Source organism: Plutella xylostella, chromosome 8 (genome assembly GCF_932276165.1).
Source record: "Plutella xylostella chromosome 8, ilPluXylo3.1, whole genome shotgun sequence".
In the NCBI taxonomy this organism is placed as follows: domain Eukaryota; kingdom Metazoa; phylum Arthropoda; class Insecta; order Lepidoptera; family Plutellidae; genus Plutella; species Plutella xylostella.
This window is the reverse complement of record NC_063988.1, coordinates 2,443,249-2,565,144: the sequence shown is the minus strand read 5'-3', so window position 1 is coordinate 2,565,144 and position 121,896 is coordinate 2,443,249. Positions and strand designations below refer to the sequence as shown.

The 121,896-nt window shown below is 40.2% G+C and overlaps 9 protein-coding genes across 10 annotated transcripts; 5 read left to right on the top strand and 4 right to left on the bottom strand.

Moving 5' to 3' along the window:
* The first annotated feature begins 982 nt into the window (after positions 1–982).
* Positions 983–13,145, top strand: LOC105383767 (mutS protein homolog 4). Its single transcript, XM_048622536.1, has 19 exons — positions 983–1,074; positions 3,070–3,266; positions 3,839–3,907; positions 4,155–4,303; positions 4,970–5,157; positions 6,096–6,217; positions 6,516–6,583; positions 6,736–6,993; positions 7,755–7,949; positions 8,327–8,656; positions 9,046–9,149; positions 9,587–9,689; positions 9,889–10,015; positions 10,117–10,301; positions 10,550–10,663; positions 10,808–10,878; positions 11,038–11,175; positions 11,671–11,890; positions 11,960–13,145. The coding sequence occupies exons 1-19, from the start codon at positions 983–985 to the stop codon at positions 13,124–13,126; spliced, it is 3,897 nt and encodes a 1,298-aa protein (XP_048478493.1). The 3' UTR covers positions 13,127–13,145.
* Positions 13,146–14,252: 1,107 nt separating this feature from the next.
* LOC105383744 (pre-mRNA-processing-splicing factor 8) lies at positions 14,253–54,707 on the bottom strand. Its single transcript, XM_048622448.1, has 37 exons — positions 54,567–54,707; positions 54,197–54,396; positions 52,348–53,236; positions 51,667–51,917; positions 50,629–50,791; positions 50,056–50,273; positions 49,347–49,573; positions 48,886–49,030; positions 48,169–48,350; positions 47,602–47,808; positions 46,995–47,170; positions 46,071–46,185; positions 45,540–45,732; positions 42,366–42,553; positions 41,812–42,050; positions 41,288–41,434; positions 40,762–40,912; positions 39,989–40,196; positions 37,538–37,743; positions 30,425–30,526; positions 29,954–30,042; positions 29,403–29,538; positions 28,476–28,645; positions 27,721–27,868; positions 27,083–27,211; positions 26,495–26,655; positions 25,900–26,091; positions 21,380–21,574; positions 20,851–21,022; positions 20,464–20,577; positions 19,949–20,122; positions 19,350–19,543; positions 18,747–18,962; positions 18,228–18,393; positions 17,102–17,305; positions 16,444–16,723; positions 14,253–14,460 (listed from the first exon to the last, which is right to left on the bottom strand). Exons 2-37 carry the CDS (start codon positions 54,381–54,383, stop codon positions 14,300–14,302), a joined length of 7,095 nt encoding a protein of 2,364 aa, XP_048478405.1. The 5' UTR covers positions 54,384–54,396; positions 54,567–54,707; the 3' UTR covers positions 14,253–14,299.
* A 1,307-nt stretch (positions 54,708–56,014) lies between these two features.
* On the top strand, positions 56,015–56,643 carry LOC105383745. The gene has a single exon (XM_011553841.3). The coding sequence runs from the start codon at positions 56,129–56,131 to the stop codon at positions 56,546–56,548; it is 420 nt and encodes a 139-aa protein (XP_011552143.3). The 5' UTR covers positions 56,015–56,128; the 3' UTR covers positions 56,549–56,643.
* Positions 56,644–56,716: 73 nt separating this feature from the next.
* Positions 56,717–87,313, bottom strand: LOC105383769 (dynein regulatory complex subunit 2). Its single transcript, XM_048622535.1, has 11 exons — positions 87,307–87,313; positions 86,605–86,677; positions 83,993–84,068; positions 83,421–83,534; positions 82,665–82,803; positions 74,486–74,709; positions 59,278–59,475; positions 58,404–58,598; positions 57,816–57,971; positions 57,367–57,596; positions 56,717–56,863 (listed from the first exon to the last, which is right to left on the bottom strand). The coding sequence occupies exons 1-11, from the start codon at positions 87,311–87,313 to the stop codon at positions 56,722–56,724; spliced, it is 1,554 nt and encodes a 517-aa protein (XP_048478492.1). The 3' UTR covers positions 56,717–56,721.
* LOC105390023 (general odorant-binding protein 71) lies at positions 67,668–74,462 on the top strand. Its single transcript, XM_038114976.2, has 5 exons — positions 67,668–67,778; positions 73,110–73,571; positions 73,755–73,994; positions 74,091–74,217; positions 74,306–74,462. The coding sequence occupies exons 1-5, from the start codon at positions 67,722–67,724 to the stop codon at positions 74,407–74,409; spliced, it is 990 nt and encodes a 329-aa protein (XP_037970904.2). The 5' UTR covers positions 67,668–67,721; the 3' UTR covers positions 74,410–74,462.
* Positions 87,314–87,365: 52 nt separating the features above from the next.
* LOC105383748 (dynein regulatory complex protein 10) lies at positions 87,366–91,930 on the top strand. Its single transcript, XM_048622485.1, has 11 exons — positions 87,366–87,597; positions 87,804–87,967; positions 88,327–88,571; positions 88,786–88,893; positions 89,013–89,045; positions 89,154–89,316; positions 89,588–89,723; positions 89,961–90,110; positions 90,514–90,643; positions 91,141–91,311; positions 91,795–91,930. The coding sequence occupies exons 2-11, from the start codon at positions 87,838–87,840 to the stop codon at positions 91,873–91,875; spliced, it is 1,347 nt and encodes a 448-aa protein (XP_048478442.1). The 5' UTR covers positions 87,366–87,597; positions 87,804–87,837; the 3' UTR covers positions 91,876–91,930.
* Positions 91,931–92,019: 89 nt separating this feature from the next.
* LOC105383749 (differentially expressed in FDCP 6) lies at positions 92,020–114,976 on the bottom strand. 2 transcript variants are annotated; one of them, XM_048622465.1, is made up of 11 exons: positions 114,707–114,976; positions 105,415–105,534; positions 105,076–105,144; positions 96,404–96,544; positions 95,097–95,336; positions 94,430–94,659; positions 93,870–94,059; positions 93,447–93,583; positions 92,899–93,035; positions 92,640–92,764; positions 92,020–92,280 (listed from the first exon to the last, which is right to left on the bottom strand). In XM_048622465.1, the coding sequence occupies exons 1-11, from the start codon at positions 114,797–114,799 to the stop codon at positions 92,143–92,145; spliced, it is 1,620 nt and encodes a 539-aa protein (XP_048478422.1). In that variant the 5' UTR covers positions 114,800–114,976; the 3' UTR covers positions 92,020–92,142. The 2 variants fall into 2 exon arrangements, with proteins under 2 accessions (XP_048478422.1, XP_048478421.1); XM_048622464.1 differs by lacking the exon at positions 105,076–105,144 and having other exon boundaries at positions 92,021–92,280; positions 105,346–105,534; positions 114,707–114,975.
* On the top strand, positions 108,882–111,204 carry LOC119694656. The gene is made up of 2 exons (XM_038121424.2): positions 108,882–109,319; positions 110,332–111,204. The coding sequence occupies exons 1-2, from the start codon at positions 109,142–109,144 to the stop codon at positions 111,153–111,155; spliced, it is 1,002 nt and encodes a 333-aa protein (XP_037977352.1). The 5' UTR covers positions 108,882–109,141; the 3' UTR covers positions 111,156–111,204.
* Positions 109,321–111,633, bottom strand: LOC119690549 (protein ALP1-like). Its single transcript, XM_038105937.2, has 2 exons — positions 111,199–111,633; positions 109,321–110,262 (listed from the first exon to the last, which is right to left on the bottom strand). Exons 1-2 carry the CDS (start codon positions 111,498–111,500, stop codon positions 109,383–109,385), a joined length of 1,182 nt encoding a protein of 393 aa, XP_037961865.1. The 5' UTR covers positions 111,501–111,633; the 3' UTR covers positions 109,321–109,382.
* Positions 114,977–121,896: the final 6,920 nt, after the last annotated feature.

The window sequence follows — 121,896 nt, the reverse complement described above, 5'->3', positions numbered from 1 at the left end:
AAGAACATTGTGGTGATACATTTGCATAGATAATGATATCTTCCGAAAAAAAAAGATTTTTCTGGATAGACGAGAACATTTTAGAACGTTTAGAAATAAAGTTTGGCAACTGAGTGAGGCAATTTCTTTCGATTTCTTAAGATTTCCGTAAAAAAATACAGAGGCGGAAAAAATATGATTATTCCACCGGCACCCGTTCAGAAAAGAAGAAGCCGGCTTTCATACTTAAAAAATCCAGCACTGCTCGTCACCAAAATACCTCAAAGTGACCCTGGGTAGATCTCTCACGTACAGCTCATTATAGCTAAGTTGGCACACTATGGCGACCGCGGCACGGCTCAGAACTGCATTCGTTCATTTCTATCTGACCGTGTCCAAATTACTGTCGTAGGAAATGAGCAATCGTCGCCGGGAAAAATCGGTGATCGGTCCGTACCACAGGGTTCCAACGTAGGAAACAGTTTATTTCTGATCATGATGAACGATCTCCCGCACGTTACTCGGGAAGCAGAATTCATCATGTATGCAGATGATATATGCGCAATAGTTTCGGCTGAGACAGCAGAACAACTAGTGCATAACTTAATCCATACGATTGAAAGCCTGGTGAACTGGTTCACAATAAACGGTATGCAGGTGAATATAGATAAAACGAAACTTTTGTATTTTTCGCTGCGGAACATCACAACCGAATTACCCACAGTCACTGTTCACAACACTACTGTGCCGTATGACAGGTCAGCAAAATTTGTAGGATTCACATTCGATACAGGCCTCCAGTGGCACGACCAAATTGAGGATGTGTGCGCAAAACTAAATAGTGCATTCTTTGCGATCTCACGCCTCGCCCCCACTCTGTCCAGGTCAAATGTAATAACGGCCTACCACGCCTACTTCCAGTCCATTCGGAATAGAGTTTTGGGGACTGGCCGCTGACTGGCACAGACCATTCGTACTCCAGAAAAGGATGATCCGACGGATCATGAGGAAACCTCCTGATGAACCGGCGAGAGAGCTGTTCATCGAGTTAGGAGTCCTGACTGTGCCCAGTCTGTTCATTCTGGAGGTCGCCAAGTATGTGCGACTGAACCTTTTCGAATTCACATTTACCTCGAAAATTAGTAGGTACAGCTCCAGAAGGCCAAATAACTTGTTTGTCCCCGAACATCGGCTAGCCAAGACCACAAAGTCGATAGACATTGTTGGTCCCAAAATATACAATAAAATACCAGAAGGCATAAGGGAGTCACCAAGTTACAATATTTTTAAAAATAATCTGAAGAAATATTTGAGCCAGAAGGCTTTTTACACATTTGACGAATTTATTAATGACAAATAAGTATGGCTAAGGTACAATAGGTACAAAAATTTGTATTTTAATTATCTTTGACATGGTATTAATTTAATTTAACTAATTTGACATACCTTTTGTTATATATTTTATATTATGTAATTATTTAATGACACATTGTGATATACCTATTATCAATTTGTAAATTTGTTTAATATACAATTATTAATTTGTATTAATTAATTATACCTAATTATTAAGCTGACGATGTAAATTTAACAGAAAATAAATGAATTATGAATTATTTACAAAACCCACTGCCAAAACACCAAGAAGAAAAGCTCCCGAAACAACCTTCTGCGACGGCTTACGTCTACCAGCTGGGGCGCCTCTCCGCAAGTTTTACGAATAAGTAGCTTAGCACTCTGCTTCTCAGCCGAATTTGCCTGCCCTATATGGGTAAGATTTCCATTCCTCAGATCCAGAAGACAAAAGTCTTCAACCAGTGCGTCCTGCCAGTGATGACGTATGGTGCAGAGACGTGGACACTGACGGTAGGACTGGTCCACCGATTTCAAGTCGCTCAGCTTGCTATGGAGACAGCTATGCTTGGGGTTTCTCTGCTGGATCATATCAGAAATGAGGTTATCTGTCAGAGGACTAAGGTTACCAACATAGCTGTCAAAATAAGCAAGCTGAAGTGGCAGTGGGCTGGTCATATCTGCCGAAGAACCGATAACCGTTGGGGTAGACGAGTTCTCGAGTGGAGACCACGAACGAGGCAAACGCAGCTTGGGACGCCCTCCTGCCCGCTGGACTGACAACCTTAGGAGGGTAGAGCCGGTATTGGTTGGATGAGGAAGGCCGAGGACCGAGTGTTGTGGCGCTCCTTGGATGATTATTGGCTGATGATATGGGCAAGGTCCGCGCATGCTAGAGAAGTATATTTTGCTCTTAACGACACAGTTCGTATAGTAACGGGATGCCTCAAACCGACACCGCTCTACAAAGTCTACTCTCTGGCTGGGATAGCACCCCCTAGCATACGGCGAAAAGTGGCATGTTCTGTTGAGAAGGGCAAACAAGAATGCGACTCCAGACATACACTTTACTCACATACTGCCGCACCTTCCCGCCTTAAGAGCCGCAAAGCGTTCCTAAATAGTGAGGTGTCCTTAACGGATCAAAACCCACAAAACGCAAGGCTAAGGCTCTGGGAAGAAAAGAAGCCTCAGGATCCTTTCCTACCTCTCGAGGAAAAACTTGCTCCCGGTATCAGTCTCCCCTGGCACATTTCGAATACACTAAATCGGTTACGAGCAGAGGTAGGCTGCTGCAAGGACAATCTTTGCAAGTGGGACTATACCGTTGGTACCAACCTATGCGACTGTGGTAGGTACCGCCCCCCTAACTATGGAGCATTAACTCTAAAAAAATAGACTATTCACCGACCGGTTCAGAAAAGAAAGAAGGCGGCTTTCATAATTTAAATCATATTTCTTAAGACATGAAATCAACATTTGGAAAGATGGCTCAGGGCCGTTCTAGGCTTACGTCCTAAAATATTGTTCTGTACTTTTTTACTCCTCTAACCTTAAGCCCAAGAGCGGCCTGCCGGCCGCCCCTGGGCCGCCCTTCGGCGCCTTCCGCCCCGGGCTGTAGCCCTTTTAGCCCTAGGGTAAATACGCCCCTGGATGTATCACCGCCGTTTTTTTATGTTGTTTCTTTATCTGCGCGCATAATATTACCACTTGATCTACCTCTTAGTCAAACCACAGTTCCTCTCGTCCATACATCACACACACCCATTCTTCTAGAATCACCCAGACCTCCACGAGCTCAGCAAAACCCTCTTCTATGAATGAGCATGCGGCGCGCGTGCTGGCGAGCGACTCCGCCGCAGAGTCCGGGCGGGACTTCACCACCCCGAGGAACAGGCCCAGCGCCTTCAGATACATCAGTAGCAGCAGTCGAGGTGGGTATCTAGATCTACTGGACTTCTTGATGCTGCGTTGATAGGGTGGCTATTGGTCAGAATAATAACGGCGAAACCCCTGCTATGCCCATGTAGGTATGTTATTATGCGCAAGCGCAGCATTGGTCACAGAAAGTAGGTGGGAAAAGGTTTTCAATCGATACCTATGCCACATTAGGGTATAGGTACCTGCCTACAGGTCCTACAGTTACGAGACTGTAGGAACTTTTAGTCATTACTATCTAGGAATCCCACCAGCTCAGCCAAGCCCTCAGCGGCGCGGGTGCTGGCGAGCGACTCCGCCGCGGAGTCCGGGCGGGACTTCACCACCTCAGCAGTCGAGGTGACTATGACGAGCATATTTTTTCTTCAATCAGTGGAGTAAGGGAGAGAGAGATATTTTATACCTATAGCTTCCAGGGTGTTCAAAAGATTTCGTTCTTGCAATTGAAAAACTTTGGTTCTTCAACTTTCCAATGGCTTATTTATAACTTTTATGATTGTAATCCTATCAACTAACTGAAGTAAGTATCCTTAAAATATATCTACCAACATATTTTATAATTTTTCAGGAGGCTATAGTGGCACACGCTCCGCGCGGTCCACCGGCACATCTGTTGCAGAACCGAGTGTCATATTAGGTAAGATAAACATACTTTAACTTATAAGTAAGTACAACATAAACTAACAATAATTGATTAGTACCTATCTACTAATCTACCTAACTTAATATTAGAAACCCCATTATAAATGTGGTAAGTAGTTACCTATTCTTTTATATCTCAAACTAGCTGACCCGCCGCGAGCTTCGCTTCGCTTTAGAATGTTTTCCGTCCCTAAGGATTTTTTCCCGTCTTTTATATTCCAAACATTACAATATGGTTCCAGCTATCTCCGAGGGTCGCGGCCAAGCCCGCGGGGAGATAGGCCTGGCGGCCGTGGACCTGCGGCGCCCGCACCTCGTGCTGTGCCAGTTCAGCGACACCCGGCTCTATCTGCACACGCTCACCAAGATACACTACTTCAACCCTGTGGAGGTAAGGAAATAGGTAGTAGGGAAGGTGACTTATTAGCTATATAAGTACGAGTAGGTACCTAACTACTTACCTGGTAATACCATGCTCCAAATTAATCTTACCAAACAGATATATGCATTCATGAAGCAGCCTAATAATTCACATTCTCAAAAATGCTTGCAAAGCGAATGCCTATAGCTACCTGCAGTTATGCGCTGACAGATTGCTTTTATCTCCTGCTTTGAACATAGCCGGCTCTAAATATAAAAGAAAATTATATACTTATAAATGTTAAGAAACTTTTCCGGCAACCGTCCAGCGGTTTACATAGGTACTACGACAATTATACTGGATGCGGATGTTTTTCTTGCTTCTGCCTGCTTTCATGCTGAATTTCAAGCCGGAACCCATCAATCCAGAGGATCTAGCTCAGCGTTGACGTTGCCAAATCAATAATCTAATGCTTTAAATACCTGTTTTATTGCTTTGCACAAAGCCAAAGAGGAAAAAGAGGTTTAGGTAAGCGTTCCAACGGCTTTAAGTTTTCCAGAAGACATTCCGCCCATCTACTGTCCCTTCTCCCATATCTGCTTTTACCATCTGCTTCGCACAAAGCAAGGAAGATAAGCCGTTTTACAAAGCTTCCACCTGTCTCCCTATCCCTTCTACACACCTCCCTACATACAGATAATAGTCCCGCACACGTTCTGCTCGGCGGGCGCGAGCCAGCTGTGCCGCGTGCTGCGCGAGCAGCTGCCGGCGCGCCGCGTCACCGCCGTGCAGCGGCGACACTTCAACGACGCCGCGGGGAGGCAACAGATACAGACGCTGTGCGCGCCGCAGTACAGCGCGGTCTACTTGCAGGTGTTGCACAAGTTAGTATGGAATGGAGTTGTTCTATGGGGTATTGTATCACGAGGTAGGTGTTGGGGAATCGGCTCATGGCCTACCTTAGAGTGCTTGTCCACCTGAGCGGAACGGGCTAGCGGAGCGGTGTGCGAGGCAATAATCGTCCAATGAAATGGCATAAGCGGAGTTTTTGTGCTATTTCATTGATCGATTTTTACCTCGCCCACCGCTCTGCTATCTTTCTCCGCTCTTGTGGACAGTAGCCGTACAGCTTAGAATTAGAACCACTTGATGAATGTGTGCGTGGGAGCTGGCTCACTCGACTGTAGCCGTTGTAACATGTCATGTTCCATCTTTTTGGACCATTTCTTACCACGCTAGTCCACTGCAGGTAGGTTTGTGGTGTGTTCATGCATCTTGGAGTGCCGGTTTTTGCACGTTGTTTTCCTTTATCGTATGAGTGTTTTTTATAATGAAAAACCTACCTACTCACGTCACAAATGTAATCACAATTCGCAATATCAGTAACATAAAGTGATTTGCCTATCAACGCAATTTACCTATAGATTCTGTATCTAAGCAATATGCCCCCAGCAAAGGACAAAAACAGCTGATAAAACGTATTCAAAGGTTTATTACGTTATCTCTAGAACACTTGAATGATAGATAAATTACAGATTATACATACATAAGTACCTAGCTTGCTACATTTATATGCTAGCTCGGCACTAGATACTTGGGAAACTACAAGAAAATACATTTACCTACTTCTAATGAATGATGCAGGAGAATTTTGAACAAATAGGTGCCAGGTGCCAATGTAGCATTATGGACATTATTATTATTTGTACTTATACAGGCAGAATTTTATCAGTAAACTTCCCGAACATCAGTGTGTGTGAAGTTTAGTGAGAAAATAATGCATACAAAAAATTCAATGTACGGAACTAACGTACTTTTTCAGGTTTTACGCAGTGACGGCTGCCGCGGCAGTACTCAAGTATGTTGAGTACATCCAATGTGTCGTCTTCGCTCGGGAGTCACTCAAGATTGAGTACCATTCCTCGGAAAATACCATGATCATTGGTAACTACTTACTACAAACTTATAGTATACCTACCTACATATACTTTCGAACCTACAGTATTTTCATGTCTGTTTTTTATGCACCAAGACTTTCAATGATATCTTTAGCTGACGTAATTTGCTAGCTAATTAAATAATAATTGATGTTGTTAAAATGAGGCCATACATCTCAGTCGTAAGGTCAAGTTCAAAGCTCACACAATCAATGCACCTTGATGTAATTATTCAGACATAGAAAACATCATAAATAAGTAATCAATATTAGACTATGTACTCAATCCATGTAAAGGTCCCCGAGATACAGTTGTTGTCAGGTCAGTCCTACTGCCTTGCAAAAGTATAGAGACATCACAATTTTTAGTTCAAGTGATTAGCACTGGTACATTGCGGCGTATGTAAAATTATAAGTTTTGCAGACAACGAAACATAAATCGGGTCATGCTCTATTCGTATACGACCGGGCTAGGGCCGAGCATATATACTCTTGCCGAGTAAACGCCACACCGCTTAAATCATAGCCATATAATCACATATATTCCATCCTTGCAGACGTAGGCAGCTCCATAGAGCTAGAAGTGTGCTCATCCCTATCCCCTTCAGCCGGGGCCACCAGCTGCCTCCTAGGCGTGCTAGGGCCGACCTACACGGTGGCTGGGGTCAGGGCGCTCAGGGCCTCGCTACTGCAACCTTCGTGTAATAAAGATGAGGTGGAGGCGAGGCTTGATGCTGTACAGGATCTGATGGAGAATGATGACGGGCTGATGGCTGGGATTCAGGTTTGTGAGGGTTTCTGCTATTGAGGAAATGTATGGAGATTTAAAATCAAATTCGTGGGTGGGAGAGTCAACTTCATTATGTAACTATAGGGTGTCATGTCATGGACTATTTATTGTATTGTAACCCCCTTATTCATAAAAAAGTTACTGGACGGATTACCGAATGGCGTAGTGGTTAGTGACCCTGACTACTGAGCCGAAGGTCCCGGGTTCGATTCCCGGCTGGGGCAGATATTTGTTTAAACACAGATATTTGTTCTCGGGTCTTGGGTGTTGATATTTATATTTAGTATCTATCTATCTATGTATTTGTGTAGATATATCAGCTGTCCGACACCCATAACACAGGTTCTACCTAGCTTGGGGTCGGATGGCCGTGTGTGAGATGTCCCCACATATTATCATATTATTATTATTATTATTATTAACTATTGAACTGTTTTGTCACTCTCTGTCAAAGAACAAATTGTTCTCTGTTAGAGAGGGACAGAACAGTTCAATAGTTAATCCGTCCAGTAACTTTTTTATGAATAAGGGGGTAAGTGTATAGCAACTTCTGCAGCTGACCGAACGTAGAACCTAATATGCTCAAAAATATGAGACGGAATATAAAAAAGCTTAAACGTTAACCAACTGAGTTGAGAGTTTTCTGGACACTCATTAATTTCATAATAATTGTAGAGTAATAACACATTGCTTGCAGTTTTTAGCCACTTAACTTTTATGCACCCCCTTATTTTCCCCACCACCCATTCCCACAGGACGTAATAAAGAAGCTATCCGACGTGGACAAGATCCTGCTCCTGTGCATGGACTCGGCCAGCGAGAGCCTGGAGGCGGTGGGCGAGGCGCAGCTCAACCAGGTGCTGCTGCTGAAGACAACGATGGAGCTGGTGCCGAGCCTAGCCAGTGCCTTGGGGAGCGCCGTGAGCGGGAAACTGAGGACTATGAGACTGGTATGCGATGATGTGGCTTTATTCAAGTGAGGTTGGTAGCGGAGCTCGGAGGTTGGCAATCATGCGGCTGATTTTCAGGTGGCATTGCTAGGTGAAAATCTTGACATTTTCCAAAATGCGGTGATATGTTACAGCTATAGCTCTTAATTTCTGCAAGCTGACCTGATGACCGATGGGTGGGGACAAAGCTGGATTTCTAAGTTGAAGGGTTTCAGGGTATTTTTTAACACAACACAATCTAATAATTTAGCAAATCGTCTTACTTGTCCTCAAAATTTTATTTTGATGTGACATTGAACAAGTTTATCTGATATAACAACACACGCTTCAAAACAAACACGTAGCTAGTCTTTATCATAATCATTTCGTCACTTCAGGAGTTCGAAAACCCCAACTATCAGGACATAGCGGACCGAATTCGCACCATAATCCAAGATGACGCACATTTGGAGAAAGGAGCTATGGGCAGTCTCCAACGATGCTTTGCTGTCAAACCAGAAATAAACGGACTCCTAGATGTAGCTAGAAGAACTTACTCAGAGCTCATAGAAGATATACAAAAGATCGTGGAACAGTTGAGCGAAACCTACGACCTTCCTATAAGGCTCAATCAGAATGTGCTCAAAGGTTTTCATATAGTCCTGCCGCTTGCGCCGAGAAACCGAAGGAATTTTCGGGTGGAAGACCTGCCAGATATTTTTATTCAGGTACCCAAGTATAGATATAGATTAGAAACTGTATTCCTTATCACCTCATTACACCTACCGAGTAGAGTGGCGAGACAGTATACTCGGCCGATCCTCGACCAATGAACGGCTAGCAATTTACCTAGTACTCGGCCGAGGATACTGTCTCGCCACTGAGGTGAAACAAGGGTATTAAAGTCAGTGTTATGGCTAGCGTACATTTTGTCTTAAAATTCATATAATAACGAAGTCGGTATATAGGATGTTGCAAAACCTATAATAAGGCGAAACCTACGTGTGCAGCATTTTATATCAAAGCCCGAAAATTCAATCAGAATGTTAGTTTACCTTTTTTGCAACATCTTGTATAAGAAAAACACGTAAATATAAAAGTTGGTGACTGATTGTAGGTGTCGAACAGCGGCGCCAGCGTGTCCATGTCGACAGAGGAGCTGGTCGTTCTGGACCAGCAGGCGAAGGAGGCGCTCAACGAAATACAGAAGATGAGCAACATGTAATCATCTGTATTCCACTCTGTCTACAATATACTTTATTTGCCCCAAGAACAAAAAATACAAAAAAAACTTAAAAATAAAACAGTAAAAAAGGCGGCCTCATTGCTTAGCTTATAGCAATCTCTACCAGACATCTACTTTATTAATTGGTGTTATGAGTTTGGTTTTTGAATGGAATTGTGTCCAATAATTGAGATGAAGTTACATTAGGCATAAAAGATTTGATGATGGTAATTATGACTGGCTTTAGATCATATTTAGGTACAAACAGGCCACATAAGTGGTGACATTTTAAAACCGTGCTACCCCCCCACCTAATTTAAAATTAGCTTATCATTTATTATGCATCACAGAACCCAAGTTCACAAATAATGGTTAAGGAACCTTAAACAAATTGCCACGTGAATTTTATCTTATCTACTGTTGTTGTCCGCAGAGTAATTTCAGGACTAATCAAAGATTTGCGGCCTCACATGTCCAGCCTTTACAAGCTTTGTGAAAATGTTGCTGAACTGGACATCTTGATTGCATTAGCACACGTGTGTATTACCTACCTATATTGAAGTTAACCGATTTTAATGAAACATGGCAAAAAAATTGACATCTCCTAAAACAACAACAAATTAATGCCTTCAACCTTTCCATACTTACGTCTGTTTTATGAAGCTACCGATACTGTGATATTAATTACCTACTTTCTGCAGTTAAATAAAATAATAAGATTTGTAATTTTTTCAGGCAAGCATCGCAGGTTCTTACATAAGACCTGAATTCAGTAATTACATGGATGTGAGAAACAGTGTCCATCCTCTGTTGGACTACAACAGCCAAACTATGCCAGTACCAAACGATATTGTAAGATTCTGTTTGCCAGTTATTTTCTTAGATGACATTATATACATAAATGACTGAAACTGAGCTCATCAGAAATAGTTGTCATCAGAAGATTTAGAAATTTTCATCCAGTAAAGTTGTCTCCAACTTATCTCAAATTGTCGGCCTGCCAAGTAATAAATTTCCTTAATTATCCCATTTTAACTGCTTTTCAGTACGCGAGTCCGGAACAAAATTTCACAATAATCACAGGACCAAACATGGGAGGGAAAAGTATTTACATCAAGCAAATAGCTGTGATACAGATTATGGCTCAGGTTAGTCAATTTCCATAACACAATCTGATATCAGCATATTTCTATACTATCAATCGTATGGTAGAACCTTCTATAACATTAATTTGGCTTGATTGAGCCTATGTAAATCGTGGAGGCCTGGCAAATGTTTGTTTTTGTTTGAAACAATGAGCGAATTGAAATGTTATTGTTTTCAACGATACTACGCCTAAATTAGTACCTACAAATAACTCGTGACGTCATCTTTCACGAGTCGTAATTTATTTCAGATCGGATGTTTTATACCGGCAACAAAAGGCGTTGTAAGATTGTGCGACAGAATATTTTCAAGAATCGGTTTCAACGACAGCGTTGAACTCAACGCCTCGACTTACGTTTTAGAGGTAAAATTATATAGAAAATTATAATATCATAGATAGTTGTAATCTAATTTTATCGTCAAGCTGAAAGTAAATAGCATATCATTTTTGTAATTTCCAAGTAGGTATGAACGAAAATAGATAATACATTTACATAAATATTTTCAGATGAAAGAGATTCAGCACATACTGAAGGGTCTTACTAAAAACAGCTTAGTCATTATTGATGAACTTTGCCGGTAATATTTTTTTTGTTACTCATCCAATTTGTAAATCTGCTGCTTAGCTTTTTAGGCCAGCAAAAGCTATCATGTTTCTTTTTTGAAATACCTATTCAGATGACCAATCTACCTAGACGCTAAGAGTACTGTTTACTAACAAACCCGTGTTACGACCAGAGGCACCTGCACAGAAGAAGGCACGAGCATGGCGTGGGCAATCTGCGAGGAGCTGCTCGCCAGCGACGCCTTCACATTCTTCACGACTCACTTCATGTACCTGACCAGGCTGCAGGACCTGTACTTCAATGTCGTCAAGTAGGTTGCTTAAGGAAGTTACTTGAATAATACTCAGATAACAGTTTTTCGGTCCCCTTGGAGGTTCGGGGTGTGGCGCTTGGTGGAATGTTCCATTGGTGCGCGCTTTGCCGCTCGGTCGCTATTGGTGTATTGCGGGCAGTAGGTATGCACTTCGTATCTTTTCATTGGTTCAAATATATACCTATTATGGCATGTGTGATTATAAAATGGTAGCAGATAGATGCAAGTTTTAGCAGAATTCACTACAACGTATGAATTCTGAGGGTGATCCTAGGTCACCATATTCGTGTAATCACATAACATATCGTGAACTGTAAACATCGGACCATATTGTTCTTATCTTTAGTTATGTCACTTTTATTTTGCTATCGGCCTATTTTATCTGTTGTGAGCATAGATTGAGCGTCTGATAGACGATAAGCATTAACTTGAACAACTACTTAATATTTTTTGGCGATGACTATAATTTCTAATAACAGATAAAACTTTTAGCTTACACACCTCAGTGACTGAAGAGAATGTAACTGATACACAGAATACGCAAACAGCTGCCACGCTGGGTCAAAAGCGATTGGTCTACAAACATAAAATAGAGCCAGGCACGACTGCTATTGAATGCTACGGACTAGCGTTGGCTTCGAAGACTAATTTACCAGAAGAGACAGTGAAATTAGCTGAGGAATTGGCAGCTTTGATTATTCAAAGGAAAAAGGTAAAACTAAATATTTAAGAACTGCCCTTAGTAATAGGTTAAATCTACTAAAATCATATGTTTTTACAGCCGCAAGAAATAAAAGCGCCAGAGAAGAAGGTAGATAAATTACTGTACGAATTAAATGTAGAGATTTGCAAGGAAACGAGAAAACACGAAAATCCAGAACCAGTAACTAAACAATTACTTCAAAAATTCAAACAAGATCATCCTGAAGTGATCGAGAAACTAAAGATGGATAGAAATAGTATCAGTGATACGAGTGGCAAATCCTCAAACCCAAATAGAAGGGGAATGGAGAGTTCCAACCAAATTGTATCAAGCAGAGATACGTTTGTTGAAAACACTATGAATCGAAGGAAACCGCAATCAATTTTATATAGCAATTCTGATTTCGAAAATGATGTGTCCAATCCAATTGTAGCAAAAAAGACAACACCATTAGTGTATAGCACAACAGACGTAGATGACATGGATAAGATTCCCAATATAAATGCGAAACCTATACATGCAATTGCACAAAAACCACCAAGAGTAGTTTACAGCACCACTGACGAAACGGATAATCATTCCACAAATGAAAACCCAAACTACACATCGGTAAGATCATCTAATGAGTTGCTCAATACTATAATAAGAGATATAGACAACTTTGATAACGTCGAAACACCACAGAAGAACAGCCAGCTGGGTAATAAAAGTGCAGTTGCTGAAGACATTATTAACACAACCCAAATGACTCAAAATCTATCCAGTCTAAGTAGCCAAAGAGTGAATTCGCCAAATAGAAACCATGAGATAAATACAGAATCCTACGCCCAAATGTCTCAAAATATATCACGTCTAAGTAGTCATAGTTTACCAAGTGTGAACAATGTGATGCGTAATGAGTTCAATCGCAATTTAGAATGTGAAGCTCCCGAAATGGATTCATTGACTTATTTAGAGCAATCAAATGCAAGACAAACAGCTATGGAAGAGGAAATAAATAACATTTCACATGCAATTGAGACACACAGCATGGAAGTGGACGATTTAGATATAGCGGAGGCTCTAACCCAGGTTCTTGAAACCGATGAAACTTTGATATCTCAATTTAGTGCAGTTGGTACATCATCATCATCGGTAGACGAAGAGTTAATGAGGGAAACCATTAAGGAGATTAACGATGAGCTAGTAAATGTTTCGTTCCTCGAAAATGTTATTTTAACGCCTCCAATGGAGTTTAGAGATTAAAGTTTGTTTCTAATTATAACTTATTTCTTCTACCTATTCTTGTATTCATATTATCAGTGGTGAATATCAAAATGAAAGATGTAACTTAGTAATTTATTAAAATTTATTGTAATCCTTATTATATACAAAATCTTAAACATACGTCATTACTTATGCTAAAAGAACTTTGCTATCACATTTTCATGTTCACCACACACAAGGATGTCTAACAAAATTGCCAGCAAAATGTATTAGATATGGAAAAATTTAGATTTACCGGGATTCGTGGAAAGTGATGACTAAATCAAAACCCGTTCTAACAGTAGGTATATACCCAGATCACCAGTGGCTTAGCCATTCCCATTCATAAAGATCAAGCACTTCAATCAACTAAAGATAGAGCGAAAGCTAAGACAGTAATATGCACATTTTATCAACTGTTCTCTACAATCTACATAGTAACACTCGTCACATGGAAATAGAACACGTGTTATTATTATTAACGATAAACAAATTGATTGCCACGAGTTTATTACACAATTGTAGATTGTATCGGAATGACTTCTTCTCATTGTTCAAGTCCAGTACATATTCATTGTCTTAGCTTGCACTCATGACCTCATAATTCAAATATCATAGAAGCTGTGATAGCTGTTAGTTATCCACTTGATTGAATGGTTTCATTTATTGTGTGCGAACTTATCCACAAAACCTATCCTATTTGAATCTGACTATACTGTAGCAGATTCTAAAGCAACCAAACATATTTGAGCTGTCAAAACAAAAATGCCTGATAAAAGCTAAATTGCCGGCAGTAAGAAATGCCGGAAGCTGTAATCTGGCTTACTACAAGCCTTGGTACGGTGGCCTGCGCCTAAAAGTATACAGGCGGAGTTTTTAAAATAGCGATCTCAAGCTCACATGCTGCTCAAGCACATTCACATAAACACCACTGCTACACACATCACACACAACACGTCCCCGGATTTAACAGATGTAGCTGGTCCCTTCATCATCAGGGATCGCTATTTTAAAAACTCCGCCTGTATAGTTTTAGGCGCAGGCCACCGTACATCAGTAAACTAGCTGTTGTTATACATAACATTTAGAAGACACAAATTTTACCAAGATTTTTTAATACTGACAGCTCAAAATCTTCAATTGCTAAAGAACCAGCCACAACACAATAGTAACCTAAGCGAAGGCGTCCTCTCTGTCGGCGGCGAGCATGGGCGCGGACGCGTCCTCCATGGCCGCGAAGTTCATGAAGTGGGCCGGCCGGTGCACCTCGTGGTAGAACTCGCGAGGGTTGCCTAGTTGCACGCCGTACTTCATGTTCGGGTCGTGGCGTACACCTGGGGAGAAAGGAGGTGGTTAGTTGATGTGTTGGAGAACGGACATATTATGTGGATGAGACGACAAATTCTTGCGTTTGCTGGGCATATACAGGGGTTGCAAAAGTGGTGTGTATAGTAAGCCAAAAATAGGGTGTGGCTTTTTTCTCGAAATTCCACATGTTGAAGAACAAAAGTTGTTCAGTTGTTTAGACCCCCTGAGTCACCCGATTTTGGTTTACTACACTCGCGAGCAACCAAATCGACTCAAGCCTTGACGGCGCAAACATACATTAATACAAGTAAAATTATGAATAGAAATAATAAAAATGATATGTCATTTAAAAGCTTAAGATGTCAGCTTTAATTTGATATCATTATTATTGAAATCCATTCATCATTTTTGAAATAAATGATGTCTGAACGCAATTGTAGGAAAAACGGGAATTTAGGAAAAAAGGGTATGGGTATCGTATTATACAAATTAAACAAAAAATGTTAAGATAAAAATTTATTTATTTAAATCAATACTTTGTATTGCCCCCTCTTGCCCTAATTACAGCCTGCAGCCTGTTTCTCATAGACCTTATCAACTTTTTGACAGTTTCCTGAGGAATGCCGTCCCACTCCTCTAATAAAGCTGTCTTCAGCTCGTCCACGCTTGCAGGGACTGGATTCCTGGCCCGAACTCTTCTTTTGAGCTCGTCCCATAAGTGTTCGATGGGATTCAGGTCAGGACTGAGCGCAGGCCAGTCCATCGTGCGCAATTCCTTCTCTCTCAGAAACTGCCGACTGACTCGTGCCGTGTGGCAGCGGGCATTGTCGTGCATTAGCACGAAGTCTTCACCGACAAATTCTGCATAGGGCACAACATGACCGAGTAGAATGTCGGTGATGTACCGATCAGCTGTTAACCCGCCTCCTCGGCCGCCTCCAGGCACGAAAACAAGTGCGGTTTTTCCCTCTAGAGAAATACCAGCCCACATCATGCAGGAACCGCCGCCATATGCTACTGTTTCAGCGAAACAACATTGGGCAAATCGTTCCCCCGGACGCCGGTAGACCCGGCCTCTCCTGTCACTGCCATGCAGACACACTCTGCACTCATCAGTAAACAGGACCGACCGCCATTGCGCAATGCTCCAATCGAGATGCTCTCGAGCAAACTGAAGACGCGCTTGTCGGTGGCCTGCAGTCAATTTGGGGCCTGATGCAGGTCTTTTTGGTGTCAAGTTGGCTTCCTTCAAGCGTCTTCTCACTGTCCACTCGCTGACAGCCACTTGTCGTACACGTCTCAGTTCTTGCTGCACATCAACGCCCGTAAGGTGTCGATTGCGCAGCGAGGTTGAGACAATGAAGCGGTCGTCTCTCTCTGAAGTGCAGCGGTGGCGGCCCGTTCTTGGTCTTCGATTGAAGGCACCAGTCTCTTGGAACCGTCTGTATACTCGGGATACAGCAGACTGGCTCAAGTGGAGCTGGGCAGCGACTGCTCGCTGACTTAACCCTTGTTGCAGCAAGGCAACAACTTGAGCAGCTTCTTCTGGTGTGGTATCCATGGGTTTGCGAAAACAAGGAATACAATGCAACGAGATGTGTACCGGTCAACTTGCAACAAGCGACTGATAAGGTACACCGGATGTGGAAAGGTTTTATAGCGGGATCAGGTAGCGCAAGGCGTGGATTCCTAATGAGGTAATTAACACTGACGGGCAATTAAAATGCGTCATTAAATCTGCGCTTAGTTTTTTTTTATGGTATTGATCTTAATTGAAAGCCTAATTCTTCAGCTTTCGAATGACATATCACTTTTATATTTACCATTTATCGTTTTAGGAAAATCAATGTATATGTGCGCCGTGAAGGCTTGAGTCGATTTGGTTGCTCGCGAGTGTATTATACCCTTTTTGCCCTGTATATGTCAAGATTATAGGCTGATGATGATGCAGACGTATATAAACGTTATAGCAACATAATTAGACACTAAAGATTTCATTCCACACTCACCCATAAAGTTGTAATTCCAACTGCCCTGCGAAGGCACCATGAAATAGCCGAGGAATCTGTCAGACAGCAACATCTGCACCTTCTCGTAGTGGCTCGGCAGATATCCCTTGGGGTTGTTCCCTCGGTCCGTGTTCTTCACTCCCCACTCGTAGCCGCTGGGGGTCAGCTTGTAGGCCGTGAGCGAGCATGAACCGGGGGTGAAGGAGCAGGTGATGATGATGGTCTTCTCGCCGTCCCAGCTCGGGTTCTCTGACATGACTTTGGCGTGTGTGGTGATGTCCTGCATGGGAGAGGTTGGATTAATATATTTAGTTAATTTGTTTGCCAAGAGGATAGTTGGGTGTCTTTGCTGCTAATAATGCACAAAGTCTTAGTTATTGGCAATAGTTGGAACATAAAGTTTGCTTTGAAGATTTTATAGTAATGTGCTGAACACAATAACTTACGGAAACCTTTGAGAAACAAAGGCACTAGAGGCAGGCCTGTTTCTCCCAATTACTTGTGCGTTATCTATCATACCTTGCGGACCAAGTTCAGTGTGATTTTCGCAATACTAATGAACGAAACAAGCTGTCACAACTGTACGCTCAAGCATTTAGGCACATTTTGCATGCACCAGTTGCCGACACGACGGAGTAGGCTATTTCAGCTATCTCACCTGAGGCGACAGCTGCGGCAGTTCATTCGGCTGCGTGTGCATCCAGCCCAGCGGCTGCAGGTGCGCCAGCGCGGGGTGCTTGGGCAGCTGGCGTGGCAGGTGCACGGCCTGGTGCGTGCCCCACTGCGGCGGGAGCACGGCGCAGTGCACCTCGCGCACCATCGGGTTGTCGGGCGGTGAGGTTCCGTAGAGGTAGCAGGCGATCTGCAAAGAAAGGGATATATGTAGTGGTATCCAAGAAAGTATAGGGCTGTAATGCCGAACGCCCACTGCCGGCTAAACCAGTTGTTCATACATGTGCGTACTTTGCGATGGATGCACATTTACGAAAAACTGGCTCAAATATGCGAAGCTAAGCTAAACTATCTTAGTTTAGCTCGCAGTGGACGTTCGGCTTTAGTATTAGGAGGTATATAGGTAATTTCTGAAACCCCCATCTGACGTTTTTTTTGCTTGGTTTATGGATGGACATCAAGGTCAAATCCAGGCATCAATCTGATATCTTAGGTGATGATATTGAAATCTAGATGACTTTGTTATTAAAAACGTGACTTGTTTTAGTATTATGACTGGTTGAGGTAGTTGATCTGCTAAAGCGCAAGATAATGCACAGGTGAAAACCGGTGTTTGTTTCTTATCTATGTGTCATGTCATGCACTAGTAAGCATAAACAAATGTTATGTTATCTTCGCATTGTAAATAATAAACAAGTATGGTCGGAAGCTAAATAAATATCTGAATATAAACCTACACCCCTAAAACCAATGGCTAATGTAACGAAAAAAAACCTGTAGAGCGGTTTAGAACATTAGTTTATGAAATACAGATAGTGGTTGAAAGATGAAGTCCAACAACATAATATTTATTTTCTCTTTTGGGGGCCTTTGTTCAGCAGTGGACGAATACTGGCTGATGAATAATCCTACTAATATTATAAATGCGAAAGTTAGTGAGTATGTGTGTTACTTCTTCACGTCAAAACGGCTGATCCAATTTTAACGAAATTTGGAGTTACCTGAGACCCTGGAACACATAGGCTACTTTTTATCCCGAAATTCCCACGGGAAAACCTGTTTAAGGCGAAGCGTAGCTCGCGGAAACAGCTAGTAAGGCAATAATAACTTACCTGTGCCCTCAGGTCGGAGATGGTGACAAACTTCTTGAGCAGGTTCTTGGGCAGGATGTACGTGTAGCCGCTCTCCTTGATGTCGTCCGAGCTCACGTAGATGTGGTTCGTGCGAAGATGCAGGTTCGTGGCCGATATGGCACGCACGCGCCATTCCGTCTTCGAACTGTAGGTAGATAAGGGTAAAATTGAGTAAATAGACATCATAGCTGGACTATGATTTCGGTTACGGTCTTTTTCGAGGGGACATCAACGATATGCATGGTGGCCCGCTGGACTGACGATCTTAAAAAAGGCAGCCAACCAAGCCTGTAGTGGCTGGATGAAGAAGGCTGAGAAGTGTAGTAGCGCTCGTTGGTAGAGGCTTTTGTCCAGAACATCGTAATGATGATATATATTATGGCTCCAAGATAAGCTTTCACTATGTTTTCAAACTAACGAATTACCATCGTCACCTTTACGTATCATAATAATTATGAACACTTACAAATGTTATAAGTACATTATTAAAACACTCACCTGAAAGTCTGCGACTCATAATTACTAGTGGTACTAGTGATGATCTCGTCTCCGTGCTTGTTGACGGTCCTGGTCGTGGTAGCCGTCAGCTGGCTCTGCTCCTTGCTCTGCTTCTCGATCTCGGCGATCTGCTGGCGCTGGGCGGAGGGAGCCGAGATCTCCATGCCGAGGATTATGTCTCGGATCTCTGATTGGGTGAGCGAGGCCACGTTCACGCTGTGGGTAGAGGTTGGATGGTGAGCTTCGGTGGTTTTAACCAGTGAATGGGTGAGAATGACGAGATAAGTCAAACTGTGTGGTGGTAAAAAGTCCAGCTATGAGTGTAAATTTCAATTATTTTCTCAAAATTTGCTTTGATGGATTTAGATAATAACTAAGAACACAGAGGTAGTAGTGTGTCGGTGGCTACTGGTTATGTAACTCCAAAAGGGGTGGACCCAATCAGCATACATAACATACACATGTTATCCTAATTGTAATACTGCGGCGGGTTTTTAACGTTATGTTGTGTGTCCGAATGTTAAGCGATTGCTCAAATCACAATGGTAGTGTATCACCACTTTCGACCACAAACTAACAATATATCATCACAAAGCAACTCACTTGTTCTTCTTCCCATAATCCGCCAAAATAAGGTCCTTCAGTTGCACCTCGACCTTGATCCAGTCATCGTCGGTGAGCGTGGGCCAGATGTGGTGCGGCTCCGTCAGCGTCGTCTTGTCCGGCTTCAGGAGCACCTTGGTACGTTCTGTGTTCACGTGTAGAGCTCGCAGGATCAGGATCAGACGGGAGAACGCCTGAGAGATTAATTAAGTGGTGAGTTATGTTAGCGTGTTTGGGATATAGTGAGGGACTTGATATAATATCACCAAAGGTATCTTTTACTTTTTAGTTATATATTTGTGTGATAGGTTACACTTATTGCCGTATAGTAGCTTAGTGGAAGCTTAGAAGACAGATGAGGCTATTACCCCGCAAATAACTTATGCATTGCTTTTCTTTTTTTTTCATTTGCTTTAGATTTCTACTATACTTATCGTATATTTTAATTTACTCAATAATATTGTTACCCATTTACTGGCAAAGGCGTCGCATAATTTATGTACAATGTAAATGTTTCTGTCGTCAGTATCCCGACAAAATTATTCCACCATTTCCCCCTTCCTCTACCTCTTAATACGCCGAAATGGAATAAAACTCACAGTATAACTCGATATAGTCTTCAGCCAGTCATCGTACAGGTTGAACAACACCATCTGAGGCTCTGTGGCCTTCAGGATGAGGTCCCCGAACTTCTCCACCTTGAGGCACGCCTGGAACGGCAGCTGCAGCTCCGAGCCCTTGATCACGATGTTCGGGAAGTCTAGCAAGTGCACCTGGAAGGGGATAGTGAGGTTATAGTCAAGTAGATTTATGTGGGAGGGTTGAAGTGGGGTTAGATATGAAGATAATATCTTTAGGATTTTGGGTAAATCTTTGATTGAAATTAGAGATCGTTGCCCCCAATAGGAAATGTGTAGAAATACATTATAATTCAAATAATACAAGTAATTAAAAAAGTATCGAAAGCCACGATGTTGATAAAAAATAAATAGTTTATATTCCAATAAATATATCAAGGAGGTGGCGTAATTTCTAGCCTACAGGGTACTTGCTTTTGGACATAGTCCATTAAAAATATTTTTATACAATATGATATATGACATGATCATCTTACCTCAAGAGGGTCCAACATTCCCTTCCTGGTAACAATGATCTGTTTCGGCTGCTCCTCCACCGGCAGCGAACGAATCAACGCCGCCACTTCTTCAGCAGTCTTCCATTTGGCCAACTGTACAACACAGGAGGAGCTGATTAGTAATTTCATAAAGTTATTTTGTTAGTTTTAGTATAGCAGTGCACTTGCAAAACTGTCCAATTTTATTAATGCTATTAGAGCAAACATTGCTTGAGGGTTTTGCTCCGATGCCATGATGCTGTATCAAACACATATCCGCATCTTCTCAAGGTACGGTTTCTTGGGTACCAAGTTGTGAGTACTATTTTATTTTAAGATCATTAATTTACACTTGATGGCTATTCAATATTTGAATTGATTTCTCACCTGACCCAACCGCTTCTGACCGGCCCACACGCTCGTGTGGATGATCTTCAGGAACAGCTGTCCCGTGCGCGGGTTGAAGATGAAGATGGCGCCGTTGATCGGCTTCGTGGTGAGGTTGCCCTCGAACGTCTTGTGGATCGTCACTCGGTACACGTTGGTATCGTCCACGAACCTGTAAGGATGTTGGGCTTTAGTTGCGGGCTTGTTAGATTTGAATTAAGATAAATAAATTATGTAGCCCAAGAGACACATAGCTAAAATACTAGCTGTGAGAGTGTGGCTCACTAAAGTATGGTTTGGATAGATTTGTTCGACACACTACATGAGGAAACTTGATTCAAGATCTGCAAAGAGTGATAAGAATATAAAACTACGGCTAAACAGTGAAATTGATGATATACTTACACAAATCGTTGTTATTTATTTGCAAAAACCTGTAGGGCTACCCTTACAGTGGCATTGCAATAACTACCTAAAAACCTTTACTATCTCAAAGACCACAAACTGCGCTATCTCTGGAGCCACTCACCAGATGATCTGATTAGAGAACAGCTCCCCATAGTTCTGGCTGCTCAGGTAGGGCTCCGTGGGCTCCGACGAGTACAGTTGCAGCGCCTTACGGATCCTCTCCCGGAGCACGTAGAGCGCGGGGTTCGCCTTCATGATCTTGGCCATGGCCTGCTGGATGAGCGGCTTGCAGCCCGGGAACCAGTTGCCGTAGGCGCTGTGGAAGGTGGATGGTTAATAGAATATCGAATATCTTGATTAAAATTATAATTACATAATTAATCGTATACAGCACGGCTAGTATGGCCATAATAAGACAACATGTGAAGTGACTGATTAAATTGAGTCACTTTTTGATATCAGTCTTAAATGTTAGCATAGGGCACAGGGGTATAATCGTGACAGTTCTGACATTGCGAAAAAGAGACGCTTAGCTACATTAAGCTTGAGAAAGAAACGTTAAGCTGTAAATGTTTTTTGTCCTTTTTGCTGTGGCGCCTGTTTACGTCAGTTCTCTGTGCCAAACAATGAAACAAATGAAAAATCTGTGCCAAACAAAGGCTGACAGTTACAACAAAATTTTCTAAATGCTATTTATTTTTGATTTGCTAGTGATTTGTGGGTGTTTATTAAGTTTATTAGACTATTATCATCACTTAACGAGTGTGTGACATGGGTGGGTGGATTTTGTTCGGTTGTATAGAGCATAATGAACGAAAACACGATGGAATGATGGATGAGATATATTTTCACATGTAAGTAGATACTATCAAGTTTAACAAGCTTACATTCATCATAGTACTATCTATTGGCTCGATTTTAATATAAAACGATACTAATTTTAATACTGTAAGGTCTTTTAGTATCAGTTTTAAGTAAAAATTACGAGGTACCATATCATAACAAATCACATGGTGTTGCAAGTTATTGAAAATTTATTTTACCCACAAATATTATAGTATGCAAAGAAAATACTAGAAATTGTAACGGACTCGGGTTGGGTTTACAAATGGGGCGCACGAATTCGGTTTTTGTGAAGATTGTATTTTGTAGAAGTCATTCTCCTCTTTCAAATGAGGTGCCTCTCATTGTGAGGAAACCTTCGTTTCGTTTTTTTCTTCTATGTGTGATTTCTTCTGTATAATATAAAGTTTATTGTATTGATACGAAATACGTGTTTCCTTTAAAAAAACCCCATTACATATTTGGCCCACGATTATAATGCTCATGCTCATCCATTTATCTATGCTTCATAGGTTTCCGACAGAAAAAAAATTATCAAGAAAATGGATAGACATTACCGGTCGCACAAATTGGGAACCAAAGAAACATACAAAAATTGTGTTCGGCACATTTTGAAGAGGATTGTTTCGATTGGACGAAGACAATGAATTATACAATCCACTCAGTTTGTGTATATTAAATAATTATATTGAAATCAAATAAGTATGAGTAAAGTTTTTTTTCTTATATCGTCGGTTGACAGGAAAAACTCACTAAGGCTGATTTTTCAATATTCAGATAAATGTTATCTGGGTAATACAAACATTGAGAAACATTGAGACGCAACAGCATCAAAATTATTTCCCAGCAAAACTTTTGTCTGGCTATTGAAAAATTAGCCTTTAGTGACTTTTTCCTATCAACCGACGATATACTCAAGTTTTGTTTTTGGTATTATGATAAGTTAAATTTCCCCATATTTAGGTTTTATTTTTTTGTCGGCAACATCTATGGTTTGAGTGAGAAAGAGAATAGTGCACACGGCGATTGCGAATCTATTTGTAGTTGATCTGAGGCATAGGGTGTACATGGGACTCGTTTTATTTGTGTGATTCGGCATTAGTCCCAGTGACACTGTAACTTTTCTGCTCTGTGCAAATAAGTTTTTCAAATGTTATTTTTTTCCGAAAACCTCTCATTTGTGGTTGTTGTTTGTATTGTCTATGGTTTTTTGACAATTAAAATGTCACCAAACGTCAAACTTGAAGAAAATTTTGACTGTTTGGTGCTTTCGAGAGTTTCGAGTGTATTATTTTGGTAATATTACTTTGCTTTGCGCTACCCCATGGATTCATATTGGCTCATTAAACTACTTTATTGAGTTTCTTGGACATCGTCTCATCAAATGATATACGACCAAGCTTGCTCCCGACCAAGCACGCTCAGATTCCTTGGGAGCTCCTGCTATCGGCAGCCGTCGATGCATCGGATCCCTGAGACGAAGAACAAAAACAGCATGCCACCTGACTGATGACCCACCCACTGTCTACCCGGACCCAGGAGCTAGAAGGCCTTGAGAAAAAAGCCCGGGCAGGATCCTGACGGGCGCAGAATATCATCTTCGATGCTTGTCCCACGGCCTGACTGAATAATATTTATATAATCAATGGAAGGAAAAAAACAGTAGGTAAGTGCGAGTACCCGTGACATGTTATTATAATTGGGCATATGCACACAAAACAACTCAAAAAACTTTTTTCACATGGCACTACTTGGTCGGCTAGGCCTAAACCCTTCCTTCATTGGAAGGAAACCCCTACCCCAGCAGTGGGGACGTGATGGGTTATGATGATGATGAAGAGGACAATAGGAGTCATAATCTTAGTTCATAAGTATAACTAAAATCTAATGAAACATTTTTGTTTGTTACAGAACATTGAAATTGGCTTGTAGGCAAGACGGAAGATGGTCAAAACCGGTCAGAAATTGATGCCCTAGACACGGTTGGAGAGCTCTTGTTGGCAGAAACCACCTGAATGGTGAATGGTGGTGCTGAATGATGGTCAGATGACATTAGCAACCTTGTGGTGAAACAATGAACTGGAGCGGCACCGAACTGAAAAAGTTGAAAAACTTGGCATACATACTATGAGACCCATTTGATGACCGATATAAGCAAAGTTCAGACTGATTATTGTGATAGTTGATAACTAAGAATACCTAATATGCTTTTATGGTGTGTGAAATAGTATACTTTTTATAATTTATTAATTAAAAGTTTAATAAATGTTTTATTTACCTAAAGAAAATATTATATTTTTATAACCATTTAAAATAGTTGTAAGTACATGCTAGCATACCCACTTATTTTTTTATAGTTAGTGTGTAGTTGATAAATAATAAAGCCTGACTAGGGTTTGTCACTGTAGTGAAAGGATTAGTCGCTGACTACCCGGTGTGCCGGATGTATTCAATGTACAGTTTATATGATTTACACTTCATGAACTCCACATTTAGCATTCAAACTATTCAATTAGCCACTTCATCTCAGTTAGTGTGTTGTTCACGTGTTGTTGATAAATCATAAAGCCTGACTAGGGTTTGTCGCTGTGGTGAAGGATTAGAATGAGTCGCTGACTGCCCGGTGTGCCAGATGTATTCAATGTACAGTTTATATTATTTACATTTCGTGAACTCTATATTTAGCATTCAAACTATTCAATTAGCCACTTCATTACTTACATACTTTGACGTGAATAGGCAAACTTAAAGTATAAGTATGGGAGACAACTGAAAATCTGTGGTTTGTTCCTAAGGGCAAACATATGCGCTGAGTTGCTTCCCTGTTGGTCTGCTTCAACACACACTTTTCGCCTCTTAATTTAAGTGTACAAATGTTTAAGTGGAACAAATTAATGTCTATCTATCTAACTTATTAGCACATGTCAGCGACAGGATTTGAATCCACATCTCTTCCGTGAGGGGCGGGCGCTTACCCGTCTGAGCAAACACCGCTACATATAAGTAATATGATATATAATTTTAGTCAAATAAAAAGAGGATGTGTGTTTTGACAAATGTTGTTTTTAAAGCATTTTCAACGGGTTATTAGAGTCCCGGATCATCCTCCCTATAAGTATTATAGTAATTTTCCTTTCCTGCATCTCTTCTTGTAGAGCAAGGATGAAATTAACAAAAACTAAACAAATAATAATTTGTGTCACACGTTATCACCACCTTCGAATTTGAGTGATAAAATGCTACCTAAACAAATGTCAAACTGAGACAAGTGTGGACAAATTGGTACACCCATGTTAGGAAATAAGATAAATCTTCCAATCTCGCTGTCAAAATTGTAACTCACATCTTGTGATTATTTCGTGTTGGCCATGTTAGCGTTTGTGAGGACAACTGGTATCACACAATTTGTTGCAACTAGCTGTCATTTATATCTTGTCGCAGCCATACTGTGCTACGCGTGCAGGTAAAAAAACTGTTACTTGCTGCAGTAGGCATTCAATACTACCTCTTTAGATCAAATCGGGCCTTTATGCTTTTCACATGCTATGTTTTATCGCTGTTGGTCTTGACTTATCCAGTCTTGGACCTCCTCCAAGACTGGAGGGCTAATGCCATAGACTCCACGCTTGGTAGGCGCAGTGAAGATATCACACAACACTAACATTAAACACCCACGAGCCGAAGCAAATAATTAATATTTGTTTTCCAACAATGTGTCACTAAAAACTGCAGCACTGAATACATGAGATACGGCTGCTAGCTATCCCCACTACTGTACCACCATGGGTTTATCATTACCTGTGCAAGTTGTAAGCGAGGTCGATGGCCAGCAGCAGGCCAGTGGGCGACGGGTAGATGGACATGTTGTCAGTAGTATAGTCCAGGAACTTGGCACGGGCATAACGCTCGATGTCGTGAGAGTCGTAGTCTCCCCACCGGAGTTGCACGTCCAGCCAGTACTTCTGCGTCGTTGTGTTGTCCATTGTGTCTCTGTGGGGATGAATCATAGTGAAAATGCGGAATATATTCGAAAGGTTGGTGGGAGGGAAGTTTGAAGCCATTCTACGGTATTATTAGCTAATGGAAGGAATGTAGAATCATCGAAATATTTATGCACTGTACCGAAGCAGAATTTTCAGCCCCGTTGCGATCTCAAGTCAATGAATATCGCATGTATCACATATTTAAGGTACCTATTGTTGCTACGTTACTCGGGGTGGCCCCTTCCGCGCGCCCTCCTCAAAGATGATAAAGCTAAGAAAACATACTTTCAATCATCTAGATGACTAAACCGCAGTGGAAGTCACCCAAGTCCTAATGTAATAATCACATAAGGTCGCACTCAAGCGATCTAGATACAGGCACCACAACATATAATATTGTAGCAACATACTTGGTGTCAGCCAGCAGCGAGGGCCGGCTCACGTTCCACTTGTAGGCGGAGAACAGCAGGATGTCCGCGCAGGATGAGTTCATCTTGTACGACTTGCGCGGGTGGATCGTCTCCTTCTGGACGGTCTCGATCTCGAGCGCGTCCAGCTCTTGGTCGAACACCTGGAAGGGACGGGGGGATTCTTTACGAATTGCCGGATGTCGTATAATTATAGGATCAGCATTTATTTGGCGTCTTCTTGTGTCTGAGGCCAAGATCTACTTCGGGTCGCTGAGCCGGCGGAGTAAGTGAGTACCTATTTATTTGTAAATCCAAAAATAGCTTTGGGCAATCAAGACTCGAGTCAAATTATGTGATTAGGTACTTGGTCGATAAATACCGAAGTAGCGCTATAAACTTACCGCATTTGACCCTGATTGGTATAACCCATTACAGTAAGGTCCAAGATTAAAAAGGGAATGACTCAAAAACTCAATTATTGGCTATTTTGGATTGGAGCCATAAAAACACGTATTCGTAGTAACTAATAAAATTATTATAAACAATAATGATTATAGAGTGAGTAATAATTTGAAAAGTCCGACTTACTTGACACAAGTCCATGACGATGGACTCGTGCACCTTCTGCCACAAGTGAGCTCTGAAGATCTGGATGAGCGAGATCTTCAGCGTGGGGATCTTGCCGTGCATGAAGATACCAGTCAGGTCCAGTTGCACCTACAACACACACATTAAATGCTCAAGTTAGAATACAGGTTGAAGAACAGTACTGTGCATCAAAACTCCAGTTCCAAAGACGGCCGAAGCAGTATCTTTCTATCTGTTGCTACTGCAAGGTATTGGCATAAGTGGTAGTTTTTTGATCAGATAGCGTTTTATCCGACCGCTTGGCACGACGCTGACCATCCAGTGCCGCGCGGCCGCCAGAGCACAGCGGCCTCTGGGTTCAGGACCCCTACGCGATTCATCATGTCAAAACCACATAATAAAGTTACAAATATAAAAGAAATGTAGTTCCAGCGTGAGTCATTTCCACTATGGTCGAACGGCGTGAAGTTTGTTATTGACGCCCTAATTACACCCAAAGCTGTGTCGAAACATAGCATGTCTACCGCTGTAGTAGGTACTTCTGCACTATGATTGGACACTCGCTTCGCCAATTATAAGCTACTCAAACATGAATGTTCCTTTTTTAAACCTATACATAAACAAGTGGGTAAACTGACCTGGAACCCGACGTACACGTTGGCTCGGTTGATAGTCGGTGACCACCACAGCGTGAAGCGCCGGTTGGGGATCTGGTTCAGACCGGAGCGCTGCGCGTTCGTCAACTTCTTGTACTTCATCGACTCTTCGAACCCTGAGGCTTTCTCCCTGTTTTGTGCAATAGTAGGTTAGCTTATTTATAACACACAAATATACCTCTTACAGGATCTTTACAGTATGGAATTTAATAACTAAAACGACAAAAATCGTGATGAAGTGCTCTTGGGACAGCTCTGTCACTAGGCATACAAGGGGGTTTTGGTTGGATCTGTCACACAAAGGTTAAAAACCAAAATAGCTAGTCAAATAAGCGACTTAACGGAACGACATAAACGGAAAAAGGTATAGGTTATAATTTTGTAGTGTTTTGATCAGATAGCGTATTATCCGGCCGCGCGGCACGACGCTGTTCATCCAGTGCCGCGCGGCCGCCAGAGCACAGCGTTTCTCTGGTTTCAGGACCCCTACGCGATTCATCATGTCAAAACACTTTAAAAAACAAACAACGATCTCTTATTTTAAATTTACCGAGTGACCCCCCTCTCCTGTTGTGGAGTAGCTTACCGTTGGCCTTCCTCCAGCCACTATCTGGTTATCAGTAAACCGGGCTGGATTGCCTGTCTGAGACCTCGTCTGATCCAGCTGCTGTCAGATCACCATACGGTTAACCTTCGTTATCATACTAATTACCTCAGAAATGATAAATTTTACTAACCAGAACAGCCCCTCCCAGGTGGGGAAGTAGGTCCCCTTGAACAGCGTGTGTTCGAGGATGCCCTCGACCCCTCCGAGCGCCTGGATCATGTCCGTGCGGTAGTTGTTCAGGTTCCACAGCTTGCCGTCGTGGCGCTGGTGCGTCCACCAGAACGGGTTCTGTTTTAGCACCTGGTGAGGGAAAATAGGGTTGTCGTTAGCTTTTGAACTTGACTGGACGGAATGAAAGATGGATTGTAGTTGACGGCTAGATCAGTGTGCAACGTAGCTTAATTCTTACAAGTTTTTTGACTTCATGTAGACAAATTTGGCCTTCCTTACTTGGAAAGGAAATAGGGAATATGCACGTGAATCAAATATAGGTCAAATATTATTTTTAATAAACTTTGTTATTTCAGAATTATGCCTCTATCAATATTTTTGATTATAATTCATTTTTGAGCGAGTAAATAATTTTTGAAAAGTACAAAAAAACTTTGGTAACTTTAAATCTTTGAAACGTGACGGATTTTCTTAGAACGGATGTGACGATATGTCAATCTCATAATAATCTATGCCCATAGAACTGAGCGTCGGCGCGACAAGCGAGAGTCATTATTCTGAGCCGTGAAACGAACATGATGACGTCACACCTCTTTACACAAAGTTTTGGGCGTTATAGTGGACGAGTCGGTTATACATTTTTAACTTTCTTTAAAATACCTTAAATTACTTTTTTTGCGTTGAATTTTTTTTACTATAATAAAGCGATGTAAAACTATCGAATAAGAATATAGAAAAATACGTGCATATTTCCTATTAGGAAGTCAATTGTTTTTATATCTAAAAAGTTTTTTATACACTCGTCAAGATGGCTGTTTTTAGGTAAATTTAGATATATTTATCTGAAAACTAAAATGTAAATATGTAATAATAAATAACACGATACCTGGTACTGCTTGAACTCGGTACGTATACGCCAGCCCTTGTCGTAGGCGAGCGTGTGTCGGTCCTTCTGGAACAGAGTGTTGATCCGAGGGATGCCGCGGTCCCACGAGTCCTCCAAGTCTTCCAGAGTTAGACGCCTGAAAGATAAACGATACAACTATAGTTTTACATAAGTATACGTAATGTGCTACAAAGATAGTAAAAATGTTTATTTTGTCGATTCGTGCAGTCGTCTCTATCCATGTGGATACTTGAGACCGCCTTCATATTCATGAATATGTATCTTTGATAGTGTAATAGGTAGTGCTTATGATCAGATAGCGTATTATCCGGGCGCGCGGCACGACGCTTCCGATTGCCTCGCCTGTGATTGGATGCAACAAGAACCTTACGCCAATCCCGGTCAGGACTATGCTATCCCAACTGGCTAAGGTAAACAAAGTATTTATTTAGTTTTGCAATATCTCTACACATTTTTGGTCCAATTGACACCAAAGACACTATACAAACCCTACAGACACAACTATCTTTTCAATATAACTAGCCACAAACCTGTTCTGCGCGTTAGCCTCCTGCCGCTTCAGCGCGTACTCGGCCCACACGCGCTGCGAGTCCACGAACTCGGCCTCCCACGGCTGGATGTAGCGGTACAGATTGGGGATCCGCTGGTCCTAATCTTTACTAATCATCCGTTGACAATCGCAACATACGCCACACTTAGCCGCCATTTTGATCAAGACATAACTATGATTTCATCACTACCGATCACGTCCCCACTGCTAAGGCATGGGTTTGAGGTCTAGTCCACCACGCTGGGCTAGTGCGGGTTGGTGGACCCCAACACAAGAAAGCTTGTGCTGAGAGAGTTGACTCTATAAATCTGATTTATAGAGTATGTAATTGACTTCCTCATCCTACAAACAGTCGCACAAACCTGTTCTGCGCGTTAGCCTCCTGCCGCTTCAGCGCGTACTCGGCCCACACGCGCTGCGAGTCCACGAACTCGGCCTCCCACGGCTGGATGTAGCGGTACAAGTTGGGGATCAGCTGGTCCTCGTCGTGAGACATGCCGGACCGGAAGTGCGTGATGCCCACGTCCGTTTGCTTGGACCAGCGGAGGTCCGACTGTGGGGGAAGAGGGTAGTAGTTTTAGTTATGGTATAGAACAGGGATGCACAGACTTATCAAGACTAGGGGCCACTCGTACAAATTTTGAACTGATGGCGGGCCGCCAGAAGTATAGGTAATTAAAGGCAATAAAGAATCGATAATAATGTTAGGAAAAGAATTTCTTTATTTTGAAGCGTGGCACTGTATACCTAGTGCTTAAATACAATCTTTTTTATTTATTTCGCTTCTTTTTTTTTTCTTTTATCTTATTTACAAGGCGTTTGCAAGGCGGTTTCGATTTTTTAACCGACTTCAAAAAAGGAGAAGGTTCTCAATTCGTCTGTATGTACTTATGTTGTTTTTTGTCGATATAGTACTGAAAAGGTTTGTTCACATATATGTATAACCAAATAAGCTGACACATTTTCATCAGAGCAGAGTTTATACGCAACTCTTTGTACGTATTTTTACCGGGAACACCCAAATATTCCGAAAAACTTTTTTCCGAATTTGATAACCCCGAATATGTAATTTACGAAATATTGCAATACCGATTTTTTTAAATACCGAATTATAATAATCACGAAAATAATAATTTCGAATATTATAATCACGAATATTGATATTACGATTGTTAAATATACGAATGTTAAAAAATACGATTACTTTAAAATACGAAAAATAAAAGGGGAATTATAAAACGAGCGAACAAAAAAAAACTTTGCGACTGATGATGACATACTGTTTTAATAACTTGAGCGGTATGAATTTGAGTAAGCGAAAAATTAACTAAACTGACGAAGAATATTGATTTATAATAAAATCCAGAACGAGCTTACAAAAAGTGGATTGTGATAAATCCATTTCAGATATTAAAATTTTATCCGAGCGACTTAATTACTAAGTGAGCGACTGGAAATACAGAGAGGGCTACTTCAATATCAAGATAGATTCGAATTTTCTAAGTGAGGTTATACTTAGCGGACTACTAAAAAGTTCACTTTGAGCAAAGTTTTGTATGCTGCTTTATTAATGAATATTGGTTACTGATATTCTATTTGAGGGCTTATGTTTTTTATTTTGATACGCCTTTTTAATGAAAACTACTGATTTTTAAATGCGCGCGAATTCGAATGGGGGCGGGGCGACGACTCGTTGCAATCAGGTGAGTTGGGCTGCGGACCAATAGCGTTGCGTGTTTACGATTGCCATGTGCTCGCACGCTGCATTGTGCGTTTGTTTATGTTTTGATGTGACGAAATATTTAGACGTGCTGCGTAATTAATTTGTTTTAACATCTTTAACTGGTTATAGTTACAATCATGAACAATTCTAGCTTACCAGGGACAAGTGGTGATAATATGAATGAAGTTCCAGTGTACCAAAGTGAATCTGAGAGTGAAACAGAAATAACAGTGACTAAAAAGCAAAAGAAGACGAAAGATTGGATATTTTTAAAACAATTTTCTAACGAAGAAGATGCTGTGAACTTCGTAAATTCTGAATGTATTTGGTCGCGGAATTACACACGTGCCACTGAAGATGGTCAAAAAAGGTTCTATCGCTGCAATAAAGTCAAAAGGAGAGGGCCGCAATGCGACGCGGAGCTTTATTTGTTATTTGTTAATGATGACGATAAGGTAAATGTGTATCAAACTGACTCAGAACATAACCATAGTGCTATTGGTACCCGAGATACTTACGGCATTCACGAGAATACAAAAGAGGAAATTAAGAAATTGTTTAATTTACGCTTGAAACCCAAAGCAATTTTATCAGAACTTGGTAAAATAGAAGGAATACACTTACCATCAAAAAGGCAACTCTACAATTATTTGTCGGATCTCAGAGCACAAAAATTTGGAAAATCGGGTATTTGTCTGGGCGAATTAGAGCAGTGGATATTTAAACGTACCGCTATTCCAGAAGATGACAACGAGGTTTTCGTCATTAGTTACCACGTTATTGAAAGTGATCAGCCAAGTTTCCGATTCAATCTATCTACAAAAACATTATTGAAAACAATTTTATTCACGGAACTCATACACACTGATGCCACTTACAAACTGATATGGCAGGGATTTCCGGTGATGATTGTTGGAACTACGGATATAAATCGCAAGTTTCATCCTATTTGCTTGGGAGTAGCTACAAATGAGCGCCAAGAAGATTTTCAGACAATGTTCCAAGGAATAAAGGACAAAGTTATGCAATTATACGATTACACAATGAAACCCAGAGTTTTGATCTGCGACGCAGCTCAAAGTATAAAAAACGCATTTTCAGATGTTTTTGGTGAAGAACCGACTATTCGTATGTGCTGGGCACATGCTAAAATAAATATACAAAAGAAAGTAGAAAAAATTGTGCCAAAAAAGGAACAAAAAAGCGTTTTGAGGGATGTAGATGCTTTGCATAACGCAGCTTCACTCGAAGTGTTTAATGCCGCTTCGCAAGCGTTCCTTGAGAAATGGAAAACACAAACCACCTTTGTAAAGTACATGGAAGAGGAATGGTTCAGAAAGAATCGCAATTGGTTCTTAGGTGCAGCACCTATGTCGCCATCGACAAATAATGCCCTCGAGTCATTTAATAGAAACATAAAAGACCATAATACATTGCGAGAACGATTTCCTCTGTCGCGATTTCTGTCTGTTGCTACCGATATGGTAGCCCAGTGGTCAATAGAAAACTCTTCGTTACCTGAGGCACCTACTATTGAGCTTCGACAATGGACGGAAGCTTACGTCTGGGCGAAGAAAAGCATAAATATAAAGATAGTAGCATCGGATCCTACCAAAAAAGTATATTTGATTTGCAACGAAAATGCTGCTGATTTAAACTACAATGATAGTTGGCAGACTTTTGACGAGTATAAAAAGCAGTCAGTTGCATTCCAGAAAACCACATTGCCAAATTTGGACTGGCAAAAAGGATCGTGCGACTGTCCCGAATTTTTCAATAGATATATATGCAAACACGTTTTGGGGCTAGCAATTCGGCTCAAACTAACAACACCACCACTGGAAGCAAAAATGATACCCATTGGACAAAAAAGAAAACGAGGCCGGCCCACTAAGTGCAAGCCCGCACTTATTTACCAGTGACGATGAGTAGTAAGGCTCCTCATACCTATCAATGGTTCTTAGTAGGTATTAATAACAAGTTTTTTTTTAGTTGGCTGAAGCGTCTTATTTTATTTTTTGTTAATTTGATTGAAATAAATCCTATATTTGATTGAAATATTACTTTATTTTTACGGAGTTCATTGTTTTATTTAATTACCCTTATATTTCAATAATAAAATTTCTCAACTAATAGAATAGAGTTTCTTCAAATAGTTTTTTCATATTATTTTTATTTTTTAAATGTGAGCTAATTATACTCTGCTCATTAGTGTATTTTTCAAAGTGGTTTTTGTATTCGAAACACTTCATTTAAGATAAAATGCCGCTCAGTATAAAAAATACATTTGCCAAATATTGAAAAAAATGCAGGACGTAACGTTGACACTCAAACAAATATTAGGTCGCTCAAATATTATGAAGCTGCTCATTTTGTATTTTAAGTAACTCAAATTAATGTTTGTAAGTTGCTGTTCTGTTGATTTCTCGTCACTCGCAGTCAGTCGCTCACTTAGTAATTCTATAACCCAAATTAATTAATTTTGAAACTTAGAACTGTAATTTACAGTCACTCGTTTTATTGCTACCCAAAATAAAATACCGATTTATTATAATCACGAAAAAGTCAAATCCCGATCGGAAATATGATAATTCGTGATTTTGACAAAAAAACATAAACGTCTTTAAAACTTTAGAACCAAAACCAAAAGATAGGTGCGACGACGAGCAAAGCGAGGAGGAGCGTGTTAGGTGCACATAGATATCGAAAAACAAAGCGGAGCGCAGCGAAGCGGAGCGGAGCGTTTCAAATATAGAGCAAAACAATTGCTAGGATTTTTATGGTGTTTAAACTTAAAAACCTTAGGACCTAAACCTAAAGATAGGTGCGACGACGAGCAAAGCGAGGAGGAGCGTGTTAGGTGCACATAGATATCAAAAAACAAAGCGGAGCGCAGCGAAGCGGAGCGGAGCGTTTCAAATATAGAGCAAAACAATTGCTAGGATTTTTATGGTGTTTAAACTTAAAAACCTTAGGACCTAAACCTAAAGATAGGTGCGACGACGAGCAAAGCGAGGAGGAGCGTGTTAGGTGCACATAGATATCGAAAAACAAAGCGGAGCGCAGCGAAGCGGAGCGGAGCGTTTCAAATATAGAGCAAAACAATTGCTAGGATTTTTATGGTGTTTAAACTTAAAAACCTTAGGACCTAAACCTAAAGATAGGTGCGACGACGAGCAAAGCGAGGAGGAGCGTGTTAGGTGCACATAGATATCGAAAAACAAAGCGGAGCGCAGCGAAGCGGAGCGGAGCGTTTCAAATTTAGAGCTAAACAATTGCTAGGATTTTTATGGTGTTTAAACTTAAAAACCTTAGGAACTAAACCTAAAGATAGGTGCGACGACGAGCAAAGCGAGAAGGAGCGTGTTAGGTGCACATAGATATCGAAAAACAAAGCGGACCGTTTCACATAATATAGCTTAAAAAATATTGTTTTTATACGCATTATTCATATAACCATTTCTTGTTAACTAAGAAACATTCGGGAATTTGTATTTTCGGAATATTAAAACTTCGGGATTCGTAATTTTAACAATTCGATATAATAAAAAAACGTACTTTTGAAACATCGAAATAATAATATTCGGAAAATGACTTTCGTCATTTTAATAAATGTGTTGTTTGAAATTTCGTTTATAAACTATTCGTGATTTTCGTTATTCGGAAACTTAAAATTCGGGATTGTGAATTATTCGGAACTATGAAATTCGAAATTTTAAAAATCGTTATTTTCATATTCGTAAAAAAGTAATTCGGAATTATGTAGTGTACCCATTTTTACCAATGCAGCGGTAAAAGTTCAGCAATTTTCTTTTGTTGAATTAGTTGCGTAAATTTTGGTCGTTTTAAATGTCAACAAACAAAACAACAAAACAAACACTCACACCTTGTACTAATGTACTCCCTTGCGGGGTAGGCAGAGGTGAATTGCTGCACCCACTTTTCGCCAGTGTTATGTTAGTCCCAATGTTATAGGGGGGCCTATTGCCATTTTACTGGCACATCCTAGACCCGAGAACAAATATCTGTGTTTAAACAAATATCTGCCCCAGCCGGAAATCGAACCCGGGACCTTCGGCTCAGTAGTCAGGGACACTAAACAATACGCCATTCGGTCGTTTTGAATGGCGAAATTAAGAAATTGTTCCAGTGTCAATCCACGACTTTAGCCACCTTATTTCTGTACAGGTAATACAATAAATCTCTACATTCGCGTTCGATGTCATCAAGGAATTGTTTGAATTGCGTGTGATTGAGTACTTTTCAAACATATTTTTTTATGACCGAAGATTTTTTTAGAATTAAATATTTTTTGAATGTACAAGAGTATTATTTTTGCTGTCGGCGGGCCACCAGTATCCGACCGGCGGGCCGCATGCGGCCCGCGGGCCGCGGTCTGTGCATCGCTGGTATAGAAAGAGATGCTGTGCGATTTAGGAGGCTTATCATGGTTTGTAGAGCATATTTATATGGAAGCTCTTTATGGCTTGTAGTTATTCTGAAGACATATACAGTTCCCCAAAATTGATAATGCACATAGAAATCTTCGTCATTGTTCGGCAACGGTCATATTCCCGAGCGTTAGAAAACTATTATGTATTTAGAGTGGTTAAGTGCATTTTCTTCATGATATTTTAGTAGAATTATGTAATTGGTGCTAAAAGAGATAATTGATTTATCAGTAATGAAATTTGATTCGATAATTCATAATATTCCATAATATTAAAATTTACTTCGAAAATGTTACAGTAGGTACTTTTCAAGTGTCTTACTGAAGCTGATGTAAAGATGGATGAAAGAAGGTTTGAATAACACAAGGTTTATATTATAAGGAGAAATGGATTTCAAACACAGGTTTATATAAAAAAATTGAAATCTCAGTTCAAAAGTATTTACAGCACTGATTATTTCACATTAATAAAAATGTTTACATTAAAATCTCAGTTCAAAAGTATTTACAGCGCTGATCATTCACAATAATATTACAATTACAAACTTGGTCTTTTGGGTGTGGCTTTATTGGCAAAGTGAAGTCTATCAATGTGTCGCATATTTTATTCTTAAATGTGCCTCATAATGGCATCAAATCAATCATGGCATCGTCAAAAATAATTAAAGTTGACATTAAATTCACATTTGAAAAAAATAACAAGAACGATGTGTAATTGCAGCTCTTTATAATTCCACAAAAGTAATATTGATCTTGACCTTGAGACCCTTGACTGATCGGTGACAGCCACCGACCGCCCAAATTGTTTTCGATTAAATGTCACATGATATTGACTACTATTTCTTTCGAACAAGGATCAAAATGCAAGTGCTTTGTTTAGGGCACTGATTCGGGTGTTTCCGGGAATACGACAGTTTGCGAAGATTTGCATGCGCATTATTAATATGGGAGAACTGTACTTCCAGTGAAATCATTGAACATTGGTTTGCATATAAGAAAGGAGTGGTTTATGTAGTGTTTTGATCAGATAGCGTATTATCCGACCGCGCGGCACGACGCTGTTCATCCAGTGCCGCGCGGCCGCCAGAGCACAGCATTTCTCTGGTTTCAGGACCCCTACGCGATTCATCATGTCAAAACCACAAACATAGACCAAGTTTCTGAACAAGTCATATTCATTTTAGGAGTATTAATTCATAAAACTCGTCACTCGAGTAGACTCCTTTCGTTTTCCCCAAGGTGCTAAATAGTCTAACGGCTTTGGTCAAGACTTGACGCCGCGCTATGACGCTAAGATGTGTACAACTATGGTAAAATACCGTCAATCAGAGCGCCAGGCGCTAGTAACACGTCCTGTTTGACAAAGCCTAAAATAATGGACAATAACATACCTGAGGTATAAGCACGTGGCCCATAGACAGCATCCCCAATCCCCCCAGCTCCTTAGGCGTGTAGAACACGACGGGAGGGAAACGCGAAGGCATCTTCGAGTTGAGCCCGATCTTGATGCGCGTCTGGATCTTGTTCTCGCACTTGACCAGCAAGTCTAGTAGCTCTTGTGTGTTGACGACGGCTTCGCGGAAGTATGTCATCAGGCCTGGGGATGAGGGTTACAGTTAGTTATGTTTTACAACGGAAATATTATGAGTAGGTAGCCTCTCTGAAAGTCGGGAGGAAGATGTGTGTTAATAATAATAGTCACCCATACGTCGTGACCACCTGTAAACGCTATTTAACGAGTTGCAAATCCTAAGCATCCGGACCATGCATGCGTCCAATATAAACATAGTGCGCGTTTGAAGGTTGGCGCTTTTTGATTGGACGCATGCAATACATCCCAACGCCAGTGGACAACCGTAGCGCGACATTATAGCGCGTTTGACTATTTGCGCTTTTGGATTGCACGCATTTAACACACACCGAGCGCAGCGACCAATCACAGCTTGGCAACACAAAGCACTAACCAATGAGCGCCGTGTTCCACTTGTTGACGATCTTGGTGAAGGTGGTGGAGCCGGACGCCATCAGTATCTGGCGCACGCGGTTGTGGAAGCGCGCGAGTGACTCGTCGTCGACTCGCAGGCAGCACTGCGCCGTGCGCTCCAAGCTCGCTTCCTTCTTAAACTGTTCTTCTATACTATATACTAACCTTCGCATCCTATTTGGGCGATTTGCATAATATATACAACACGCATACTAACAAAGCGTGTTTGACGGTTGGGCCTTACGATGCCAGTATTCAACCGTAGAGAAACATTATAGCGCGTTTGACTGTTTGCGCTTTTAGATCGGTCGCATTCAATGATTGTTCTTCCATCTATACTATACTTCGCACCCTATTTCTAAGAGTTGAATATGAAACGCGCGTTTATTAGAGCGCGTTTCACGGTTGGCGCTTTATAATGGACAACATTTCATTTTCTTTACCCTATATTTTTATTAGTTATTCGGAAAGTTTATAGAAAATTAGTGGACCCGTATTTTTTTATTTTGTATATACATACATTTGTGCATGTTATTTTTAACTTTAAAGTTAATTATTTTAAAACCGGAAGTGACGTCACATATTAGGCTCAATTTTTATTTTTGTCTATAGCCTGAGTCTCGAAAAAAAACATAAATGACACTGACAAGTGACATTTAAACTTTGTTTACATGCCAACCAACAAATGGGTCATTTTCAAATGACCTTGATATTTCTGATGATGGAAAGTAGGTACTTATCATGTAAAAAAATAAGCAGAAGCATTTTTTCAGCTGTGTAGGCGGTGGCATGCTCTGGAACATATTATATAGATGTCATCTCTTAATAATAAATAAAAAAAATAGTCAGAAAGTGTCAGAACAGAATTAATGAAAATGACCCAAATAAACAACAACGTCACGATAAAACGTCAACGTCAATCAAAAATGAAAGTGACAGTTACTTTGTTTTTAAATCTATAGGCTTTGATCATCAAAATGCATCGCACCTGATGCATGACGTCATCAGCACTTTTTTACTATTTTATGATTTTCTCAAAAATGATACATCCAAAAAATACAAAAATATTTTTTTTGAGGCCTTTAGAGCTAAATCTCGAAATGGTTTTCGATTTATAGTAGCTTTAGTTTTTTGAAATGTTGTCCATTGGACGCATGCAGGCAACCGTAGCATGTATTAGAACGCGTTTGACGGTTGAGGCTTTATAATTAGACACTTTCAATGCATGCAGAAGGCAGCGACCAATCACAGCTTGGCAACACAAAGCACTAACCAATGAGCGCCGTGTTCCACTTGTTGACGATCTTGGTGAAGGTGGTGGAGCCGGACGCCATCAGTATCTGGCGCACGCGGTTGTGGAAGCGCGCGAGTGACTCGTCGTCGACTCGCAGGTAGCACTGGGCGGTCCAAGCTCACTTCCTTCTTAAACTGTTCTTGTATACTATATACTAGCCTTCACACCCTATTTGGACGATTTGCTTTTTTATTAAAACAAGCGTCCTTTTAATAAAGCGTGTTTGACGGTCGGCCCTTACGATGCCAGTATTCCACCGTAGCGCGACATTATAGCGCGTTTGACTGTTTGCGCTTTTAGATCGGTCGCATTCAATGATTGTTCTTCTATCTATACTATACTTCGCACGCTATTTCCAAGAGTTATATATGCAACGCGCGCTTATTAGAGCGCCTTTGACGGTTGGGCCTTTATAATAATTGGACGAATGCAATACATCGCGAAGTAAGTGGTAAACAGTAGCGTGGAATTAAGCGTGTTCGGGACAGTTGGCGCTTTTTGACCGGACGCATTTAACACACACCGAAAGCGACCAATCACAGCTCGGCAACACAAAGCACTCACCAATGAGCGCCGTGTTCCACTTGTTGACGATCTTGGTGAAGGTGGTGGAGCCGGACGCCATCAGTATCTGGCGCACGCGGTTGTGGAAGCGCGCGAGTGACTCGTCGTCGACTCGCAGGTAGCACTGGGCGGTCCGCTCCTTGCTCACTTCGTTCTGCAGGTTCCAGACGCCGTCGCGGTGGGAGAGCTCGGAGTGCTGGCTTCGGCACTGAGGGTGAGAGGAAATTGAAGGTTAGGGGTTGGATATCATTTATAGTACTGTGATAAGTATTAAAATCGTCGAAATATAATAGGCCCGTATGTTGCAATTTTGTGTAGCTGTCAAAGCGGGCCTATTATTTCGACGACTTTATAAAACTATTTATTTCATAATGTGCACCTACTTTTCTACCACTAGATCCTCCTGCAACTAATAACAGTCCCGGATTTTCCAAACAATGATAATTTAATAGCTATAATGTACTTATCATTGTTTAGAGTCCCTATACCCTAGCTAGGGCTGTGCTACGGTTCTATACTAACATATGGGAAGATATTCATAACCCGCTTACTAGCCACAAGATCCGACAAAGAAATATTGTAGCAAGAGTTTCTATAGTTGAATAAGGCTTCTATTCTGTGGTGTACTTGCAACTGGCTATCCCGAATGGAAGCTTTGTCTATCCCCTAAATTGCCTCTTACTACCTCATAACAGTCATTACCTCATTGTATACTTCAATAACTAACTTCATTGGATAGTGCAATAACGGGCAATAAATGATATGGTACTCACTTTGGGCAGTATCCTACACTCGAAGCCGGCCATGTTGAACAGCAGGTTGGGGTTGTCCTTCGAGTAGGCGGACACGAAGCTGCTCTCCCACTGGATGGTGGTCACCGAGCGCGGCAGCCGGTTCTTGATGTCCCAGAATACTGCGCGACCCCTGAAGGACGAAATGGAATTTAGAATACATTTTGTTTCTTGATGTAAACACAAAAGGCGGGACTATAAACAATAGGATGTTATAGATATGATGACAATTGTTTCGTGATTATAAAACAATTTTCAGCGGCTAGCATTTTACTTTCTTCCAGTTAGGTTGAACATAGTACGATGCGGCGTCCAATCGTGTATTGTAAGCTGTCAAAAAATGAGAAAATCGACCTCACGTGATTAATGGACGGCCCCTTAGGAGAATCGAAAATAGCGAGGCATCCGAGCGTGCCTCTGTGTGTGTGTAACGATCTGCGTTTTATGAATCCATATTTACCTATATGTCAGTGCAGTGAAAAATTATAAACATAAATAAACAACTTACAAGTTAACGTCGTGCTTCATGAGGCGCATGCGCGCATCCCGCGGCCAGCACTTCTTGTTGTTGTAGCCGACGATATTCTCGTTGTTCGGGTCAGGATGCTCCGTCAGGTAGCGCTGGATCAGGTCGCGGGCTTCTTCCGCTGAGAACCTGAGAATAGAGATGATAGCATTCATAAATAAAGATATTTTGCATGAGATCTGACACTCGTTTCAAAATAAGGATGTTTCAAAATCACGCCTCAAGAACATTTTTGTTTCCAATCCCTTTACGAACGGAAATGAAACTGGCAGCCTTTTGTGAGGAGATTTTAATTAAATCGTTTTAGATTATAATAATGATCCCATATCATTGCCATTTAGTTTGTCCAGCTAGGTACTACGTGACATCCTTGCAGTTTAAAAGGTAAATTAGTGGGCGACCTATAGAGTAAATAAACTGAACATAGTGTGATTTTCAGTAAACTCCACTACACACTGTATACTTTGGAATCCCTTGAACGAAAATACTAGTCACCATCAACTCACCTGAAGAAGATATGAATCCTATCCCCGTACCGACAGTACAGTCTAATCGGATGAGCAGTCTCCGTCTGCCTGTCCTGGTACGACAGGAAGTCATTGGGCAGCTGCGGCGGGCCCGCCATCTCGCTGGCTCGTTGTAGACCTAGGACTAGCAGGTCTAAAACTAGCCCGTAGTATTGGACTATGAAGGAGGCGAATTGCAGGCCTCGGATGATGCCGTAGGAGTTCGTGTGGTTCATGTCCTGGGTGGATGGAAAATTTGGTTACAAACCGTTTATCCAGAGTTCATCAAAGCTTTGGTTTGTTGGGTACACACATTTTGCCCGTAGTGTCTAGTAATAGCCAGGCGTAAAAAGGCGACATATTCATTAAACTCACAAAAGGCGGGAAACATAAGTTACTAAATTCTATAAATATGGGGTATTTAAAGTGCCTACAAAAACTATTTACTACTAAAAATTATTGTTGGCTATTATTAATATTATGTAAAAAAGACTTTTTACTAAAACGGTCCTAATTATAAATGATAACAAAACATCACAACCCTCAAACCTCACCTTATAATTAATCACGACGTTGTTCTTAGCGGTCATGTAGTCAGCAATATTGTGGTCCACGATCAGCCTGAGCAGTCGGTTGAGCAGCGTCAGGTCGATCTTTTCATAGAGTTTCTCGAACCTCGACTCTAGCAGCACGTTGCACTCGCCCTCACCCGCCTCCCACACGTCTTGTAAGTTGTTGATGCCTGGAGTTGAGGATTTAGAGGTTAGGAAGTGAAATAGAAAAATAATGTAAAGTATTTAACAATTGTAAGTTGTTGATGCCTGCGGTTGAGGGTTTGAGGTTAGGAAGGGAGATAGAAAATAGTTTTGAATAGGTAACAATAAAAAATAAGTGGGAAATAGTACAAAACTAATATATGACCGTGGTTCCACGTGAGCAATGGAGTATTGTTCTAAATTTGACAAAGAAAAAGGTAAAAAGTGCAGTATGATTGACGGTGTTTAGATATAATATTCGACTATATATCGCAACAGTACCTACCAACTATTGAAACAATGGAAATTTAAATAAAATGCAGCAGAGAAAATCATAGTGATAGTCTTCTCTTCTTTACAACAATGGCTGAAAATATACACAACACTAGGAAATGTATAGATATTCTTCTTCTCCTGTTGTTTATCGCGACCAACCAAAGTGAGGTAGTAACAAGGGGATGGCACGACCACACAAATCTCCTTTGCCACAACACACACTATGGGCGGTCGCATTGTTTCTTCTGTTATTCTTCCGACGTCTTCGTATTCGTGTAAAAAACAGCTAAAGTTGTAAATTACATACAAATTAAGATATACAAGGCATACAATCATGAGACTATTTGTAAAGAGTCTTTGTACTTCATCATTTACTGGGTGCATCCACTAGATCCACTATACTCTATTTCGCGGGGAAAGACATGTGGGACGTTTTGAGTTTGACAGTTTTAGAGATGTCCGATCGACTTGTACCTATCGACGTTTTTGCGATGTGAAGACGCATACCGCTTAGAATACAAAAGTGGTATGCGTCTTCACATCGCAAACACGTCTCCATCCCACTCGCAGATTTTCTAGTCGAGAGCGCGTGACGTCACACATGTTCCCAGCTCTATGTACCCCCATACCGTACATACCCTGACACCACTAGACAACCTCGTGCCGCAGGTAAAGATAATATATGTCACATAATAATATGTGTATAGAGCGTGGGACACCCCTTCCTCATATGCTTCGCATAAGTATATAGAGCGTGGGACACCCCTTCCTCATATGCTTCGCATAAGTATATGTTCGCGTGGGACACCCCTTGCTCATATGCTTCGCATAAGTATATAGAGCGTGGGACACCCCTTCCTCATATGCTTCGCATAAGTATATAGAGCGTGGGACACCCCTTGCTCATATGCTTCGCATAAGTATATAGAGCGTGGGACACCCCTTCCTCATATGCTTCGCATAAGTATATAGAGCGTGGGACACCCCTTCCTCATATGCTTCGCATAAGTATATAGAGCGTGGGACACCCCTTCCTCATATGCTTCGCATAAGTATATAGAGCGTGGGACACCCCTTCCTCATATGCTTCGCATAAGTATATAGAGCGTGGGACACCCCTTCCTCATATGCTTCGCATAAGTATATGTTCGCGTGGGACACCCCTTCCTCATATGCTTCGCATAAGTATATGTTCGCGTGGGACACCCCTTTCTCATATGCTTCGCATAAGTATATGTTCGCGTGGGACACCCCTTCCTCATATGCTTCGCATAAGTATATGTTCGCGTGGGACACCCCTTCCTCATATGCTTCGCATAAGTATATGTTCGCGTGGGAAACCCCTTCCTCATATGCTTCGCATAAGTATATAGAGCGTGGGACACCCCTTCCTCATATGCTTCGCATAAGTATATGTTCGCGTGGGACACCCCTTCCTCATATGCTTCGCATAAGTATATGTTCGCGTGGGACACCCCTTCCTCATATGCTTCGCATAAGTATATGTTCGCTTGGGACACCCCTTCCTCATATGCTTCGCATAAGTATATGTTCGCGTGGGACACCCCTTCCTCATATGCTTCGCATAAGTATATGTTCGCGTGGGACACCCCTTCCTCATATGCTTCGCATAAGTATATGTTCGCGTGGGACACCCCTTCCTCATATGCTTCGCATAAGTATATGTTCGCGTGGGACACCCCTTCCTCATATGCTTCGCATAAGTATATGTTCGCGTGGGACACCCCTTCCTCATATGCTTCGCATAAGTATATAGAGCGTGGGACACCCCTTCCTCATATGCTTCGCATAAGTATATGTTCGCGTGGGACACCCCTTCCTCATATGCTTCGCATAAGTATATGTTCGCGTGGGACACCCCTTCCTCATATGCTTCGCATAAGTATATGTTCGCGTGGGACACCCCTTCCTCATATGCTTCGCATAAGTATATAGAGCGTGGGACACCCCTTCCTCATATGCTTCGCATAAGTATATGTTCGCGTGGGAAACCCCTTCCTCATATGCTTCGCATAAGTATATAGAGCGTGGGACACCCCTTCCTCATATGCTTCGCATAAGTATATAGAGCGTGGGACACCCCTTCCTCATATGCTTCGCATAAGTATATGTTCGCGTGGGACACCCCTTCCTCATATGCTTCGCATAAGTATATGTTCGCGTGGGACACCCCTTCCTCATATGCTTCGCATAAGTATATGTTCGCGTGGGACACCCCTTCCTCATATGCTTCGCATAAGTATATGTTCGCGTGGGACACCCCTTCCTCATATGCTTCGCATAAGTATATGTTCGCGTGGGAAACCCCTTCCTCATATGCTTCGCATAAGTATATAGAGCGTGGGACACCCCTTCCTCATATGCTTCGCATAAGTATATGTTCGCGTGGGACACCCCTTCCTCATATGCTTCGCATAAGTATATGTTCGCGTGGGACACCCCTTCCTCATATGCTTCGCATAAGTATATGTTCGCGTGGGACACCCCTTCCTCATATGCTTCGCATAAGTATATAGAGCGTGGGACACCCCTTCCTCATATGCTTCGCATAAGTATATGTTCGCGTGGGACACCCCTTCCTCATATGCTTCGCATCGCGTATATGTTCTTGTGACACACGGCTTGCTGCAGCTGTATAGCGTCTGTTGGCTCTCTTACAGCACTCTCGGTACATACCCTGGCACCACTTGTAGACGAGCAGCGGCGGCGGCTCGGTGTCGGCCGGCTTCACCCACGGCGGCAGCAGGCGCCGCTTGTCCGCCTCGTACCACAGGTACTGGTCCAGGTACGCGTCCGTGATCTTCTCTAGAGGCTCCACGTCGTACACCGGGACCAGGTGGGAGTAGAGGTCCATGAATTCGATGCCGACCTGCGAAGTGGGGAAGGTTAGTGGAGTTTGCGGTTGGTGCACTTATGGTGCGACGCTATTTTTATACACATTTTCTCGATCTGCGCGCGTTCTAGATAAATTTTCTACTTTATTTTCCTACATTCTCTTTTACAGGACTACTGAGTACTCTCGTTTTCAAAGTAGCAATTACAATGCCATGTATGGTTACAAGAAAAAACGACTTAATCGACTGCGAGAGAGGACATCATCATTCACTCAATAATTATAAAAAAAATATAACCTAGAAAGACTGAAACTATCACGCAACAAAACATTAACCACTACATAATCATTATAGTCATTGACAAGCTCCTCACCTCTCTGAAGGTCCTCTGCGTGAGCAGATGTCGCTTGATCCTGGACAGCGCCTCGTGCGGGTTGTCGTACGCCTGCTCGATCAGACCCAGCTCCTCTCTCTGGCTCTGGTTTAATCTGGGATCAAATAAAACCAACTTATTTTACTAAAAAGATAAAGCATAATTGTCTTATGTTCTAGGCGACTGATAAACTTTTTGATAGATTGTATCTTCTTGTTGATGTTTGTCAAGTCTGCTTCTTCGAATCATCAATTACAGCAGATTTGGCTACATGCAGTTATACATTAAACACATAAGAGATCGCATCGCTACCATATATTCTTGGATTTGTTATAAAAACTAGAGTTGTTCTATTGGAAGAAAGTTTTATAGACTAATTAAACTTTCTTCGGCAGATCAATCTTGCAGACCGGCCCAGGGCCTTAGGCGTTGTTAAAATGTGTGTTAGCACACGCACATTTAAACACCTCGCTCACCTAAATTTCACACTATAGGCCTCCTTGAGCCGCTCCAATGCAAGAATGAGCAGCTTGGTGTCGTGTTTGTACGACAGCGGCGGGAACGGGATGGGCGCGAACCGACGCGACTCCAGCCAGTGCACGGTGGTCGTGTATAATGCATTTATTCTTACTTGGCACAAATGTTGAGCAATCTTAGTGTGTCTTTTTATTTGAATAAATGTAAAAACTAAGTTATAAAATGAAAAATACTTACAAGCAAAAATTATTGATTTCGTAATTAAACCATTTATTTTGGCTGCAGACCTGAAGTTTATTTGTTTAATATTATTTTGATTAAAAGACACACAAAGATTGTTTACCTTTTGTGCCAAATAAGATTGAATACAGTATAGATCACCACGGCTTCCTCAGTAGAGATGTACAGAGCGGCCAAAAGATATAGAAACATAACATTCTCCCTCACCTAGACTTGACGCTATAGGCCTCCTTGAGCCGCTCCAAGGCGAGGATGAGCAGCTTGGTGTCGTGCTTGTACGACAGCGGCGGGAACGGGATGGGCGCGAACCGCCGCGACTCCAGCCAGTGCACCGTGGTCGTGTAGATAGCTACGGCCTCCTCGGGAGAGATGTATGGACCGTCCTGGGGAAAGGGGAGAAGGGAGGGGTCTTTAGATGTGTTTGAAATTACAGCTATCTACAGTTACATTTACAGTTGATATTTTTTTATTGATTAGCTTTGGAAAATTTTGAACAGTATGGGAATGTTGTATAAGGGTTCGACGGTAGCGGACTATTGTGATGATGTTGATGATGATGAAATCCTCTTATCCATCATCAGGGACATAGGGCTCGAAGAAAGGATTTCCACTTCTCCCGATCCTGCGCGGCAGCTTCCAGGTCGTCCCAGCCGAGACCAGTTGATTTCTTATCACGGTACAGAGTATTCACAAGAATGCGTCATCTCGAATGGCAAAACCGAACACGAAATCAACGTTAAAACTTCTTTCCTTATTTATTTATGTGCAATCAAGATTTCAATAATAAATTAATAATAAAAAGACGCCCACAAACCTTCAAGTAATTATGCTGGCGCTCCTGCTCAGCCTTCAGGTACAGTCTCGTCAGCCGGCCGAGGTTCTTCTTGCACACGGTCTTGTCGACGGTGGCGCCGCGGCGGATGCGCTCGCGGTTGTAGTGCGCCGTGTTGGTCCACCAGTCCGCCTTCATTTTGACGTAGCGGAGGATCATGTTCTCTATCGGCGTGGGAAGCCCGGGGACCTGGGAGAGAGAGGATAGGTAGTGAATGAAAGTAGAACATGACAATCTGATTCTTAGACTTAACAGTACAGAAAGGGTGCAAAGATTTATGAATGCTGTAGCTGTAGGTATTATAGGATGTCCGAAAAAAATATCGACATGTTTGTTGAGCAGTGACACACCGCATATAATAAACACACTGGAGTTTACGAAAAGAGACTCCCCGAGTGACGTATTCTACTTTACATACTTCCGGCGCACCTTGGCCTGTCAGCCACTGATGCTAATCCGACTGGCTAATTGTCTCATCACGGTGACAAACTTGAGACCATCTCTAGTGCTTGCCACCGCTACACTAAAAACAAAACACACTCCACCAACCTTCCACGGTATATTAGCCTTCCAGCACCTCCAAGCTTCACTCAGATGCTGCAGTATAGTCCTGGCCTTGTTCTGCTTGATCCCCTCGGGCATCATGTCCACGATGTCGTGCATCACGGACGCGCGCAGCTCGAGGTCGAAGTGGGACTCCACGCGCTGCTTGGTCACGGTCTTGGCGACACCTGGGTGGGGAGATTGGGGGTTAGTGGAGGGGTAATAATGATTATTTGGGGCAAAAGTGAGTTAATGAAACGGCTAGTTAAATCAAAGTGGTGCTTCGACACCGTTTTACGTATCCTTTACGACTTTACGTATCTCCTCTCTTTCTTGAGGAATAGTAAAAATGTGATAAACATAAGCTGTATACTGTACTTGTACACATGATTCTGATGAGGCGTCTCGATCAGTCAAAGGTCTCTGACTCTAAAACCATCTTCCTAAAAAAAGGCAACTTAATAGTTTTCTAGTAGTTTGAAGTGATTGGTGAATTTTGTATGTCCCTTATGTTATACCGGCCAGCTGCCGCTACACGGGTTCGTTATCGACATAGATAAACGGCACTATGTCGCGATCCGCCATAAAAACGGCGCTGTGTTTGGTTGAACGCGCATTAAACGACTTTATCGACGTCGATACCCGTGTTACCCTGCCTGGTTGGCTAAAATGCGACTTATTGCAACGAAGGTAAACCCGCCCTAACTTGACTATGCAACTCACCCTTAGAGTGTCGTCCCTCGAACTGCCTGGACAGCAGGTTCCCGAGCCAGCGCTCCAGCAGCGGCGTGATGCCTCGCATGAAGAACAGCCACACGCGCCAGCCCGGCGCCCAGATGCCGCACCCCGGCCCCTTCGACACCGGACCCTGAGGAGAAACATGATTATAAATAGTAATCCTGGCAGTTTACACCTTGTTTGTGAGAAAGATTCCATTCAAGAGATGGTTCATGTAGGTTTCCTCACCTTTTCATAGTAAGACCGATTTTATACATCATGTAATGCACACATAATACATAGCATCCATGGATCCTATTGGTACTTATGTATTTCACTAGATTCAAAATATTATCATATCAATCCTCTGTCTGGATGCATCCAGATAGGGGAGTACAACGTCAGCTTATTGTAGACTTGAGGAAACCGTTTTATCTAAACCCAATATAAACAAAACCAAAACTCACAGTATTAAACCGGTAGTAAATCAGATGCTTCAGATCCTTGCACATCCGAATCTGCCGCATGAGCTTGTACTTGTATCTGTACATGCCGGTCAGCTGCCCGACGTGCGCGAAGATGTACTGCAGTCCGTCGGCCAGCTGGAACGAGTCCACGTTGTTGAGGCGGTATTGTACGTGTGAGTCCACGATGAGCTTGGTGAGGCGGAGGATCTCGCGGCAGAGGTGGAACGCTGTGGGGATGGAAGGAAGGGTTAGATTGGTTGATTAATGGATGAGTTTGTGTATGAGAGTGGGTGATTATTCGTGGCTGCGAAAGGTCGCATCCAGTGACGTCCTTTGGGAGAGACCTACGTCCAGCAGTGGACTGTTATAGGCTGATGATGATCATGAATATTATTTGTAGTGCTGGATAGTCCAGTGCAATGTTAATCAGGAGATATGTATACTTAGGACATGACTCCTAGAATGTTTTTTCCAGATTTATTTGTTCTATTCAATAGCTAGGAGTTATAAAATAATCTGGAATTCATAGTCGCTGTACCCAGTTAAGCTACTGTTATTAGCGCTATTGTATTACGGAAATTAATTTGGATATCTTCTTTCGGTTCATGGTGTCTCTGTTATATAAATGGGTGACTATTGCAACAATGCACGCTATACAAACAAGTATAAAATTCTGAACATTCACACACTTCACCCAGACCCTACTTACCATTCCCGAACCGCGACTTCTTCCTCTCCTTAGTCGTGAGCGTCTTGACCGGCTTCAAGTTGAAGTTGTAGTCGAGATGCAGGTAGTTGAGGTTCTTGCGGTGGATCAGCAGGTTCAGCATGTTGTAGCCCTGGCGGCACACCTGCAGGCCGGCTTCCACCCAGTCCAGGGTGGTGGTTTGGAAGAACTTGGTTGACTTGAACGAGCGGAAGAGGTATCTGGGGGAATTTTGATTGGTTAAAGTGAGTGTTGGATGCGTGAGTCTGTTATTTTATTATGAGTCAACTATGTTAGACAAAGAACTAAATGCTATGTATAAGTACAGACAGCCAGACTGCACATAGCAGCTCAGACGTAATTTGAATGCAGTTGACAGTACTGGAATAGAACTACAAACCAAATGTGCATTGCAGTTAATTTGATGCCGTTGGTGTGCAGATGTCTGAATATCAAACTACACTTGTGATTTCCAATTGTAATGTGGTCTGTCAATCTAGTTTGTTACAAACTTAGAAGACTCTCCTCTCAGACAACCTTTGAATAGACAACATCACAAAATCTGAAAAAAATCACCTCTTCTTCTGCGGCTTAGGCGGGCGGTGTTTCAGCGAGTTGAGCACATAGTACTTCAGCAGCTTCTGGTAGGAGACCCTCACTTTGACGGGCTGGCCGGGCGGGCAGTGCTCCTTGTACCACGTCTTCACCAGCGGCACGTCGATCGCACGACGACAGCGACCTGGAGAAGTAGGGAGCTGGTTTAGGGTTGGCTAGCTAGTATTATGACGAGTTGAGAGATATTTAACTTGCGGAATTTTATGGCGGCAATTAAAATGTCACTAGGTATGTACTTGTCTATGCATTTCTAAGTTTCGTATGTAGGAAATGCCGTCGAGCCATTGACATTATATATTACTGCGTAAGGACAGGCCAAACCACTCAAGAAAATGACACCCGCGCGTTGGCCCTAAAATAGACATTTTAGGGCCAACGGTCCTCAGTCGACAGTTGTCTGTGACGGAGAGATGAGTCTTTGTTTCTTGTGTAAATATGCCTATTTTTGTTGTGAAAGGCTACAAAAACTATGATACGAAGGTCAAAAGGGAATATTGAATATCGTATCATCCTTAATTAATAAATAAACACATTTTAAAGCGATAATTATTTTACTACCAAAGTCTACAATGGCCGCACGATGTAACCTTGTACGGACGTCCGCATAAAACTCACTCATATTATTATGTACCTACTGTCCGGCGACGGTAAAATATGAACGCACGTACAAGGTTGCGTCGTCAGGAGTTAGCTCGGCTCGGCTCGGCTCTGACATAGTTCCAACAAATTATGACAGATGGCAGTTATTTTGCTTGTATGAAGAAGGTTTGAGTAAAATGTTCTGAAGGGCGTATCCTTCCTTTTGAAATCATTGCGTCGAGCGCCATACTCATGTTTCCAGACTTGCTAGCCATCAAATTAATCCCATAGAATCGGAACCCTTATCATATTGGATTGGTCCACAACCAACCATTCCTCCACATGTGCGAATCAATACAAATTAATTATCTTTGGACATTAGACAATTGTGATGTTCATAGTTCATTCCTCAGTTCTCACCTGATCTCATGCAGAATGGCCTAGGGGCCCACAGCAAGGCAATCCCGTTAGCTGTGTTGTCAGTGTACAGGGCAGTTTCCTGCAGGAATGGTGCAACCTCATCCGGCAACACAAAGTCTTCCTCCTCAGGTAGTGGGTCCAAGGACTTGACCGAGTGCCGATGGGATATCGGGTTGATGAGCGGGTCGAAGTAGAACGCTGGGAGGTCAGGGTCTTCGGTCTTGATGTAGATCACGTTTGGTGTGTGGTACCTGAGGTATTGGGATTAGATGTTAGGCTATAAAAGGTTATCATCAGGTTTATAAAAGACCTGGGCCTGGATAGTGAGATTTGACTCGGCAAGGGGAGTCACAATAGATCTTTTAGGTCGCAGTGGCGAATGGGCACTGGTTGCCCTCCCCTTTTCTATAACTATAACTATATAGGCTATAAAAGATACAAACATTTTTGCAGATATTTATAAAATATGCTTATTTTTATTTGCTATAAAATAGGTACTTACATAGGCTTTCATTTTTGGTAGGAAATATCTAAATATTTATTTATTTAACTCTATTTCACAAAGGATATAAATGATCAAAAGGTGCGGTTAATGCTAATAGCATTTTTTACCTGCCAATAACAGGAGGTACAGGAAAACTAGTAAATATGGATAAAACCAGGAGAATTGATAGAACTTACCAAGACAGCTGCACGAAGTGCGGTAAGTTGTTGTAGAGATACGGGAACGCAATCCTGTACTCAGTTCTGATTGGCTGACGGATGATGATTTTGTTGATGTCATTGAACTCGTTCCAGTCCTCATCACCAGCGGAGTTGTCCTTCACCAACGGCTCAAACTTCGGCCCTCCGGGTATAGCCATGTTCAGGGCTTTGGCGGTGAAGAAACTCTTTGAGTCAAAGAGGTAGAAGTAGTTGTCATCTACCAAGTCTGTCAGCAGCTGGTTTGCCAGACGGTACAGGGTAGCCATCTGAGGTAGACTCAGGTTCCATTTCCTGTAAGTCGAGCCATTCACATATTTGGTGCCAATGAGAGGCTTGTGGTCATAGAACCACGAAGCAACGGCACCATCTTCATCAGGGTCCAGTTCAATTTGGATAGGCTCGAGCGGCTCCACATCTAGGATGTTGTCTGCATAATCCAATGGAGGTTCTTCATCATCAAATGGTGGGAACCTCATTCTCTTGAAGTGGCGACGGTCTCGCTTCTCCCTCCTCATCATGATCCACATGGTGCCCCACTGGGCGATGTAAACTGGCTCAATGACCCAGGGGATTTCGTTCACAAAGGTGATGGCTCCCGTGATGTGATACAGGACCTTGACATCCCTGATCTGTTCCCAGGGCATGGGCATGTTCTCCAGCAGTTTCATGACAGCGTGTGGCATGTATTTGAGTGCCCCGAGGTAGACCCGCTTGTCGTGGCGGTACTTGCGGCTGGTCATGTCTCCATGGTCGCGGATGATCTTGCGGATATGCTCGGGGGGCATATCCTCTTTCTGGGCGTCCACGAAGCCAAACTTGCGCTTGTCCGCGAAACGCTTGTTTTGGAGCTGCAGCCATTTTGCAGCTGTAGAAAAATATGAAAATATTTAAGGTTTTTTTTCCTTTTAAGTCAGGCATTCTGCACTAATCTGATCTGCAATAATAGTGCCACACTATATTTCCATAATGAAGTAATGAACACATGATGTGAGGTGGGAAAAAAATTACATTGAAACAACAAAGGGGTATGAATTGTTGGTAACAGGTAGTGTGTGTAGGGCAGTATTGTGGCTAATGGGCTACATCAGCATTAATTGCAGATAAATGTTTTGCAATTACAGCAGTTTACATATGACTTCTATGAAAACTCAATATCTATTGCAAATTTTATCTTCCCTCCAGGAATGGTCTCTATATAAGCTTTCATATGAGACCTTGGGCCAAAAGGGTTCACCTTATTATCTAAAATTATACAATCTTATATGTAATGATCCTATGTTATGGGCATTATTATTATATGCGCTGTTGTGGCATAACAGGAAAGATCTCTCATTCAAGAGGCTGTGAGATGAAATCCTAGCATATACCAATGCAATATTTTTAATAAGGAATTGAAGTAAAATACTTATATACCATGTGCTAGTAAAGGCTATCATAGTGAAGAAACCTGCCCATCTGAATTTAGCACATAATAAAACTATACATAGATGACATGATGATGAAGATTGGATGTGGTAAAAGATTTGTCTGCTCCTACAGAATGCTAATGGCAAAAGTATAAAAAGTTTTGTATTTTTTATGAGATTAAAATAAAAGTAGGCGTAAAGAAAAATTTCACAATAATAATGACCTAGATAAGGTGAATAATTATGTAGGTAATATTGGATAAATGATTGTTATCACTCTTGCACAACCCTCCTTCAAACAACAGTAAATAATCTCTATTATGCATCAGCAAATCACAATAACTTCATGGTTAAGAAAGGGTTGGTGGGTCATCAAAGTAAACACCACAAACATAACCTCTAACCAACATTTCTCTCACCTTTCTCCTTGATCTTCTCCTCAGGAATGTGCTGCGGCTTGGGCGGCTGCGCGGCCGGCATGGGCGGCGCGGCAGCAGCGGCCGCGGCGTGGGCCTGCAGCGCCGCCTGTTGCGCTGCGGCCAACTGCTGCTGGGCCATCATAGTGGCCCAGGGGTTGGGCCCCAGCAGATACGGCGGCAGCGACATGGCTGACCGCCTTCTGTTTAAATACACAGACGATGATTAATCACGAATACCACTCGCATGAAAAGGTAACTGTTGTTCGTAAAGCTTGGGGGGAAAAGCCAGCGTGGGTCCCCGCCGGTAAACATTTGTGTTTGATCGGTTCTATTTGAGAAGAAAGAATATGAAGGAAGGAAGGGTACTTACTTTTATTCCTGCTAGTAAATGGTTTTAACTGTTGCACTAACAATAAAAACTTGATCTCTTGTATTTTTCCCAAGAATCAACGTTAAAATATTTACGTGCAAAATGGCAGCGCATTGGCAGCCATTTGCAATATTTTTAAAAAAACTTCCCTATTGTCTATGATACTGAGTATGTCTATGGTATTGCCAGAATTACACAGACCAAGTACAGTGAGTCGCCCTCACATTCAGTATGTTTTTATACCAAATAAGATATAACCATAAGTTTGAACTATCACGGTGGAATTATGGGCGTTGATCTACAGGTAAGTTAACGGTCTAACGCCGCGACTGACGCCATGACATGCGTAGTAGATAAATGTGTTTAGTAAAGTTGACTCTAAGACGTCTAGGTGGTTGGCTCGTCGACTCGCGTTGATGATCCATTAATACTTCCATTAGCTTACCACACAGTCTACTCTCATCGTCGGCGAAAACATGGCGTGCTCCCTGACCAACTTACATTGTTACTTTACTAGCAAAAAAACTATTGGCTCGCTGGCTCACCAGATCGACTGGTAATTTTTTGCACAAGGAGCCAGTGAGCAAATCCAGGTTTTAAGTTCGCAGACTATATGGTGCTCTTTTGGCGGTTTAGACTTTTAGCTTGTGACTCCGCTAGCGAACGAGCGGTTTAGCTCGCAAATGGATCACCGTTTGGGCCGAAGGTCCAGTTGCCGAGCGTAGGGTTGGCGGTGTGCGTTGCCTGCCTCCAGGCAAGACAATATTTTTAGGGTTCCGTAGCCAAAATGGCAAAAACGGAACCCTTATAGTTTCGTCATGTCCGTCTGTCCGTCTGTCCGTCTGTCCGTCTGTCCGTCTGTCCGTCTGTCACAGCCGATTTACTCGGAAACTACAAGTACTACAGTGATGAAATTTGATGGGAATATGTGTTGTATGAACCGCTACAAAAATATGACACTAAATAGTAAAAAAAAGAATTGGGGGTGGGGCCCCCCATACATGTAACTGAGGGATGAAATTTTTTTTTTCGATGTACATACCCGTGTGGGGTATCAATGGAAAGGTCTTTTAAAATGATATAAAGTTTTCTAAAAAACATTTTTCTTAAAGTGAACGGTTTTTGAGATATCAGCTCTCAAAGTCGTAAAAAGTATGTCCCCCCCCTCTATTTTTATAACTACGGGGTATAAAATTCTAAAAAAAATAGAGGTGATGCATGCTAATTAACTCTTTCAACGATTTTTGGTTTGATCAAAGTATCTCTTATAGTTTTTGAGATAGGTGTATAAATTGACATAATAAGTTTATTATATTTGCTGCTACGGAACCCTTTGTGCGCGAGCCCGACTCGCACTTGGCCGGTTTTTCCACTTTTACTTGCCCAGTGTATGGACGGCTTAAAATTTGAACAACACCACAGATTACCAACAAATGTCAAATGTCATTTCATTCTAGTTTCGCTTTCGCTTTGTTTGCCGGTTTGCCACTTCAAATCTCCCAATTTTTATAAAATTACTTATTGGATATCCTTGAAAAACTCTATAAGTTCCACACAACGACATGGCGGACCAGGATGACTTCGAGGACAGCCAGTTTCCGGACAATGACGAACTAATTCCCTACGTTACAGCTGGTAATTTAGCCCAAAGGAATGGCGCGAAAGTTACACTTTGGGGAAAGGTTACAAAAGTATCTGCAAGTGAAGGATTCTACGTAAAAACAGTTGATGATCAAGAAGTCCTTGTGAAGCTGAGAAGACCTCTAAGCGATGTTGTTGAGGGCTGGTATGAAATAAGTGGCGTCTCTCAAGGAAAGAGTATCTTGTGTGAGGAATATGTCCCATTCTCTGAAGAAATGACCAAGAATATCGACACCGAAGGACACAAAGCATTAGCGAAGCTGCTCTCTGCGCTTGATGACCCTTGGAACCTTGGAGATACTGGATCGGGTGGACTGAATGGCGTCACACCTATGGAATAGGTGTTACTTGGAGGTTATTATAAGTTAGGTTAAGTGTTTGTTATATGCTTTTGATAAGTACTGTATTTCATAATCCATAAAGTGATATTTTGATATACATTTGTTTGGCTTAAAATAATCCCACCTTATAAATTTATGATTAATATTATAAATTGGCTATATAACATAAATCATTAAGAATGCATCCAATTTTGCATGCGAGGGTAGGCTCGAATTCCGCCAAATTCTAGGTTTTTCTTCTCAAGTATCTTCATTCTCTTCTCATGCATCACTGCATTACAAACTGCACCTTCTATGCAAGTCACTGGACGGAGTCTGGAATTATAAATTGATTTAATGAATCTCTTACTGTATATTATTTATCATTAACAGTAGTGAGACAAATAGGATAGCTATAGAACCAATAAATTAGTTGGCTGATATATTCAGTAGGTCTCTTCTTATAGTGCCTCTCCATCATTGAAGGTTGGCAGTCAGCTCTTTGCAGCGCTCTCTATTCCTTGCTGTTTTAAATAATTCTTCCACGGTTTTTACACCGGTCCACTCTTTGATGTTGCACAGCCACGTCAATTTTCTCCTTCCAGGCCTTCTCTTTCCTTCCACTTTGCCCATTATTATGGTATGTAGCAGCTGGTATCCTTATTACGCAAAATGTGTCCTAAGTAGGCTACTTTGCGCTGCTTACGTATTCAGTAGGTACCATGGGTAAAACAATTACTCGTGGGTCCTACCAGGATGGTGGGATGATAGCAAGGAACAGTAAGTAGTTGACGAACAGTGATAATGCAATGAAAAGGGGTCAATTTCAAAATACTCACATTTTAGGCATCTCTGCCTTATTTATGCCTGATTGCACCTTCACTGTGGTTGGGCGATCCTTCTCATTCTTCAGCGCTAGCTCTGTCAAATACTTCTTGATGTAATGTTTCAGTTGGATATTCTCCTTGGACAGTTTAGTCTTTTCAGCTTTCAAGCACAAAGCTTGGACTTTTACATGGTTCATTTTCAGCATAAACTTGTCCATTTTGCTGTATTCAGTGCACTCTTTCTGTGAAATTTAAATTAGGTATCTTATAAGAAAAACAATCTAGTACACACTACAGTCCTACATAGATTGCTACCATACCATACAATACATAGGTACATTTTTTTTGTTACTGAATTATCCCAGATCGCCTTACCTTACAAATGATTAATACATGAATCCACTCTGGCCTACCTTGGTCTTGTTTAAGGTTAGTAGTAAGGTGGTCTAGTATAAACTCACCACCATAGCATCATCAAGATGATCATAGAGCACCACTCCACCCTCGTTGTCACTGCTCTGGCCCATCACTTCCCGGTCTTCTTCCTTCTCGAACTTGCTGCAGATCTCAGCCAGTTGCTGGATCTTCTCCAGCTTTCTCTTCAAATCTTCCATTCTCTGAAGTAGGTAGGTAAAACATAGTTACAATAGTTTTAGTAGGTACATAGAGGTATTTTTAATTATCCGGTTGGTACAGTAAGGGGCAGATAAACCTGACCCCCCTCAGAAGCATTGGTACTATGAGAGGGGGGTCAGGTTTCTCTGCACCTGACCGTGCATAAACAAGATTCATATGCCCTGCCTACACGCTAAATAAATATAGTTAGGTACCGAAACAAACATGAATTCATGTAGCTATCCTTGATATGAGTTGTTACTGTTGTAGGTAGGTAGGCACTCAATTATTTATCGTATGGTGGTTATTTTGATAGCGCTTTATCGATTGGAGTGCAATATAGCTAATCTACAAGCATCTATAGTACTTACACAACTACAGAAACCTAATATTAGTACAATTGGGTTCTGGTCTGGTCTATGAACACCACCCACCTCAACAACCCCCTGGCTGGCCTCCACCAGCACCACAAGCCGGTCATCCCCCCTGCCCCCGGCGCTCTTGCAGTCCCTCTTCAGCTGCCAGTACCGGCGCGCCAGCTCCTCCTTACGGGTTACCAGACGCTGCAGCTTCACGCTGGACACGGTGACGGTGCGGTGGTACTCCTTTTGTAGGGTTAGGAGCAGGTGCTGGGGATGGGGATGAGTGGATGGTCAGTATGTAGGTAGATGTATATGCGACGCCACGCTCGGAAAACTCGTCCCAAGGTGTCCTACAACTACACCTACAACACGAGCGGACAGTTACAGTGCAACATCTGTAGCCGCACGTTTAAGACCAAGTTCGGCTTCGCAAGCCACGTACGAGCACATGCCAGGAACTGACAAGGTGTCGCCGTCGACGGACACGTCGTGGAGGACATCATCATCATCATCAGATGTATATGAGGCTGCGTTAAGTTAACAGTTGAGAATTTGTTAGCCGCCGACTGAGTTAGCGGCGCGTATCGTATCGAGTCGAGTTTGCCAGTTTTGCGCTCAATGTACGCACTGATTTCCTACTGGGAAAGAGGTATGTAATTGTAGTAAGCACTTAAAGAAAAGTACATAGTAACATAATAAGTACATAGTTAAGTATAATTATGAGTCAAGTGATAAGATCAGAGCTATCTCGTGTCTCTGGCAATTCGTAATAAATAACCCATAAACGTCTATGCATAGGCAAACGGTAAACTAAGGTAGGTATAGATAGGTACCTACCTAAGGTATAATTACTTACCTATATCGTCTATAAACTACACACCTAATAACTATACTTACTAGTTCAACCTAAACAAAAATAGAATCGTCTAAACCCCAAACAACTTACTGTAGCCCGCTGAATCTGCCTCTCATTCCTCGCGATATCCCTCTGGTAGAAGTCGTCCTTCTCCACCAGCAGCTGGTAGTGGGCGGCCACGGGCTGGTGCTGCTGCAGGAAGCCGGAGTAGACCCCCCGCAGCCGCGACCAGCACGCCTCGATCAGCTGCTCGGCGGGGGCCAGGAGCTGACGCATCTGTTCTTCGTGCTGTGACGAGGAGGCGTGGAGGGTTAGGAGCGGCAGGTTTAAGAAGTACGGTAAAAGGTCAGGGTTAGTATGGAGGAGCGCGTAAATTACCTAAGTACCCATCCTGAATAACACCTCATCATCATCAGCCAATCATACTATTGTGGCGAAAGCCACCCTTGGTAGATTATATAACCATGGTAGTTTTTAATACATTTCATCTGGCACACTTTGTGTCGCCCTGTGGCCACCCTAGGCACAGCGGGATACCCCGGGGCTCGCTCTCTTCCCGCGACATCACCAGCCCGATCGGACGTGTTAATTTCACTCGCGTAATTAGTGTTAAAATAAATGGACTCTTGATTTAGTAACGACATAGTTTCAGTTAATCAAATACTCCATATTGGTGACCCCGACGTGATTTAAACGCGATTAATTCAAAACATTAATTACCGCCAATTTTAGTGCAGTGAAAGTAAAAGTGAAGTGCCGAACTCTGCGTACGCGTCCCGCTATATCGCGCCATCCGTGTCTATATCTGCAGTGCTACCAGATTGTACATCTCATCACTTTCTCGTCGTTTTTCCGAACCGTGCTGTGTTAATTCATCAAATTCGTGGTCGCATAACTCTGAGACCACACACACTCCACCGCGTAATTTCGCGTCGCGTACCCACGCCGCCGCCACCGCCGCCGCCGCAGATCCCGTTGACGCCCTTGCGCAACATCTGGTCAAGTTCGCACCCAAGCCGACTGACCGACTACCTGCGCCGACCCAAGCCAACCCTGCCGGACCGACGCGACGCAAGTAAAGACAATAGAACAGTGTTCAGTGAAAGTGTTAATTTTAATTTTAGCGGACTTTAAGTTTAACTTTATTTCGTACAGTAGTTAACACATACCTACATACCTACCTACTTTATCTTCACTGTACTTTGTTAATAATGGAGTCCGAACAGCCCGCAAACACATCTGCATCTAGCGTAGCAGTGGATAGGATATCTATCAAGGTGCCGCCCTTTTGGCACGAGAAGCCAGTTCTGTGGTTCGCCATTTTAGAGGCGCAGTTTATCCTCAATAATATAAAGGTCGAGACCACAAAATTTTATTATGCGGTGCAGCAGCTCCCCCCAGCAGTAGCGGACGAGGTGAAAGGAATTATCCTAGATCCCCCTGCAGATAACCCGTACTCCGCTCTGAGGAAAGCATTAATAGGTAAGTACGAGCAGACGTACGAGGAAAATGTACGCCAAATATTGGAGAAGGAGGAAATCGGAGATCGAAAACCATCCTCCTTCCTACAACACTTATCTTCCTTGGCTGGCACCGCGTTTCCAGAGCGCACGATCAAAACGATTTGGCTGGACCGGTTGCCTTACATCATGCAGGGCGTACTTAGGTCGCAGAAGTCTGCATCACTAGTAGAATTGGGAGAACTTGCAGATGAGCTGCACAATATGAAGCATCCGGGCCCAGTTCATTACGGTGTAAATGCTGCTAGTCGTACGCCCGCACCCGTCAGCAGCTCCTATCTACCGATCGTGATTGATAGCTTGAATGAAGCTGTAAGTAAGCTTCAGTTGGAGGTAAGTAACCTCAGACATGACTTAACAGCCTTAAAATCAGCGCGCAACCGAAGCGGCCACCGTGATCGCAGCTCTAGCCGGACCCGTAATAGCAGCCGTAACCGTGTGCCTGCTGGTTTGTGCTGGTACCATAAAAAGCACGGTGACAAAGCGGATCACTGCACAATACCGTGCTCCTGGACAGGTGCCCCATTAACTAAGGGAAACTCCAGCAACAATCAGTGATGACGGCCACTGATTGTTTACCACTAAGCCACCGTCTGTTTGTCACCGATAAATTTACTGGCCGACGTTTTTTAGTCGATACCGGTTCAGATTTATGTTGCCTGCCCAAATCGTATGTTCGAGGATTACGGGCACCAGCAACGTATGAACTGGTCGCTGCTAACGGCTCAAAAATTCAAACATACGGTTTGGTGCAACTAAATCTGAACTTGGGACTACGGCGAGACTTAAAATGGAGTTTTGTGGTGGCAGACGTTTCCGGCGCTATTATAGGTGCCGACCTTTTGGCCCACTATAATCTTTTACCGGACTGTGCACAAGGTAAGTTGCGTGACGGAAAGACAGGATTGTCTATCCCCGCAGTGCTTGCCGATGGTAACCAGCCTAGTGTCAAATTGGTCTCTTTACCTGACACGCCTTATGCCGCAATTTTAGCTGAATTTCCTAGTATCACACGCCCACCAGGAACTACTCCCGATGTAAGTCATTCTACTTTGCACTACATCAAAACAACTGAAGGATCACCTGTCACCTCTCGTCCTCGCCGACTCGCGCCTCATAAGCTTCGCGCCGCTCAGAAAGAGTTTGAACAAATGGTCCAAGTTCGTGTTGCTAGGCCATCTAGCAGTCCTTGGTCTTCCCCACTTCATCTAGTCCCAAAGAAGGATTTCACCTATCGTCCCTGTGGTGATTATCGTGCCCTCAATGCTCGCACAGTTCCCGACAGATACCCAGTTCGTCACATAGGTGACTATTCCCATAACATAGCTGGTTCGTCAGTGTTTTCCACTGTTGATTTAGTAAAAGCCTATCAACAAATCCCTGTTTTTGAAAACGACATTCAGAAAACAGCCATAATTACGCCTTTTGGCCTCTTTGAATTTCCATTCATGACGTTTGGACTTCGAAACGCTGGTCAAACCTTTCAAAGGTTCATCGACGAGGTCGTGCGAGGCCTAGATTTCTGTTTCGCTTACGTTGATGACATTTTGGTATATTCCAAAGATCCCACAGAGCATGCCATCCATCTCAGAGCACTATTTGAGAGGCTCCATAACTATGGCGTGGTCATTAACCCATCCAAATGTGTTTTTGGTGCTGACGAGGTAACATTCCTTGGATACCGCATCAACGCTGCTGGCACCAGACCACCTGAGGATCGCATTCAAGCCCTCGCAGACTTTCCTCCTCCCAAATCCGTTCAAGGAATGAGACGTTTCTTAGGAATGCTTAATTACTATCGACGCTTCCTACCAAATGCTGCGAAATATCAAGCACCACTCATAGACGCCGTTGCTGCTACAAATAGCAAAGGTGCCAAGCCTTTTCCTTGGACACCTGACCTCGAACGTTGTTTTGATGAGTGCAAAGCCAGTCTTACCACTGCAACCACATTAACACATCCTGATGCTGAAGCTACATTAGGCCTTTTCACAGACGCATCTAGCACCCACATAGGTGCCTGTCTTCAGCAGCGCAAATCAGAGGATGACGACTGGATGCCACTTGCATATTTTAGTAAGAAGCTTTCAGCGAAACAAGCAGAGTGGCCCGCATATTATCGCGAGCTTCTCGGTGTATATGAAAGCGTGCAACACTTCCGCCACATCCTGGAAGCTCAGCATGCCACGATATATACGGACCACAAACCCCTCATATACGCCTTTATACAGCGTCGTGAGAAGTTACCCCCATCTCAACTCAATCACCTGTCGTTTATAAGTCAATTCACGACTGATATAAGACACATAAAAGGAGAAGACAACGTTGTCGCTGACGCCATGTCACGTGTTGAAGCACTCTCGCTTGAAGACGACTATCACAGTTTGGCAATATCCCAGGACTCAGACCCTGAGCTTGCTAAACTACTTGCATCCCCGTCTTCCTTAAAGCTCACTAAGGTTTCAATACCCGGCACAAACGTCATCCTTTGGTGTGACAACACAACGGGTCGACCTCGACCTTATCTCACACCTTCTTTCCGTCGACCCGCATTTGACCGCCTTCACAACCTTAGCCACCCGAGCATGCGAGAATCCGTACGCCTGGTGTCTGACCGTTTTGTGTGGCCACTCATGAAAAAGGACTGCAAAGAATGGGCCCGGACTTGTCTTCAATGTCAACGCAGCAAGGTAAGTAGACATGTATCATCACCTCTTGGACATTTCGACCAACCTTCCCAGCGATTCAGACATATCCATATTGATATAATTGGCCCTCTTCCTCACTCTGACAACTTTACATATTGTCTTACTGCAGTCGACCGTTACTCACGTTGGCCTGAAGTCTGGCCAATGTCATCAATCACCGCAGAAGAAGTCTCCAGTACCTTATTGACAGGATGGATTGCGCGTTATGGCATACCCACCACAATAACTACCGATCAAGGTCGCCAGTTTGAATCTGACTTGTTTAAACGCCTCATGCATTTATGCGGTATTAATCGGATTCGTACAACTGCTTATCACCCTTGCGCTAACGGTATGGTGGAACGCATGCATCGCCAACTTAAGGCGGCTTTGATGTGCCACAACGAAACATGGTGTAAAGCGCTACCATTAGTGCTCCTCGGCATACGATCTTCGCTTAAAGAAGACCTTGGGTTTTCATCAGCGGAACTGCTATATGGCGAACCTCTTCGCCTGCCAGGAGAACTTCTGACACCTTCAGAAGAAACCACCAACGTAAGTGACCCTTCTGACCTTGTAAATCAGCTCAGGAAGCGCATTAATGTAATGCGTCCGAAGCCTACATCACACCATGCTAAGCCATCGACCTTTGTATTCAAAGACCTGGCCACTGCTTCACACGTGATGCTTCGTGACGATACCGTCCGACGCTCCATGCAGCCTCCTTACTGTGGTCCTTATCGTGTTTTGCATAGAAGTGATAAAACTTTTACGCTTGACATTAACGGAAATGAGAATACGGTCAGCATTGACCGGCTCAAGCCCGCATACATTTTTGCGCCTCCTGACACTGTTCCACTTTCAGCCAATCAGGCGCCAGCTGGGCACTCTCCTACTTCTCTTCCGGCCACTCCACCAGATGCGCCAATTCATTCACCCGCATCTCCACCTCATAAAACTGCTCCTCAATTACCCCCACCTGCCCCTTCTCGGCAAGTTACCACTAGGGCTGGTAGGAAAGTTAGGTTTAGAGATGTTCTAGACTTATAAGTTTTACATTACACCTATGTTTCTTTCGATATTTTTTCTTTTATACTTTTGTAATACAACATGAATTTTATATGTTTTAAATGATCATATTCATTTTGTTGTTTTTTTACAAACTTTTACTACATTATTAAAGATGAACGTATTCTAGTTATGTTAATATTAAGTTTTATCTTGTCTTTTTGACTTATACCAAAGTATGTGCCATTGTTAGTATGTAAGGTTTAAATTTTACCTAAACTAACTACTTATGTAGCATTTATTTATAAGTAGTACTAAAAAAACACTTTTATTTACTGAAAAACAATTCTCTTACGTTTTGTGATTTATTGTTTTGTATTTTATTTTGTGCACCGTATTTGCATTACCTACCATGTATTTCTTTTGGTAATTCTATTAACTATTTTTTTTTTTTTGTGTTGTTTGTAACTTCGATTTTATAACTACTTTTTCTTATTTTTGTATGACTTTCTTTTCTCCGTAGGGGGGTGATGTGGCGAAAGCCACCCTTGGTAGATTATATAACCATGGTAGTTTTTAATACATTTCATCTGGCACACTTTGTGTCGCCCTGTGGCCACCCTAGGCACAGCGGGATACCCCGGGGCTCGCTCTCTTCCCGCGACATCACCAGCCCGATCGGACGTGTTAATTTCACTCGCGTAATTAGTGTTAAAATAAATGGACTCTTGATTTAGTAACGACATAGTTTCAGTTAATCAAATACTCCATACTATCATAAGTAAGTATGTAGGAACTCTATAAACGGCCTTGCTGATCCAACTGCTAACTGCCCAACGACGTCTTGCCAGCCTCTGCCTAACCTCTGCCTGTTAATGGTAGGTAAACAACATATGTATTATCTAACCAATGGTAGGTAGGTATGTACTTAATTGAATTCTCGACAAATGTGACTAGCAATCTGCAACTTTAGCTTTCAGACTTTGTTTAAAAACATCATCATTATCAATTCGTTATGCTACATTTCCTGTTATTATCAGGAGAGTAGATAGGTACCCATATTACCTATAGACCCTGGTGTGTCAGCGGTTTCCGGTTGCATCTGTCAAACTGTCTGTCATGGTGTGACTGATCTGATGATGTGGCCTGTTTGTGACCTGTACACCGTGTCTGAGTCTAGCAGCCAAACATTATGTAACTAGGTACGTAGGAATTATACCTACCCTATCTGTGATAGTTGATTATGAGAACAATTATGTCCTTCTACAGCTTACACCTGAGATTTTCGATATAATCTACCTAGCTAGCAAGTTTTTAGTGATTTAGTTAGTAATAGGTATGTAAAGAAACAGCAGCCCTAAAGCAAAGTCAGACATACAATACATGTAGGTACCTAGTTACGTAAATGACATACTCTACTTACTCTATTCTATTCTATTCTGGTAGGGGGTGAAGTTCCTGTACGTGGCTCTCTCGAGTGGAACCTTTGTACATATCCCCTTGATTTCAGCTCAGCCAGCCTAGCTCTCGAGTAAACTGGAGTAGCAAGCCTGGGTGTTCCAATAGCTGAGATAGGCGCTCTGTTGGTCCAAGAATAGATAATCTTGTTTCTGTAGTAGGTGGACAAGCTAACAGAATGTGTTCAACCGTCTCATCTACTTCCTTACATGTCCTACATAAGGGACTAGTTGAGTTACCTATGGTATATAAGTGTTTATTCACGCAACAGTGTCCTGTTATTAATTTTACCATTAATGATATATTACTACGGGACAGGTTGAGTAAGTAGCGTTTAAATTTATAGTTGTGTGATGAAATGAACGCTTTAGTTTGTCTACAGTCTACCCGGTTTTGCCACTCCTGATTGTGTTCGGGTAGTGTTTTATCTGTAAGACATTGCCTTTGGTGCCAGAGTAATAAATGGTTGTGGTCCTATAGGTACAGTGAAACTATAAAGTCCTGAAATTAATGTTTGAGGAACTAAAATTTTCAGGAGCCTGGCACCATTAGAAAAGAAACATAAAAGTCATAACAATTGTTTATGTCAATAGGCGGTTGGCTGTTTTTTGAATTTTCTTATTAATTATAAGGATAATCTAGATAAAAGCAACAATTTACGCTTTTTTGCAATTAGGAAGATGAAGAAAAATATTCGTAGTCAAGCTAGTGAAGTTATTTATCGAGTTTTAATACAATGTTTAGCGGAACATCAAGCTGGACACATTTTGTCGAATTTGGAGGATGTTTACGCTTCTACAGCGTGTATGACGGGTATGTAACATTGTACAAATTGTAATAACTCATTTTTTATTAGTACCAACGCTTCATTTATCGATAAACCTAGGTTTAGAGCCCAAGTCGAACATTGTTTACATACCACTGATAGTAGGTTTCATCTGGTTTCAGTTGAGTCAAACCTTAACATTTTGATACTTGAAGATATATTTTTTGTTAACTTACTAAATTCACATTGTGAATTTGGGGGGCATTGTGTGACTCAAAAAGATTTTTTTATTTTATTTTATAGTTATATCGGACCAGCGTGCCAAAGAGGGCAAAATATGGAATATTTCTAACTCCTGGAAGAAACAGAACTGGCCGTCCAAAAAGAGAAATTGATGTCTTTACTATGTGCCCTTCGTCAACAGATCCAGTTTTTTTATACAGTTGTAATAACGTTATCTAAATAAATATTTATTGGTTTCACTATTAGCCTTCATATTAACACCTTCTAGCTTGTATAAGAGCTTTTTTGTGGATGGTAAGTTGTTTTTTTTTTAAATACATAAATAGGTAGGAAGTTAACAGGCAAAATTTCAAGTATCAAAGTCAGTTATGTTCCGCTATATAGGGTTGCTACATGAAAGATAGCAGTGCCCTCATTTAATTTCAGGACTTTATAGTTTCACTGTAGGTCCTCCTATACTCTACTTACTCTACCTACACGAGTCTTAAACGGAAGGAATACGATGGACTGGCGAGTGTTAGTTTATCTGCACATAAGTGAGAAGAGGAGTATGGAGAAGACTGCGAGGTAGACATGACCTCTCAAAAGATCAGTAAAAGTTTCCCGCTTAGACTACCAGACGCTAATACTTACTTAACTTGTTTTTTTACCACATCCCGAAATACGACGGGGTGTCCGATGTCCGTTCCATCAACCTACGACAGGCAGGTACATTGTAATCATAATCAGATTGGAATTATTTTGATCCTTTTGTATAGTTTCGGAGGTAGTGAAGCGTGCTCGCCATTATAAATAGCAGGGCATGCGCCTGCGCACAATTAGTCTCATCATTATTAAATAGCGGGAAGCACCATGCGTGTGTTAGTGCTCTGCAGCTTCGCACTTTTAGATTTATTATTTCATGCCAATGTAAGTTGACCATCACATTTACCTACATTCCATTCCACTTCATGTTAACTAGTGTCTCTTAAGACTTAAGAATGCCAGTGGCTTGCTACTCCAGTTTACTCGGGAGCTAGGCTGGCTGAGCTGAAATCAATAGTATTAATAATAGTATTAATAATGTATTATAATAATAATAATAAGTATTTATTTCACAAAAAAGGTTACAGTAAACTTAAACTAACATAACAGATATTAACAATTTTTGTGTTTAAAACTAGGTTACATGGTGAGGTTTTATAAAGTTAGTTGCTTGCTGTTATCCTAGGTAGGTTGTTAGCCTGTATTAAGGAGTTAACAGCCCCAGTCCCCTGTCAGGGAGAAATGGTGAGGTCACATGTAAATAGTTAGACATTTGTATATAGTTAAGTTATAGATAGCAAAATCGAACAGATATTTTAAAATACAGTAAATGCAGTAATAGTGAGTAATTACACAGTAAGTATTTAAAAAAATAAAATTATAACATATAGGTATATGAGTAGGAAGATAGTAGTAGGAAGGGTTTGTGTTGTGTGTGTGTGTGTGTGTGTGTGTGTGTGTGTGTGTGTGTGTGTGTGTGGGTGTGTCTGTGGGTATGTTAGGATTGTGGTTTATGAGTTTATGAAGTCTTCGGTTTCATCATAAGTTTTGTTCATTAGAAATGTTCGAACCATTTTTTTACAATCAAAGATTGATTTTCCATATAGTTATAGGAACCAGTGAGTTGATTTTGTTGTAAACATATGGACCGATATAAGGAAGAAATCTTTTAGTAAATTCGAAATAAGGGTGGGGAAGACTGCAGACCAGATCTTTGCGGCGCTTTGTTATTTCTTGGTACGGTGTGATTTTATGCTGATACATAATAGTGTTAAATATGAATAGTTGTCTCACATTTAGCACCTGAACGTGTTTATATAAATCTATGGTTGGGTATCTAAAAGGACTAAAAGTAGCAACCTTTAAGATAGCACGCTGGGCTATTTCAAGTGGTTTTAGTATTGTTTTAGCGGCTCCTCCCCAGGAAGTAATGCAATAACATAGTACTGACTGACAGAGTGCGTAATATAGTGTACGTATGATAAATGGATTCGAAACATGTCGAATAGTTTTAAATATGTAAATAAGTTTTCGAATCCTGTTTGATACGAGATTGATGTGGTTCTTAAAATTTAAGTGTTTGTCTATTAAAATACCTAGGTATTTGATCGAATCAGTATGCATAACAGATGGACATTGGCAGATCGGTGAAGTGCGGGGGCAAAAGTGAGCAAAAATGTGTAATGGTGATTTTGGTTGTGAAGCTGTAGTAATAGAGAATGGTATTAATCTAGTTTTTGAGATGTTAAGGGTAAGGCAGTGAGAAAGGAACCAGTCAAATATGGTATTAAAACCCTGTTGAGCAGTTTTTTGTAGTTCTGACCATGACGCGGATGAAAAAGTTATTGCGGTGTCATCTGCATAAGATACAATTTTCCCGGAAGGTATTTTCAGGTTGCATAAGTCATTGATAAATACTAAAAACAAGGTAGGACCAAGTATGCTCCCTTGAGGGACGCCATATGAGATGTTTTGTTCTTCACTTAAGTAGCTAGTTATTTTAGTTACTTGCGAGCGACCCATCAAGTAGCTCCGAAAAAGTTCTAGTTGTAGTCCTCTTATACCTGCTTTTTCAAGTTTTAATAATAGTAAAGGAATAGGGACGGTATCAAAGGCCTTGGAAATATCAATAAATATAGTAAGTACCTTCTCTTTATTATTTAATGCTTTAACGATGTGATTCGTCAACTCATTTACTGTGTCGTCTGTGGATTTGTTTTTTCTGAATCCGAATTGATTGGGGGAAAGGAGTTTATGTGCTTCTAGGTAGTTAATAAGCCTTCTGTTAATAAGGCGCTCTAGTACCTTAGAGAGAGAGGTCAGAATAGCTATAGGACGATAGTTGTTAACAGTATGGCGGTCTCCATTTTTGAAAATTGGTTGTACTATAGCCTTTTTTAGAGATGACGGAAATATGCCCGACCGAAAGCATGCGTTAAAGATACGACATAAACAAGGTGACAAAATGTTAACGTACCTTTTAAGAATTTGGGTTGATATACCGTCATAGCCTGTGGCAGCGGACGCTTTTAATGAGAGAATCGTTGATGATACCTCTTCGGCGTTAGTTTCCAGGAGGACAAATGATGACTGGGTGTTGGTTTCGTCATTATATCTATCAGAGCCATGAGTGGGTGGATCATGTTGTTGAAGCTTGATCTCATCTGCAAGTTGTTTGCCGACATTAACAAAAAAATTGTTTACGATGTTGCATGAATCAACGGGTGACTTGGCGATGGTTAATAGTTCTGTTGGTTGTTTGTTGGAGATTGTTGTGTTAGTAATGGTTTTGACAGTGTTCCAAATAAGTTTGCTGTTCTTTCCTGCTTTATCTAGTTCTCTAGTTTCAAATTGCCTTTTAACTTTTTTTAAGATTTTGGTACAAAAGTTTCTATATCTACTATATGTTAATTTTAGTATAGGATCATCCGGGTATTTCATTGTTTTTTTAAGTAAGTTGTCCCTATTTCGCATGCATCTTAATAAGCCAGGGGTAATCCATGGCTTGATTACTCGCTTTCGCTTAGATAAGGGCTTTATCGTCGTATTAGTTGCAATGGCGTTAGATAGGGTTTTCATGACTACATCAATAGCTGTATTAGGATCGTCTATAGGTAGAGTAGAGAAAAATATATTTTGGTTTGCTAAAGTTTCGTCGAGAGAGTCGTAATTAATTACGCTTACAGATGTAGTTGCGAAGATTCGTTGTTGCTGAGATTTGAGACAAAAAAGAGTACAGAAATGGTCGGTTATGGTCGACTCGAATAGGATTGTTGTCGCGGGGTGTTGAGTGCGTAATACGGTGTGATCTAGGCAGTTTTTGTCTCTCGTTGGTAAAGTATGGGTTGGTAGGTAGCCTAGAAAAGCCAGGTTATTAAGGTAGCTCTCAAAATGTGTATCAGTAGAAGAGGGTTTGATGTCAATGTTTATGTCACCTGTAACAACAACAGACTTAAAGCGTGATAATGAGGTTAGTATTTTATTTAGTGATATAAGAAATGAGTCGATATCTGCATTATTAGGGGAACGATAGATGCATAGTATGGCAGTTTCATGACCTAATTTTACGAGAAGCCCGGTAGCGGAATTTTGGAAGTCTGGCTCCTCGATAGAGTAATTGAGGTTGGACTTTATATAACGCCATCATTTTTATTAAGATTTTTCTCAGTGTGACACATATTGTAATTTTGTAAAATAGGGATAGTAGAGTTTGTTTTGCAAAGTAAACAGCATTCTGATAAAACAATGAGATCCATTTCGAGCGGTATACGATGTAAGAGAGTTTCAAAGTTTGGGAAGTTTACATTAATAGATCTTATGTTTTGACTTAGTATTTTGAGATGTTGTTTATTGGTATCTATAAGTGTATTACAGTTTTCAGGAGAACTAGTAAAAACATCGGATATAGACAATTGATCAATGTCTTTATTTAAGTATTCAATATTATTAATAGCAGCGAAAATCAATATCTAGTAATTTTCAGGGTAACAGAAAGGGTAATATAGTGTGTAATTGGGACATTGATCAGTTTGGCAGAGTGAAATATGCAGGATGCGTTTGTAAATTACTAGAACCGTCCATATATTAGATAGTGAACAAAACATGTAGGTGTTGATGACTTCGGTGGATGTAGTTGTGTTTTGTGGTGTGTGTGTGTAAGGATTGCTTGGTATGATGTGTAATTTAGTAGTGTATGTGTGTTTAATAGTGTGTATATTATTTAAAGTGTAGATTGTGTATAAGATACGCTGTACAAATAGTTTTTCGATGACAATGGGTTGGGATAGTCATGCAGTATTAGGTTTTACAATAGTTTCCAGTTGTGATTCTGATTTTACAACAATATAAGGGCTATTCGTATCTTTTTTTATCAATATGCGTCCTTCGGATGTCCAGCAAAACAAATAATTGTTTGATTTTGTAAAGCTACGCGCCATGTAAAATAGTCTGTTCGAGTTGGCGGACAGTTTTTCGGCGACATATATTGGGACTTTGTCTGAGTTTAGTCCTAGTAGAGATGAGTTCAGTTTGTCCGAAGGATTGCGTTTATTATATTCCTTGGAAGCTTGCAGAATGCGCGTTTTGAGCAGGGTGTTTGAGAATTCAATGGATATGGTGGACGATTTGGCTTCTTTCTTTGATGGGTATCTCATGACGTCACGAATATCAGAGCCTTTCAGTTCGACATTCAATATTGTTGATAAAGAGCGAGCTAAGGCATAGAGCTGCTCTTTAGTTTCTCTAGCTCCTTGACTCAGCTTCGGAACGTTTCGGATTTCAATCGAAGTTTTGAGAAGGTTACGCTCGAAGTTTTCCATCTTTTCTTCAATAAGAGATATTTGGGATACCATATTTGAGCGTTCTTTTTCTAGAGCACTTATGTTGTTTTCCAGGGAAGTTAGTTGATCGGACATATGGTTCATCGACTTCTCGATGCTGCTATTAGAGTCTTCAATTTTGGTGTATTGACTTTTGATTTCCATGATATGGTTTTCAAATCTATCCAGGCGGGCATTTTGGTTGCTGATCAGGTCCTTTATAAAGTCCTTGATTTCGTTTTTAAATCCGGTGAGACTGTCGCTCGTCGTATCGTTCTGTTTTGTTGATCTCTTTCTTTTGATTCTTTGAGTAATTTGCTCAGAAAGTAAGCTGTGGTCACTGGTTAGGCTGAGATTAGGATCCGACTGACATAGGTTCTCGGAAATGCAGTCCGTGTTGGATAGTGTTGGTATGGATGGCGGTGTTCTATTTAGTGGCATTATGATGGCCTCAGATTTTTGTTATGATTTAAGAAATCGGTAGGCAGTAAGTAGTGTATGTGCAAAATTGACGTATCCAATTTATCAGGCGCTAGAGAGTTCGTTGAACGAGGGGTAGTTGTCTATTTACAATTTGGTGAGCACAATACGAGACACTGGTTTTTACAATAAAAGCACTAAAAACCACACGAAAAATAACTTGTGAGCACTGTCTAAGCTTGGTATTAGTCTACTGTTGACACAAAGTTAGATTCACCGTGTAATCACTGATGCTAAATAACTTTTTTGAATTAAAACTCAGGAGCAAAACAATCACGTCTAACTCAGTTGAGAGGAAATCAAGGGGATATGTACAAAGGTTCCACTCGAGAGAGCCACGTACACGTACACGTACTTCGCCCCCTCTCAGAATAGAATAGAATAGAATAGTGTCAGTACCTACTTACCCTTATTTCAGGCTCTAACATGCAGATCAGACGGAGGTCCCAAAGAGGAAGAACTAAAAATGATTTACATGAACTGCCTGAAGTCTCAAGATGGCAAGAACTCGAGTAACAGTCGAGACTACTCGGACGACTACAGTTCCAGGGAAAAACGCAAGCACAGTAAGGGTTCCAATTTCGGAAGACGAGAAAATGCCTTCGGAGGAAGAGAAGAATCTTATGGAAGCAGAGACGAATGGACCGATCGCGATTGGACCAGATCTCGGGACCAAACGCAGAGCAGGGGCGACTGGTCTAGCCGGGACGATAAAGTGTCAAGTGGGACCACACAGTACGGTAGATCGGAATCCGGGAGCAGTCGGGATAGCATGAACAACATGAGGACCAGTACGAATAATATGCGGAACAACATGAACAGTAGAGATAGCAGAATGGGTGGCGGCAGGGAAGATTATGGAGATAACGACTATGAGTCCGTAAGTAACTATAATTGTTACTTTGTTACTATTTATTGTCATTTATAACTCCACCAAAACAATTAGGGGCACGGCAAACATGAAACCACATTCCTGTCATGCGCCTAATTGTTTTGGTGGAGAAGTAACTAACCCTCAACAAACGGTGATATTTTATATTCTCATGGCTTATGGCTTTTCCAGGATACACATGGCTACAACAATCGGCAGCAGCAATCCAGAAGGATGAAGCGTGAGAGATCCTCAGGTCACAGGAGTCAGTACAACCCCAATACCTCCAGATCAGGGTCAGGATCCGGATCTGGATCTGGTCATGATGATTCTTACAGGAATAATGACAAGAACTCCAGTGAGAACAATTCCAGCAGAGACTCGGACCATAAAGCTTGTGCTTTACATTGTTTTCTGGAAGAGCTGGAGATGGTAAGTTTGATTAACAGCTATAAGTACAGTATTACGTATAGATAAGTAATTTTAAGGATGGTTTGAGTAGTAGCTAAGAGCTTATTTTTTATGCAGACAGGTGACAACGGCATGCCTGATAGATATTTGGTAACGCAAGTTATCACTAAAGATGTCAAGAATGAGGATTTGAGAGATTTTCTACAGGAGTCGATTGAGGAATGCTTCCAGATTTTATACAATGGTAAGTTCGAATCGATTATCTGGTAGGTATGTATGTAAGTACTTATAGTAAGTATTTCAGTAGAATTGAAAGCAATTGTTTTTTTCAGAAAACATGCAAGACAAGTGCGATTTTTCAAAGAACCTCATGCTGTGTCTATCAGAGAAAGGCCGAGCCAACTGTGATGACTGGAAAGACGACATCAAAATCTAATCTTTGCAAACATCTTCCCTCCCAATCGTGGAAGCTTTGAATGAACGGCATTTTTGATAATAAATTTAATACTTACCTCAATCCTAGCGTCATTTTTATCCGTGGCCCGTTCCTGGTCCGTGGTCCTCCTATATTGCTGGAAGTCGCGGTCCTGGACGTAGGTGATGAGCTTCAGCTTGAACTCGGCCTCGTGCTGGTGGTCGTTGAGGTCCATCTCCTGGTGGTCCCAGCTCTCCAGCAGGATGTTCTTCTGGCGCTCGTATTCTTCGTGCAGTTTGTCCAGGCGCTGGGATCCAATTCCTGTAGGAAAAATTGGCGATAGGATAACACACATTTTCCTTAAATATATATAACTAGCTGTCCCCGCGCGCTTCGCTTCGCCTTAAAAAGTTTTCCCGTGGGAATTTCAGGATAAAAAGTAGCCTATGTTCTTTCCCAGGGTCTAGACCGTATGTATACCAAATTTCATTCAAATCCGTTCAGTAGTTTTGGCGTGAAAGAGTAACAGACAGACAGACAGACAGACAGACAGACACAGTTACTTTCGCATTTATAATATTAGTTAGGAAGTTAGGATTAGGATATACATATGAGGGTAGATTTTGTAACTTTTCCTGTAAATAAGTAGGATCGCTAAATGCAACGTAGCGTGGACGGTAACATTCATTTATACCTATAGGATGTCGTTAAAAGGGTACTTATACCACAAAATAATAACTAGTACCCTTATACTAAGCCGAAACCTAAGTAAGTGTACAGCATGTTATGATATAACATGCCACAAATGAAATCAGAATGACATAATTAGGTTTCGGCTTAGTATATCTATATACCCTTTTTGCAACACCCTGTATACTTAGTTATTTTCTTTTCAAAAGCTGCTATTGATAATAATATTCTGTTGCCATTTTTGTTAAAGTTCATTGCCGTTCCAACCGCAGAGTTTTCCGCTGCCACTGTGGCTAACTGTAATAGCTCTTCAGTCAGAATAGTTTTCTATATTCCAAGTTCCACCTCCCACCTAAGAAGTCGCTGATAGTCTCGGTATGTGCCTGGAAGGCGCGCCGGTGCTGGTGGTCGGAGTCGCCGAGGGAGCTCGTGAGCGCCGCCACCAGCCATCCATCACCATCATCCATCAGGTACAGTAAGGTGCAGAAAAACCTGACCCCTCTCAGAAGCATTGTTACTATGGGAGGGGGGTCAGGTTTCTCTGCACCTGACCGTACTTGAACGTGCTCATCATGCCCTGATCCACGTAGTTTTTCACCAATTTTCGGAACCTTTTTTCTCTTTCTTTATGTAGTACCTACCTTTAGTAGGATTATTTCCGTCAGCCAGTAGTAGATAGATCTATAGGTAACTAACTACATCCTAACTAATATTATAAATGCGAAAGTAACAGTGTCTGTCTGTCTGTTACTCTTTCACGCCAAAACTACTGAACGGATTTGAATGAAATTTGGTATACATACGGTCTAGCTAGACCCTGAGAAAGAACATAGGATACTTTTTATGCCGGAATTCCCACGGGAAAACTTTTTATGGCGAAGCGAAGCGCGCGGGAACAGCTAGTCATGAATAAAATGCAACGTGACATAGAAGGTAAAATTCACTATTTTCGTCCCGCAAGATGCTATTGACAATATTGCGTCGCCATTTATCTTCTTCGCATTTACCATTACTTCCCCTACTATAGCTAGGTACCACTTACCACCACTACTATACTACATCTCACCGTCCATGCATGACCATTATTATACTCCAAGTTCCTCTGACCTAAGAAGTCGCTGCTAGTCTCGGTGTGCGCCTGGAGCGCGCGGCGGTGCTGGTCGTCGGAGTCGCCGAGGGAGCTCATGAGCGCCGCCGCCGGCCGCTGCTTGCTCCATCAGGTACTTGCACGTGCTCATCATACCCTGATCCACGTAGGTTTTAACCAATTTTCGTAACCTTCTTTCTCTTTCATTACGTAGGCACCTACTTTCCTAGGCTTATTTCCGTCAGCCAGCAGTAGATAGATCTATAGGTAACTAACTACATCATGAATAAAATGCAACGTGACATTATTATTATTTTTATTTCGTTTATTTTCCAAAAACATTTTATAATAGGTACATAAAAGTTTACAACAAAAACCTGCCGCTTAAACCACGCAGGGTTTATGTGTGGCAAGTGCAGTCAGAAGTTGTGCATTAAACACTAATAATGGTTGACTATATAAAATTTATGTTGATAAATGTTAGGTACTAATAGCTAATTAGGTATTACAATTACAATTTGAGAGAAAGTACTGTTTCATTATAGTTTTACATTTATTCCTGTTTATTAGTAGACTTTCAAGTGTATCAGTAGGTAGTTCATTTAATATCATTGGTAGTAGGTATTCCCATGTTCTAGAACCGTATACATTCATATACCTTGGTAAATTGTATGTAGACAAGTATGACAAATAACGCAACTGCTTTGGTCGCTCCCGTCTCACCAGTGAATCCATCTTATCACATCCTTCACAGATAATAGACATCTTAAACAAATTAAATACATTTAAAATTTTACAGTAATTAAATAAGTCGCTTTCGATTTTTATGTGATTCTTTCTGGCTGATTTGGGAACTATATGTTTCAATATTCTAATTTGAAGTCTATATATGTTGTCTAAATAGGTTTTATAGGTTCGACCATAACTGCTTATGCCGTAACTTATAATGGATTCTGCTAATGATAAGTACATTAATCTAAGTACGTTAAACGGAATCTTATATTTAAGTATACATATTTTAGATAAAAAGGCTCTAAGCTTGTTGCATACATGATCAATATGTGGTCTCCAGTTGAGGTGTTCGTCGATTATCAACCCTAAGTACATGTGTTGTCTAGTCAGTTCTAAGGAATCACAGATGCAATTTATATGGTTTACATGAAAACATTGGTGAGTGTGAGACTTTATAAGGGGGGTGTATGGTGATTTTAAGTACGGAGAATGTATGTGTAATAGTTTAGTTTTCTGTGAATTAATAACTAAGCCAACGTCGTGTGCCCATTTACATAGTATATTATAGTTATGTTGCATTTGTTCTTGCGCTTTTATTACATCTTTGTTAGCAACCAACAGGCATGTGTCGTCCGCGAATTGATACACTGAACCTTCAGAGAATATATTGCACATGTCGTTTACATACAAAATGTACTCCAAGGGACCAGTTATGGACCCCTGCGCGGCTCCCATCTCAGTAGGATATCTTGTGCTATATTCACCAGCTATTTTTACAGTTGTAAACCTATTTGTGTGATAATTTTTAAATAAATTTAATAGTGGACCCTGTATACCATTTTGTTGAAGCTTTAAAAATAATGTTTCGTAGTTAATTGTGTCAAAAGCTTTACTAAAGTCAATGAAGACAGCGAGTACATGCTCGCGATTGTTCATGCACTCGCTGACCTCATTAGTGAACTTTGATAACAGCTGTGTTGTACTCCGTTTTTTCTGAAAGCCATATTGGTTTTTATTGATTTGACTATTATGAATAAGAAATTTGTTTATTTCATTGCCAAGATATCTTTCGATTATCTTGTCAATACATGGCAATATAGTTATAGGTCTATAGTTATTAACGTCTGAACGAATGCCTTTTTTATATATGGGGCGAATTATACCTAACTTTTGTGAATCTGGAAATAGTGACGTTTTGATGCAAGTATTTATGAGGTGAGTGATGACTGGTGTTATATTTGATTTTATGGATTTTATATCTTTAACCCTAATACCATCAAAGCCTGGGCTTTTCTTGTCGTTCATATGTGTAATTATAGAATATATGACGTCATTACTGGCCATTTTAATTCTCATTGACAAGTCTGGGCTGTTGTTATACGTTTTAGAATCCAGTAACGGTATGTCACAATATGTACAGATTTTTTTAACGTTATTACGAAATTCACAAGCAAAGTCTTCAACCAAAATTGGGATATTATTTTTAAAAGTTTTAATTAATAAGTCATCTATAGAATCAGTAATTTTACCACTAAGTTTGTTGATAATTTGCCACATTTTTTTGCAGTTATTAAAGTTTTTACATATTTCTTTTTTATAATAATTATTTTTTACATTATTAATATGTTTGTTAGTTTTATTTCTATATAAATTATACAAAATTCTATTGCTAAGATTAGTTTCATCTTTTTTCCATATTGATAAGAGTTCATCCCTTTTCTTACACATATAGGTGATTCTGTCACTTAGCCAGGGAGCTTCATATCTTTTACCTAATTTTATTTTTACAGAGATTTTACTGTTTTCATAAACTTCATCAAATTTTTTTATAATATAGTTCACAATATCATTTGGGTTTTCATACATTAGAGGAATATTCCAATCTACTTTTGTTAATTCGGTTTCAATTTTAGAGCTGTCTAGCTTGGTTATAAATTTATAATTGTTACATGGGGTCTTGGGCATATTATCTACGATTGTGAAACCTGTTATATAATGGTCGGCTAGGGCATTATTGATTACACAGGTGCGAACAGTATTGTTATTGACATTTCTAACAAAAATATGATCGATACATGACTTTGTAATTATGTTTTGTTTCTTCTCCACCCGTGTATACTGAGTTATCCCAAGTAACATTTTTGGTTTTAGAAAGGTTTTGAAAAGGTTCTAGAACCTTTGTATGGAAATCAACTCGTGAGACTTAGAAGTCTCGATAACCTTATATTAACCTTATATTAACCTCCTGAGTGCAAAAAGGGCCCACGTTTTAGAACCTTTCTGAGAGCTACAGCAAAACCTATAGCTCAAACCCAGAACCTTTTGAACTACTTACACAGAACCTAAATACAACCTGCACAACCTTAATTTAACGTTAACATAACCTTGGAAGACAGCTTTTAAGTTCTAAATTAGTCCTGGATGTAACTCTTCTATAACTTTAAACATATTTGATGGATATTTGTAATGCCTTTCCAGGACTCTCAGGTTTTAAAATGTTTCTGTGTAAGATTTTATAATAATTATAATAAATGGCGCCATTACCTGACACTTTCCAAGATGCAAAATGGCTAACTTGTAAGTGTTGTATTAATACAAAATATAGTAAGTAGGTAGGATGAAGTCAGGAAATATGAAAAACTTTGCGACTAGCACTTTATCGTGGTACTTTTGAATAATAGTTCTGTATACGTGACGGGCCTTTTGCAAATAATAAATTTGAAGATATTTTAATTTAAATAAATAGAAAAAAAAATATGTTTGGTGTAAAGTTATATTAGAAATAAAAGTACTGTCTATATAAAAAACATATATTAGGAATAGTATAGCATACGCTACTGAATTTTCCCCTACTTAATTAAAATGTATCTTTTTGCCAAGTTTTTTTTTTTATTTCAGTGAAAAAATATGGCGGCCGTTAGGAAATTACTAAAAAGCATTAAACATATTTTGAGGATGCCTCTAAAGCTTTAAAATATTCTTGAAAGACTTAAATCATGCGTTTAGCTCATAGCCAGTGCTTAATGCTTTTGGTTTTCACCAAGTAGTCCTAATTTGTTTGCCTAGACAACTCTCATCAGCCTAAAGGTTTAAGATAGGTTTTAAAAATTACTTATAAGTGATTTCAACATTCCATAACTTTATGGTTGTATTGAGGTTAAAAATTTAACCTTAAGCTCCCACTTTAGCATAAATGCTAGCTTTTCTAGAACCTTATCAGGAGTCTACGACAACTATAAGATCCTAGAACTATATGCTCTTGAAATACAAGTTAAAATAACGTTAATTTAAACTCTTATTAGCAGCTCCAAGGTTGTATTAATAAACAATTGGTTTTAGGACTTATTAATCATTCTCAAGTACTCAATATGACCAGATAGCAAAGCATTAACCTTTTCACAACCCTTATAAAACCTAAAGGCATTTCTTACAACCTAAGCTCGAATGAAATGTTACTTGGGATACCACACTCTAGACCCTCCCCATACAAGCAATCTAAATATTGTGTCACAAATGTATTTGACTTTTTTAGGTCTATGTTTATATCACCTAACATTACATAGTTTAGATTTTTAGGACACGTTGATATCAAATGACCTAATTCCTTAATAAAGATAGCCTTACTTAAGTCTGGAGGTCTATATACCGCACACAAGTTAATTTTGTAGTTACACTTGGTTGACACTTCACCAGTTATGCACTCAAAACTACGTGAACACGATTTACGTTTTGTAAAGGTTACACTTTTATGGATATACACAATAACACCTCCTCCTTGTCTCGCTCGGCGAAGATTGGCGTGCATCTCGTAGCCCGGCAGCTCAAATAAAGGTTTGCATACCTCGGTGATATTCGCCTCTGTGATCACGATGATATGTATCGTACTTTTACTACTTGATACAATTAGCTCCAGTTGCGCAAAGTTTTTTATAAGGGATCGTATGTTCACGCTCAGTGTATTAAGTAAGTTTGAATTGTCTGATTTTGGTATAAAATCATTCCAACAGTTATAATTAAATTCCTTTATGGATGTGGGTATGTCATCCATTTTTAGTTATGAAATGTTGGCATCTCATTGTACATTTAGATACCTAGTTAAGAAATAGATAGCAATCACTTAGAGAAAACCTCTTTCATTCTCTCCATGTCGCTCTCTGATCTGATGACGTGTGCTTTATCATTCTCGGTTTTTTTTGCCAAGACTACTCCATTCTTTAGCCAAACAAACTTACAAAGGCCTGTCTCTTTTAGGTCCTTCTTAGACTTCCACAGTAAGAAAGCTGTAGTAGGTGTAAGTGACTCACGTATGTAGATGCGGGTACTGTCCTCGCGTCCCAGGTCCCTGCCGGTGATGGATGTGTTCCTGGAGCTCGATAGCCACTGGTCGCGGCATCCTTCGCGCAGAGACACCACTATCGGCGATGGGGGTCCTTGTACGGCCACGTTAGGTCGCATCTTCTTCTTTCTGTATGCTTTTGATGCGTCAGCAGAGCTCAGTTGGAGCTTAGCGCTTATCTTGGAGGTTATATCTTGTAGGTTTTCGTTTTCTGATTCACTTACGCCGCAAATTTCAATAAGATTTGACATCTGACGTTGTTCCATTGCGTTTATCTTCTGTTCTAGCACGTCGTTCTTCAGTTTAAGATTTAGATAGGTGTTTTTCATGTCTTTACACTGGTTCTCAACGGTTTTAAGGTTCGATTCGTATCTGGATATTTTTTCTTCGTATTCGTCGATCTTATCGGAATAATATTGTAGGGTAACCTGCAATTCCGTTCTAACGATTTCTCGAACTTCTCGTCGTATGTCTCTAAGCATTTTCTGTGTGAATTTGTCTTGCGCAGCCGTTGGTATTGACTCACTATCGGTGTTGTCCTCCTCCTCTGCTTCGGGTAGAATGCATGAAAGCCGTTTTGGTTTCACATTCCCCGTGCAAATTCGACATTTCCAATCAATGGAGTCCGTCGCAACCAATGCACTTAGCTGATCTGCGGAAATATTTGCACATTCACAATGTATCCACTTGTTGCACTTACTACATTGTATGCCCGGGCTTTTCTTAGTAACCGCTTTTGTACATTTAAAACATTTAACCATTTTGTTTTTGTTTGTAATTGTTAGCTATCAGCGCGCGTTCGACAGATCGTAACGTTATCTCACTTCCGCGTCAAGCGACTGACTGATAGAAGGATAGAACGTAAAATTCACTATTTTCGTCCCACAAGATGCTAATGACAATATACAGTTTACAATATACAATGATGTTGATTCTGAAGGCAGAAATTCTAATTCTAACGCTGTCAAACTAAAAAATTTGCTAGCATAAAATGACATTTACGGAAACAATCATAGAGTCGAATTTTAAACAAAGAAATTAAGGTTTTGACATCGCTAAATTTAAAATTTCTGCCTTCAGAATTGATATCAATATACATATATACAGTTTAGTACGTTTGATTAGGCGTAGATAATGTTAATGTACCTACTTTAGTTTGCTACTTTGTATTAGCGTAAATATTATTAAGTTATTTCTATCAGTGGAAACTTTTAAAAGGCCTTTTACTGCTCATTCTATTGTTATACCCATAGAACAACGCGGACTCGGGTGTACCCTCGGGAAGCGTCATAGCGATCTTTCGATCGGTTATACCTTTAAATAAATATTTCATCGCCATTTTTCTTCATCGCAGAAACCATATCTATACATATACACCTACAGCTCACCGTTCATGACCATATATTCCAAGTTCTCGCTGCTATCACTCACCTAAGAAGTCGCTGATAGTCTCGGTATGTGCCTGGAAGGCCCGGCGGTGCTGGTCGTCGGAGTCGCCGAGGGAGCTCATCAGAGCAGTGATCAGGCGCTGCTTGCGCTCCATCAGGTAGTTGAACGTGCTCATCATACCCTGGGAGAGAATGGAACTAGGCATCACGTACTTAATAATAAGCAGGACCTAAGAACTTTGTAAATAAGTGACACACATTTTTCATGTACTACGGTGGCCTGCGCCTAAAAGTATACAGGCGGAGTTTTTAAAATAGCGATACCAGCAGGGCGATCACGAAAAACAGAGCTAACGTATAGGATCGAATGCGAGTGCGACAACTGTCAATTCGATAGGTAAAAAGTGTTCGAAAGTGCTGTCACGTTGACACTAGTCGCACTCGCATTCGATTCTATATTTTTCGTGATCGCCCTGCTGATGATGAAGGGACCAGCTACATCTGTTATAAATCCGGGGTCGTGTTGAGTTTGACGTGTGTAGCAATGGTGTTTATTTGGATGTGCTTGAGCAGCATGTGAGCTTGAGATCGCTATTTTAACTCCGCCTGTATACTTTTAGGCGCAGGCCACCGTACCTAGGTAAAGTTCATATTAGTAAGTAGTCATAGTAGTGACGAAGTACTTTCATAGGTAATTCTGAAACGCAAAATTTTTACTACTGTAGAGGTACTGAGTACTACACTCAGGAGAAGCAAAATAAAGCTGGCACATTAAAACTTTAGGTACCTAAGCACTTACTTCAATTTCTCTGGCCATCTGCTTGCACTTGATTTTGCGTAGAACATATCGCCACATTTGATTCAGCTTTGCCGTGTTCTTGCGACTGAATGCTTCTTCTTTATCCAGTTTATTCTGAAATTAAACATTTATTTACTGTGGGTACTTCAAGACAAAAATAATAATAGTTAAAGCCATAGTCCTGATTTCGAGATTTCCCTGTCCATCCTTTTAGCACACCTAGCAATAACACAACGCAACACACAGAAGATGTGTATTATACAGGGTGTTGCAAAAAGGGTACCTATATCAAGCCGAAACCAGCATGTGCATCATGTGTTATATCTAAGCCCGAATCTAAAATAAGAATTTGAAAATTCGCGAAAAAAATATATAATTTTCCATAGAAACTTACTTGGTCACGTGACTTTTTTACTATGGAGAATGAATATTTTATACCCTTTTTGCAACACCCTGTATATACGGCCTGGCCGGATTATCCTCTCTTTGCATAGCGATGCGCTACTACCCTCACATCTCCATACACCTATAGTTTAGGTTGAGAATTTAAAACATTCATAAAATAGATCTACCTTAATGAACCTAGCGATGAGTTCCCTCTTCCGCCTCCGCGCCTCCTCCTCCAGGTCGGCGCGGTGCTGCAGGTACCTTCAAATTCAAAATTCTTTATTTGTATAACATAGGTAGGTAGGTATTGATTACATGGTTTTTTACAGTGTTTCTCTATGTTATGTCGTAAGACGTACAAATTTTTCAAGGCATATACACAAAAATATAAAAAAAATTAATGATACAAGCAGGACACAGCATGCGCAATACACATAGAAAATCAAAACATTACATTAATCAGATACAAAATAAGTTAATCGATTTGACCAACAAAATGAATCGGACACAAAGTTAAGTTAAGTAATAACTAATATTTATACTCCTCAAGATATTCAGAAACTTTGTAGTAATTTTTATTAATAAGGAACATATGTAGGTGTTTTTTAAAAATCAAAATTTTTCCGATGTTACGTAGATCATCAGGTAGCTTGTTATATATCTTGGATACCATTCCGAATATACTTTTACTAAAAAAGCGGTTTTATGCGTTAGTGTTTATATATTGTTGCTGCGTCTGCTTAATTTTTCAAATAAGTGAGGATAACTTTTGACGAATATTGCTACCTCATAAATATATAGGCACGGAAATGTCAAAATATTTAGATTAATAAATTGTTCTTTACAACTGTCGATCTTTCGTAGACTTCATATTGCGCGTAAACACTTTTTTTGGGCTTTGAAAACGTCCTCCTTGTTTACTGAATTACCCCAGAATATAATGCCGTATCTTAGTGTGGAAGTGACGTAGCCGTGATAGGCAGCCATGGCTGCAGGTTGATTTACAATTTTGGATAATTTGAATAGGGAAAAAGCGAACTGATTTAATTTTTTACAAACTTTACTAGCATGATTTTTCCATGTCAATTTTTTGTCAATTAAAAGTCTTAAAAATTTTGTTTCGTCTATTCCTTCAATTTTTCGTCCTGTTATATTTATATTTAAATCAATGTCAGAGTTACTATTATAAAAATTCATATATTTAGTCTTTTCAATATTTAATGTCAATTTATTTGCAGTTAACCATTTAATTATATGTTCAAGTGTATTATTAATGTCATCTTCATAACTAGTGATATTGTTTTCTGTAAAGACAACTGTACTATCGTCTGCAAACAAAGTCATAGAATGGTGAGTGATATTTGGAAAGTCATTAATATACATTAAAAATAGTAGAGGACCCATTACACTACCCTGTGGAACACCGTGATTTACCTCGCGTGGACTAGATTGATAGACTTTCTCAGTCTTAGTTTTTGGATTTTTTTTTTAATTTCTGTTCTTTGAGTTCTACCGGTTAGATACGATTTAATAAATGATAGTGAGTTACCTCTCACTCCATATGCTTCTAATTTTTCAAGCAGGATTTCATGATTTACGAAATCAAATGCCTTCGTCAGGTCCATGTATATAGCGGAAGTGCATTTTTTACTGTCAATCTTAGACATTGACAGCCTTACCACAAAAACTTAGACAGTATTTAACAGGTGTTTAGCGCTGTCAAACGCCTACAAAATCTGTCAAATTTTGTTTTAAACACTTGTTATACAGTGTTTAAAGTTTTTTGTAGTAGTACAGTTAAGGAAAAAGGTAAGGAAGGAAGTTGTAAATAGCTAAATTAATCGTTCTGTTTTTACGAAACCCGTTTTGTTCATGAGCTATAACAGACATTCTTTCAAAGTAAGAATATAAATTTATATTTAATAATGAGTTGCTATGTTTGCATCTCAAAAGTGATTTAAATGATTTATTAATTGATTCGTTGTCACTGCTAATATTTACATTGGTCTGGTCTACGAAGTGGTCGTTTAATTTTTGAGCTATTTCTAATGGATTTGATACAGTTTGCCCATCCACTTTAATGTTTTCTATGGAGGATTTAGGGAGTGTACACTTATTGCCATTAATAATTTTCCAGGTTTGATTTATTTTGTGAATTATTTATGTAGTAATTATTTTGTGACTTTTTGTTAGTTTTATTATTGTTTTCAGTCTTCTAGTGTATGTTTTCAATAAGGTTTTATTTCTGCAATTTGGGGATCTTCTGTATTCCCATAACAAGTTCCTTTTCCGTTTACTACATAGTTTTATACCGTTTGATATCCATTTTGGTCTCTTTAGAACGTTTACTTTTACCTTTATAAGTGGGAAACACAGATCGAATATGAGCTTAAACATATTGTAGAATTCTGTAAAGGCCTCTTTTGGATCCGATATCTCGTCAATAGCCGAAAAAGTAAGTTTATCGAATGCTGATTTAAACTTTTCTATGTTTTTATCACAGAAATCTCTTTTGAGTGTGTACCAAAATGGTACTGAACAAGTTTTCTTAACCAGAAACTGAACAATTTGAGCTGTATGGTCCGACAAAGACAGTTCATAAATTCCACTTTTACATTTTCGGAAGTTATGTATGATATTATCTAAACAGGTTTTACTAATAGGACGCGTAGGCTCCCTAAATTGTATCTTAAGATTATAGTTTAATAGTAAGTTTTCAAAGCTGTGTGCTGGTGTATTATTTTTTTAAGTAAGTAAGTCAATGTTGAAGTCACCGCATAATAATTATGATCAATACCTGGCGCGCTCCTCGTCCGACATGCGCGCCAGCTTGTTCACCTTGGGTTTCTTTGGCATCTTGACGGTGAGTTAGGGTCCTGGTCCTGTGGTGAATTGAGGTGGTCGAGTTTGATGGTGTAGTTTTTTGTGTAATACCCTCTGAAAATTTATTATTATTTTAACTAAAGTAGTTATAGGTAATAAAGTATAGGTACTTATAGGAATTAGGTGAGAATGAAAAGGAAGCTTATCTAAATAGGATTAAAGTAAAACATAATTCTTACCTACTAACCTTAGCGTATTGAATCTATATCTTATTTTGTTAGAAAAGATTATATTAAAGAGTTAGATATTGGTTTAACTAGAACTCCTAGCAATTAACTTTATGTCACCAGCAGAAGTTATTGAATAAACACTTGCTTTAATTGCCGCACTAGGCAAGTGTTTAGTTGTACTAAGATGTGTATTATTTATCACCATAATCAGACAGATCCAAGTATAACAGTACACATTTTGGCGAATTTATAATTCTAATTTAAGGGCTCTTAAATAAACATAAATAAGAACAACAACACATCGTACACAACAAGTAACTAGATTAGGCCCTGTTTCACAATGTCTGGTTAGTAGCTACCTATAAGATAAAATACATGCTGTCACGGTCAAAAAAGTAATAACAGAGAGTGACAGCATGTATTTTATCTTACAGGTAGCTACTAACCAGACATTGTGAAACAGGGGCTTAACAATGCCTTACTTTTACGAACGAAAAACTTTTGCTAATCAAAATAGCGCCGTAGCGTAGCAACACAAGCAACTCCTATTTTGTTTCTATAGTAACGGTTGCTTTCAAACCATTTTCAAACTGTCTTCCGCAACGTCAGCGCATGTTTATCAAAACAATCCACTTATTATACTTACCTACCACTTAATTATCGATGTAACATGGAAAATATATTCAATAACTAGTACTAGTTTTGTGATTATCTACGGCCTAGACCCCTTCTACAAGGTATTTATGATATGTATCCAAAAGTTTTAAGTTTACTGAGTGTAAAGTATAAATTGACTTTCTCGGGTGAAAGAGTCTAGCCTTTTAGTAAAGATCCCATTAAACTATTGTAATAAGAGCCTAATTTAACTCGCTTATGCAGCCAGCTATGTAGTAAAGAGCCCAAGTTAACTTTCCCGGCTAAAGTGTCCAACTAAACTCGCCAGGGTTATCTCGCTCAGATAATAAAGAGCCGTCCAGATGGAGATCCAGTCGATCTCGGCGGGCACGCTGCAGTCCACACAGTCCACCAGCTCCAAGTCTGCCAGCTCCCGGTCCAGCCAGGCCCTGGACTCGCAGCCACGGGATGAGGACTTCACTAAGGATAATAGTTTGTATCTATTTGATTTTAAAGAGTAATCTTGTAGAGTTAGATTTGTGAATTCAGCTTGCACCAGCTATAAAGCTGCGTACCTACCCAGTAGGCAAACGATTTGTTCATCACTGCGACACATCATCGGTGCGAAACGCTTAAAATTCCTGGAAGGTATTTATTGAGCACTTTGTCGGATACACATGACTGTATATAACCTTTTTGTTGAATACTTACTTAGATAATATTCAGAATCACGTTTTGGTGCATTCCTATTCTTAGGTTACGGTAACGTTAACGTTGATTGGATTAAAATAGTTATTGATTTACTTACGTACCTATATAAGTACTTTGTTCTTTCTATCTCATACCTACAGGCGCCTCTCCAATCGACCTGGAGTGCTACATCCAAGCGGAGCGCATCTCGAAGATCCTCGGCGAGGCCATATTCAAGACGAAACTCGCACTATGCATCCCCCACCTAGTGCAAGACTTCAAGAATCTTAGCGCGATCTTGTCTGCTCAGGATATGGAGGAACTGATTTTCATATTCGAGCAGTATGAGAACCCTCGGTTTTCTGGGACTGCTATCAATGCAGAAGCTTTGGAGGATATTAAATCTGTAAGTTTTTTATACTATAATATGGCTATCAAGGTGGGTTGCTTAGTCCAAACCATGGCCGGTGTAAAAGTGTACCTACAGTTTAGGTCAAAGAAACTTGACCGCCTTGAGTGACAATTCTGCCAGGTATCTTTGCCCCAGTCTTTGCCTATAGATACTTGTATTTTTTATTGATGTAGGTATCAATTAATGAATCTGTCTAATACTCTTTCAGGGTGTTATGTCACTGAAGCATCGTCTGAACCCCGAGCTGAGCCACTTGTTGGCGATCCTGAACAGCTACCCGGACTTCAAACCAATGGTGGAAGACATTGTGAAGGAGGTAGGTACATTCATCTTATCACAAATTTATTTCAATAAAAACTTCTTTAATGAAAATATCACTTCATATTTAAACATATACTTACTTACTTCATTACTGCTATTTACTTACCATTTCAGATGAAACAGGAATACGTTATACAGGAACGAGAGGTAATGCAATTTTCCGTTAAAAACTACTTAACTACTTATCTAAATCCTATCTACTTTAGAGTAATCTTTCACTATAATTATCTACTGCTTGGTTTCCCTTACTTCCAGGACAAGCCCCAATCCCACGGCCTGGAGTACCTGCTGACGCTGGAGCGGTTCCGCGAGCTGATGCAGCGCCAGACGCGGCTGACGGCGGCGGCCGAGCTGGCCGGCAAGATGCGCCAGAGGAAGATAGAGGCCAGCAATGATGGCTATATTGATAAGATACATGGTACAGTATATAGCGATTGTCTTTAAGGTCCAGGGGCAAAGAATTAAACCTGCTCCTCTAACAGTAGCTTTTTCACTCTGAAAGAAGACAGGTTTCTTTGGTCAAGACTGTACATAAGCGGAAACTTATCATCAGGCTGTAATCGTCCACTACTAGACATAGGACTCTTCCAAAGAACGCGACAACATCCTTCTCGACCTACTGTCTTAGGTTGGGGGCTGGAGGGTGGCCCTCGCTAGCTTTCCTGATGAAACTTATTATAACTTTGCAGAATACACAAAACTATTGCACGAGGAAAACACAAACTTCGAGAAGAGTATAAAGGACAAGAAGGACATCATAGCCAAGCTCGAGGCAGAGCTGAGCTGGCTGGAGAGCGAGGCTTCTATCAAGTTAAAGAAGAAAATGTAAGTTACTGTTTTATCTTTTTGAATCCTCTGCTACTGGACCGTCTTGCGCTCTGTATTGAAATGTATTATACTCTGTTGTCTGTAATGTAATGTAGGGTTTCTGGATTAAAATATAGGTAACCTAATGCTTATAAAATCAGGCAATGGTAAATAATAAATTTAAAACACAGCCTGCCCGCTTGCAGATTTGTGCACGCGTTAATCCAATATTCAACTATAGTCTTATATCCCCAGATTAGACTCAGACCGTCAGATGGTGCTGGCCTCCCGTCAACACGCCGTCAAGCACGAGCTGCTGAAGGATGAAGAGACGGAGGTCCGCACGGCTTACGAGACTCTGCTCAAGACTCATCTGGCTGATGAGAAGAACCAGCGACAACGCAGGTCTGGTGGAGCCTCTTGTTGATGAATTAACTAGGATGTAAAACTGTCTTTCTAGGAAGTTTTTACCTCCTGCTTCTCGAGTCCTAAAATGTCCCAATCATTACAATTTTTATTTTATTTGTTCAGATCTACTTCGATTATTAATTACTGTCTCTCTCGGAAGTCTAAAGACAACAACCTACCTAAAGATGGTAAGTAGGTATTGGTGGAAAGTATGAAGTGGGTGCTCTTTTCACCAGAAAGACAGCTGGGAAATTATAAGCGCTTACTTTCTCATACTTTGCCGAACCAGCGCAGCGCTGATGTGCGGGCGAAAATATCCATGGTAAAATAAGCGCTTATAAGATTCCAGCTTTCCTTCTGTACACGGCCAGTCCTCCTATCCTATCGTCTTCATATCCAGGTTCAAAGTGGAGACGCAGCTGGTGTCGTGGCTGCAGAAGTACGACGCGGAGATGGGCGACAAGCAGGCCGAGCTGGACGAGTTCACGGACAAGCTGGAGGAGGAGGAGAGGAGGTGCCGGGAGCTGGAGGTACATATGAGGGGACTACCATCCCATGTGACGACGCAGCCGCAGAGGTCTTGGTCTAATTGATAAAGCGCTCCGCCTAAGGTTTCAGTGGCCAGAAAGTTCGACGTAGATGGATTATTTAAAAATATGCATACAAGGAAAACACACATTTCTCGTTTTTTTTCTATCAAAACCAGAAAACTGGTTTTGATTCTGAAGAAAAGTTTTAGTTGAATTCTTTTTCTTGAGTCCGAAAGAAGTGCTACGTAACTTCGTAGCAGACGCTCGTAGTATGTACCTATTAGATTTCCTTGTGGATGATTATTTTCCAACAATGAAATACTTAATAGTTGTTATGTGTCTACTGTCTAGTTTCATAAAATATAAGTTAATAATATAATACCGGATCCGATATTCGTAACCTAACGACTACCTATACATATAATACACGATTTATACCTACTGTGCATTGTGCATTGCTACACCATCTATCATCAACCCCTCTTCCCCCAACCCAGGAGCAACTAGCAGAACAAGACAAGGCCTACCTGCCGCTCATGGAGGAGCGGGAGGCGGAGTACGAGCAGGAGATGATGCAGAAGATGCACAAGTTCATGCTGGAGCACGCGGCCCGCGTCGTGCAGACAGCGTGGCGGGAGGTGCTGGCTAATAGGGCGGAGAAGAAGAAGGTATTGAGTTTTTTGTGGTGTAATAAGGTATACCAAAGCTATGGTGTGAAGGAAAGGAGCTAGGCAGTTAGCAACTAACAACTAATCTGGCTAGCTAATCCTTTCATCACGGTGGCAAATAGTGCATAGTTCTAGTGTTTGCCATCGACACGCGAAGAAGAAGACCCAAGCTGTCTCGAGCTGGGCTTGGAAGTAATTGGCGAAGGCATTATTGGTGGGTATGATTTTTACACAGCTGGGTATTATACAGGTGATAAAGAGGTCTTCAGGGGTTAATCCTGTCTTCATCTTATTTTCATGCACTTGATCAAGCAAACCTCAATCACCGTGAATGGTCTAATCATTATTTGTTGTACTGATACACAGATTATATATTTTTACTTTATTTTCACGCAGCAAAAAGGAAAAGGGAAGAAGGGTAAAAAGAAAACATAAATAACTAATAGTTTACGCACCTTTTCACTTGCTTTTTAAATGTTACAGTTGAGAAAGTTACAGAAGAAAATAGCTGAAGGGGACACGAAGAAAAGCAAGAAGTTGAAAGAGAAGTTGAAAAAGAAGTGATAACGCAACCTTTTTATAAACGTTTTTTTATTGTACCTATCGTATTGTTTCAAAGCACAGGTTTAAATTTATTCAGAATAAAGTTTAAAAAAAATATAACAGCAGTATTTATTGGTCACGTCACATCAATGGTATACCTTACATATTTCAACGCTATTTAATTTCTATTACTGTATCTGTAACAGTATTAAGTTTTACAAAAGCCTATAAAAGGAATGCCTTATTTTTTCTCTCCATGGACTGAATTAAGTACCTCGCATTCCTACTCTATAAATCGTTTTCCAACAATTCCAAATGTCTGATGGCTCTCACATCTATCAATGTGTCGGAAGAACTCTTCGTGGTGGGAACAAACGAGACGGCCCGCCTCGCCCTTTCACCGTTCCGCAGTGCTGGATGTAAGTCCTGTAAGACAAGAAAACCCTTAGCAAATTAGATGTTAAATTAGATAATTTAATATAAAGAAGCATTAATAATCTTAAAATTAAGTAAGTAAAGCGTTATAGAATTTGAGACGTGACTTGAAGTGCATCAAACAAGCTGTCTGCAACGAAAATTGCAATTTAGGAAACTACAGTAGAACAGTTGGTAGAATTTAGAGTTTTCCTCTTACATTTTATACCCTGTTTCACGGGGAAAGACATCTGACAGAATCCTTATTATATTCGAATAAGGGTAGTTTTTGTTTGTATCAGATGATTTCCCTGTGAAATGGAATATAGAGTCATTTAGTACTAGATATGAATGCGTATCGGGTAACTTACTCGTAAGTGGACCTGCAGGTTTTGCGCGGTGTGCTCCGTGCGAGATATCTTCTGCTGCGCCGCTTTCAGTTCTGCATCCAGCTTCTTCTTTTCTTCTTCTAGCTCTTGCAATCTTCTTTCTGCTTCTGCAATATGCAATATTATATTATTTAAATTGCTCCGTTTCTATATACACTAAATTGCAGACTATAGATCCTCTGTATCTACGAAAATGTTAATTTTTTCAAATACTTACGTAGGTAAATTCTTCTTGTCTTACCTCTATATTGTGCCTCTTTTTCCGCCTGCAGCATTTCAAACTGCTTTCTTTTAAGTCTTTCTTCCTCTAACATTTTGTTTTGTTCTTCCTGAAGGCGTTCTAGTTCTTCTCTTTTTTCCCATTCTTCAGCCAAAACCCTGGAATAGAAAATAGATAAATATGTCGTTATAGTGGTATCTACTTAAGGTATTATAAAAGATATTTCGGTTGAACTGACGACGGTGGAATGGCCGCAGCAAAAAAACTACTTTTTTACCTACATAATGATGTCGATTCTGAAGGCGGAAATTCTAATTTTAATGCTGTCAAAACCTTAAATTCTTTGTTTAAAATTCGACTCTATGACTGTTCCCTGAAATCTCATTTTAAACTAGCATTTTTTTTGTTTGACAGCGTTAAAATTAGAATTTCTGCCTTCAGAATCGACATCATTATCGATTTTTTTATTTCATAATAATTAGTTAAGTTAGTCGTTGAAGTTTTTCAAAAACTTTTATAACTGTGTTTTACTTTGCTATCTTATTCATGGAATACTTGATGGTAGTTACCTTGCTTGTAGTGCTCTGACTATTTCCTCGTCTCTCTTCGCTTGTGTTTCTTCTTGTAGAAGTTTTTCTAGAGTAACTTGAGCATTCTTCATTTCTTCGAGTTTTTTGTTGTCTTGTTGTGCAATTTCTGCTAACTCCTGTAATTAAATGTTAATAATTATTTTAGAGATGTAGATAGATAAATAGTTCTTTGGTTTTACTTCTGGCCGCCCTTCCCTTACGCTACTTGCCAATCAAAGTAAGGTATAGAGCTATTTTAAATTATAGTTATGTAAATGCTAATCTTTTATATGTTGGACAAGCAATATTTTCTTCCGCAAGTTTAGTCTCATTAGACTCAAAAGGTACGAGAGTACCTACATGCTCTACATGAGTTGGGTACATACCCAACTGGACATTGTCTACATTCACTTCCCCCCTCACCTGAGCCTGTGCCTCGGCCGCCAGCCTCGCGCGGACCTCCTGCTGCAGCCTGGCCCGTGCCTCGCGAGCCTCCCGCGCGCGCCTCGCGTCCGCGCCGCGCCGCGTCGCCCGCGCGCGCCGCTGGTAGCCCTCCGCGCCGCCGGACACGGCTGTCGCTTGTTTGAGGGCGGATACCCATTGGAGGCGGCTCCTGGAGAGGGTTGGTTTGGGTGTTATTTAGGTAGCATTTAATTATATGTAGCCCTGGTCCCTGGAATGCGGAAGTGGGTTGGCCATGGGCACAACAGATGACCAGTGGGTTAACGAGTTCTCGAGTGTAGGCCAAGAAAAGGTGGCCGGTATACATACATAGACAGTAGATGAGGTAGGCTGATGATAGAGTATTGTAGCACTCCCTGGGAAAGCCATACTATGTCCAGCTGTGACAGTTTATGTTATGATGATGTATAAGTAAATGCTTTTGATGACGACCGAATGTAGTATAGTAGTCACTGGAACAAATAGCGTCTACAAGAGATATTAGCATCACTAGCTCACAAAAGCTAAACCTCCCAACATACTTATGATCCTGCGTGGCGAACTCGAAGGTCCTCTCCGGGGTGACGAGCTGGAACCTCTGTATCTTGCCGTCGCCAGCCGCCGCCTCGACCGAGCAATACTCGTCGATGGTGATCCTCCCGCACTGCTCCTTCTGGGACGAGCTCTTGTAGTAGGTGAGCGCGCAGGGTTGTAGCACGCACCAGTATTCACGCATGGTCGGGAGGAGGTAGCCGCGCTTTAGGAGGTAGCCCTGGAAGAGGGGTTGGGGTTTAGATGAGAGGTTGGTGGTCAAGAATATTGTTTTTTTAAGGATATCGGTGACAAACACTATAAGTAGCTGGACCAAACCTAGTTACCACCGGTGACAAATATTACTTAAGATTTTAAGATAGCTGGACCATGGCTGGTCATCGTGGTGAAAGATCAGGCAATCAGTTAGTTTTCACTCTCCTTCTCTTTTGGTTTCTTTCAGGGACCCGTGAAAGCAAGGGTCAAAAGAAAAGGGGGTGAGTCAGGGTTATTGTTCTACGACTTTAGTTAGATACTTCCTCCACATTCTAATGATGGATCACGTGACTATCAAAGTTTATTTCTAGTTATACAGAAGCAAAAACACGAGGATTTTCAGAGGTCGTAGAATAAAGTCAGAAAAAGTGGCTGAGTAGAATAGATTAGGCCGTAACTCACTTTCTTTATAATATCCTCTATAAACACATCATAGACCTCCGCGACAGCTTCCACCAGCGCCTCTTCATGCAGCTGCTGCCCCCGACAGTACTTGGACTCCAGCACGGCCAGGAACGCGGCCCAGCGGAGGTGACCCACGCCCGCGCCCAGGGCGTCCCACTCCGCGGCGTCCCACCGGAGCCCGAGGCAGTGGACTAGCTGCTCCACTATTATGCCCGCTTCTGAGGGCTGGAGGATCATCTGGGGAATAGAGTTGCGTTTTTAATGTTGATGGTAGTGTGGTCATAACTATTATGTTGGTGGAATGGAATTGCGGATTCACGGATCGGGAATACCTATGTAAGTCCCTATGGGAATATGTTATTAATAGCACCCTATTCTATTTGGATTAATATATTTACTTAATAGCGCCTATATCTACCTAAAGTAGATACAGTAAGCGCAGCGTTGTTGCACCTCCACCTAAACACGATAAGGCATTCATTTTGAAAATGTTCCTTCCACTACAAACTCACTCAAATACTCAAAGTAACGAAGTCACTAGCTCTGATACCTATTACGTAAGTAAACAGACAATAACAAAGAAGAGCTAGACTAACTAAGCGAATGGAGTTTTTATGTCCCCTCTGGTCGTTGACCCTCGCTGCGTCACCGAGCAGTGAGGACATCTGGGACACTTGCCTCGCACGTGGGGCGATGTATGGGGACTGCGGACTCATTAGCATTGCAATAATGTTTTCAGTTACACCTACCTAATATAGTCGCGAGCAATGAAATAGTTCCAGTGACAAATAGAACGGCAATGGCAGATAGAAATTTCTCATTGCTATCAAGTGGACTTTGATGATAATAGAGCTGAGCTCTCAAGCAATCGTTTTTCAATCGATTCATCCATTTCGGCGTGCCGTCTCGCTGCCACAAACACCTAGTTACAATATACGTATACAAATAATAAAAGTGGGGCAGCTTTGCCCAGTAGTGGGAGTGGGACACAAATATGGCTACTTAAAAAAAATGATAAAAGGGCAAAAAGGTACGCTGAACTTCATCGTGATGAGAAATTCAGACAGTGTCCAAACTAATAAAGCCATCTCAATGTTTTGTATTGTATAATTTACATCCTCCGAGGTAGTCTGGAAGAAATTACTCTTGGTAATAAGGCCGCCATTTGTGCCGTCTATGTTGAGCATATTCAATTGTAATTTCTGTGTTTGTGTGCAATAAACAATTATCTATCTATCTCAATGTTGCTACATTACTTCCGAAAACAATCCTTTCAATAGTCTTAAAACTTTTAAGCAACTCACCACATACTGCCGCTCGTCATCACAGTCCTGCACCAGGTCGGCCAGCAGACAGAAGATGCGGAACAGCTTGAACACAGACTCGTCCGCGAACAGCGGCCGCTCCCGCGACAGCAGGCTCTTGCGGCACACCAGCCAGCACACCTGGACACGGGAATTAGGAAAATAAGATGAAGAAACATTTGTTTGACACACTGAATGAGAACACATAAAAATACAGACAATAATACAATTGAAAACAAACAATAACACAACAGGTGGCTGCCCAGAGCGTCAAATAGCCACCAGCTCATGCAGTAGTGGACAATAAGGCCATAGCGCTGGTTTTCAGCTGGCTCTTGTAAGTATCATAATCCAAATACACATTTACTCCTGGTAGAGCTTAGAGCTATTGCACTCCCACCTAGCATACTACGCTAAGAGTACAAGTTGTGACTAAGATCATGATGCTCTTTGGCATCCAATAACCAGATGTGGGTTGCTTATTCTATCAGGAAAAATGCCTATGCTGAATGCTTCATTTCGTTATTCTGTTTTGTGCCTTCGGAAGCACTGCCCTACCCATGCTTAGATGAAGACTGGGAGTGTGATCAGTAAACCTGACCCCCCTCAGAAGCATTGTTAGTATGAGAGGGGGGTCAGGTTTCTTTGCACCTGACCGTACAACCACCGGACGTGAAAACAATGTGTAGGTTTGCCAACAGTTAGGGATGGTAGGTGATTGTAGATAAATCTTGCTCAAAACGAGGATTAGGTACCTACACTTCCCAGGCACTTAAAACTCCATGAAAGCCCCATAGAAAACTAACTTAGGTCTCTAGGTATTGTGGTTAGGTTAAATTTCTTGCGTTATTTCCCCAACTGCTTTGTGAAATGGCAATCAGAGCGTTTCAGTAATGTGCCTACTGCCTAGGTATCTAGTCGTAATGCAATACCTAGATCATGTGGATAGTGTAGTGTAGATCACAGCAAAAGCCGTGTGGTTTTGTATGACGTACGAGATCCAGACTAAGCTGAAATTAACCGCAAATTTAACCCGAGATGGCCGGATCAGGTTAAAAGATACGCTGTTCAGATATTCCGCCGTTCAGATATACTATCAACAATATTTTTTTAGGTTCCTTTTGGTTATTTAGGAGACCAATTAAGTAGGATAATAAGCACATGGACAGAGGTACTTTTAAATAGCTTAAGTTGGGATATGATAGTTTATGAAGTACCTAGGGGTAGTTTCAGGTTTCCGGGTAAATATTAATAGGAAACATACAATATAAATAAATAAATAAATATACCAACATTTAAACCCACTAGACTATATTTAAACACTTCAGAGTTTAACCTACATTATTTCCTAGAATAATCGCCGCGCCGTGTGTGTAATTCTAAACTTAATTCAATACGATCTGACTAATGACTAATGCTACAACACAACATTCTCCTATCTAAGCCATTGTTGTTTGTTATCGTCTGCTCGGAACTCATTTCATTTACCCACTTTTAATCGAATAGACGCGAGGCATTGCGTCGCCGGCGCCGTTGCTCTAGGTATGTTCATGTATTATGTGTTCATTCGAAACACACAGCGTTGAGTGAAGAAGCAATTGACAACATTTCAAAAAACTAAAGCTGCTATAAATCGAAAACCATTTCGAGATTTAACTCTAAAGGCCACAAAAAAAATGTTTTTGTATTTTTTGGATGTATCATTTTCGAGAAAATCATAAAATAGTAAAAAAGTGCTGATGACGTCATGCATCAGGTGCGATGCATTTTGATGATCAAAGCACATAGATTTAAAAACAAAGTAACTGTCACTTTCATTTTTGATTGACGTTGACGTTTTATCGTGACGTTGTTGTTTGTTTGGGTCATTTTCATTAATTCTGTTCTGACACTTTCGTACTATTTTTTTTATTTTTTATTAAGAGATGACCTCAATATAATATGTCCCAGAGCATGCCACCGCATACACAGCTGAAAAATGCTTCTGCTTATTTTTTTTACATGATAAGTACCTACTTTCCATCATCAGAAATATCAATGTCATTTGAAAATGACCCATTTGTTGGTTGGCATGTAAACAAAGTTTAAATGTCACTTGTCAGTGTCATTTATGTTTTTTTTCGAAACTCAGGCAATAGACAAAAATAAAAATTGAGCCGAATATGTGACGTCTCTTCCGGTTTTAAAATAATTAACTTTAAAGTTAAAAATAACATGCAAAAATTAATGTATATACAAAATAAAAAAATACGGGTCCACTAATTTTCTATAAACTTTCCGAATAGCTAATAAAAATATAGGGTAAAGAAAATGAAATGTTGTCCATTATTTGATTTCTTAGTATAAATAGGAAAAAATGGGTTTTTACATACCAATCTGCTGTATTTTCCTCTCTTTCACTTTAGCCAGTGGACAGTGCAGTCTAGAATCTGGATTCTACTCTGTGACGCGCTGTCAAATTTCTGACATAGCTTTTTGATTTCTTGAATCAAACGCGTTTATATATTTTTGAAAATGGATTTTTTACTAATAATTCATGATAATATTCGTGTTTGTGGAATAAAACAATCAATAAAAGTGTTAATTCACTTAATGTATAAAAAACTCTGTATGAGACATCGTACTTTTCGTCAATGTACAAAAAAAAAAAAAAATAATTTCGCGCCGCTACCGACGCTCCGCCCGCGGGCCGGTATTAATATTTTTTTCAGAAAACCGAGAAGATCACAAGATTACATGAAGATATTATGATAAATCTCTGTGATAGTGTGAAATATGCTCTCCAGCAATTGGATTCATACCTACCTTCGAAGTCTGAACTGAGTAAGTCAGAAAACTATTTCACGCATGAATCTTTTTCGGTTCCAAAACATTGCAATTTACAAATGATATTTTATCTTTGTGCTCATACCTTTAAACCAGAAACCAGCTCTGTTCAATGGTGTTTCTTTATTCAAATAGTATTTACGTTGTTACATACTGTATTTACATAGTTTAACTCCATTTGGTAAAGCTAAAAAATTCTCATAAGAGAATGCTTACTTATATGAGAACATTTAAGTTTGTTCCTATTCATTTAATGCCATGTTATCTAGCATTAGGAAGCCTCTCAGATGGGCTACAGATGCTTGTTAGACCTTTGGTTGTTGGGTTTATAACCTTTACACTGCTTACTTTGAATTTAAATGTTTCAATTCTAAACATGGTATTGATGTTTGGTTTCACAAGTTTGAAAATATTTTCACATCTGGTATTAATTAGTTAACATGTACCTACCTATCTACATAATATACCAACCTTTTGATTGCTGCATGCATAGATGTGTTGTCGCAAAATATTTGTAATTTGTTGATTACATTATTTATTTACCAAGTGTTTATGAAGGGTGACACAATGAAAATAAGTCACTATTTATGCCCTTATGTGGGTCACCTCTGACTACCCCTTCGGGGATTTGCAGTCGTGTGTATATTATACAGAGAACTTTACACTTATATTAGCAGTTTCACTATTGAGACTGTCATCTTAAAATAAATTAAATATGACATGCAGTGCTGTGGCTGACAATATTGACTTGCAACCAATGGCTTAAGCCAGTAGCATAGTTTGACCTAGCGGATGGGTTGATGAGATTATAATTTATAAAATCTCTTGGCTAATATTTATCCCTATATTTACAACTTTTGTTGTCTTATAGGTTTTTTACCATAATACCTTCTTACAACTTATATGTATACATGTTGTTTTATGCTCACATAGCATTTAAAACTGGCTCGTGGCCCCTATTTACCATATTGACTTAGTTATTAACCATAATAACTTCTTACAACATGTATGTATACATATAAATATGTTGTTTTTTGCTCACCCACAGGATTTAAACTGGCTCGTGGCCTTTTTATTCCTATTTACCTATTACCTAGGTATACATATTATGTCCTTTTACATGCGGGTGTAATGGACAGAGCAACAAAATACATTGCCAGTCTAAATGCTGATAGGCACTGGCTATGATGAACTCATGGATCATCTCATAATGTATTTTAACTTTGCATAATTTCATTAAACTTTCGGAAAGTTAAATGTAGCAGTTACTAACTGCAATATTATTGATGACACACACATTGGTGGTGTCGGACCCATCTTCAAGTACCTAATTATTGGGGATTTTATGCAAAGTTTATGAAGGTTTGAACTTATAAGTTCATTGTAATACATTGACCAGTCGAAATGCTGTTTATGGCACTGGTGAAGTAAAATGTATTATATTATATTTGCATAATTGCTGGAACCTTCCTCGCGGAGAGGTAAAATCTTATATGGTATCTGCAATTATTCGCACACATTGTTCCTGGGATACCTATATATGCGAAGTTTATGATGGTTCACAACCGCTTTATATAGCATTTAACCAGTCGAAAAGCCATGGGCTCTGGTAAACTAAAATGCATTGCCACCAAGTTTTTGCAATTATATATGCAAATATTATGATGTTTAACAACCATTTGTATAGCTTTTAACCAGTCGAAAAGCCATGGGCTCTGGTGAACTTAACTGTACTTATTTTATTATTACATAAAGATAATTAACTATTTACTTGCTATCTGTAATATATTTTCATGATTATAACTTTTTCAAAGTTGTTCATGTCATACCCTTGACTTTGTAGCTATTTGGGGTTTTTAAGCAAGAATTTATGGGAGTTTCAATACTTAATACTCAATCATTTATTGCATCCATAAGTCTTACAGTTTAAAACTGATAATAGGCATAATCCACTCATAAAAAGGTGAATTGCCAATTTTTTCTCCTGTTTACCAAAGCAGCTGCCCGCCAGAACAAAGCACAGCCCAAACAGGTTGGGAGATCCTCCCTTTCCAGTGGGGATAGCATGGGACCACCATCACATCCCTATTTATTTTTACAAATAACACCACTTAACAGTTTCTAGCTAAACCCATAATGACAAGATTGTTGCCGCGGAGGCCATGTGCTATTGGGACATTTGATTATTGATATGCAGTGGCCAAACATAATGAAAACTGATGAAGCAGCTTTCTAGGCCCAAGCCCTTCCTTCATTGGAAGGAGACCCGTTCCCCAGCAGTAGGGACGTGATGGGTTGATGTTGAAGCGTCTGCGCCTTGGCAGCTAGAGTTACACATTTTCAATCTAATATATTGTGTTGTAACTTGCTTACTTTTTCAGGGATCTTTTCTTGAAAGACATAACCTGAGATCTCATATCTTCTATCTTAAAGGTGAGCTCTTGTATTGTGCCTATACTTAATATTGCATACAATACATATTTTTCTGAATTTAATTTGGTCTTAATAGCTAACACAGGCTTGCCATAAAGAAGAGCTCAGTGATTACAACAGTAAAGTTGACTTCAGAATGAATGTTTATTCAGTAGACATTGGCATTAATATCACCTATACAAGGTGTATGCCACAGCACATATATTACCACTATGTTGGCTGATATTGTTTGAGCCCGGATTTGAGTACTCCTCATCTAGTGTACCCACATGGCAGGTGGTTGTCAAATGATTTTGCCCAGGTAGCTTTCTATTACCCACATTGCACAAGTTTGTAGTCTCTGGAGAGTACAAACATGAGATAGCTACAAGTCTAAGTGCCTATTATTGTCCTGGACTTTTGTTCACCAAGTTGTGTTAACATTTGGCCTTTATGAGCCTTTCTAAGGATCTATCTGGTAAGGTGCCTATATTATATTGATTTTTATATGTATACCATATACCTACATCATGTGGAGCCTATGACTGATGGCTGTGAAAATACCTATCCAATTATCCATATTGGTTGGGCTATTGAATAGTCCCTATAAAGTGTTTACTGGCATTTATGATGGATTATATTGCAGTAGTAAATTGTTTATCAAGTATAGATAGAGATGATGTGCGGTTCTGAAACTTTATATTTCAACCTGAGAGAAGGGTGTAAGCCTAATAGCTGTACAAAAGCTGTTTCTATTCTAACTGGCCCTTTACTTAAGTAGGTTGCTACCTACATGCAGGCTTGACTTTTTAAAGGCTGTTGGTCCTGTAAAATCTTGGTAAAATTAGTCATATTTGATTGAAATTGGTACATCTATAAATTTTTCCGTGTACCTAGAGACTGGTCATCACCCATGTATATCTCCAAAGGAAAATTATGATAGTGTACACATAGACAGCTGTCATGTAATCCTACTGCAGTAGGCTATTCAACTACCAAGCAAGGGTGGTGCAGTGACATAAGTCTAATACAATCCATATTTCTGTGCTTTATAAAGTTCAATTTTACTTCAACTAAAAAGGAATACTACCTAATAATATGTATGACTACCTAATAGGTACAAATTACCTATGGTTATGTATTACCTAGAGGGCCTATGTAATACAAATTGATAGGTACTTATATAAAGACAATGATGTAAAATTTTATATTTTCTATTGTCTGTTTCTATGCTATTAGGTATTCCTCACACCTGGATTGGTCCTTTACTAGTTCTAACTTTAATTTGATAAGAAATTGGCTTATTTATGATATACTTACTTACTTAAATTAATAATGGTATGATTTATGATCCCATTAGCAACATACTTACAGATCATAAGTGTAGGTAAGTATGTGACATGTTGTGTATCACACTAGGTATGTAGTGGATACACACCTATTGATCATTAACTAGAGTACCTATGTACTTATAAATTTTGTTTTTAATTAATTTTCTTTCTTTTAGGTGCAAGTACCTTTATGATGAAGGTGCATTTTAAGTATGTTTCCTTTACAACTATGATGTTGTCTAACAGGAATCTTTATTATATTTTAGGTATATTTTACCTAAAAAGGAGATCACATAGCGTTTAGATTTTCTAATCTCTTTCACCAGCAGATAACAAACAAGTCTTCACTCAACGCTGTGTGTTTCGAATGAACACATAATAGACCTGTTTTGCATTACAACAAAACAGATATTATGTGTATGAAGAAACACACAGCGTTGCAGCAACGGCTTGCAGGTGAGTTTTGAAGACTACTATGTCAGAAATTTGACAGCGCGTCACAGAGTAGAATCCAGATTCTAGACTGCACTGTCCACTGGCTAAAGTGAAAGAGAGGAAAATACAGCAGATTGGTATGTAAAAACCCATTTTTTCCTATTTATACTAAGAAATCAAATAATTGCTTCTTCACTCAACGCTGTGTGTTTCTTCATACACATAATATCTGTTTTGTTGTAATGCAAAACAGGTCTATTATGTTTAGTTATTTAATTACTTATTTATATTGACGCTATCAATTCTATACCACTATTTACATAGCTATTCTGAGTAGTACCTACATGGAAAATATGTAACTGCTAAAACAATACAAAATATCGTAGATTACTTACATTATAAACCTTTCTTTGTCCGTTCATACTTCTGAAATGTAAACTTTGGCTTCCTATATATTGTCACTATTCCCACATTACACATACACCTGTACCTACAACTATTTCGCTGATCTTAGTCCATAACAACCCATTCACCTTTTTAACTATTAACTCCAAGCTGACAGAACTTCACCCGTCTCTCTCCCCCACGTACAGTGGCCTGCGCCTAAAAGTATGCAGGCACGGTCCGCACAGTGATGCCATCTAGTAAAAACCTTGTAACTACAACGTATTGGACGTGTGTTTTGATAAGTGCATGTTGTTGTTCTATAAGTAAGAGTGTTTGAGCAGTACGATATTGTTTTTATTCGCTGTTTTTACTACTGTGTATATTAGGTAGTTAATTTCTTACAATTTCGTCATAGTGACTGTGGCGTAGTTGTTAAGGCGTGACGCGGCGGTGCCGCATGAGTTATTACGAATTGGTTGATACTTACTTCGCATATTGTTGTTGTTTTTTGTGACTTAAAGATCATATGATAGAAGTTTCCTTTACTTTCTTTTTTTAATTTTTTAATTCGATTAAGGGTTTGTTAGTATTTAAAAAACTAAATTAAAATTGATTGTTAATCAATAACACACTTGATGGGATCAATAATCAACAATAGTTAGTAGTAGTCAGGTGCAATGTAGCGGACGACTAACTAAAACTTGCTTCTTTTCATTTATTGAGTTGTTCTCATAAGATTGAGGGTAGAACTATATAATATATTAAGTATATGTGATCATGACTCCCAAAGTTCTTTGAGACAATACAACACTTGCGTTCCACTCAACGTTTTATAAATCGCTTTGGCTTCTAAATATTACTTATCGGTGCTTACTACTGATATCAAGAATGTTAAAAGGCATTTAAAAATAAAAACCAATAGTTTTACTATTTAGTGGAGGACTTGAACACAGGGACCTCATGCCGCCGCATCAATTCATGAATGCTTAACCAATCAGACTATCACCGACCATGATAGCGTTCTCGAAATATGCTATCACTTATTATTACCGCCACCGCCCCGTAACTTATATTTACAAGCTGGTTACTAGATGGCATTACTGTTTCCAATTCGCCTGATTACTTTTAGGCGCAGGCCACCGTACCTCGCTGATCTTCCTCTCGTACTCCCTCAACGCTGGCAACGCGAGGGTGCCAGGCAGGGAGCTGAACACCTCCTGTTGCAGGTAGTGGAGAGTTGGAGACAGCTGACAGAACTACACCCGTCTCTCTCCCACCTACCTCGCTAATCTTCCTCTCGTACTCCCTCAACGCTGGCAGCGCGAGGGTGCCAGGCAGGGAGCTGAACACCTCCTTCTGCAGGTAGTGGCGGCAGCTGACAGAACTACACTCATCTCTCTCTCTCTCCCCCACGTACCTCGCTAATCTTCCTCTCGTACTCCCTCAACGCTGGCAGCGCGAGGGTGCCAGGCAGGGAGCTGAACACCTCTTACTGCAGGTAGTGGCGACAGCTGACAGAACTACACCCATCTTTCTCTCTCCCCCACGTACCTCGCTAATCTTCCTCTCGTACTCCCTCAACGCGGGCAGCGCGAGGGTGCCAGGCAGGGAGCTGAACACCTCCTGTTGCAGGTAATGCCGGAACTCCTCGAACCGCAGCTCCTGGCTGGACCGGAAGTGCTCCAGACCCTTCTCCACCCCGTACAGGTCGAGGAGGGTGCCGATGTTGGCTGTTAGCACCTGCGGGTAGGAGGTGCGTTTAGTTCTGTTGGTTTCAAGGCGTTTAAGACTAAGTAAAAATACATCCTAATCCTAGAAGAGGAAAGTTGTGTAACCTTATTTACTTTTGTATAAGTATAGAAATTAGTTAAGTTTTCCATGAGTTTTCCTAATAATATAAAATAGAAATACCTACTTAAACAATTATCCAGGTAGAGATTGATGTTAGTACCCTTTATTTCAAAGTTTTTTAGGCTACCTGAATATACATAGCTAACCAAACGCCAAAACGGATGAACAGATAATTTTTACCTTTGCTATTTCCAATCAACAGTTCAAAAGTTAACTATAAGTAAGTTCATTATTGATAATTTACAAATGGTTACAAACTGTAAAATTACCAACTTTTATAAATATAAAAAAAAAACACATGCTCAAGGACTAGACATCATTGACAAAAATACTTATCTAGATCTAACTACCTAATCCATCAGCCTTGTAGTATGGCATTAGTCAATTATTTATTCAAAGGCCTTCTGTTACCAAACAAAAACTACGATACAGCCTTCACTGTTTTTGCCTCTCGATAACTCCATTTTAGTCAAGTACAGTCAACACAAAAGACAAGTATCCCCTTAGCGCAAACAACTTGGTGCTAAAAGGCTTCTAAAAGGCACTGAAAGATAATATACTTACAGGAGTTGCATATATACAGGCTGTCGCTACACGAGTTCACTATCGACTTAGATATAAACGTTATAAATACGACGCTGTGATTGGTGGATTTATCGACGTCGATAACGGCGAGCCCGTGTAGCGGCCGCTGTTTTTTTAACTACATAACGTAACAGCACCAGTAATGGACACCTTAAGGATTTTTTACAAATGATTGGGCTGTTACTCGCACAGTTTTTGAGTTAGAATATTGAAAGTTGGTATGAATCGTAGGAATATCTTGCCGTTTAAGATGAATGTACACTAGCTCGATTTAAACTATTGGTATTTCAGGAAATTGTATATTTGTAAAATATGTCCTAAAACCACAGTAATGGACACCCAACCTCCAGTTATGGACACCCAATGTTGGACAGTGATTTTTTATTTGATAAAAGTATAAAATATTGTTTTATACTTATATTATTATAATTGTAATGATAATTAGTAATCATAACCGTTTACACAAACAGGCTTGGTCGCCAGTTACACTATGGGAACAATCAAAGACGGAAAATTTAACTTTCTGAAAAAAAAAGTTTTACAGAAACACAAAAATTTCCAATTCAACATTATAAATTATCATATACATGTCCTCCTGCATTTTATTCTGTTACTTGGTATCATTATGTTCCCCCAGTGGGACAGAGGGCAGACACAACAGTTTTTTATCCCAGACTGTTGACAGCAGCCAGCTTTGCATCGGACTACGTGATTCAAACTTTCCACATCTCCATACGATCGAGCGCCGAAAGGTCTAGATCGGCCTTGCTTACGCTTGCCCTGCGGATCCCATTCGAGAGCCTGTCTCAAGATTGGGTTTTAGTCTCTACGCAGGGTATGGCTATTCCAACTTCATTTGCGGCGTTTTATGTGTGAACCAACAGGATCTTCATGGCAGCTTTTCCTCAGATCTATGTTGGAGATGATCTCGGAGACGTGTAAATGCACCATTGACCGTATCAGTACGGGCACCCACATCTAGGTCAATGTTCTCTCCTGAAACAACACTCTCGTCTCAACCTCTTCCGTTCCCACAATCCTCTCGTCATATCATATCATCTGGGTTTTCAGAACCATTTCTCTCACTTCCCTTTTTTCTACTAAAATTTTGCTCTTAATTCCTTCTCCCCCTAATGCCACTTCTTTTCAAATTCTCATGGTATTCTTACCAAGCTTCACTGGTCTATTTGTCACACGATCACTGTCTATTTCTATTCTCTGTGGGTCTGTAAGTACCTGCACCTGGCTCTCTCGAATGAAACCTTTGTGCTTGTGCCTCTAGGTCTAAACTGCATTCCTAAGCTTGGACCATTTCCCACCATGCTGGTTCACTGCGGGAACCCACCAAGGGTTCACATATTTAGATGTGCTTAACTACTACTTATCATATTAATAATTTTATTTCATTGTGGAACATGTTTGTGTCTCCATAACGCTTGGCTGCAGTGGCCATCTTTTACATCCATAATAGCATCTCCCATTTGCTTGGGCGTATATACCTACGTTTTTCATGTAAAATGAGAAACATCCAGTTATGGACACCCAATTATGGACACCTGTACAAGACTGGTATCCTTCATTTTATTCATATTTTACAAAAACTACCAATATAATTATGAAATTCTAAAGACAATTAAATAAGAAAACACAACATTACCTTAAAACATTATTTTCGACACATGTCCATAACTGGATCTACTGAAAATTTGCAAACCAGTAATGAACACCCCCCCTGAAATCATTTCCATAAAGGTAAGCTGTCCTATTCCTTTGAAAATATGTCGGAAATCTAGTATAGTTTCCATAAAATCAAGAAAGTCAATTTAAAATAAAATAAAACGAAATTACCAACAATATTCTACACTTACCTCTTTAACAATTTCCTTAACAAATCTCCATTTCATTTGTGAACCCCCGTCAAATGAACTTTTTTTCTTCACAATTTTTAATCTAAATGGATGACATAAATAACTTGTTTATATAACAAGGAGGGATGTCTAGGCTTTGAAACTAAGGTGTTGCAATTTTCGTAAAACTATGCATACTCTTATTTTAGACAAAATAAGTTTGTAAGTGTCCATTACTGGGTCAGTGTCCATTACTGGTGCCGTTACGTTATTTACTAAATCAAGCCATCTTTCTTGTACACTGTCATAGTGCGCGGGGGGTGTATTTATCTCTTTAGTTGCCTGTACCTTAATTATCGCTTCCATAACATTAAGTGATTCGATTTAGGCTGCTCCTTGCTGGTAACAAAATAAGCAAGCGCAATGTGGGCGTGTGTGTAGCCTTATTTCTAGCAAACATCATTAGGTTTCGTAATCAAACGGTAGGTCGAGGTAGGTATGTACCTATGGTGTGTGTATGTGAAGATGACTCATTAGTTTTACGCTAGTACTTACAACAATTAGATATCTACCTATTACACAACGCAAATAAGTAGGCATCTTCTTAAAGCTGCAGCATTATCGAATTCCCTCGGGAGAGCTTTGCAAAGCTCATGGGCAAAAGCTAGTTGTAGTACCAGAATTAGGAACATGTGGCTATTAATGTTAAGATAGTATCTGGATGAGTCAGCCTGATTCGAGGATAATAAAAATAAAGTGTATCAGAATTCATTTGTTTATTTTGAGGACAGACGCTGCCTTAGAGCCTGTCCAGACGGAGCGTTTTGCGCGCGTAAGCTTACGCGCGTAGACACTCGCGCGTTCCCGAGGCACTAGAGCTACAAGCACTCCGTCCAGATGCTCTCGCGCGTTTCAAAACTCGCGCGTAAAACGCGTGTCATGCGCCCGACTCTCGACTCGCTCGTTTTACGCGCGAGCGCCGCGCGAGTCGAGATACTCTGGCGGCATTGGAGCGTTCAGTAGTATGCGCGTGTCCATAGAGAGTGGACGTATTTAGATTTGAAATGGAGCGCGATAACTTCGACACCGAACTTTTAATTGAAGAAGTTGAAAAGAGAATAGCCATATGGGATATGGAATCTGCTGATTACGCAAATAGACTCATTAAACGTAGGAATTGGGAAGAAATAGTCGAAATTTTTTGCGAAGCTGGTGATTCCGACGAAAAGAAAAAAACGTTGGGTAAGTGACAATTACTTTATTTAATAAGATTATTTCTTAAACTACGTAGGCTACTACAAACTACTATACCATCTTGTCTTGCCAAGGGATTTTCCCTTCATTTACAAAATAATCAGCGAATCTGTCTCTTATATTCTTAGATCTCGCATTAGGCCTCACTGCCTCACAGTTCAAACTATTTAGGGAAGTTTCGTACAGAGTGTCATCATATCTATAACCATCTCTTAACCTTACGTAATTATGAAGGACACAACAAGCTTTAATGATGTTTTCTGCAAACTCAATGTCAACATTTAATGGTCTATGAAATATTCTCCATTTATTTACCAAAATACCAAAGGAACATTCAATGTAACGCCGGGCTCTGGATAGGCGATAGTTGAAAATTCTTTTTTTGGTTGTTAGAGATTTACCGCAATAAGGGCGCATTACGTTTTCAGATAGACCAAACGCCTCATCACCTACAATCACGTGTGGCAAGGGAGTTGTATCTGTTTGCGATATTGGCTTTGGGTCTGGAATATCTAAAGTTTTGTCGACAAGTTTTTTATACAAAACGGAGTCTTTGAAAATTGTGGAGTCACTACTTTTGCCATATGCGCCGATATCTACAGAAATAAAACAATAATTTGCATCGCATACAGCCAATAAAACAGTTGAAAAATAATTCTTATAGTTATAGAAAAGAGACCCAGAATGGTCAGGCTTTATGATACGGAAATGCTTGCCATCTACGGCGCCGATACAATTTGGAAAATGTGTATACTTTTGGAATTGTTTTGAAATCTCTTCCCATTCTGCTTTCGTAGGTTCTCTCATCACTATATTTTGCAGTTTTAGCCATATGACGTAACAAGTTTTCTGTACTATTTCGATAATTGTCGACTTTCCCAATCTGTAGGCATAATGCAAGTCCGCAAAATAACATCCTGTAGCCAAATATCTGAAAAAAAAATGTTATTAAATATAAATATTTAGTAAGGTCGTTTCAATATTTTTTTTATTATTTCAGGAATGTTATTGCAAAAGAAGTGGAAAGGATTGCGTGATGGCTTTGTCAGAGAAATGAAAAGGATAAAAACCACACCGTCTGGATCAAAAGCCAGCAAAAATAAATATATATATTTTGAACGTTTGATGTTCCTCGAACGATCGACACGCAATAAAACTACTGATAGCAACATCGTTTCCTCGCCTGCTGCACCTGAAGAACAAGACATTTCTGGCGACGGGGAAGATGTTATGAGACCTCCAGTTAGCCAGCCGAAAAAGAAAAAAAAAATGAACGCAGCCGATGAGGAATTTCTTGCCATTATAAGCAAAAATTTAGCACCTAGAAATCAGCCACAAACATCGGAGTCTGATGATGATAAACTATTTTGTTTGTCACTGCATAAGGAGCTTATTAAAGTACCTGAAGAAATGAGGCTTCAAGCTAAAATTGATTTAATGAATGTGCTCCAAAAAGCTCAACGAGCCCCATGTCATTCACCTTCACATTATATTCCTTCACCTGCACCTTCACCACAATATAATCACCAAGCAGGAATGACACACCGCGGACAAAGAGGATTTTTTAACGATACAGGATATAACGAAACAGACCCTTCAGCATCTTCGTTTTCACGTTATTGCACTGGACAACGCAATTCCCAATCTAACCCATCACCGGCGTCTAACTACAATAACCCATCACCGGCGTCTAACTACAATAACCCATCACCGGCGTCTAACTACAATAACCCATCACCGGCGTCTAACTACAATAACCCATCACCGGCGTCTACTCAAGATTCCCAAGAGAGTGAATTGATGGAGCTATACCGAGATTGTTAAATTGATTAAGGGAAAAAAGTATAAAAATAATAAATATTATTACCTCAAAGTAATCACGAGTTTTTCTTCGGCAGAAACAGTATCCTTTAGCACATAGATTCTGTTGGGTGTCAAATCATCTTGTATAAGTTTTAGCAAATCATCGAACGATGTTACTGACATCCGGAAGTAATTGAAAAACTTTTCGTTGTGTTCTCTCAGCTTTGGGTATAATGTTATAAACATACTTTGCGTCATTCTGTCTCGTAGAATTGGATGCACGTTAAATCTTCGACTTTCTCTACGTTTACGACGTTTCCATCGACGGTACGCAAGCCACAACACAACCGCTGTGAGAGGCTCCATTTTTAAAACTGGCTGAATCCGTCCGCCAGACACCGCGCGTAGCAACGCGCGTAAAACGCAGCATCTGGACGCAACATAAATTGAAACGCGCGAGAGCTTACGCGCGCAAAACGCTCCGTCTGGACAGGCTCTTAAACAGTTACTGACGTATAAATAAAGCGGCGATTGTGCCCACTCTCCTTTTACGGATGTTGTGATGTGCCATAAAATAAGAGGAATAACTTGATCATCAAGGAAAATCCGAATTTAAATTGTGAGTTTAATTATTTTGTAAACATGATGTGCGTAGACTCCAGGGTCGACGCAATCAGCTGTTTGTGTCTGAGGAGAGATGAGTGGGCTGGTTGAATGACATGGTGACTCAAGTAAGTATTATTCTATGAGTATGACTATTCTATTCTATTCTATTCTATTCTCTGTGGGGGTGTCAGTACCTGCACCTGGCTCTCTCGAGTGGAACCTTTGTGCATATCCCCAAGGTCTAAACTGCCTTCCTAAGCTTGGACCATTTCCCACCACGCTGGTCCACTGCGGGTTGGTGGGTTCACATATCTAGATGTGCTAAGTCTAGATATGTAGGTTTCCTCACGATGTTTTCCTTCACCGTAAGAGCGATGGTATACATTGTACTTAAATTCAGAAAAGAACTCATTGGTACATGTCAGCGCCGGGATTCGAACCCGCATCTCTGGCGTGAGAAGCGGGCGCTTACCCGACTGAGCTACCACCGCTCCTCCTTATGAGTATGACTTAGTGATAATGTATTTTGTTTCATTTCATGGTAAAATGTTGTCTAGGCCTAACCATGATGATTGTTTTTGTCAAAATGTTATCAGAATCTTATGTGCACTCAACACTCTCAAACTCTACAAGCTTAAACTTAACAATATTCACTTTCTGTAGTACCTATGTATGTATAGCTATCTCCACATGTCTATACGGTAAAATAAAACACTATCTATCAGACACATGCACAACTTACCCAATTTACAAGAGATAGATGACCTCTAGGGCTTATCTAGCCCTAGGTGACTGAATTGGCTGGGCTTGGATCTCGCTGCGATTACACACGCTGTTCCGTATTAACTTTACATAATAATAAGTTATGTAGTTGTAAGACCATAACCTAACTAGTATGTAGGTAAGTTTTAATATCAATGTAAATACTTAAGTATTAATTATTTATTTACAGGTACGAAACCATAAGCAGGTAGACTATGTTTACATTTTTTATTCTAAATCCTTTCTTGTCGCCTTGAAGGAATGTTGTTTGAGCTTTACATGGTCATGCAATACTAGCCTACTTGCAGTAGGTAAATAGTAAATACTGACATTAGTACGTGCAACGAGCATGCATGCATGTAGGTACTGTAATGTACGTATGTATGTACCGTCCGTATGATTTCTGGACAATATCCCGGAAAAAAGTGGTTGTAGTTGTAATTAACACAAGGCAGGCTTCAAACATTATATGTATACTTAAGCTTAAAGGTAGGCAAACTGCCGATTTCCCGATAGTAGAGCTAAAGCTCACTTTACTTTTTGCAAAGCTCTCTCCAATCAATTGAGTTCTAAACCATCTGATTATATCCTTTGAAAGAGTATAAAGTAACTCTTGTTTTAGTACACCTCAATTACTTCATTATGTCTAGGTTTGTTTTGTACTTAATTCAATGAAATTATATTACTTATTTATGATTAAGTACTTGATGATCTAAAAGGGCATAAAAAGTTATAGGTTCAACGCGCTACATTATGCGTTTTTGGTAAGTAATAATAATAATGATTACTGTACAATGGAATTTCTTCTCAGAAAGCTCTCAAAACGATCGTTCATTACCAGATGCCGTTCAGGACTCATGTAAACTTTCACAGGACATTCGTAGCTTTTAAAAAACTTAATTGATTTAATTGAGGAAGACAGTCCTTAGTCCTTACCTCTACCCATTACGTATACTTATAAGTAATCCCGTACTGAAATAATTTCTTACTTTTTACATGAAACAATTTTGGACAGGTTTTGGACGAAGCAATTGAAAAGCAATAAGTTTTAGGTAAGTACCTACCTGTATATATATACTTGATTATAATTATTAGCCCCTGTTCCACAATGTCTGGTTAGTCGCTACCTGTCGGATAAAATACATGCTGTCACTGTCTAAAAAATAATAACAGAAAGTGACAGCATGTATTTTATCCGTCAGGTAGCCACTAACCAGACATTGTGGAACAGACCCTTAGTCTAATTACCTATGTATTTTACAATGTAGGTCACAAAGTGCGTGTATCCTAAATATGTGTTTATGGCGAGACCTAATTCCAGGGTAGAGGCGTACCTCCCGCCCTGACAAAAAGGTCACCCCTGACCTTTCCGCGTCAGTCAAGGGTGAGCAGAGACCTTTAGGTATTTATAGATATCCTACTTCTATAGGTACTTACGAAAAATTTATTGAATTATCGCTAAAGCGCCAATATCCTTTACCAGAAGCTTGGCTTCGCCTTAGAAGATTTTCCCGTGGAAATTTCGGGATAAAAATCAGCCTATGTATAATCCAAGGTGTCAACCTACGACATGTCAAATTCCATAAAAATTGGTCCTGTTATTTTCACCGACAGACATCCATCAATCCTTAAAAATCCCAACTTTTCAAACTACTGCCTAACCTGTGCATTTAACAGCATAATGCATTGTACAGAAATGTAAACAAGTATTTTATTTAATGTTTGTTTTAGTTGAATTACTCATACAGTGTTATTCTACCTAGGTATTTACTCTGGGATAAAACATTAAGGACATTGAGTCGTGTGTGGTCGTGATTAGGCTCATCAAGGCTGTAATCATATATATACTTAACTACTGTAGGCTTCACACTTAACGTCAAGTTGAGCATAACTTAAGTAACTATGACCTAAAGCGCTGTGATTAGCAGAATTTTCATGGAGCTTGAGTTAAGATTATGTTTAATTAAGTAAGTACCTACCTTTACCTACTTGTTTATACAAATAAGAAATGATACTTTTGTCAATTTCGTACCTAGCTACTGAAAAAACTTTGGTTAGTGGGTCATCTTGGGTCATTTATGAAAGTTAACTAATTCGTATATTCCTTCCTCAATAGTTAGCAATGAAGTTTCAATAAAATTTAAAACTTACCTAAATCTTATCACATAGGTACCTACTTAATAAGAAAAAAACTTTGAACTTACCTTTAACTTGGACTTGTGGACCACGGCATTATTCTGCAACGAATCAAACGCATACCAAATGCAATTGGTCACGTTTTTCAACAGCGCACTCATCGTAAACTATTCACATGATATCACAGGAAACTATTTATTTTTTCTTTCATTAACAGCCAGTCAGTATCGAAGTGCCGGCCAGCACGTTTTGAATTTAAATTAAGAACGGTCCGTCATTCGCGCGTTCAATTTCCGAACTGCGTCGCCAACCTCTCTTGTGTCAGACGAGCGAAAGGAGGGAGGGATCTTCACTTGACTTGGGGATTTGTCCTTTGTATGAGAATATCCAAGGACCTTTGCCCTTTGATTTGTTTGTTTAAACATAGGAAGGATAGGATAAGTTTGATTTTTATTCTCAGATACACATTTTTTATTCACAGACTCTGAAAGGTTCATCAAATGTCGACTGTCCCACGATTAAGTGACGTATCGTTCTATTGGTGGGACCTCAGACCGACTACAAATGGGTGGTGGGACCATCGACTATTGACAAACCGTTCAGAATCTGTCAGTTTAGTATCTGAAATTAAAAAAAAAACAGACTTTAGATGCAGCACTTGCTGCTTGCCTCTAGCAAGGAAAACGCAAAACTCACCGTAAAATATCGCAAATAGTTACGTTGTGTTGTATCTATTATATTAATTACTCAGCTAAGGAATCGAGTTCGGACATTGTTGGCAACGTCTCAGTTGCTTCCTTAGCCAGAAATTAGACATATCCTCCAATCAAATCCACTCTGCATTGAAATAGTAGGTATTTCTTATAAGTACTTTCATAATTTCGCTAGGTTCAACCCCGGCGTCAAACGAGTCCCCGCCCGGAGGAAGTAGGTGATGCAGAACGATGACGACAAGTCTCGCAGCTTATTGAGAGCGAGTGAGTAGCGACTACTAGTGACCGATACCACGGGCCACAATGCTTGATGAATATTATGTAAAACTGCCTCTACACTATGAATACTGAGCATTGATGTTCAGTTGACAATATTAATTTAGAATGGCTCTGCAGTTAGGTTTATTACTAGAGATGCCACGAATATTCGGCAAGTATTCGGTATTCGGCCTATTCGGCCAGTTTTTTCAGTATTCGGTATTCGGCCGAATAGTAAGTAGTATTCGGCCGAATACCGAATACTTAAAAAAGTAGAAAATATCTTACAAAAGGGAATAAAAACACAATACGATTAACGTAACATTTCACTATCAAACCATCATTAATTACGAAAACCTGAATACAACATCAGTATTTTTTATATTTAAAATTAATTAAAGGCAAATTGTGATGAATAAAGACAAGTTTATCGGCATTTGTTCGTAAGAGACGGTGGCAATTTTCTTCATAAAATATACGATACCTGCTACTGAGACACAGGTATTTTTTAACATAATATACAAGGTTCCGCTTTTTAACTTTTTACACTAATTAAATATCAACCAATCTCTTTGATTTTGATGACAATCGCTTCAGCGGTTCAGCGTAATATAAATTAGGTTTATAGCCTTTGCTTTAAAAGAAAAAAATATATATATTGTTATTGTCCAAAAAACGGTTTGATTCAACAAAGTTTTTATCACAAAAATTACGTTATTTGAAAGTGGTATACGATGGTCTTAAGAAGAACATTCTTTAAATAAAATTTCAACTTATTGAAATACTAGATCACCTGCCGAATATTCGGTGGCCGAATATTCGGTATTCGGCTGAGAGCGCCGGCCGAATATTCGGTATTCGGTATTCGGCCAAATCACTATTCGTGGCAACACTATTTATTACTTACTTACCTATAAGTACGTATTTTCCCATCTCAATCTATGTACCTAATAAGTATAGGTAGGTATTAGTTTAGTCTATGGTGATATATACCTACATTAATACTTATAGGTAGGTACTTGAATGGTAGGTTGCTTGTAGTAGGGTAGATATTTATAAGTAACTCTTTATGACCATAAGACTTGATGACTTGATAATAGAGACCATGTTTTACATAAAGTAGCGACAAAAAGTTTGTCATAAGTTTATGACAATTTTTGTTGGAAAGAGCCATTACTTCTAAATAAGATAAAATGAAATAACAAAAGGATTGTTCTCATTATCATACACTCCCGGGCAATGAAAAGGTTCCACTGAGAAAAGCACCAAATTCCTCATAAACGGAAAGGGCTAGCTTAATGACGCGTTTTGCAACATTGAAGTACATTTATTAGACCATTAGGATATTACCAACGAAAAACGGTAATATTTTGTTAAAATTTTAAATTAAATGTTTGAAAAAATTGGAGTCGTTTGGTGTCAGCATTTTGTGAGTGGAACTATTTCATTGCCCGTGAGTGTATCAGTGGTTTCGTTGATAGTAGAAGCACGAAAAGTCACAATAAAAATACTTACTTACAGCCAGTAATTATAGTTAACTGCAAGGGCCTCTTCCAAGTCTAGTCCAAGTCTGGAGTCTATTCTATTTATTTTTTTAAACACTTTATTGTATACCCAAATTACACAGTTTAAAGAAGTTACAAGAAAAAACAATACAAGTATATACAAAGGCGGACTTATCGCCTAAACGCCTTCCTTCGCTTCCAGTCAACCTTTCTATTCTATTCTCTGTGGGGGTGTAAGTACCTGTACCTGGCTCTCTCGAGTGGAACCCTTGTGCATATCCCCGAGGTCTAAACTGCCTTCCTAAGCTTGGACCATTTCCCACCACGCTGGTCCACTGCGGGTTGGTGGGTTCACATATCTAGATGTGCTAGATCTAGATATGCAGGTTTCCTCACGATGTTTTCCTTCACCGTAAGAGCGATGGTATACATTATACTTAAATTCAAAGAACTCATTATATTGGTGATTCGAACCCGCATCTCTGGCGTGAGAAGCGGGCGCTTACCCGACTGAGCCACCACCGCTCCGTCTGTAGGGTCTTTGTCATAATCTCCACACCTACGCCTGGCAGATGGGTTGTACGTTGGGCGCAAGAAATGATACAACACAATCAATTGGAACTTTTAGGAGGACTAAGTACTTACTTACAACATACTTGTACCAACCACTAGCAACCGTGGTGAAGATAAGACATTTTATAAAAATATTTATTTTTAATGCTGTCGGTTTTAGTCAGTTATCGCTGAAATTGTGTAATTAAAACTGAGTGTAATAAGAAACTCTTTGACATCTGACCGACCAACACTATGTATGCAAATGACCTTTGACCCATAATCAAACACAAAAAGCAGTTCTCATATCACCAAACTTATCATCAACGAATCACATTATTCACATTACCAATTATGTCACATGAGGCAGGTTGGTGATTTAGCTGTTATTATTATAGGTAAAAATTTAAATAAAAACTGTAGGACGATAGACCAACCTATAAATAAAAAAGGTTTTTATATGCTCTATAATAATTATAACTCTATCCTCGGGCACTATAATTAATTCACCACAACATATAATTTATTAAATTGAGAGATATGACATGTATGATTCATTTATGAACACACATGACTCACTCTAGATGAAATTCCTAAGATCCTTCTTTGTTATGTGTTGCTCACTCATATCTGGACCTCATACCTAGTAAATATTTAATTGGTTCATAAATCATCTAGTTTTTAAACAATATTCAAATAAAAACACACACTTATTTGTGATTGTGCACCTTTTATGCCAAGTATGTAAAATGCAGAATATGAATGTATTAGCTTACCTACCTCCATCGTTAGTGGTATAAGTACTTAGTTTACCTCCATCGTTATCTAAAGTGCACGACTAGATGACTAAACCATGAATATGCATACTGGATCACTTAAGCAAGTTACTTATTGTACTTGTACTAAATTGTAATTTGTATGTAAAACCGATAAGTAGTACGCAAACCTATCTACCTAACACATACAAATGGTACCTACTTTCGATGGGTACGAAACCAAGATGGCTTTCATCATACTTACTGAAGTACTATACCTACCGCTGAATATTTTTGGAGTCGCTTTGGCCACAGCTAAAATGATAACTTAAAACTTAATTAGAGGCCTAATACAGTAAATAGTAACCTCCACCTATCGTGCCACTCCATATAGTTACCACTCTTAGAAGTTGGCCTTCGAGAACCATCAATTTCCTCACAAGACAACGGGCAGCCATACATGGATACATGCAAATATCTCACCGGAAGTGTTAGTTTGCGTCATACACAAGGTTGCATTTACGTTGGCACAGTGGAGTAAAGAGATGTACGGGAATTAAAGTGGACGACAACATTTTGTGAGTGGAACTTTTTCATTGCCTGTGAGTGTATTTTAACATTTTTGGTCTCATTGTTGTCGCGCTTATGAAAATGGCTAACTAAGTAGAGAGAGATTTTTACTAATAAATTATGAAGGTTATTTATTTTGAAAAAATAAATAATGTTAAGCCGCGTACACACCGGGCCAACGAACGCCAACGAACGTTTTTCGTTGACCTTCGTTGCTGCAATCTGCCCTGTATTGTGTATGAATAATATCCATCGTTGGGTTCACCGTTGGCGTTCGTTGGGCGTTCGTTGGCCCGGTGTGTACGCGGCTTTACGTTGTAAGCAGAAGTTACGACCGCATGCGTTCAAACTATTTATTAAGTATTATTGAACCATAATTTTAATATTCATAGGTAGTTACAGGTATCGCAGTAGTTAGTAATTGCGAATGTCAGTTAATTAGTACAAATAAACAAGAAGTAAACTATAGCCCAGTGTCATCGTGGCAGAACACACACACACAAACACTCACACCTTGTACTAATGTACTCCCTTGCGGGGTAGACAGAGGTGCATTGCTGCACCCACTTTTCGCCAGTGTTATGTTAGTCCCAATGTAATAGGGGGCGGGCCTATTGCCATTTTACGGGCACATCCAAGACCCGAGAACAAATATCTGTGTTTAAACAAATATCTGCCCCAGCCGGGAATCGAACCCGGGACCTTCGGCTCAGTAGTCAGGGTCACTAACCACTACGCCATTCGGTCGTCTATTCGGTTCGTCGTCGTGGCTGAAGTAACTTAAAATTAAAATCTCAAAAAGCCAGTAAGCACTTCTCTTTTCCCCGTTGTTCTTCTCGGATCACCAGTCAAGTTTCGACTTCAGTGACCATTTTCTGAACTTCGATGGCCGATGGCTGGCGCCACGCCAGTAGTGATAATATGATGCACAGTGAATCATTCAATAGCTTACTATTTATTGCCTACGACTTTACGCAATCATTCTTCATTGTATTGTATTCAGGATGTTCCAAAAATGGAATGTATTGGCTCAGCGATATAGTGGTCTAACTCAGAATAGGTAGAAAAAACATTAAATGGTCTTATTTTTAAAACATTTTTTTTTGTTTTTTTTTATGGATAGATCTAAAATATTAACAAATTAGGTAAGGTAGAGGTTTAGGTAAATGAAAAAATACAGAATTAAATCTTTGGTAAGAGTTTTTATTAATTTATTATTCTATAATATCTATAGACATAGTTACGCGACATAAAAGTTCATTGCATTTTAAATTCATTGCGGAGTACCTAACTATGAGTATTTCGCAATAAATTACATAATGAAGTAGATAAGTACATTTTATTAAATACATACACTTAGGGAAGTATACTTAGTTCTAAACATACCTTTTTATAAAAGTCAATACCTATCTACAAAGCTGAATTTGTTACTTAACTTTAAATGCCGTCTATACAAAGACAAATGTTTTGTTAATAATAAATAATCCTAGATATAAATAGATTTTGATCCTGATAAATCTGAAGTGAATACCTCTTGAACGACAGCAAACGCTTTTACTTTTGCATTCGTTTCAAAGCTTCCTTGCAGTTAACAGACATACAAATAAAAGTTATAATAAAATTCTTTCTCATGTATGTCGAGTGCCTAAAGAGTGAATGTAAAGTAAAAACATTACAAATGAATTAAAAAAATGCAATTTGCGTGGAATTGTGAAACATCCGGCTTTTTTGAAATGGCATGAAGAGTTTTAATTCCTTTTTGAGAGGATATTAAATTTAACCTTTCGGAAGTAGCGCGCGGCGACGGCGGACACAGAGTAGCCAACCATGCAGTGTAGTCAGACGCAGTCTAACTTTGAAACACGCGTTTACTTTGGAGTGCGTATGTGTATGTCTATCGGTAGGTACCTATATGTCTCAGGCAGAATTTGTAGACATTTAGATAACAATATGATAAGTATTTAGTAGTATGTAGTATTTTATAAGTATGTAGTGTTTTTTTTGCTTTGTCGTAAGTTTTTTTATCAAGTTTTAATATAATATACGGATGGGCTAGACGCACGTGGACCAGAGTACAAGAATTATTAGCAGGAGGGTGCTCAGACTGCCATCTGCGCCTGTTGGATTACTTAGATAGATAACTCCCTATAACGAGAAGGCCTAGGAGTAATCAACATAAAGAACTGTCTTCCAGAGACGCCGTGAAGTCTAATCCACTATCATGTCTTTAATCTGTGAGTTAGTTATTATTTTCATATTTTATTCCGATAGTAAACCTGAACGGGAACCGCTACATTTATTTTGAGATTTCCAAATTGCTAAAAACGAAGGGAACCTTTCTTTTCGTCACAAAACGCAACTTGACGTAAATGTCACTAGAGCTCCAATTAACGTTTGACATTTTAAAATCATGATGTGATTGGTACAGTTCGGTTCAGCTAACTTGGTACGTAGGTAGTTCTGAAGCACTTTTGTACCATGTCAAACTAACAAACCGCTTTCAAAGATTGACAGCTGGTTAGTTTGACAAAGCATCATCAGCCTATAGCAGTCCACTGCTGGACGTAGGCCTCTCCCAAAGGACAAGTTAAGTTTAAGTTTGACAAAGCACAAGAGTGTAATCGCAGCCAACTACAGAACTATCAAGTAGTCTTTGCGTATTATAACGTCCGCAGATAAAGAAACAATAGAAAATGGCCGATGGACATCATGCTGTCTTTCTCTATTCGGAACGGAAAGACCATTTAAGTAACATGATTCCTTTACAAAGAATACTGAATGCGATGCGTCCGTTGAGTACGATGCCAACAGGTAGAACCTTACTGGACCATTTGTTTTCTTAAATGAGTGAGTAATACAAAAGTGTAGTAGTTATGTTTTTATCGAGGCATAATTGTGCGTTATC

What these genes read in the sequence shown, in the direction of transcription:
- LOC105383767 (XM_048622536.1), top strand. Translation starts at nt 983, where the DNA reads ATGAGGAAACCTCCTGATGAACCGGCGAGAGAGCTGTTCATCGAGTTA. An exon ending in TTCATTCTGGAGGTCGCCAA is followed by an intron (nt 1,075 to 3,069) that starts GTATGTGCGACT and finishes GTCAAACCACAG; the next exon opens with TTCCTCTCGTCCATACATCA. An exon ending in TGCCAGATATTTTTATTCAG is followed by an intron (nt 8,657 to 9,045) that starts GTACCCAAGTAT and finishes GACTGATTGTAG; the next exon opens with GTGTCGAACAGCGGCGCCAG.
- LOC105383744 (XM_048622448.1), bottom strand. Translation starts at nt 54,383, where the DNA reads ATGTCGCTGCCGCCGTATCTGCTGGGGCCCAACCCCTGGGCCACTATG. An exon ending in GGAGAAGATCAAGGAGAAAG is followed by an intron (nt 53,237 to 54,196) that starts GTGAGAGAAATG and finishes ATTTTTCTACAG; the next exon opens with CTGCAAAATGGCTGCAGCTC. An exon ending in GCCTATAGCGTCAAGTCTAG is followed by an intron (nt 46,186 to 46,994) that starts GTGAGGGAGAAT and finishes ATTTGATCCCAG; the next exon opens with ATTAAACCAGAGCCAGAGAG.
- LOC105383745 (XM_011553841.3), top strand. Translation starts at nt 56,129, where the DNA reads ATGGCGGACCAGGATGACTTCGAGGACAGCCAGTTTCCGGACAATGAC.
- LOC105390023 (XM_038114976.2), top strand. Translation starts at nt 67,722, where the DNA reads ATGCGTGTGTTAGTGCTCTGCAGCTTCGCACTTTTAGATTTATTATTT. An exon ending in ATTTATTATTTCATGCCAAT is followed by an intron (nt 67,779 to 73,109) that starts GTAAGTTGACCA and finishes CCCTTATTTCAG; the next exon opens with GCTCTAACATGCAGATCAGA. An exon ending in TTCTGGAAGAGCTGGAGATG is followed by an intron (nt 73,995 to 74,090) that starts GTAAGTTTGATT and finishes TTTTTTATGCAG; the next exon opens with ACAGGTGACAACGGCATGCC.
- LOC105383769 (XM_048622535.1), bottom strand. An exon ending in TCGGACGAGGAGCGCGCCAG is followed by an intron (nt 84,069 to 86,604) that starts GTATTGATCATA and finishes TTGAATTTGAAG; the next exon opens with GTACCTGCAGCACCGCGCCG. An exon ending in ATCTTGATGATGCTATGGTG is followed by an intron (nt 57,597 to 57,815) that starts GTGAGTTTATAC and finishes TAAATTTCACAG; the next exon opens with AAAGAGTGCACTGAATACAG.
- LOC105383748 (XM_048622485.1), top strand. Translation starts at nt 87,838, where the DNA reads ATGGAGATCCAGTCGATCTCGGCGGGCACGCTGCAGTCCACACAGTCC. An exon ending in ACGTTATACAGGAACGAGAG is followed by an intron (nt 89,046 to 89,153) that starts GTAATGCAATTT and finishes CCTTACTTCCAG; the next exon opens with GACAAGCCCCAATCCCACGG. An exon ending in ATAGGGCGGAGAAGAAGAAG is followed by an intron (nt 91,312 to 91,794) that starts GTATTGAGTTTT and finishes TAAATGTTACAG; the next exon opens with TTGAGAAAGTTACAGAAGAA.
- LOC119694656 (XM_038121424.2), top strand. Translation starts at nt 109,142, where the DNA reads ATGGAGCGCGATAACTTCGACACCGAACTTTTAATTGAAGAAGTTGAA. An exon ending in CGAAAAGAAAAAAACGTTGG is followed by an intron (nt 109,320 to 110,331) that starts GTAAGTGACAAT and finishes TTATTATTTCAG; the next exon opens with GAATGTTATTGCAAAAGAAG.
- LOC119690549 (XM_038105937.2), bottom strand. Translation starts at nt 111,500, where the DNA reads ATGGAGCCTCTCACAGCGGTTGTGTTGTGGCTTGCGTACCGTCGATGG. An exon ending in AAACTCGTGATTACTTTGAG is followed by an intron (nt 110,263 to 111,198) that starts GTAATAATATTT and finishes TTTTTTTTTCAG; the next exon opens with ATATTTGGCTACAGGATGTT.
- LOC105383749 (XM_048622465.1), bottom strand. Translation starts at nt 114,799, where the DNA reads ATGAGTGCGCTGTTGAAAAACGTGACCAATTGCATTTGGTATGCGTTT. An exon ending in GGCATTACCTGCAACAGGAG is followed by an intron (nt 105,145 to 105,414) that starts GTGTTCAGCTCC and finishes CTGCAGAAGGAG; the next exon opens with GTGTTCAGCTCCCTGCCTGG. An exon ending in GTCAGAGCACTACAAGCAAG is followed by an intron (nt 93,036 to 93,446) that starts GTAACTACCATC and finishes TTTCTATTCCAG; the next exon opens with GGTTTTGGCTGAAGAATGGG.